At 34.9% G+C, this 144,179-nt stretch overlaps 4 protein-coding genes and 1 long non-coding RNA gene across 14 annotated transcripts; 2 read left to right on the top strand and 3 right to left on the bottom strand.

Annotated features, from left to right (window-relative positions):
- Nucleotides 1–1,488: 1,488 nt before the first annotated feature.
- On the bottom strand, nucleotides 1,489–4,569 carry LOC141484120 (uncharacterized). 3 transcript variants are annotated; one of them, XM_074179188.1, is made up of 2 exons: nucleotides 4,379–4,569; nucleotides 1,489–4,112 (listed from the first exon to the last, which is right to left on the bottom strand). In XM_074179188.1, exons 1-2 carry the CDS (start codon nucleotides 4,463–4,465, stop codon nucleotides 2,124–2,126), a joined length of 2,076 nt encoding a protein of 691 aa, XP_074035289.1. In that variant the 5' UTR covers nucleotides 4,466–4,569; the 3' UTR covers nucleotides 1,489–2,123. The 3 variants fall into 3 exon arrangements, with proteins under 3 accessions (XP_074035289.1, XP_074035291.1, XP_074035290.1); XM_074179190.1 differs by having other exon boundaries at nucleotides 4,154–4,526; XM_074179189.1 differs by having other exon boundaries at nucleotides 4,178–4,526.
- A 31,554-nt stretch (nucleotides 4,570–36,123) lies between these two features.
- On the bottom strand, nucleotides 36,124–48,891 carry LOC111516966 (uncharacterized). 3 transcript variants are annotated; one of them, XM_074179185.1, is made up of 9 exons: nucleotides 47,023–48,891; nucleotides 40,355–40,567; nucleotides 39,996–40,238; nucleotides 39,379–39,460; nucleotides 39,055–39,281; nucleotides 38,940–38,992; nucleotides 38,498–38,677; nucleotides 37,298–37,424; nucleotides 36,124–37,134 (listed from the first exon to the last, which is right to left on the bottom strand). In XM_074179185.1, coding segments are annotated over exons 1-5 (753 nt in total). In that variant the 5' UTR covers nucleotides 47,237–48,891; the 3' UTR covers nucleotides 36,124–37,134; nucleotides 37,298–37,424; nucleotides 38,498–38,677; nucleotides 38,940–38,992; nucleotides 39,055–39,280. The 3 variants fall into 3 exon arrangements, with proteins under 3 accessions (XP_074035286.1, XP_074035288.1, XP_074035287.1); XM_074179187.1 differs by having other exon boundaries at nucleotides 38,541–38,677; XM_074179186.1 differs by lacking the exon at nucleotides 38,940–38,992.
- Nucleotides 48,892–57,827: 8,936 nt separating this feature from the next.
- Nucleotides 57,828–61,621, top strand: LOC141484119 (uncharacterized). The gene has a single exon (XM_074179184.1). It carries the CDS (start codon nucleotides 57,828–57,830, stop codon nucleotides 59,796–59,798), a length of 1,971 nt encoding a protein of 656 aa, XP_074035285.1. The 3' UTR covers nucleotides 59,799–61,621.
- Nucleotides 61,622–78,372: 16,751 nt separating this feature from the next.
- LOC141484118 (uncharacterized) lies at nucleotides 78,373–81,399 on the bottom strand. The gene is made up of 2 exons (XR_012466484.1): nucleotides 80,837–81,399; nucleotides 78,373–80,776 (listed from the first exon to the last, which is right to left on the bottom strand). It is a non-coding gene; the product is annotated as an uncharacterized lncRNA (long non-coding RNA).
- A 1,844-nt stretch (nucleotides 81,400–83,243) lies between these two features.
- On the top strand, nucleotides 83,244–130,981 carry LOC111514965 (uncharacterized). Of its 6 annotated transcripts, XM_074179179.1 has the most exons (4): nucleotides 83,244–83,398; nucleotides 83,456–84,787; nucleotides 128,390–128,602; nucleotides 130,742–130,981. In XM_074179179.1, exons 1-4 carry the CDS (start codon nucleotides 83,322–83,324, stop codon nucleotides 130,827–130,829), a joined length of 1,710 nt encoding a protein of 569 aa, XP_074035280.1. In that variant the 5' UTR covers nucleotides 83,244–83,321; the 3' UTR covers nucleotides 130,830–130,981. The 6 variants fall into 6 exon arrangements, 5 of the variants coding, with proteins under 5 accessions (XP_074035280.1, XP_074035279.1, XP_074035282.1 ...); XR_012466483.1 differs by lacking the exons at nucleotides 128,390–128,602; nucleotides 130,742–130,981 and adding exons at nucleotides 124,325–124,451; nucleotides 124,512–127,459 and having other exon boundaries at nucleotides 83,244–84,787; XM_074179178.1 differs by having other exon boundaries at nucleotides 83,244–84,787.
- The last annotated feature ends 13,198 nt before the right edge of the window (nucleotides 130,982–144,179 follow it).

Here is a 144,179-nt window from a genome sequence, read left to right as displayed (position 1 = left end):
CAACATTGACTCTGAAAAGTGATAATGTAGACTTTCAGTCTATTTGTACAAAGCTGAATATAAATGGAACATTTCTGGTGATATGTTGTATTTATATTAAATCTGGTTCGAACCTATCAGTGTATGAGAAATTTTTAAATTTTTTAGAGCAACATGACGACTTACAAGTTTGCAATCTGTTTGTTGTAGGTGATTTCAACGTTCCTGAAATTGATGGAGCATTTTATTCACTTAATCAGGGGTCAAACAAAGCTAAAATTATTCATGATATAGTCAGCCGGTATGATTTGTACTCTTTGAATGACATTTTAAATTACACGAATAACACATTAGATCTGGTATTGACGAATGTAACAGAAGCAAAGGTGACAAAATCACAGACACCCCTCGTAAGCGTGGATAATTACCATCCCCCATTAGAAATATATTTTAATTTAACTGTTAAGCCTGTTTTTAATAGTAATGGTAAGGATCAAAATCTTCACAACTATAATTTTAAAAAAGGAGACTATATAAAGTTATATCCATTATTGAGCAATTGTGATTGGTCTCAAATTACTTCCGCAGACAATCCTAACCTGTGTGTAGATCAGTTTTATAAAATTCTATATGACATTCTTGATCAATGTGTACCTGTCAAGAAAAAACTCGATAACAACAAATATCCGGTCTGGTATACAAGAGATTTGATTGAGAAAATAAAATTGAAAAGCAAATATTTCAAAAAATCGAAAAAAAATTCTTCTTATTTACTTAGATACCAAGAGTTGAGAAAAGATGTTAAATTGGCTATAAAAGAAAATTACTCTAACTACCTATCAAATATTGAAGAAGACATCAATAATAATCCGAATAATTTCTGGAACCACATAAAAAATAAGCGACAAAACTCTAATATTGCCTACAGATTTTCTTACGAAAATCAGTATTTTGATAATGAAGTCGATATCGCTAATGCATTTGCTGATTACTTCAAGTCTGTTTACACTGATAGTGCCCCACCACCAACTGATCTGCATTACCAGAGTTATGACTTAGATCATTTGAACATTTCAAATATTACTCAGTCTGAAATAGCCGAAGCCATTAAAACATTGAAGCCTAGGTCTGCTATAGGTGTTGATGATATTCCTGCTCATTTCTTTAAAGCCTATACTGACAGTCTTTTAATACCACTACAGAAAATATTCAACGCCTCAATAAGAAACAAGATATTCCCAGACAAGTTTAAAATTGGTCGCATAACACCCATACATAAATCAGGAAACACTAGTTTAGTTTGTAACTATAGGCCCATTACAGTTCTGCCATCGCCATCAAAAATCTTTGAAAAAGTTTTATATAATCGGATATATCATCATGTGTTTTCAGTCATAATTAACGAACAACATGGTTTTGTACCAAAAAATCAACTATTACAAATTTAATCCTCATTAGTGATTATATTGGTAATAATATTGAATTTCAAGTTGACACGATATATAGGGTAGACTGGGTACGGTTGTGACAATTTTTATTTGACAGCTAATAATTTCGTTTGGATTAAAGTTAGAAACATGGAAGATATTTTATATTGTAAAGCGTACATTTGGCTAAGTAAAAACATTATGATTTTCTTTCTATGTGACATACATAACACATGGGAACAAGTTATAGAACAAAAGGGAAAATGTCACAACCGACCACATGCCAGGGGCGGTTGTGACAGTGCATGGGGTCGATTGTGACAGGCTTAAATAATACCAAAATGATCACCAATAACTTTTATTATCTGCAATATCGAAGTTATACTTTCATTTACTACTTATTATTACGAATAATCATAGTACAAACTATAATCAGTCTTAAATCAGTCAAAGTCAATAATCAGTACAAACAAAATAGCAATTAGGTAATTCTTATAAATGCTAAGTATCACAAGCAACTTATTTAATAGAAAAATATCTTTCATTCCTAACAACTTAACAGTCACTTCAGAAGTTACCATATAATTATTTTAATCTATATCACATTCAAAGTTTTTTTTAATTAGGAACATTAGTCTTACTTTACTAAGAGATGCATGGAAATGTTTTTATAATATCTTCAATTTTAAATTAGGAACGCAAATTTTTTGTAGTCATCTAATCGGAGTCCTCACAGTTGTGGCAAATATAATGACGACTACCATCTGTACACTCCAAGTGGGACCATAATTTACATTTTCCTTGGCATTGTATCCATTTCTCGCCAGATCTGCTATCAGAAAATGATCCCACGCATACCAGACAGAAAGACTCCTCCTCATCAGATGACATTGGTGTTGGAGTTTTCTTAGGTTTGTTGTCTTTGTTTTTCCCCTTTCCCTTTCCTTTTCCTTTTCCTTTCCCTGTTGATTCATTGAAATTTTTCTTCACCTGTTTAGCCTTCAATCGTCTTTCTTTTTCTTCATATTCCCGTCTCACTGCCTCTTTTTCAGGGGTGTCTGTGTATATGGTTGATTTTTTGGTTCTGCGGCCGCTTAATTTTCTTTGAGAAGCCTTTGGGAAAGGCCGAACAGTATCAGGGCAAAATACAAGCGGTATGGCCGAGGACGACGTAGATGGCTGATCATTGATTTGATTTCCATTAGAAGATTCGTTCAAAATAGAAGGTGAAAGTGGTGGTGTCTCATCATTAGGCCCAAGATTGTTCTCTTGTACCGAAATGTCTAATAGTCGTGGTACAGGTGTTATTTCTCTGCTAGATGCACTATCGTTTTCTTCAGAGCCAGGATTTCGTCTATTATTTGCAAAAGATGACTCAATGTTATCGGTGGATCCACTCGCAATGATTGGCTTGTCAACTTCAGCAGATGATGTTGTAGGAATGTCCTGTCTTGTATCTGGATTTGGTCGGTCTGTTACAAAAGATGGCGCAAAATCAATTTCATTAAATAGGTTACGATTGAATGGAACAATTCCGGTTTTGCAAAATCCAGCCTGTATATTGGCCTGTGTCAAAGCTAGAGGCATCGCAGTCTTTAAGACTCCTGGAATATCGTAGATGGTCATTGTTTTTCCAGGGTGACTTCGCATCCAGCCATCGCAAGCAGTGTTTATAGCTTTTTTTAATGGGCCGAAGACAGATCTATCCAGAGGCTGTAGTTTGTGGGAGCAGTGTGGTGGAAACGAAAGCAGAGTGATCCCATGTTCCTTGCAAAAATCTAAAGTGTTAATGTGGACATGTGAGGAGTGATTATCTAGAACTAGCAAGACTCTATGTGATAGTGAAGCATTTGAAAATTTCTTAAAGTGTTCAAGAAACACTAAGAACGAAGCATCTTGCATCCAGCCTGAAGGATTTGCAGTTCCTGTCGATCCAATGGGCCCGTCTCTAACAAAATGATCTTGATATCGAACCCGAGGAAATATAAAGAAAGGTGGCATAGTATTTCCCAAGGCATTTACTGCAAATGTAACAGTGACCAATGTCCCTCGTTCGGCTGAAGTAAGAGCTCCCACTTGCCTTATGCCACGTCTTGCTACTACCTTATCGGGCTTTTGGACGGTAGTGACGCCTGTTTCGTCAACATTATATATATCTTGCGGTTCATAGGTGTGTCTATCCAAAACAGTTTGCAAATTGTCATAGAAAGCTTCCACGTTTGTTTTATTAAAGCTTGTTGCTCTGGAAAGGCTAGTAGCTTGAGCTACACGAACAGAGAGCGAGGGATTCCTGTTCATAAATGAACGGAACCATTCTTCACCAGCCATCTCATTCTCAACCCAAGTCGATGGCCGCTTAAGATCATATTTAGTTGAAAGCTCAAAAGCTAACTTTCGCACTTCTTTTGGGGAGAGACCAAAATATATTTCAGCACAGCGTGTAATATATTTTGACAGCACTTGTTCTTGCCCTTCAGAGAAAACTTTATTATGTGCAACATACCCCATGCTGATGTTGTTTGTATCTTCGTCTGCGCCAGCTGTATCACGTTTATTAATGTACCGCAACAAAGACATTCTATTAACTTGATGCATTTCTGCAGCACCTCTTATCGAAGTTCCTTTTTTTACTGCTTCGTAAGCTTCCTTATATTGATTTAACATAGATTGACCCCTTTCCGTCTTCCTCAAGCGTTGTCTTGGCATCTATAAGAAAAAAAAACACTTTAATTTTGTCACAACCGTACCCAAAAAAAATGTCACAACCGTACCCAAAAAAAATGTCACAACCGTACCCAAAGAACGCTTTCGCAAAATAACAATAACTATGGCAATACTAAATAAAGAATGTTATAAAGTAACCACAGGTATTTAATCACTAAAGTATATATAATAAACATATGAATAACATATTTCGCTATCTGTACATAGATAACAACAATCGTTAAATTAAATAGAATGAAAATACTTACTTTTGACTCCCAAAAAGCAAGGAGGGCCTCTGCTAACGTACACGACGCGCGCCGGCTGACGCAATACTGTGCGACACGTTCTGACATGCAAGGCGCTCGTCTTTCCCCTCCCCGCCCCCGCGTATTCTTTACAGATTCGGTAATATTACGACTGTCACTACCGTACCCTGGCACAACCGTACCCAGTCTACCCTACCGACTTAGCAAAAGCCTTTGATAAGGTCAACCACAATATCTTGATAAAGAAATTGCATGCATATTCTTTTTCAGAAAACTTATTATCTTTACTCAAGTCGTATCTTTCAAATCGCGAGAATTTTGTGAAATTCAACGATAGAAAATCAAATACCTTCGTAACATCTTCGGGTGTACCACAGGGCTCAATACTAGGTCCTTTGCTCTTTGTTATGTTTGTCAACGATATATCTAATTATATTAGGTATACAAAATTTGTGTTATACGCTGATGACTTGAAAATTTACAGATCCATCAAATCATTTGAAGATACTGATTTGATACAAAATGACATTATCTCCATATCTGATTTCTGTAAGGATAATGACCTGGCTTTGAATGTATCCAAATGTAGAATAATAACTTTTACCAGAAAAAGAAACCCTTTCAAGAGACTCTATAACATTGATAATATTCCTATCGAGAGAGTCAATGAAAGCAAGGATCTAGGTGTAGTGTTTACTTCAAACTTCAACTTCAATGAACATATTGAAAGACTGCAAGCGGAATGTTTCAGACGGCTTGGATTCATCCTCAGGACTTGTCATGAATTCACCTTTAAGACTTATGAAGTACTTTTTAATTCTTACATTCGTTCAAAACTCGAATATGCGTGTGTAATATGGTCACCCCAAACGCTGACGCATTCTGATATGCTGGAAAAGGTACAAAAACGATATCTCAGGTCAATGTATCTAAAAAAATATGGAATATACCCTTTTATGATATCCTATGTAAAACAAATGGAAGATTTTAATTTAAGCACCCTTAAGAAACGTCGAGAAAATTTTCAAATATTATTCATATTCAATTCATTACGAAACAACATTTTTCTTCCCGATGTACTCGCTTCCATCAATTTCAGTATACCAGATATCCGCCTGAGGCGAAGAGATTGCATATTTCATAACTTCAACGTAAATTCTCCAGTTGATTGCTCCTTGATAACTACAAAGAAATTAGTTGAAAACACTGATATCGATATTTTAAACATTACCCCAACCAATCTTAGATCTCTGTTATTCACTATTCAATAAGAATGAATTAATGTTACATGTTTCTTTTATTTTTAAAGATATGACATATATATTATGAATTTACACACTAGCCCGTATCTATTTCCTATATTTTTTAACACCTATTTGCAATGATTTCATATATTTCATTATAGGGATTTTATATTTATAATAATTTTATTGTCAATTGTATCTTTTTATCTATATATGTGTTAGGTTTAGTGAAGTTTAGGTACTGTGTATATGTAATTGGACTCTGTCTGTATATATTCAGGATAAATGAATAAATAAATGAAACTATAATGGAGAATGTCAATGAGACCATTATATTACCCAATACAGTTATAGATAATACTGTAGAGGCTTCAGATTCAGTGGGGGAGAAAAGCATTCATTCTTCCACAAGTAATAACTCTTTGACAGATCAATATTTTGAAGACACCATAGAACTTACTGATGGGAGTGACAGTGATTATATCCCTGATTCCGCGAATGAGCAAGTGCCACCAGATGTGGAGTTTCCTAGGAGATCACAGAGGCCTGTTAAGAACAAAACCTTTGAGGACTATGTTACTTACTTTGGTGCAAGTGACACTATTGAGACGTCAGACATCTGTGACATACCTAAAACTGTTACCGAGGCATATTCAAGGCCAGATAGGCATGAATGGAAGCAGGCTATGTTGGAAGAAATGAGCTCATTTGAAGAGAACGAGACTTGGGAGCTTGCTGACCTTCCTAAAGATGGGACACTAGTGGAATGTAAGTGGGTCTTTAAAGTGAAGTGTGATTGTGATAATAAAAGAAGTTATAAAGCTCGGTTAGTGGCAAAAGGTTACACTCAGAAAGAGGGTGTTGACTACACGGAAACCTTTGCTCCTGTTGTTAGACATTCAACCTTACGAGTTCTTTTAGCTTTAGCTTTACAGTTAGATTTAAAAATTGTACATTTAGATGTAAAGACTGCATTTTTAAATGGGGTATTAAAAGAAAATGTATATATGAGACAGCCTGAGGGTTTTGTTTCAAAAGAATATGAAAATAAGGTCTATAAATTAAAAAAGGCTGTGTACGGCCTTAAACAATCAAGTAGAGCTTGGAATGAGAGGGTTGATCAAGTTTTATTGAATATCGAATACAAAAAATCAAAATTCGAACCTTGTTTGTATATCAAAAGGAAAGGCAATGGATTGTTGACTGTAGTTGCATTATATGTGGATGATTTTTTTGTATTCTCTAATGATTTGGAAGAAATCATATTTCTTGAAAACCATTTGAATTCAAATTTCAAAATTAAAAATCTTGGGGAAGCTAAACACTGTTTGGGATTAAGAATTAATAGAGATTATAATGAAAATTTTATAACTATTGATCAAGAGGGTTATATTAATGAACTATTAAAACGTTTCAGCATGATAGATTGTAAGACGGTATGTACTCCACTAGATAACAGTATTAGCTTGAGTAATGTTGAGAGAGAAACTTGTGATGTAAAATTGCCATATAGGGAATTAATTGGGAGCCTTATGTATTTGGCTGTTACGACTCGTCCCGACATTGCTTTTGCTGTGAGCTTACTAAGTCAATATAATAATTGTTATACTAAAGTACATTGGCAATGTGCCAAAAGATTATTGAGATATTTGAAAGGCACGAAGCACTTTTCCATGAAGTTTATTAAGGGTCAATCAGACTTAGTAGGGTTTGCAGATGCTGACTGGGGGTCAGACAAGCAGGACCGAAAGTCCTATACTGGTTATATTTTCAAACTTTCTGGATGTTCTATTTCATGGAAGAGTTGCAAGCAAAGAACAGTGGCTTTGTCAACAACAGAAGCCGAGTATATGGCTCTTAGTGAGGCAGCAAAGGAAGCCATATACTTGCAAAATTTATTATTTGACCTAACTGGTAAATTGGATTGTGTTAAGATTTATAATGACAATCAAAGTGCTCAGAAATTGGCAAACAATCCAGTTTTCCATGATAGATCCAAACACATAGATATCAGGTACCACTTCTTGAGAGATGCACTTTCTGATAACAAAATTGATGTACAATATTTGCCTACAAGTGAAATGGTAGCGGATATCTTAACAAAACCTTTACAGAATGTAAAGAATATTAAGTTTGTGAAGGGTTTAGGCTTAAGTGGTTCTTAAATATTTAAACAGTGACCTTTAGATAAGTGGGGGTGTTGTGAATATCGAAAGGTCACATGTCATGGTATTAGAAGCCATGTGGCAACACTGTAAAGAAAAAAGTTAGTTGAATACAGAGTATCAAAGTAGCACGTTGTTTCTATTGAATATAACAATAACTAAGAGTATAAGCCTGATTTCTGTTAATATACAACAGTCTAAAGACAGGATATTGTGAAAATCCTCATAGAATTGTTCTTCTTCGTATTGATTTTGAAAATAATTGTTTTCATCATAAAATGAATTATTTTCCGAATTATATTCGTTTTGGTATTGGTTGTCATTATAAAAATATTCGTTTTGGTCATACTCATTATCGCAATTATAATCATTGTAATCGAGATAATGGGTTCTCATGTTATTATTTATTGGATTTTGGGGATTTTTCTGAATTACTGTGGGCCTATTTTGTGGTTGACCGTAATTCTGTTGTCTGAATTGGTTTGTTTGATTTGGTTGTGTACGTTGTTGCACTTGGAAGTTTGGTCTTGGAATATATGATTGTTGGTAATTTTGTGGTCTTTGAAAACCTTGTTGAAAACTTTGTTGATTTCCAAAGGGTCTCACTGGATTTTGACTTTGCGTATAATTTCTTTGGAAATTATTTTGGGTGTTTGTCATTTGTCTTGCTCTATTCTGACTTTGATTCGGGGGTAAACGTTTATTTAATCTTTGATTTTCAAAGTATGACAGCTGTATCTCACGTTTTATTCTGATTGATGCTTCTAACATCGTTGTTGGATTACTTGCTCGTATTATGTGACCTAGTTTGGGTTCTAATCCTGTCAATAAAGTATTTAATATCATTGACTCGATTAGTACTGATTGCGCAATTTTCTGTTCGTGAGTCAAGTTTGAAGCTTGTATGAAGATAACATTTTTGCATTATGACTTTGTAACCTAGAGAAGAATGTCAGTGCATTTTCTCCATTTCCTTGTTTTATTCTCTGTAGATCTTGAATTAGTGACGTTAGATCTCGCGTATCACCAAAGTGAGAATTTAATAAACCTCTGATCTCTTGATAGGTTCCTGGGTTTCTGGAATTTATCAATTGAGCAGCTTTTCCTCTCAATTTATTTCTAATATGAATTGTGAGTGAAGTTTTTTGTTGATCTACGGCCATGCGTTCGGCATGATCGTAAGCATTTATGAAATTTCCTAGCGAAATTGAATCACCATCATATTCGGGAACAATTGAAAATATTTCAGAAAGTTTGTAGGGTTCAATTGGATCATTATTTTCAGCCATTTTTGAGTTTGTAATTCAAAATTTGAACGAGGGTTAATCAAAATTTCAACTTCGATTGTGATGATAATTCAAAGTGTACTCACGCTTTTCCTTATCCTAGTTTCTTATTCTAATCTTCTTGTTTTTCTTTTTCGTTGTGGCTTCTGGTTGTTTGGTGTGGCGGGATGAAGTCCTACTTCATGCTCTGGCTACAGCAAGATGAGCAGCGTTCGACGACTTACGCATGTTTCCTGGAGTGATTTCTTCACAAATGATGGGCAACGGCGACGACTTATGCGGGTTTCTTGTTGCTGAAGAGACCGTCCTGTCCACTGAGTTGGTGCTTGTTCTTCTTCTTGTCGAAAGTCTGGAGACTACCGTTGTTTGGATATCAGCGTTTCTCAAGATCCTACCGACTGCGCCAATTTGTTATATGGTTCACACTGAATTTATATTTTTAAAAACAAACTTTATTGAACATAATTATTTACAATAAAGAATTCAATGTTACAAATAATGATTCAAGACATCGACGAACTTGAATAGTCGCGAAAGTGTTCAAGAATGCGGCGTCCTCTTGTTCTCCCATATTTATAGGATCAGGAACTGCTGATGTAGATATGCGTTTTTTCGAATGTTCTAGAAAAACCTTGGAAATGTGCTGAATATGCTGAGTCATTTCCTGGGTAACTGCGTAGTGACTGATGCAATGTTTGTTTATTATGGTACAATCCTTAGACAAAGGGTGCATTGATTTTTCTAATATAACATAGCATAAACAGTAAACAATTCAAATTCATAACATTTAAGTTATATCAAACAAAGGCTCCTGTTATATGGAAGACGAAAATAGGTTGGGGAATACAGAACTCAATTTTGCAAGATAGGATCAGTTTGCTGAGCTGAGTGTTTCTTTTCCAGTTCTTGAAAATAAGTCACACTTTTGTCTTTTTTATCTGAATACATTTTATTCAAATGATCTTGTAGCCTTGAGGGTTTCATTGCTTCATTCGAAACCTTGGAAATGTGCTGAATATGCTGAGTCATTTCCTGGGTAACTGCGTAGTGGCTGATGCAATGTTTGTTTATTATGGTACAATCCTTAGACAAAGGGTGCATTGATTTTTCTAATATAACATAGCATAAACAGTAAACAATTCAAATTCATAACATTTAAGTTATATCAAACAAAAGCTCCTGTTATATGGAAGACGAAAATAGGTTGGGGAATACAGAACTCAATTTTGCAAGATAGGATCACATCATAGATGAAAAATGCTTACCCATGGTACTATGCATCATCCCACAACTTGATTGCATCATAATCATGATTTTTGTATTTAATTATACTAAACACTTCACCTATAGTTTTTTTATAGAAAAATGGAAATGAAGTATTTCAGCTCAAAATAACATAAGTTGAGTTATTAACGTACAATATCTGATTAAATTCCATAACAGATGTTTGGATTACAAACTGAATAGAAAAAAGTGTTTTTGTGTAATTCAATGTTCATATAAAAATAGTTGTTTCTAAAGTATTTTTTCTTTCAAGTAATTCAATGGTTATGAAAGTAATTTCCAAAAATTATTCTCTCCTAGAAATATATCCAATTCAATCCAAACCAAAAACTTTGTTTCCCAAAAATTCATCATCTAAAAATATACCCCTTCCAATTTATATTAGAGGAGGTACAACAGAAGAAACATGCAATTGATGCCAAACTGGAATCCATAATGCCAACCCTAGACTAACTTGTTTATCCTGCAACATCAGAAGATAAAAACCGGAAATTGCTGATATTTCTTTTTTCTCAAACTCTAACAATGAATGAAAGATAAGAACCGTTAATTGCTAATATCCATTTTTTCTCGAATATCATCCTTGGATTCGATGATTGCTTTGTATAATTTTTTTCGGTACTTCGTGAAACGAAAACCTCATAAGCATTATTTTTAAAAACAAAACACAAGCACTACAGGAAAATTTTTATGTAACTCTAAGAGCGGTGCCTTGTAACCGTATTTTATCTATTTGCTTTTGTATACAAAAATTTTCAATGTTGTAACTATAAGCTCATTTCGTGGCCGGCTTTCTAGTTGAATGAAACGCATAGTGAGGTACGAATAACTTTTATTTTTGTTGAGTTCAAGTAGTCAGAGTCAAAAAGAATGTGTTTCAGTCATTACTAATGCTTCTACGGACCACCACTGCTGGAAGCACAACGTAATTGGCACAGCCGGTAGGATTCATGTACAAACAGTGCAAACAATCTGCCTGGTGATTGACAAATCTTCGACGGGAACTACAAGATCACCACCATCTAAAAACAAATAAAATCAGCACGAAATAATACTGAAACTGTTTTGAATTCAGATTGAGAGAATCTTACTTGAGGCACCGCTCTTGTAGCGCCTTAAGGATATTCCTGTAGTACTTAGGTTTTGTCCTTAAAAAAATTCGAGAGAGGCATTATTTTGTTTTTAGTAAATGAAGGCAAGAGACATTCCTCTCAACCCTCACCAACTCTTGAACCATCTATGGAAAGGTCAAATCTATCACAACAGACATATTTCCAGAAACACAAACTAACCAGACACATTTTAATGTACCACATAATTTTCAAACACCCCAATTTCGTTATGCAACAGGTTTTCCAATGATCAACAAGTTTTTGGAAGAAGTTTAAACATGAATGTTTGGGAACCAAGTAATCAACCTATAGATTACACTTTCTCAAAGTGGGCGATAACGCCCACGGGAGGCCTATATAGGGGGCCGTAAAGGGCACAGAGAAGATTGGGAACGTTGAAGCAGTTTAGGGGGGCGATGACTAATTTAAAAATGATTTTTTGCTTTCAACACAAATTTCACTGCTTCTTTACGCCTTACGCGCGTTTCCTTGTGTAACGCCATCTAGAGGACTAGACAGTAACTATTTCCTGTGCGATAGTTGTCAAACTGGCGGTATGGCGGTAAGCTTCAATATGAAGCGAGAAGTTCCTAGTCTCCATTGTCTAAAGTACTAGTACCATCCTCTGCCACGTATAAAGTGCGCGCGCCAGACAATAATGTCACTCGACGATATTACGAAAACGAGTGAATTTAGTTAGCGACTAGCTAGGTAAAGTGCTGTACGTGGGGTGGTAAATACTGTGAGTGGGTGTCATTAGCAAGTTTTTTATACTCGATTCTTTACTTCGGCATTTTTAAGACAAAATTATGTCGGAAACAAAAAGAAGCAACGGCATTATAGCGCGGAATATGTAAAATATGGATTTATCTAAAATCCCACAAATCCATCTTCGCCTATTTGCCTTCTTTGTCAAAAAACATTTTCGAATGAAGCAACGAAACCCTCAAGGCTACAAGATCATTTGAATAAAATGTATTCAGATAAAAAAGACAAAAGTGTGACTTATTTTCAAGAACTGGAAAAGAAACACTCAGCTCAGCAAACTGTGCCAAAACTTCTTTCAGCGGCTTCTAAGCAAGACGACGATGGACTCCGAGCTTCCCACAATATTTCATTGCTAATTGCTCAAACAGGTAAACCTCACACAATTGGAGATGATATAATTTTACCGGCAATAAAAGAAAATAACTATTGTGCTCCATAAACCAGCGGCAGATATCTGAAAAATTCAGACTGGAAAACTCACCGAACTACAGAAGATCGGACCGAACAGAAATTTCGCAACAAGTGGAGGAGCACACATGACACCGAAGTACACCTTTAACACAAACTTCACGGTCAAAATCATTAGCCGTGAAGAGTGGAAGACCATTAGTCATCCCGAAAACCTGTTTGGAAAAAACACCTGGTATACAGATGGATCGAAGACCAAACATGGAACGGGAGCTGGAATATACCGAGCGGATAGAAATCTAAACTACAGCTATTTGATACGACTATACACATCCGTATTTCAGGCGTAAGTGTATGCTATCTTACAGTGTGCAAGGCTTATTAAATTGAGACCTCAAAGAAATGACCGGATCAATATTTTTACAGATAGCAAGAGCGCACTAGGGGCTATGACAAACCCGAAGGTGATATCAAAACTGGTCTCGGAATGCCATGAAGAACTGAATGAACTTGCAAACAGGAACAAATTAACTTTGTACTGGGTGCCAGGGCATTCAGGAATCACAGGTAATGATAAAGCTGATGAATGCGCTAGACGCGGAACATCAACTTCATATATAGGTCCTGAACTTGCTCTGGGGGTATCAAAATCACTGGTACGAAACCAGATTAGGATATGGACCAATGAGAAGCACACAGAGTACTGGACAGAAGTACCTGGCAACAAACACAGTAGAACCTTCATTGGGGAACCGTCCGAGAAAAGAACCGAAGAACTACTTGAATATAGTAGGGATCGGCTCAGAATAATTACAGGGTTACTAACCGGTCATTGTCCGCTCAGAGAACACCTGAATAAAATGGGGTTGTACAACGGAGACCTCAGCTGCAGATTATGCAACGAAGGGATAGAAACAGTTCTACACATCTCATGCGAATGTGAGGCACTGAATCACAGGAGGCAGGCAATATATGGACGTATGAAATTACGTCCAGAAGAATATGACGAACATCCAACACGGAACCTGTACAAACTAGTACAGGGAACAAGACTGATGGAATGGGTGTCATGAGAAGATGGGAGAACAAACGCAATAAGCCCAAGAGGCTTCAGTGTTTCCTGGAGACTTGGACTAAATGGACAAGTCAGACAGCTCCCAAGGTACAAAAAAAACTATTGTGCTCCATAAACCAGAGGCAGATATCTGAAAAATTCCTTTGAGCGATACTTCCGCTCAAAGACTAATTGATGAGTTGTCTGAAAACATTGAAGAGGCATTGTGCAATTATCTGAAGACTTCTAGATTCTCAATTCAGTTAGATGAGTCCACTTTACCAACCAATGAAGCATTGTTGTTGTCATATGTGAGGTTTATTAAAAATGAGAAAATATATCAAGACTACTATTTCCCAGAAATTCAGAGACGAATACAAGAGGAGAAACCATATATAATACTCTGGAAAAATTGTGTGATGAGAAAGAAATTCCACTGAAGAATATTATATCAGCTGCTACAGAGGGCGCTCCGGCTATGACAGAATGTCACAAAGGCTTCATAGCGTACTTGAAAAATAAAATTCCAGATGTGCTCGCTGTACATTGCGTCATTCATAGGCAACATTTGCTTGAGAAGAATTTGAGTGAGCGCCTTCCTCAATCACGGCAATATATCATCAAAGCAGTCAGAAAAATCCGAAATAGCTCTTTAAATGACAGATTATTTGTTCAACTTTGTGTTGCTAATGATGAAGATTTTAATCGATTGCTATTTCACACATAATTGCGTTGGTTATCAAAAGGTAACTATCTGACTCGATTTTACAATCTATTTGACTCTGTAGTTCTTGGAAAACAAAGACAAAGAATTGCACGACAACCTCATCACTTCAAAGAATGATATTGCGTACTTGATAGACCTGTATAAATTATTCAATGATCAATCTTCAACTTCAAGGTGACGACTTGAATTTGATTAAAACAAAAAATGTCATTGCCGCTTTTGAAGCCAAATTGCTCTTATTCAAAAATAACATTCGGCAGACGTGAGTTTTGTAATTTCCCTAATTTGTCAGCAGAGTCTTTCAACAACGACGACTTGCTTGTTTAACGCCAACATTTGGAGTATCTCCACAGTGATTTCGCAGAACGATTCCAGGACATTTCAAAATTGGAAATACCGGACTGGGTGTTGGATCCTTTTTCAAATGTCAACACAGCAGGATCACCCTAGCTCATGGTCGGTCGGTAGCCAGGTGGTTCGACATGGGTGCTTTGTTCACTCACTCAAATTGACTGCCGTGTTGGTCGGTGGTTCAAGCCCTAGTCTGAACGATCGATTTTCACTTGTTATCATCCAACCCGTGGTAGGAATCAAACGTTAAAAGGTAAGCCTTCGTTAATCCTTAGCTCGCACAAGTTTCGACTTCTGAGGGTTGTCGTTCGTAGGGGTGCGACAACTAGTTAACGAAAAAACAGATTTCAAACTGATTTTTTTAAACTGCTAACGAACGAGGAAATAAAAATAAACTACAAAATTGGATACCAAGAATTTTGGCTTAAAAAGCCAATCCCGCAATTGTACCCTGGATTGTAGTCCATCGTTAGGTTCCGTCTCATCATTATTTTCATCTATGATGTGATCTTATCTTGCAGAATTGAGTTCTGTATTCCCCAATCTATTTTCGTCTTCCATATAACAGGAGCCTTTGTTTGATACAACCTTTGTACACATATATATATATATATATATATATATATATATATATATATATATATATATATATATATATATATATATATATATATATATATATATATATATATATTTTAATTGATGCAACTAATTTTCCTTTATTTTGAGTATTTCAATATTAGGTTTGAGGGTGCCTAGAAGATGACATTACTACCAACTGTCGAAAGCACTCACAGATAATTAATAGAAGATATAAAGCTTCGTAGAAGTTAATATTGAAATATATATATATATATATATATATATATATATATATATATATATATATATATATATATATATATATATATATAAATTAGCAAAAGAGAAGATTACTTAATTCTAAAAATGTCCTAAACCTACACCGAACTATTTTAATGTGAATATCGGAACGCACTCTTTGTCTGTAAAATGTAAGTTTATTATTCAAGGTCACTATGTTTATGTTTCCGTTGAAAATTAATTTATTTTCATTACCTATTGCTATAATTGGTCTAATTGATTCTTCTCTATTAATCAGGTTTCTCATCGTTTGTTTTATCTTATTGTTAATGTCAATTACTTTTTCATTTATATTATTTTCATGCTCTGTAAACTTTTCTCTAGTTAATTTATTTTCCCTATCAATTTTTTTATTTAAGTTCTCATTCTCTTCTCTCCTTGTATTGATTTCTTGCACTAATCCTTCTCCTACAATAGTTATTCTTCCATGTACTTGGTCAATTTGTCCTTCGCTTTCTTTTCTATGATGTTCCACTTCTTGTGAAATTTTTTCCACCTTTTCTTTTATAGTCTTTTTGTATTCTGCTAACTCCTGTTTTAGATTATTATGATTAATTTTAATTTCTTTTTCTAATTTCTTAACATTATTTGTCTGTTCATCAATTTTTCCAAATAACTTCTTAATATCTTCATTTCTTTTTCTTTTCAATTTTTCAATTTCTTCTTTTCTGCTGTCTGTTTCTCCTTTCTTCATTCTTTTCAATTTTTCCATATCTTCTTAAATAAATATTACTGGAGTTTTTTCCCAACACCAAATCGATATTTTTACACCTCGACACGTGTTTCGATCACCAAGTGATCATCTTCAAGAGGAAGATAAAACTAGAAACTACTCAAAACTAAAGCTACTTAATTATGCTATTCAGGTACATCATACAGGTAGGTAATCAGTAATACCACCCGTACAAGTGTACCACCCTAAATTAATGTTACAATTGGACTTTCTATTATTTTACAATATGTCCTTATGTATGTTTAAATGTTATAGCTATTTATAGAACAATTTTCAGCTATATAAAATTAGTTTCACAATATTGCCTGTCTAAATATATTTACAATGTGTCTTTTTGTAGTAATCAGTAAACCCAACAATATTATTTCAACAAGCTATATAGTATGCTATTTGGTATTGGTCCGTTATCGTTATTCATAATATTATTATGTTTACTTATTTCTACACTCTCATAGGCATCTAGTTGCCTGTTGTTGTTGTTAACTTGTCTAACTAATCTTAAAGAACTGAAGTCTATGGAATGGTTTTGTTGCAAAATATGATGGGCGACTGCTGATTTTTCAGGTCTTCCATATTTTAAATGTGGTATGTGTTCCTTATATCTCACTTTAATATATCTTTTTGTCTGTCCATAATATTTTACATCGCAGTCCTTACATTTAATTTCGTAAATTCCAGACTTTTCCGAATTCTCGACTTTGTCTTTTGGACTTCCCAAAAGGCTCTGCAGTGTATGACTTGTTTTAAAAACCACCTTCATACCTAGTTTCTTGAAAATCTTTCTAAAGTTCTTCGTATATTGGTGGTATGGAACTGAGATGTATTTATCTTGGTTTTTGTCCTTTCTGAAAGTCGAGATTTCGTTCATTCTTAACCTAAACTTCTTTTTCCTAATTATGTCATCTACAATACCCCTCGGGAAACCGTTAGTGGCTGCTATTTCCTGTATTGTACGTTTTTCTTTTGTGAACCTATCATGTGTTAGAGGGAAAATCAAAAGACGATGTACCAAAAAATTCAACCCAGCACGTTTGTGCTGTCCACAGTGATGTGAACTGTCAGGAATATACCTGTACGTGCTTGTTTCTTTTCTAAATATATCGTATTCTAACCCTCCATCTTTGCTCCTCATTACCAAAACGTCAAGAAATGGTAGTTGTCCCTTATTTTCTGATTCATACGTGAATTTTATTGATGGACATCTATTATTTAAAAAGGAAACAAAGTCCTCGATATTCGATTTTTTGTTATCGAATACCGCGAAAATATCATCCACATACCTTAGCCAAATCCTAGGAAAATACTTTGACTTTTCTTTAGTTTCCATTTCGAATCTGCTCATGAACAGGTCTGCCAGGTAGGAGGACAAGGGATTTCCCATGGCCGTTCCTTCCTGTTGTTCATGAAAACAACCTTCTACCTGGAAACGATTTTGTTTCATACACAAATTGGTAAGAGAAACGAATTCATCGATTTCGTTGTTATTGAAATTATTTTTCTCTAGTAATTCCTTGAGGTATTGCAAGGTCTGTGGAATTGGGACGCTAGGAAATAATGAACTAACATCTCACCTTGCAGAACCATGTTTTTTGAATGTTGTATGAACTCTAAAGAGTTTTTTATACTAAAACCTGGTTCCGCAATAGACAAGGTTTCAAATTCCTTAGTGAGCCACTTCGCTATTTGGTAGGTAGGAGCTCCAATAGCTGACACGATGGGGCGCATTGATTTTCCCGGTTTATGGATTTTTGGGAGGCAATATAGTTTCGACACCGTTGGGTTGGAAACTTGTAACTTCCGTTTCAGTTGAAGGGTAAGTATGTTGTTGCATATTTTTAAGACGTCTTTTACTTCTGCAATCATCTTTGGTAACCGGTTCCTGGACAATTTCGCATACGGTCCGTTAGTAATGAGAGTATTGACCCTTTCGTAGTGGTCCGATTTATCCAGAATTACTACTTTGTTACCTTTGTCGGCTTCAAAGCCGACAAAGTTTCACTTTTCAAGTTTCAATTTTGAAATTTCTTCATGAAAATAGTTTGTTCTAGTTGTAGCGTCTTCATCTTTTTGTTTACAATTTTCGGAACAATAGATTTTATGACTTTCAAGAAGTTTATGGCACTTTTTCCTTTCCACACAAGAAATATGAAAAATGTCCAAGCATAACACACATATCAGATTTGTAAACTCTTTCTTTTTACAACATTTATAATGACCTTCCATGCCATACAATAGTTCAGTCCCGTCGATCTAATACACACTACCAAAAACTATAAACTTATCAATTGAACACCGTCTGTACTTTTTATCCTTCACTCCTTCACTTTTTGCCTTTATCTAGTTCACTTTTTGAACACAGGCAAAAAAGCTACATGGGTAAAAAGTCGGTCCACTCCTGATTTCACTGAATTTCCACTTACTTGACTATTATGTCACTGTGCTTGCTTATATCTCAATGTAAACCACACCTTATGATGGCGGACACTTTGCACAACACAACATGACTTTCATTATTTAATACCATCAATATACCATTTATAGTCCAGTCATTATAGTAAGTTCACCTCGGAATTCGAGATACCCAGCTGTAAGTCTGTAAATACTTGTATATTGACACCCTAAAAGTTGTCTCAAAACCTACATATGATAGGGTGTAAGCAACTATTAAATTTCAAGGTCAAAGGTCACATACATCGTTTTTTTGCGCTTTTTTTTGGAAATATCTCATTTTCTATGGGTTTTTTGCTATTTGTATTTATTATCAATATTGTAGAATACAAAATTCTCTACAAATTTTGTTTTAAAAAATTTTTTATACGGTGAACCGTTTTCGAGATAGAAGGCGGAGAGCACGCGGTCACAGCATCACTTCAGGTCAACCGGTGCCTCCGGTCGAAAACGCGCCATATATAGTTGATGAACAATCGATAAATCAATGATTATAAATATTTGTCAATTTTTATTAACTATTATATTATATTTTATCATTTTTTTCCTAACTCATCCACTTTTTATTCAGTATTAATTTATTTAATAACACTTACCTGCCCATGTAATTGCAGAATTGTTAATGAAAATATAGGAATTATTTTTGAATTTTAACCTAATTAATATTTATAACTTCTTACATGATGAAAAAAAACAAATAAATTATGAATTAATCTTTTTATTGAAAAATATCATTGAATACATTTATTTTTATTGAAATAAGTAAAGAAATGGAATAAAGGGTACAAAAACTACAATTTATAATTTTAATCATCTTCTTCCTCTTCATCGTCGTCTTCTGGCTGCTGGTAAATTTCAAACTGGTCTTCATTATCGTCTTCAACGACATTTGTCTCAAGTTCTTCCATGATTTCGGGGTCAAAGGTTCCATCTTCGTTGATGTCGCTCTGATATGGTAGAGCATTGAGACAAGCTTGCCCATTACATTGGCCACAAGCTAAAGAGCATTGCAAGCCCGCTTTCCTGCATCCGCATCGCGAACCACAACCACTCTTGCAGTTGCAGAAAATTGTATTTAGCAAATCTTCTGGAGCAGGTGGTAAAATTGTCATGATAGGCTCCAGAAAATCGTTTCGCATTGCCCAACCCCATACCTGGGGTTCCAAATCATGTCCTAACCAAGTTTGAACTTGATAATATACACGGTTGAAATGTTGATGAGCAGCTGCACTTGTTGGTGGAATATTTGAAAGCTGCACAGGTTTATTAAGTTTTGTAGACTTGACGTAATGCATATAACGAAGATGATCGAGACTTTTCACAGATTTCGGAGCATTATAGACTGCCAATAAGGTTTGAGTTCCACTCTCTAATAATCTCTGGGCCGAACAATTTTCTTCCTCAAATGCTGCAGCTAGTTCATCCAAATTTGTCAGTTTCTCAAAAACTTTTAAAAATGATTTTTTTTCCTTTTTTAAAAAGCGCAGAAGTTGTGTCACAGCCACTTAATGCGTGCAGAAATAAAATATGTTTTTTAGAATGAGGATAATTATCAAAACTTTTAGTCGAGTATATCTCCGTTTTTACATTACCTTTCCCAACTTTTTTAAAGATTAGATTATAAAGATTATGATTTAAGTTTTTCTCTTAATTATTTTTTAATTTTAGTAAACGGTTATCAGTATTATTGAATAGATATAGATTTAATGCATGAAGAAAATGATAAAATATAATATAATAGTTAATAAAAATTGACAAATATTTATAATCATTGATTTATCGATAGTTCATCAACTATATATGGCGCGTTTTCGACCGGAGGCACCGGTTGACCTGAAGTGATGTTGTGACCGCGCGCTCTCCGCCCTCTATTTCCAAAAAGGTTCACCGTATAAAAAAAATTTTTAAACAAAATTGTAGAAAATTTTGTATTTTACAATATTGATAATAAATACAAATAGCAAAAAACCCATAGGAAATGAGATATTTCCAAAAAAAAAAACGCAAAAAAAACCGATTTTTGTGACCTTTGACCTTGAAATTTAATAGTTGCTTACACCCTACCATATGTATATAGGTTTTGAGACAACTTTTAGGGTGTCAATATACAAGTATTTACAGACTTACAGCTGGGTATCTCGAATTCCGAGATTCTTACCTAATTTAAGCTTAAATTAGGTATATATATATATATATATATATATATATATATATATATATATATATATATATATATAAATAAATGGATAAGTACTCTTTGATCATTCCCATATTGATTTCAATTCACCAACACTGACATAAAAACTTGGCAAGTTGACTTGGGTGTCACACCAATAGGTGGTTCCACTTATGTTTCGCTTGCGTTTACGCAGCTATTTTTATCAAGTACTTTCTTGGTTTTTTCTCATTTTGTCTTCAATCGAGGACCGCCTGCCCGGTACTGACGATGCCCAATAGGCTGAAACAGCTGTATACCGGTGGCTCTTAAATTGAAATCAATATGGGAATGATCAAAGAGTACTTATCCATTTATTTTTTGACTTTCATGGAATTATTTTCCAGCAGCCTGACTGCATTAACCTTTCTAGATTATATATATCTATATATATATATATATATATATATATATATATATATATAAATACGAAGGTTATCGAAGTTTGCCACTTCCTTGAGTGCTATGTCCGATTAAAAAATTCCTTTATATATATATATATATATATATATATATATATATATATATACATATATATATATATATATATATATATATATATATATATATATTTAAATCAAAAATGAAAAATTCGTGGATACAACACTCCAAACAGGGGGGCAAACCGCGGACACGTGTTTCTGGCTATTGGCCTCATCAGCGCGGTGCAGCCAAGTGTGAAGATGGGCAACACTTGTTTGCCGAAAGCAGGAAACAACACAAACGCACGGAGTCAAGTCACAACAGGAGCCAACCGCACATTTGGGGTTCCAGTTAGAAGACCTAGAATTCCCAGGCTACATCTAACACGACCACGTAGGCAGCTATAGCTACCTGCGTGACTTCCGAGTCCAGGATATGAATACAAATAGAGATGAGTGTGCATGATATAAATCAAAAATGAAAAATTCGTGGATACAACACTCCAAACAGGGGGGCAAACCGCGGACACCTATTTCTGGCTATTGGCCTCATCAGCGCGGTGCAGCCAAGTGTGAAGATGGGCAACAATTGTTTTCCGAAAGCAGGAAACAACACAAACGCACGGAGTCAACAACAGGAGCTAACCAACATATATGATAGATATAGAAAGAAGGGAGATATGTATCATATATATGATCCTGTTACACCCAGTATATAAAGTATCAATGCTAATAAACATTGTAAAAACCTACATCCATTTCAGCTCGAAAATAAAGAACAGATACAGTGTGTCTCACTTCTCATGGAAACACCCCCGTATCTTCCGTAATATTCGAGGTAGAAAAGTGATATACAATGTCCGCCACTCGCGATGGAACACCCCATTTTTAGGTAAAACATATTACGGCGCAAAATAGTTCGCTTCCGAAATCTGAACTCCTTCATTCTATCTGGAGAGTACTCTCAGGTATGAAAGATACAGATGCTGTGAGATGCTATCATCCATTTTGAGCCTATCTGAGGAAAATGTCACAGCACCACATTCTCAGATTATCGAGATAGTGTGAAGCAGTGTATGAAAAATTATCGATGGCGGCATCTATTATAACTGAAGAAGATTATTCGTAAAACTAATTCTGGTTGCTGAACATCCAAATTCTATCCCAACCAGAAGTGAGAGCTCTCGATTGATGAGCAAAAACTGCAAAAAATGGAAAAAATCTATATTCAAAGGTTCACATCTCGAAAACTGTACAATTCTGTGCTTTGGCTCACAAGAACTACAACATATCGAAATTTCGGCAAAACTCAAGGCAAGCCATTTCTCATAAGAAATGTGCGGGGTCCTTTATCAAAATATCGAGGAAACATTTTACCATCTGAAACAAAATTAATCTTCATACTCATTGCAACACCGAAACAACTGTTAATTTTTAAAGAAAAAATCGCATTCGGTGAACAGGTAGAATTTAGATTATTTTACCTACTTACTTGCTGAATTGTTGTCTGAAATCATTTGAAGGAACTGAATTACATCAGTTTCATTGAATCATGCGATGCCCTGAAATCACCATGAAAAACTGTTGCTCATTGATATTTACTGTCAACCTGACAATATTGTTGAAAGATCTTGTTGTATTAACCCCCAGACCAGTTTTCATTGCATTTGTTGTTTCTAGTATTGTTGTTCTCTGAATCACCGTATATCTGAACCGCCGTGTTTTTGTTCCCATTGTGTTTATTGTACCCATTGTGTTTATTGTTCCTGTGTTCCAGTTGTTTTCTGTTCGTGAATTCCTGTTCATATTTTAATATTTCCGAAGTTCCCATTTTAACTGATATCAGCTCATTTTGATTGACAAAGGTCAACATGGCACGTCGGTCACTTCAAGCAAAAATTGAAATTGTTTTAATTGTTGATGAAGGGGTGAGGTCTTATCGTGAAGCGGCCGCTGAATTTAATAGAAGACACCCGCTAGAGGTAGCTATACACCCTGGAACTGTACCTACATAAAATATATAATTTATTCGTGAGCACCGGCCAAGTAACAAAGGACAGAAAAATTGTAAAACATCATATTGATGATGATACCATATTGGCGGCTCATCAAGCTGATCCTAGAATTAGTTTGAGAAACTTATCGCTTCAACTCAATATGAGTCGCAGTAAAATATGGAGGTGTTTAAAGAGGCATAAAAATGCATGCGTTCAAACCCAAATTTTCACATACTTTGCACGAAGGAGATGAAATCCGCCGTATGGAGTATTGTTTATGGATGCAGGGAAATTATCCCAATGACAGGAATTTTTTAAAGTATATCTTATACAGTGATGAGGCTACCCTTACCACGAATGGTGTTGTATCTTCCCAGAACATGAGGTTTTGGGCTGAACAAAAACCAAATTGGGTGGTGAATTGTAGAGACCAAATATCTCAGAAAGTTAATGTGTGGTGTGGTATCCTGAACGAAAATATTATTGGGCCATTTTTTTTCGATCAAAATTTAAATGGACGACTATTCGTTGATTTTCTCGAAAATGCATTTTCCGATGTTTTGGAAGAACTACCTTTGGATGTGAGACACAGCATGATTTTTCAGTTAGATAGTTCACCAGTTCACAATAGTGGCATAATAAGGGTTTGGTTGAATAGGAATCTGCCTATGAAATGGATAGGATCCAATAGCCCTCTCGTAGTATGGCCACCACGATCCCCAGATTTAACTCCACTAGATTTATATTTATGGGGAAACTTGAAAAATGAAGTTTATAAGGATAGGCCAACAGATAAGGAAGATCTCCGTGCAAGAATTATACAAGGGTGTAGAAAAATCACACCTAGAGAACTGAGAAAAGTTGGAGGAAATGATAGAAGTCGCATAGAAAAATGTGTTCGATTGAAGAGAAATTTCATAGAAGGCACGAAAATACATATAAAATTGTCAACAGTTAAATCATTTGAAATTGATTGTTTTGTTTTTTAATACGTCACATGCATATTTTTTTCTAATTGTTCTAATCGATTATATAATGCATACAAATACTGGAAACATGAGATAGATGCCAAAAACATGAATAATTAGTCGGAAAAAAATTTATAAAAATTTATATCAAATATTGACAAGATTGTGTGAACTGGCATCACTGTCGACGGCAACAATGGAGGCAAATGATGGCTGTGGGCAGAATTACACATTTCTTTTATTGCATTGTTTTTTTTTGGTAGTTAAGGATTCATAAAAACAGATAAGGTATGAGTGGAAAAATATTGAAGAGAGAATGTTAGTTCTTTTTATATAGGAGTACAGTTCGTTGTTCAGTAACTTTCTTAATATTTATTTAAATAAAAGGTTGTTTAAGTGGAGATTCAATTTATCTTATTTTCTCAAGTTCACATCAGAAGTGGGATTATACAACGGAAAATAACTTGTAAAATTTCATCAAATATGGGCAGTCGAAAGAGGAAGCGTTCTAGAGGTCTCGTTCCCCAAGGATACCGAAAGGAAGACGAACGAGAGGAGATAGGAAAAGAAGCACAAGTCGGGAAGGTGGCAGCTCCCATGAGCACATGAGTGATGGTGACCGTGTTCAGACTCCCGAGCTCTTTACTTCGGAGGGTTGCAGCAATACAGGTTTGATAGAAATAGTTAATAACTTGAGGAAAGAAAATCATGGTAGATTGGGAATGTCACTTAAAGATATAGATGTTCATGAGTTCAACCCTTTAAATGACGATGTGTTAGTTTGGATATCAAAAATAGATGAGTATGCAGATATATATCATTGGAATGATTTGCATATATGTCATCTTGCCATTAATAAATTGAAAGGGCCTGCAGAAACTTGGTATAGAAGTATAACTTGTATGCCAAAAAGTTGGGGGGAATGGAAAATCCTTTTATCAAATACTTTTCCGTCAAATCGAGATTTACACTGTTGTAATAAATGACCGTCTGGTCTGAATTGGCGATCCCTATATAAGTACTACAATGAATATATAATAATCATCTCAGTATTTACTCGCACCAGAAAAATTCACCCCCCTGTATATGGGATCGTTCAGCCAAAGGTATTTATTTTCTTAATTTAGTTTGGTAGCGTGAGAGTTGCTGCCACCAGATCAGAAAAAGTTTGAAATCCGTCCTGATCACACGGATTGAGAATTAGTGGCAACTTGGTCAACAGTTGACTTTTTCCTACCTTCTAATCTTCGTGGAGAAATGGCTTGGTTATGCCACCAATTATATCCTCAGAGACTGGATTCGGCCACGGCTTAAATGCGTGGTCTTTTAGGGGTTTGAGGAAATGAAATAATATTAGCAAAGTTTTCACAAACCAACTTTATTAATGAGTAAAGTTGGCGGAATAATCGGATTAACAATAGAAAAAAAATTAAATGAACAAAACTAATACTGAACGTTATTTACACTATATAAAAGAAAAAGAAATAAATAATTATAACCATGAACAAACTATGGGTAAACTACTAAAACAAACTGACAAGAGTATTCCTTTGAAAATTGAGGTAAGTTCACTCAGGGCATAGATATGCCTTGCCTGAATTCTACTAGCTATGCTATAAAATCAACTAAAATACAACTCTGAGAAGTTATCAAGAGACCCACTTAATCGCTCCTCTCTGTATAACGTAGGAAATTACTATGACCTATAATAATCTAATAAAATGAAAAGGGAACCCGATTCGTAGCTATATTATTATGGTAAATATTCATTAATACTCTAGGTGCCAAGTCGAAAATATAGTCCACATAAGCATGCAATAACATCTACACTATATATCAGAATTGTTTAAAATACGCTCACCAAAATTATCGTAGACGGACTCCCCTGAAAACTCCAACAAAAGCCACTATTTCCCCAAAAACTCTTACCAGGAACTTGAAAAAAAATCTCTAAATCACTAAATTGAATAAACCCGCGAATACTACCAAAACCCAATTAGTGTCACTTCTCTAAACAGTGACTTGAAATATCTCAATATTTCAATTCACTCAAAATTTCCTCTATAATTTCCAGCTACCGTAGGAAATTCAACTGGATTCACCAAATCTCCGCGCACCACTTGACTTTACCTCAAATCATCTAAACCTCGATTATTTATCAATTCCAAAACACCTCGCAAAACGGTGACCTGAACTACCTCGTATTTCAGTACCTCCAGAAGTCACTCAGAATTTCGTAGGAAGTCCAACCGACCTACTTCTGAGTTCGTAAGCTCCTGACTTTTTACCTCAAGTCAGCTAGCCAAATAAAACGCGAATAACTCCCAAATATCGAGATCACTTCTCGAAACCGTATTTCATTCTATTCGAGTATTTCCCAAAACTCTGGAGGACATTCAACCGGCCATTTCTGACTTCGTACGCTCCTGACATTTTACTTCAAATCAGCTAGTCAAATAAACCGCGAATATTCATCGCACTACTGAAATTCCCTCGCGACCCAGTATCTTAAAATCCCTAGCACCTCAGTCCCTTCAATAGCTTTCCCAGCAACCTCCCCAAAGGGGCGAACTACCACGGGCAAGAGCCCCTAAACGACCCTGGGGTCCGCGCACGACTGACTTAAATCTTTTTAAAAAAACCTCACCACCTCACTATCTTAGGGGATGTAAGAAATGTTATCTCAGAAAATTCTAACCAATCAGAAAGCTTGAAATTGTTTCTAAGACTGGTACTCTTTTCGCCACCTCATGGTCCGGCGAATAAGTCCTGAAGAATTCACATCTAATTCCCGACATTTCTAATGTCGTGAGTGTACTACTGAAATATAGATGTCACTGCAAGGGTCATTTTTGATATTTTCTTTGTTGTCTCGAATAAAACATATGTAGATTAGCCACTTGGGTGGCTTCATTTTATCATGTCGTTAAATTTTGAGCTCATAAGATAAATTGCGATATTTATTATACGTTTAAGTGTTTTCTGACTTTTATTCTAAATGGGGTTTACAGACTGGATGACATATTTTCGACCCTTAACGAAAGATAATGAAATGAATTATGGGGTTGAATGTTACAAAATATCGAATTTCTTAGCATCAAGAAGTTAGTTTTAACGACTTTTCCTTTAAATGGCTTGGTGTTGGCCTTAAGGTTATTTCTGAAAGATGATAAGGTTCCCTTTTCATACGAAAACACATGTGTTTTGGTATCTAAAATTCAACTAAAAATGTAATAAATCCAACTTATTACAATGTCTAATGACAGAAATGCTCGCTTTGCATCCTAAACCAAATCAGAGTTTATTTGAATATTGTTTTGAAAAACTATCTCTCATAAAGAAAATGAATTTAAAACTGTGTGGTGCCGACGAAGTCAATTTAATTGTGGGTGGTTTGAACAATGCGTCCATAAAATTCGCTGTTATGGCCGCCAATATCGATGATCCATCGAAGTTGGCAACTTATTTGAAGTCGTTCGATCCGAACTTGTCAGGTTCATCTCCAAATAAATATGCACGAAAATGGAACGACAGTTCCCGTAAAGACGGTAAGAGATTAAAGAATGTCCATACAACTCGAGAAAATATTATTTGTTTTCGATGTAACGGGTTGGGCCACAAGCAAATGAATTGTCAAATAGATCGTTCACAGGGTGATGCTATAAAATACTGCAATTATTGTCGTCGTAGGGGGCACACAGTGGATAGTTGTTTTAAAAAGTCGAAAACAACCGACATACAATTAGATAAAAAGAAAGAAACTTTCACAAGGGATGATAAGCGGGTATTTCTGGTAACTAAAAATCGGGATAAAAACAAATTCTTCAAAAGTATTCTCATTGGGGATCAGAAGGAAACATGTTTTGTTGATTTTGGTAGCGAGTGTTCCCTTGTTACATACGCAATGGCAGACAAACTTCAGTTGAAGGTCGAAAGTTGTCCCAACGAAATTATATTAACGGCATTTGGAGGTTCTGAAATACTAGTAACAGAGTGGGCCGCATGTAATGTCAAAATAGATGATGTCCCATTATCAATAGAAATATTGCTAGTGGACACTTGTATACCGGGTGCGGAAATAGTGATTGGACAAAATTTTAGTGAGGATCCTGGAATTACTTATTCGCGGATTGGCTCTCGATTAACTTTCAGTTACGCTCTGACCGTGAATTCAATTGAAGTTCAGCCTCAGGTCGTCCACATTGATGTGGCAGAGACGTCAGCTCAAAATGAAATACGAGAACTTATAAAAGAATTTCCAAATTGTTTTACAAGCAATACAGGAAAATTAGGCACGATAGCTGGTATCGAAATGTCCATCAGACTGAAGACAGACACTCCTATTATTTATCGGCCATATAGGTTATCTGATTCTGAAAAATGTAAACTTCGAGAGTTGATCAACGAATTAATACAGAGTAATACTATCAGGCCTTCCCAGTCTCCGTTTGCAAGTCCTGTGATAATGGTGAAGAAAAAAAATGGCGATACTCGTTTGTGTGTCGATTACAGAGGGGTTAATAAACAAACAATCAAAGAAAATTACCCTTTGCCTATCATTGAGGATTTGATTGACAGGTTAGTCGGTCAGAAATTCTTTACTATACTGGACTTGAAATCAGGATACCACCAAATAAAACTTTCGAAAGAGTCTGTTCCAATCACTGCTTTCATCACCCCGGAGGGCAAATACGAATATCTCAAAGTTCCATTTGGCCTAATGAATGCTCCCTATTTTTTTCAACGCGCTGTAGATAATATTCTTGGTGAATTGAGATTCAATCAAGTTGTTGTGTATTTGGACGATATACTTATTCCCTCTAGAACAATACCCGAAGGATTAAATGTCCTGCGTCGAGTACTTGAGCGCTTAAATGATCATGGTGTTCAGTTGAACCTTGAAAAGTGTACCTTTTTAACTGATAAGGTAGAATATCTTGGATACAGAATACAGGATGGAGAAGTAAAACCCAGCGCTTGCAAAACTGCTGCGATACGAAGTTTTCCTCGCCCAGGTAATATACATCAGGTCAGGCAATTTTTAGGACTAGTTGGACACTTTCGTAAGTTTGTACCTAAATTCGCGCTCCAGGCGAAACCCCTCACTAAGCTACTTGGTAAAAATCATCCTTGGACTTGGGAAACCGAACAGGAGAATGCCTTTGCGTTCTTCAAAGAAATATTGACGTCCTCCCCAGTACTTACTCTTTTTGACAATGGAAAAGAAACCATACTGTATACAGATGCCAGTCGCTGGGGTGTTGCTGGAATGTTGGTACAGCTGAACGATGGAATGGAAAAAGCGATTGGATTCTTCAGCAAAGCAACCACACCCACCGAACAAAGATATCATTCGTATGAACTGGAAGCACTAGCCATCGTTCGTTCCATAAAAAAATTCAGACATTATTTAGCTGGTATTAAATTCAAAATCTTCACAGATTGCTCAGCTGTTCGTAACGCCATGTCAAAGAAGGATCTAAACCCGAGGATTGGCAGATGGGTTCTGGAATTGCAGGACTATGATTTCGAGATAGTGCACAAACCAGGTACAAGGATGACCCATGTGGACGCACTGAGTCGTAACCCAGTGGGGGAAAGAGAAAGTCAAGGCATATATGCTGCGATCTTGTCCGATGACAACTGGCTTATGCTTACTCAAGAATCCGATGCGGACATAAAAGCTATCAAGAATATTATCTTATCGGGTGATCGAAACAGCAACAAAGACATTTTTGAAAAATATGATGTTCGGAGGGGAAGAGTATACCGTCGTACTGATCGAGGAAACAGGGCGGTATTGCCGAAAGCTTGCATATGGCAGATTTTGAGGTTCAATCACGATGACATAGGCCATTTTGCTTTCGACAAAACCTTGGAGAGAATATCAAATAAATATTGGTTCCCAAAAATGAGAAAAATTATAAAAAAATACGTAAAGGCTTGTATAAATTGTTTATATTACAAAACGGCGTCGGGGAAAAAGCCAGGATACTTACATCCAATTACAAAGATTGCTCGGCCTTTTCACACTATACACATTGATCATATTGGCCCATTTTGTAAGAGTAAACAGCGGAACACTCAGGTGTTGGTTTTGGTAGATGCTTTCACGAAATTCACATTCATCAAGGCGGTAAAGAATACCAAAACAAAGCATGTTCTTGTTGCCCTGAATGAAATTATCCAAGCTTTTGGAGTGCCCAAAAGAATTATCACCGACAGAGGTACCGCGTTCACATCGAGAAAATTCAGAGAGTTTTGTTTAGAGAAGAATATCGGTCACCACCTCAATGCAGTAGGGATGCCACGAGGTAATGGACAAGTGGAGAGATACAACAAAACTATATTAGACTGTCTAGCCACGATGGGTGCCAACAAAGAGGATAACGAATGGGATGAGAATGTCTCCAATATACAATTGGGGATCAATAATACTTGGAATAGAAGTATTAATACTAGCCCAACAGAAATACTTCTTGGGTATAGAACAGGTCCACATAATATTGGCGAAATAGAAGATGAAAATGCTGTGGATGTTAGTAAGCTTCGTGAGCTCGCTGCCCAAAGGATTCACTATAACCAGACTCGTCAGAAAGAAGAGTTCGATTCGCATCGAGCACCACCTTCATTGTTCAGCATCGGAGAACTCGTGTTAGTGAAAATTTCTTCAATTGTAAACATGGGTTCAGGACGGAAACTGGTTCCTAAGTGGAAGGGCCCATTTCAAGTATCTCGGCAACTAGAAAACGATCGATACGAGGTTACGAACATACCCGGATGTAAAAGAACACGGTCATCCTACGTGGGTGTTTATGCTGCAGAACATATGAAAAGATGGACCCTTGGAGATGCTTGCTGCTGAAATAAGGTGTGTACATGTTGGGCCGTCGGGAACGTCCCACATAGCAATAGATATTCCAGGTATATTTCATGAATATACATTTAAGGATATTGTATTATGCTATGAATATGCCATGGATATATATATCTTCTGGAGAATATTCCCTGGAAGTGCTCCTGGCGAACCTTTGATATATTTTAAGAATATTCCTTGGGAATATTCTTAGAATATCTTATAATATTCTTAGAATATCTAAGGTATATTCTATTAAGAATATTCCAGGAATAGAACCCGAGGAATATTCATAAAATATTCAGGATATTCTTAGTTTATTGTAGGAATATACAATAGAGAACAACCATAGAATATTCTTTAAATATATTTTATGAATATTCTAGGAATATTTGGAATATTCCAAGAATGTGACGAGTAACCGCTATTAGGCATGTATATATTGCATTTTGATACAAGATTCACACAAGTAATAAAACACATAATATTCATAAACAAATATATTTTAAAAACAATATACACTGAAATATTTGGCGTTTCAACCAATATTAAAAATAAAAAATCTAATTCAAAATATTTATTCACTGAATAAAATATTCCTGAATACTGTCATATTACAAATATTAAAAATGTATTCAAATTAGGATGTTCCTACTCTCAAACAAATGTATACTAAAAAATATACTAAAATTAACAACTCTGTGAATTCATCAGCACTAATTAAAAAATAATAAATATATCATTTCATTGAAAAAGAAAAAGTGTATTACATCAAGAAATAGGTTAGGTTAGGTTTCTCACTTAGAAAAATAAACCCACAAATGAAGTATTTAAAATGAGTGGTATGATGCGTTCTTCAATGAATTTCACTTACTTAAAGTTATTCAAACTTTGCTCACCAGAATAGTTTTCCTTATATTTGTCCAACAATGCATCAGCCAGTGTTTCAATAGTAATACCTGGAACAAAATGTACATTAACGTTCATTATCACTATTTGAAAGTGGCACAATAAAACTGGAATAAAAATCAAATAGATAGTTTTCGCATAGGTTACTCATGAACATTTACAACATTTTATGACTTGGAGAGCAACTTGCATTGTCTTGTTGAAAAGTAATCATTACGTTTTCAGTTTACTATCGATACTATTGCATTTTACTTACTTTTCTTGAAGACTGAATAGATGCAACTCTCCTGTTTGAAGATCCACAATCAAACTATTCGCTGTACTGCAAATTGGACAACCCCAAATTATAAATGGTACACTGAACGTGACAGAATTATACTTTGATAATAACACCAACACATCATGCATTACACACGCGAACCTGCCACGTCAACCGCCATGTTGAATCAAATGTCGAATTTAACGCAAACGCAAATGTACCATGCATTAAGGGACAGCCGCTTTCACAGAGCTTATTCGACTGTCGCGCGCTACACTTCAATTGACCAATGAGAAACGTTTACTCCAATTATTCACTTCCCCATTTCTCTGTTTCCAGGATTTTTCGCTTTGTAATTAAATAATTTCAAATACAAAAAGACAAATAGGATGAGAATTAACCAATTTATTGATGCAATTGGTTCATTTATTGGCCCATTCAAATTTTTTTGTCGTTTCCAACAGTTGCTGTTGGAGCAATTCATCCAGAATCTTTGCGTTGAGTTCAAAAACTGGTTAACACTATCAGGGTTATATACATTAGGTTATGCATTCGATTAAGATCTTCAAATATTTTTGTTTTTAATGATATTGAATTATTTGAATACGTTATTATAAGATAATTCAAAATTCCATTGTATAGAATATTCCAAAATATACCGTGGGGACATATTCTAAGAATATACCATATGGTATATTCGATCGACAATATTCTTAGAATATTCAAGGGAGAATAATCCATTTATAGACATTCTATGCACATTCTTTCGGGAATAATCCTGCCATATTCATTCAAGCATATTCTATGAATATTCTAAAGGTATGTATATATTCCAAGAATATTCTATGAATATTTGGAATATATACGTTCGTTTTATGATATACAGGGAATATTCCAAGAATATCTAGTGCTGTGTGGGGTATCCCTGTGCCATATAGGGCCGTCGGGAACGTGTCCCTGTGCCATGTGGGGCCGTCGGGAACGTATCCCTGTGCCATATAGGGCCGTCGGGAACGTGTCCCTGTGCCATATGGGGCCGTCGGGAACGTGTCCCTGTGCCATATGGGGCCGTCGGGAACGTGTCCCTGTGCCATGTGGGGCCGTCGGGAACGTGTCCCTGTGCCATGTGGGGCCGTCGGGAACGTGTCCCTGTGCCATGTTGGGCCGTCGGGAACGTGTCCCTGTGCCATGTTGGGCCGTCGGGAACGTGTCCCTGTGCCATGTTGGGCCGTCGGGAACGTATCCCTGTGCCATGTCTGGCCGTCGGGAACGTGTCCCTGTGCCATGAAAAAGGGAAAGGACTTTCAGACCCGAAGCTATAGTACTACTTAAAAGGAATGGAATCTCTCAAAATGGGGTTCTGGTTCCTTCGAACCAACGATGTAATTGAAACGTTTTTTTTTTTGTTTCAGTCACAACAGACCAGCCATCATCTGGTCAGGAATGGCCGAGTGTGAACTGGCATCACTGTCGACGGCAACAATGGAGGCAAATGATGGCTGTGGGCAGAATTACACATTTCTTTTATTGCATTGTTTTTTTTTGGTAGTTAAGGATTCATAAAAACAGATAAGGTATGAGTGGAAAAATATTGAAGAGAGAATGTTAGTTCTTTTTATATAGGAGTACAGTTCGTTGTTCAGTAACTTTCTTAATATTTATTGAAATAAAAGGTTGTTTAAGTGGAGATTCAATTTATCTTATTTTCTCAAGTTCACAATTGTATACCAAATATCGACCATTTGGCGGGAATATGTGACGTCAAAGTACATGTCAACAAAGCGATCCAAAGCACAGAGAAGTAAACATAGTAGATTCTATATTGTATTACTTGATAATTTCAATAAATTAAAGATAGGAAGTAGTGGAAAATCAGTTTATAAGTACTGCATAGTTCCAAAGTGCAACAATACAACGAAAACTGCTCCTCAAAAAGTATGTTTTCTTGTGCCGAGAAATGCAAACATTCGATTAAAGTGGTGTAAAGCTATAAAAAGGGACGAATTTAAGAACCCGAAACTGTCTGCAACTGCTTATACTGTTGTGAAGATCACTTTTGATGTGAGTATATGACACTATATTTAGTGTCATAGTCTTAAACACTGATAAACATATTTACTTCTCGAATATGAAACCTTTCTGACTGCTGTTATTCTTCATTTTCAGGTAGGAAGAGAACTTCATTCAGTACCAAATAATGAATAAACAACAAGGATGTTACATTACGTCTACGTAAAGGTATTGTGCCCCACAAATTTCAGTGTCGGTAAGTAAATAGGCCAAAACCTGTGAGAGAGGCTGCTCTCAAAAGGCAAAGACTTAGGTTACTTCAAGAGACTCTATCAGAAGCTGCTCCCAGAGAAGTTATGGAAGAAACTAATTTATATGTAGGCCCTGTGGATACAGCAGATAAAACAATCACCAGAGAAATAAATTATTGTGAAGCTGGTCCACGACGTTTTCTCAACAGAAAATAAAAGCCTTGATTGTGACAAAGCCGTTCAAGTTAACACAATGAAGCCAACGACAATAAAATATAGAAGCAAAGGTGTCACTGTTGGTCCTAAGACAAAAAATGTAGCATTATCACCGTTTCTAGTACCAGTTAAAAACACATCAACTTCACCTATTAAAAACCGTCCAGATTGCCGGTATGAAAAGGAAGTTATTCCCAGATACAAAACCAACAGACGATTTATCTATTACATCGCAATCTTCATCAATCTCTAGTGAGTATGAACAAGAAACTACTTCTTCCGAAGCAAGTTGGTCTCAAGATAACAAGGACAGACAATTTCAAAATGTAATGTGTAGTGCAACATTGACCGCTGTGGAAAAAGCCTAAAATGATGTTAGGACTCCCTAAAGACAGTTACCATTTGATAAAACTATTAAGTGATAATATCCCAGTTCCCACTATTGACATTTTAATAACCTTGAAGAAAATAAAGTTAAATGAATCATTTGACATATTAGCTATATAATTTGGCTATACACAGAGCACTATAAGTAGAATATTTTCGAACAGTAATTGTTCTAGCAGAAAAAATGAGGGTGTTAATCGTGTGGCCTAAACTATCTGACATAGTTAAAAATGTACCCATCGCTTTTACAGCACGGTATTCTAAAGTTGTTTCAATTATAGATTGCTTGGAAATAGAAATTGAAAAACCGTCCAATGCGATCCACCAGTCTCTGTCATGGTCACAATATAAGAAATGTAATACTCTGAAATACCTTATTTCTTGTACTCCAGATGGGTTAGTCAATTTTATTTCAGAAGGATATGGTGGAAGGGCTTCTGACATCATTATAGTAGAAAATTGTGGCTATCTAGAATGTTTACCTCCAAACACAGCTGTTATGGCAAAAGCTTCAAAGACTTCTCTCATTTGATAGAAAATAAAAAATGTACCCTTATTCAGCCTCCTTCAGTGTTCAAGTCTACAGCAAGTACAAAACATGAGGTGAAGCAGTCCAAAAGAATAGCAGCATTAAGAATTCATGTAGAGCGTGTAATAAACAGGTTGAGAGAATTTCATACGTTGTTGTTGCCTCATGCATGTGTACATCACAGCTTAGTTCCGATAGTAGATAAAGTAATAGTAATCACATGTGGCATAATCAATATGCAAAACGTTTTAATAAAAATATAAATAAAATTTTCAACTGTTTTATTTTTATTCATATTGGTGTGGCACACTCAGAAGGTACCTTATTTTCAATGTACAAACTCCAGAAGAGCATGTTTTTAAAATATTTGCACAATAGTTCTCATCATAATTTACAATATAAATGTAGACTTCCTTTATATTTCAAAATCATGATGGGCAACACAGAAAAGCCCTTTTTTTTATTTGAAAAATACAACTGCATTTGGACCTGAGCCATATATTTTGAGGATATAACATCTTTTGAAACATATCTACTCATGGCTTTCTCAGATGATGGACATTTGATTTCAATACTGTAATCAATACTCTCACCATCAGGAGATGCACCAAATACGGGATAATTAGGGTTTAAGATCAAACCACACCCAATAATTTTTAGTTTCATTTTTTTTTCGACTTCTTTCAATACTTTTTTCTCTAGCAAACGGCCTCTTTTCATCGATTGTGTCCTTTAATTTAATTGCTCCCATTATACTTTCACATAAAGTGCCTTCGAAAACTTTGCAGTGTGCTGCTTCATGCATCTTCGAAGCAGTAATCCTAGCATACCGTAGCTCATGCCACAGCGGACAGTCATTCTGATCAATTGTAGCTAGATTTGCTCCATTGCTAGGTGATGTGTCCATCATACTCCTGCAATAGTTGATGAACTCTGTGGCGTTAGTCGGTTAATTTGGTAGTGTATTTACTAAATGATGAATGGATAATTTTTCTTCTCTGCTTTTTTCCTTGTAGTATTTCATGAGTTGACTTTCCATGTGACCGATGCTTTTGCTATGGTTTATTAGAGTTGGCAGAAGGCTTCGAGTATTGGCAGATGGAACAGGTTTGGCTTTTGAACTACTACCTAACTCTTTAGCTCTTATATACTTTAGGGTTGTGCCTATCGTGGATAATTTGGACGTCTTCCAGTAACAGTCGATACTAGTAGAGGAAGGGTCTTCGCTATGCCTGTGCAGCCAAGCTATAAAAGCCATTGCATGCTTACATCCACCTGAAAATTAAAAATATATATAATAATTATATTTTCTGGATAAAACATGATCACATTTTGAAATCAGACTCTTATTTTTATGAAACAAAATGTGTAAGTTGCAACTTGTGTTAATACTCATTCGTGCCCTCTAAATAATACTTTACCAATCAATTATATGTACCTAAATGTGCTGCACAATCGTCACATTATGTTCGGGAGTAATACAAGCTTTCACTACACATATGTTTGCTTCCCTATTTACTTGAACATATCCAATAGCTGAATCGCCATAAGAATATATTTCGGACCTAAAAACACAAATATTATCAGGTTAGAATAAGAAGTGATTGTAAAAATTTTCTTAAACAAATTTTTCACTGCATTATTTGAGGTTATGTACACTTTCTCAATGTTAGTAAGCAAATAACTAGAAAACTGAACGAAAAGCTGAAATTAAAGACACTTATACACAATAATTATTTAAGTACTTTGCAGCTTTGACGCCTCTAATCTCAGCTGAAGTGAAATCGGGATGATTTGCGAAAAAACTTGTCATCATGAAGACATCTATTCTCGGCAAATTGTCAGATTGTGCCATGACAAATCCGACTTCAGTCATTGTATTTATTTTCCGAGACGTTCATAGTAATGATAAAAATCAAATGACTGCTTGCAAAACTCTAATTAGACGGACAAACAATAATAGAATAGTACAGAACAGCATGTAAATAAATGTTGTTGACATGGACTTTGACGTCATCCTAAGATCCTACCAATCCCGTTGCGTTTTACCTAATTTGAATCTGTCTCGTATTTTTTACGTTTTCAATTATGAACTATTTAAAATTTATAAAGTATATAGTCATGTGAACCCATTTACATTGATCTGATATCAAAATAGATTAAGAAAAAAATGAAAATGAGCTATTTTATATTACATGCATATGAGCTATTGAAAATGTTTTTGAAAGTAGTACTTCGAAAGAATTTTGAAATACATAACATTTTTTGCCAAAAAATATCTTTTTTTTTTTAAATAATAGGAAAATGAGAATATGAACTAACATTAACCATCCTGAAACCCCACTGATTACATGTTTCCGTTCCTCTTACAAAATTACCATTTTCTCTCTTATTGAGAAGGAATAACTTTCCTGACAACAAAATAAAAAATAAATTATTTGTGAAAACAAAAGTCGAGTTTCTCTTAAACAATTTCGTTTATGTTTTGATGTCATAACCAAAAAAAAATCTACTTCAATTATTATGGGAGATACGGGGGTGTTTTCATGAGAAGTGAAACAAATTCGGATTTTTCAGGACTGAAATTTTTTCAGGAAAGAAGTGTAATCGTAGTAGGTTGGTAGTCCTGATCACGAACCTGAAGGAGTTTTGAGCCTATTTTGCTCCCTAATATGTTTTACCGTAAAAATGGGGTGTTCCATCGCGAGTGGCGGACCATGTATATCACTTTCGCCAACCCCATTCAGGTGGTAGGTGCATTTTGAGCATTCCTCTATTTCCTTTTTTGTATTATTCTGATATTCCTTATCTGCAGCGCCTTTGGAATAAAATGCATTAATGAGAAATTGAATTGAAATTACAGAAATTTGAATAGAGTCAAATAAAGATAATTGAACACGTTGAGTTTTTATATATATATATATATATATATATATATATATATATATATATATATATATATATATTACTTATATATATATATATATATATATATATATATATATATATATATATATATATATATATATATATATATATATATATATATTACTTAATTACTTAAAAGTTGACTCATGCACCTCTTTATAAATTCATACAAATTGCAGCCTCCTATTTTAGACATCTCATTACACTGAAAGAAAAAAGTGAGATAGGTACTTGCAAACAAAATATCAGTTTTTTATGTGCACTCACAGCTGCTCTGAAATTATTGTTTTCTTTCAAATATTCCTCAATGGTATTCAGATCTTCAGCATTGTTCAGAGGAAAAAATTGAAATTTAGTGAAAAGGGAATCAATCTCTTCTTAGGAATTACGACCATGCTCATCATTGGTTCTGAGGTTCTCCAGTTTTGAACTGATATCAGTCAAAATGCTACTGATGAAATAGTATTGTTTGCTGATTTTTTTCATAGTTTCATCTAAAAAATACAAAAAAATTAAAAAAAAAGCAAAACATTTTTTCATCTATTAGTTATTTAAGGACTGATCAATAAGTTCACTAAAGAAGATGCTCACCAATATTTTGATTCCCATGAATTGGACAGCAATGGCAACAGTTCTTTTTCATTGGCCAAATCACCAGGTGATTTCGGTGGTGCTGTAAATCAAAATTGTTTAATGTAAGCATGCTTAGTTCATTGAATATCACTGATTTTCCATAGTATTCATATCCATAATTTTCTTGGAAAAATTGTACAAAACCACTACTACTATTATTATTTGAAGATAGATCAATATATGGCAAGGGTTATGACAATTTATTCATAAATGAGCACTTTCTAAAAGTTCTATTCCTAGATATTTTTTGGGAATATTCATATTATTGCAGTAGGTACCATACTTTTCAGTAATGGAGAAATCATCGTGGTATTGTCGAAAAGATGACAGTCATATGTCTTTTAAAGCAAATTAGGCATGTATTTTCAGAATTGAGGTCCAACTTTTTTATTCAAACTGAATACTAAATTCAAAACAAGAATTCGATTTCCATTGGTTCCCCTCATTTGTATTATCAGATGAATCGATTATCATATTTTGCTTATATTTCAATAATTCTCTCAACTATATGTTTTAGTTCAGAAAAGTTACATTACTGCAGAATCTAGAATTTAAAAAAATTGAAAATTATTCACCTTCATTCATTGGAGATGATAGAGCATTGGATTCAAACTCATCAGTGTTGGGTGGAGTATCTTTATCCCTTGTTTTAGATGGAGGAGGAGGTAATTTACTGTACGTTTCATCTTCTTCACTTTCGTCAGAGGACGAAATTTTATTCTTTTTTTTTCTGTATTTTCTGGACTTTGAATCTTCCTCATTCAAGTCGCTACTGTATTCCGCAACCTTTGTTTTGTTTCGAGCTTCCAGGTAATTATCTGAAAAAATGAAAATATAATAGAATACAATTAATTTGTTAATCAAAGATTAGTCATACACAATGTATAAAACTTTTCCTGGAATTATAGAATCCCTGACAGAATAATCTACTAACTGTATGTTCCATTACGGAAAATGGATACTTTGTGGCTAGGCCAACATGTATTCATGTTCTCATAAGTTCGGATGGAATTTATTACTTTTTCTCTAGGGTAGGGTGGCCAGACACAATGAGTGTTTCCAATTAACCAATGTGTGGGAACTGCTTCCACAGAATTCTCTTCTAAGAATTTAACTACCGTCCATGTTTTATCCATCTTTGGAAAATCTACAATATGGTGAATCAAATTATTAAAAAATGAGCAAAACATACTCTTTCACTACAACAAACAAATCAGGAGAAAGCATCTTCCCTATATGCAATAAACTATAGTTTACATTTATTACAAAGTTAGCAAAAATATATCAACTTGAATCAAATAACAGTTTTGGAAAGTTCCATATATATTTAAATCTGATAATAATATTAATAATGAATAGAATTGAAAAAAATATATTACTTTCATTCAATTCAGGAAAAAATTATAGCAAATGTAGTAATGGAATAATTACATGCTTATGTTCAATTGGCAATGTCATACATTTATGAACTTTATCACTTATTTTTCTCGGTTAAAGTGAACTCATTTCATGAGTTGAATCCAAATAGATACCTAATTCTGATGATTTACAAGGTGAAATATAGAAATCTGTTAATTTCAAAAACTTCTGGACAAGAGTAATTACTTGTAAGTCCACAGTTACAATATTTTTAGTAATCACAATACTATTATCTAGAAGGCAACAACAATTATCAGGTTCAGAAATGCTCAGTAAACATTTTTTTTAAAATAAATTTTTCTAAATTGCTTCAAAATGTTCAGACCTGGCAATAATGTACCACTGAAATGTTCAATTTGTGGACTCTCAACATTCCCCTTGATATTAGATGTTAGAAGTCTATCCAAATCCAAGATAGAGTAAAACAAAACAAAACCGAACCGTGATGTTCACGTGATCGCCCAGTGTCAGATGGAAAGGGCAGCGTTCATTGGTGAATTCGCCTTCTTGGTACGAGTTCAGTACCAGCACAGGGTTGTAATCAGTCGTTTGCGTGGCGTTGTAATAAGTTGGATTTATTATATTTTTAGTTGAATTTTAGATACCAAAACACATGTGTTTTCGTATGAAAAGGGAACCTTATCATCTTTCAGAAATAACTTTAAAGCCAACAGAACCAAGCCATTTAAAGGAAAAGTCGTTAAAATTAACTGCTTGATGCTAAGAAATTCGATATTTTGTAACATTCAACCCCATAATTCATTTCATTATCTTTCGTTAAGGGTCAAAAATATGTCATCCAGTCTGTATACCCCATTTAGAATAAGAGTCAGAAAGCACTCAAACGTATAATAAATATCGCAATTTATCTTATGAGCTCTAAATTTAACGACATGATAAAATGAAGCCACCCAAGTGGCTAATCTACATATGTTTTATTCGAGACAACAAAGAAAATATCAAAAATGACTCTTGCAGTGACATCTATATTTCAGTAGTAGACTCACGACATTAGAAATGTCGGGAACTAGACGTGAATTCTTGAGGACTTATTCGCCGGACCATGAGGTGGCGAAAAGAGTACCAGTCTTAGAAACAATTTCAAGCTTTCTGATTGGTTAGAATTTTCTGAGATAACATTACTTACATCCCCTAACATAGTAAAGGTGGTGAGGTTTTTTTTTGAAAAGATTAAAGTCAGTCGTGCGCGGACCCCAGGGTCGTTTAGGGGCTCTTGCCCGGGGCAGTTCGCCCCTTTGGGGAGGTTGCTGGGAAAGCTATTGAAGGGACTGAGGTGCTAGGGATTTTAAGATACTGGGTCGCGAGGGGATTTCAGTAGTGCGATGAATATTCGCGGTTTATTTGACTAGCTGACTTGAAGTAAAATGTCAGGAGCGTACGAAATCAGAAATAGGCCGGTTGAATTTCCTCCAGAGTTTTAGGAAATACTCGAATAGAGTGAAATACGGTTTCGAGAAGTGATCTCGATATTTGGGAGTTATTCGCGTTTCATTTGGCTAGCTGACTTGAGGTAAAAAGTCAGGAGCGTACGAACTCAGAAGTAGGTCGGTTGGACTTCCTACGAAGTTCTGAGTGACTTCTGGAGGTACTGAAATACGAGGTAGTTCAGGTCACCGTTTTGCGAGGTGTTTTGGAATTGATAAATAATCGAGGTTTAGTTGATTCGAGGTAAAGTCAGTGGTGCGCGGAGATTTGGTGAATCCAGTTGAATTTCCTACGGTAGCTGGAAATTCTAGAGGAAATTTTGAGTGAATTGAAATATTGAGATATTTCAAGTCACTGTTTAGAGAAGTGACACTAATTGGGTTTTGGTAGTATTCGCGGGTTTATTCAATTTAGTGATTTAGAGATTTTTCCGAGTTTCTGTTAAGAGTTTTTGGGGAAATAGTGGCTTTCGTTGGAGTTTTCAGGGGAGTCCGTCTACGATAATTTTGGTGAGCGTATTTTAAACAATTCTGATATATAGTGTAGATGTTATTGCATGCTTATGTGGACTATATTTTCGACTTGGCACCTAGAGTATTAATGAACATTTACCATAATAATATAGCTACGAATCGGGTTCCCTTTTCATTTTATTAGATTATTATAGGTCATAGTAATTTCCTACGTTATACAGAGAGGAGCGATTAAGTGGGTCTCTTGATAACTTCTCAGAGTTATATTTTAGTTGATTTTATAGCAGAGCTAGTAGAATTCAGGCAAGGCATATCTATGCCCTGAGTGAACTTACCTCAATTTTCAAAGGAATACTCCTGTCAGTTTGTTTTAGTAGTTTACCCATAGTTTGTTCATGGTTATAATTATTTATTTCTTTTTCTTTTATATAGTGTAAATAACGTTCAGTATTAGTTTTGTTCATTTAATTTTTTTCTATTGTTAATCCGATTATTCTGCCAACTTTACTCATTAATAAAGTTGGTTTGTGAAAACTTTGCTAATATTAATTCATTTCCTCAAACCCCTAAAAGACCACGCATTTGAGCCGTGGCCGAATCCAGTCTCTGAGGATATAATTGGTGGCATAACCAAGCCATTTCTCCACGAAGATTAGAAGGTAGGAAAAAGTCAACTGTTGACCAAGTTGCCTACTAATTCTCAATCCGTGTGATCAGGACGGATTTCAAACTTTTTCTGATCTGGTGGCAGCAACTCTCACGCTACCAAACTAAATTAAGAAAATAAATACCTTTGGCTGAACGATCCCATATACAGGGGGGTGAATTTTTCTGGTGCGAGTAAATACTGAGATGATTATTATATATTCATAGTAGTACTTATATAGGGATCGCCAATTCAGACCCGACGGTCATTTATTACAGCGTGCGTTATAGTATATTGTTTAAAATTGTTTTCCAAGATGTCCAGTACAGACACTTCTGATGACACTGTGAGCTATCCTCTGAGTCCAGCCAGGAAACGATCCAAAAAAAGACATTTGAGTGTTGAGATGAAAGAAGTGATTTTAAATGTGTTCAAGAAAGAGATGAAGCAATTGAGACATCGACTGTCGACGAAGTCGTATCGAAAGTTTCCGATAAAATTGGAGTGTGTTGCGCTTCGATTTACAATGTTTTACGGGAATGTAAACAAAATCATACATTTTCCAAACCAAATACAAATCAGAATCGTCAAACCATTATAAAATCAATAGATGATGCTGATAAACATGCAATCAGGAGGAAAGTGCATGAGTACTTTTTCAGAAATGAAATACCCACGATAGACAAAGTACTCACAGAAATAAATGAAGATGTTTTATTGTCAAGTTTTAAGCGGTCAACGTTCCATAAAGTATTGAAACATTTGAATTTTGTATGGAAAAAACGAGGGCGCAATAGTTTATCATTGGATAAAGAGGAAATTGTGTTATGGAGGAGAGAGTATTTGACCAAAATTAAATATTATAGGGAACAACAGAGAACAATTTATTATATGGATGAAACCTGGGTTAATGCTGGTCATACTACCCCTAAAGTATGGGTCGATGAAACTGTGACCTCATCTAGGAGGGCCTTTCTAGATGGACTATCCACCGGATTAACAAATCCATCAGGTAAACTTATATTTATATTAAGACCTGCCTCAATCTCAATATATAAAAAGTAACCCTCGTATTTGTTTTATTTACTTACATAACTCTTCATAATTTCAGGTGAAGGAAAACGGCTTATTATTTGTCACATCGGCAATGAGAATGGGTTTGTTGCTGAAGGGCTGTGGTATTTCGAGTCGAAGAAAACGAGATTATCACGAAGAAATGAACGGTGAATCTTTCGAACAGTGGTTTTCCAAAGTTCTACCCCATCTGGAGGATAATGCTGTGATTGTAATGGACAATGCACCTTATCATTCGCGACGGTTAGAGAAGATTCCGATAACGTCTTCAAAGAAGGTTGAAATCCAAAATTAGCTGCGATCAAAGAATATTTGCTTTGAAGACTCAATGCTAAGAGTACAGCTACTAAAAATTGTCAAGGAGCGCAAGCTTGAATACCAAAAATATATAGTCGATGAGATGGCAGCAGGCCAAAACAAAATTGTCCTTCGCCTGCCTCCATACCACTGCGAGCTCAATCCCATCAAGTTAATATGGGCGGATGTGAAGAATTTTGTAGCTCAGCATAACACCACGTTCAAATTTGCAGATCTCAAAGTATTTTTTGATGAGGCTTTGATAAGAGTCACAGCGGAGAAATGGGAGAAGTGTGTTCGGCATGTGATATCGGAAGTCGAGACAAAGATGTGGAAGCTTGATAACATAATAGAGGCACAAATCGAGCCACTGATAATTCAGATTGGTGAGGATGACACTACTCATGAAGAGACAAATTCATCCAGTTGAATAATTTTGACTAACATTCCTTTTGATTTTACATAAAATAAAAATTATAAATAAAGAAATAATTACGTCTCTTTTCATATAATGCTTGAGTGCGCTGTGAAAATTCCAATGAAAATCTTTTTATATTACACATATTATCTGCATTTTTCCCGTTAAACTGCAAACCTTGTGCATTTCACTCGTTATTATAAAAAGTTTCCTAAGTATGATACAGCATATGCGATCAACAAGATGTTGATTCTGAATACGACCCTGGCCAATTCTTGGGATTTTCAATATCACGTGCGTAGGGCATGTCAATGTTTACATCCACTCTATCTTGGATTTGAATCTGCTTTAGATATAATTTGTTGTAAGGGTTTTTCACTTTTTCGTATCATCTTCTTGAAGGTCTGCATGTGATTTTCAAAAGGAAATGCACTGAATCGATCTAAATTTCCAAAATTTGTAACGTGTAATTATGAACATTATGTGAAACATGTTGTTTTCCATATAAAACTATGAATGTTTTAACAAAATATTTCAGTAATGACTTGGCATATTCAATATTTTCCTGATAGTTTGATGTTGAAAAAAGAGTCATTGCAACGTGAAGACACAAAAAAATTTTATATTTATCTGAATTCACTTTATTTTTCAGAACCACTGGGCCTGTATAAAATAGAAACAAGCGGAATTCAGTTACTTTCCAACAGTTTGCCCATTTCAAAGCTCTTGGCTTTCTAGAAAACTCATAAGGTATATAGGGAATCAACCGAAGATGTGAATTTGAAATATCTGATATTTCTTGAAATGAAAATTTACCAGGTGGTTTTCCATTCATCCAGATATTTACCATCATTTTTTTCACAACAACTAAGCGAACTAGGTGCATGTAGTCCAAAGGAAAACGAGCAATCATATCCAATCCTGGAATCTCTTCTAGTATTGTTCCAGTATGGTGTTCATTTTGTTTTTTCAACCTGAATTCAGAATCAGAACGCAGTGTCAAATTATCGGTTTGAGGAAAACATGTTCTTCTCTCTAGATATGTTCCCTCAATTTCACATTTCGAACATGAAAAGTTTTATAGAGTTTTATTAAAACAACGATAAAAATAAAATGAAAACAACAATAAAAATTAATTGGCGCTCCGGGGCGACTTCATTGATTCCAGTGGCGTATTTGCTTTTCCAGCTGCAGGAAAACCCGGAAAAACCTGCAGCACCACATCATCTGAAGATCTTGATCTAACAATGTCCTCTCTCTTATAAAACAAAATGTAGGGTGTCTCCAGAGGCTCCAATAAATTCAATGCATTCAGAACACTTCGTGACACGACTATCGTCAAACTTAAACCAGTCCGTTTCTTCTTTGACCAAGGCGTAATAATGACCAAATCCAACGCCAGAACCACAGTGAACAATGACTGCATGAATATTATAATAGTGGTCTGCTAGGTTGAAATGTTCATCTATTTCGAACCTTCCAAAGAGTTTCTTGTTTCCGTTAGAGGTTGAGTCTTGTTTGAAAATCATCAGTGTTATTATTAGATTGACTGGAGCCTCAGCTATACTTGTTTCCTTATAACAGTCAGTTAGTTTGGCGCATGTTTGACAATACAGTCGATCATCACCTGTTAAAAATTTCATTTTCAGATAATTTAACAATAAGCTTTGCACGGACTGGTTATTAGTCGTATTAGGAAAAGCTAGATGAAGTTCCAGAAATTCACATTTTTCCAGCAAAAGATTTACAAACACAAGACGAGATGGGTTGTACGGAATCATTCAGTCCAGAGCGGTCAGGAGTATTGCTTTTGATATTGTTTTGCTCACCAAGAGTTTTCAACAAGAACCCCAAGAATTCGGAACAATCCTCTTGTTGTCCTAACGTGGACTTCAAAGACTCCAGGAAATCGGTTGGAGGGAAAGATGATACCTTCTTACGAAACTGCAGCTGCATGAACAGGTGTTTGAGTTTGATGAATAAGTAGGAAACATTCCCGTTCTCGTTCATCATTAAAACTTCATTCTTGAAATTCTTCGTCATGAACAACACTTGTATCCAATCCAATTTTCTTCTCTAGATTTTCAGGACAACTATCTACTGATTCGTAAGGAAGAAAAAGTTTCACAGAATCTCCATAAGAACCATTTCTCAAGCTGCGATCGATCCTTCCAAGTGAAGAAGGGTTTCGTAGAGGGATCGATTCGACTCTTGCTTCAAGAAGCTCTTCCACCGAAAGGGAACCAGTTCTACGAGGACTGCAACTCATTTTTTGGGGGCAAGAGTGACCTGAGTCCACTGACCGCACTGAAAAAAAAGAAGGTGGATCAATCACTTGTGAATTAACCTTGATAGGAGACTGATGAATATCCACATATCTCGGCTTGTTTCGAAGAGGTTTCAGTTCAGTACTGAAATTAGGGCAATGCATGATCTCATCAAAATTATGTGAAGGAGGAATAGTTCCAAGTACTGAAGCAGCATTGCCACGTTGAATAGCAATACTAATTCTTTCTATCAAAAAAAGAGGTAGAACGGTGATCTTTCGTTGCTTGGCCTATTCTCCTTCCGAGTTCATGAACGAATAACAGAGACTCCGGGACATAAACACCAAAAGTTTCAACCGCTACTGGATGAAACAGATAGTTGTTTCCAAGATTTTGGTATTTTTTTCTTTTCAATTTCTCGCCAGACAATGTTGCAGTTCCAGCAGACTTGGAACTTTCGGCTAGATGGGAAGCCGCGACCGTGTCAACGCAAGTAAAGTCCCATACCACAGGTTTACCGTATTTCCATGGTATGAGAGACATACCATCTGGTCGTTTACCATCATCTCGACTGGTACCTAAGGGTTCTAGATTTGCAGGAACATCCGCTGACAACATAGATCGTTTCAATATGTCGTTCAGTTGGTGATGTCGAGATGTACGCCTTGCACTTCTCCTGCAACTCAAACCATGTGTACCTTTCTCATCAACTATACTACCGCAAACACAAGTATGAGAAACACAAATAGATGAACCCATCCTAAGTCCTACTGCTATTCTGAAAGATTCATCGTCTAATAGTGTTGCAAAAGATGCAACAGGTAAAGCATTCAGCCAAGCACCCGATTCCTTGATCATTGCTGCTTTCAGACGAGCCTTATCTTATACACTTGTAGATTTCAGAAGTTTATCAGTTATAATGTTCAGAAGAGGTCGGTCACACTCTTTTTATTTTGTTGTTATCTGTAGGAGGAGCAATATTAGTTGCAGCATGCTAAAGTGATTCACCTTCAGAATAAAAAACGTAAATTATCAAATTCGTCAAGCTCTAACTGACTTGACCAAGTGGGGGAACATCTGAGGACGTACATGAGTTTTGGAATCGCCAAACAATTTTTCAAAAGAAAAAATGCAATGTGTTTTGGAAGTTCATTCAATCTGGTGGTCAGCAATTTGAGTGATTCCCGTTTTTCTCGAAGATGTTCTGAAAGTGAATCTTTAGAGAGAGGAGCACCCAGAAGACTCCATTTAGACTTTTCCAAAATTCTTATGCCAGGATTCGGAAATATTATTCGGAGTTGAAAGAGTAATCAACTCGCATTTTTCAAAATTTAGTTCAAGTCCGAAATGTTTTGAATAATCTATGATTTTTTCTAAATCCTTGAGACATCGTCCAAATACCAACTATTAAATTCGGATGATGAGCTTCTAGTGAGTTCGTTGATGGTCAGACAAAAAAGAGCAGGTCTTAATGGATCACCTTGTTGAACACCTCTCTCAGACAGAATCAGATGTTCACCAAAACTCAAATAGGAAGCTGATTTATAACACTGACTTAAGAAGGGATATAATCCTGGAAACGACTCTTACACCTTACGAAGCATGATGTTTCTATCAATCATGTTGAAGGCATTTTTGAAGTCTATTTTCAGGAAAATTTTTGAATCGGGATTTGGATGAAGATTAGTATATCTACGAGCAGCATGAGCAACAGCTTCACATCCACCTGCAGTACCGAAACCAAACTGTAGTGGACGTAACATCGATCCTAGTTCGTCTTTAATCCTCATACAACCAAGTGTAATAAGTTGGATTTATTATATTTTTAGTTGAATTTTAGATACCAAAACACATGTGTTTTCGTATGAAAAGGGAACCTTATCATCTTTCAGAAATAACCTTAAGGCCAACAGAACCAAGCCATTTAAAGAAAAAAAGTCGTTAAAATTAACTGCTTGATACTAAGAAATTCGATATTTTGTAACATTCAACCCCATAATTCATTTCATTATCTTTCGTTAAGGGTCGAAAATATGTCATCCAGTCTGTATACCCCATTTAGAATAAAAGTCAGAAAACACTCAAACGTATAATAAATATCGCAATTTATCTTATGAGCTCTAAATTTAACGACAAGATAAAATGAAGCCACCCAAGTGGCTAATCTACATATGTTTTATTCGAGACAGCAAAGAAAATATCCAAAAATGACCCTTGCAGTGACATCTATATATCAGTAGTAGACTCACGACATTAGAAATGTCGGGAACTAGACGTGAATTCTTGAGGACTTATTCGCCGGACCATGAGGTGGCGAAAAGAGTACCAGTCTAAGAAACAATTTCAAACTTTCTGATTGGTTAGAATTTTTTGAGATAACATTACTTACATCCCCTAACACAGTAAAGGTGGTGAGGTTTTTTTGGAAAGATTTAAGTCAGTGGTGCGCGGAGATTTGGTGAATCCAGTTGAATTTCCTACGGTAGCTGGAAATTCTAGAGGAAATTTTGAGTGAATTGAAATATTGAGATATTTCAAGTCACTGTTTAGAGAAGTGACACTAATTGGGTTTTGGTAGTATTCGCAGGTTTATTCAATTTAGTGATTTAGAGATTTTTCCGAGTTTCTGTTAAGAGTTTTTGGGGAAATAGTGGCTTTCGTTGGAGTTTTCAGGGGAGTCCGTCTACGATAATTTTGGTGAGCGTATTTTAAACAATTCTGATATATAGTGTAGATGTTATTGCATGCTTATGTGGACTATATTTTCGACTTGGCACCTAGAGTATTAATGAACATTTACCATAATAATATAGCTACGAATCGGGTTCCCTTTTCATTTTATTAGATTATTATAGGTCATAGTAATTTCCTACGTTATACAGAGAGGAGCGATTAAGTGGGTCTCTTGATAACTTCTCAGAGTTGTATTTTAATTGGTATAAGTGAAGTTACCTCAATTTTCAAAGGAATACTCCTGTCAGTTTGTTCATGGTTATAATTATTTATTTCTTTCTCTTTTATATAGTGTAAATAACGTTCAGTATTAATTTTTGTTCATTTAATTTTATTCTATTGTTAATCCGATTATTCTGCCAACTTTACTCATCAATAAAGTTGGTTTGTGAAAACTTTGCTAATATTATTTCATTTCCTCAAACCCCTAATAGACCACGCATTTAAGCCGTGGCCGAATCCAGCCTCTGAGGATATAATTGGTGGCATAACCAAGCCATTTCTCCACGAAGATTAGAAGGTAGGAAAAAGTCAACTGTTGACCAAGTTGCCTACTAATTCTCAATCCGTGTGATCAGGACGGATTTCAAACTTTTTCTGATCTGGTGGCAGCAACTCTTACGCTACCAAACTAAATTAAGAAAATAAATACCTTCGGCTGAACGATCCCATATACAGGGGGGTGAATATTTCTGGTGCGAGTAAATACTGAGATGATTATTATATATTCATAGTAGTACTTATATAGGGATCGCCAATTCAGACCAGACGGTCATTTATTACAGTGGTGGCCTAGCGGTGGGATATTATTTTATTTGAAGGGGATTATTTTATTTGAGGGGGTGAAAGAAGGAGGTCCAGAAAGCAGAAGTAATAATATTTTGCGTTAATTTTTTTTGGTTGATAAGATACAGTAGAAGTCAGTTAGGTTTATCAACATAGAAAAGGGAACCCTACAAATTACCCGACTTGTGCCTATACATATATATTTTACCCGAAGTTTAGCAAGCAGTCCAAAAAAATATATAGGTAGTTTCTAGTTCGATACTCATTCCGATTATCGAAATGAATAATAAAGAAGGGGTATCAGGGGTTACACCCACGCCAACACCTGTTAGAGTGGCAACCCACTATTCGCTAGGTATGATCGCGGCAACTTTAGATGATTTTTCAGGAAAAGAGGTTGTAAGGTATTTTGAGAAATTACAGTTGCATGCAAGACTGGATAATTGGTCGGAGGACGAAACCCTTCAGTTATTTAAATTCAAGCTTGTTGGTGACGCCTATAATTATTTTGAATCGGATGCGCAGTTGGACACGTTAAATTTTACTGATCTTAAGAATAAATTCATAAAAAAATTTACCCCATTCCAATTACCAGGCGAAAATCAGTGGAATTTAAGTAAATGTTTTCAACGACATGACGAAGATGTGTCGTCATTTTGTACTAGGTTAAGAATTTTAGGGTCTGCCTTACTAAAGGAAGATTTAGCAGGAGCTGACGCTGGCGAGGAAGCTGGGATAAAAAGGAAGAATCGAGAACTTATCCTGAATCAATTTAAGGTGGGGCTGCGAAAGGACCTTATGAAAGAAACTGGCGTTTTATTGTTGAGTGAGAAAAATTTGGATTTGGAGAAGGCTGAGGAGTTAGTTAAGTTACAGGAAACAACCCTTATGATGGTCCAAGGAAGATGTGCGAACTTGAAAATTTCGGCAGTAGATAAGCAGGGCGAGTGCCAGGCTTGTGGTGGAAATTCTGAACATTGGTCTAGGGAATTGAGGGTCGATACCACGGATAACAATAGAGATGAATATAGAGGCTCCAGAGATTATAGGAACAAAAATAATCCACTTCTAGGAAAGAATTGTTATTCATGCGGAAAACCAGGTCATTTCTCCAGAGACTGTCGCAGAGTTCAACCCGAAAACAGTAATGGATGTTATGTGTGCCAACAAGCAGATCATTGGGCAAGGGATTGTCCAAGAAACAATCAGAATAGGGGTCGATCAGATTTTCGTAGGTCTTATAGGGGAGCTAGGGTTGCAGAATTTCAACCACGTACATGGAAGCCGGTCAGAAACGTAGTTGGATACAATAGAGATGGAAAACCAAATGCGGAAGCTGAGAACAGCAGAGAGGCAAAGCAGAATACGGGAGCCATACCTAGACAAGCATCACAGTCGACTTCTTTTTCAGGGCCACGACAGGAAGATGGGGACAATGTCAATTTAAACTTCTGAGGCTGAATTCCCCCTGCCAGGATGGAGGCCATCGACAAACAAGAAGGCAGAATCAAATATATAATACAGGGAAATTGGGAAATTCGGGTGTACAAAATCATAATAAAAGGGAAAGTAAACGGGTTATGGTAATACCGGAGGTAAATTCAGGAGATATACCGGATATACCCCATATTATAAGAGTGAGTGTGAATGGAGTATTAGTTATTGTTTAGTAGATACAGGAGCAGCGGTAACACTTATTCAAAAAAAGCGAGTGCTGGAGAATGAAGTAGATGTGAGAGGAGCGGATAAATATCAGTTGACCAGTGTCACAGGACATCCTTTGCGGACGTGGGGTACTACGAGTATAACAATAGGACCTGAGGATGGAGATGTTAACACAAGATGTACCGCAATCGTTTGTGAGGATGAAACATTGGGAACGGTTCAAGCCTTATTGGGAAGGGATTTCCTATATGCCAATCGAGCACGTATCTCCTACGAGCAAGTACCATCAGTCGCCATGTGGGGAAAGGTCATCCCATTTCTGCACAAAAAGGACATGGACGGAAATATTGGATGTCAATTACCATCAAGGATAGGACAAATCACCGGGAGAAGAAACGACAAAAATCTAATAGGCAGTGCACAAAACAAAAGTAATGGAAGAAGCATAGACGCAACGCACAGGGAAACCGCATCTTTTCAGCGCCGGGGATCAGAGAATAACTGGGCTGGTTGGCTTCAAAAAGTGAAAATCTTCTTCGATAGTTACAGAAGACAAGTCCAGCGGACAGATCGATGGGAGACAAATAGACATCAACAAATATCAGAAAATTTTGAAAGAAGAGGAAACAACAAGCAAGGCGATGCAGAGGAGACTGAAGCGATAACCGAGGTACCTTTAGCGGTACAAGTTATCACAACAGAAGAGGCAGCAGCCGAGACAAGGAAGAATACGACGGACTCAGAAGATGACGAAAATAAAACTGAAGGCATCATCAGAATCAACGATGCTGGCAGAATTTTTCCTCAGGAATTAGAAAATGAAATCGTCAGAGTACCAGAGTTATCCAAACTTAGAGACAGTGTCGGTACTTCCAAGACAGATTCAGGAGTGCGTCCATCGCACGCGAAACAGAGTAAGTCTGATATCAGTCCAGACGAAAATCAGACATCAGATGAGCCAGTATCAGAATCGGACCTGGTAGCAATGGAGGATCTGGTAATTTCCCCAAGGACAGAGGCGTATATACGAGGAAGCCTGAAAGTACCTGTAGAAGGTGATATCCTAGTTTGTGAGCCCTTCGAAATAGGAAATCCTCAAGCACACGTAGCCCGTACTGTTGTAAGGAATGAAAAAGAAATCCCTGTGAAAATCATAAACTTATCGTGGAAAGAGGTTATTCTGAAGAGAGGACAGAAACTTAGTAGAGCTATTGTGGGAGAGGAATCACCTCAAATTAACACCTCTAATAGCAATGTTTGTAAATTGGATTTTTCAAACGATGATTGGATGAGAAATGGATTTGACCTACATCATTTGGATGAAATGAACAAAGAAGAGCTATTTAAGTCAATTCGAAAATACAAGCATCTGTTTCGGGATGAAGATGAAGAGTTGACTAGTACGACAAAGGTAAAGCATAGCTTGACTTTGGTACCAGGCGCACAGCCCATTTGTAAAGCTCCATACCGCATACCTTATCGTCAACGAGAAGTACTCGAAGGGGAAATAAAAAGATTATTGGACTTGAAAGTTATAAGACCATCATGTAGTCCGTGGTCTGCACCCGTAGTACTGGTAACAAAACGCCTGCCTAATGGAGAAGAGAAAGTGAGAATGTGCATCGACTACCGAGGACTCAATAACGTAACCAAGAAGGAATATTATCCCCTTCCTAACATATCGGATTTGATTCAAGGACACAAAGCAGGTACAAACATGCTCTTCTCGGTTATTGATGTAGCCGAAGCCTATCATCAGATAGACATGGACGAGCAGGCGATACCGTTGACAGGATTCAGTACGTTTCAAGGTCACTACGAGTATATGAAAATGCCATTCGGTCTTGTGAATGCGCCTTCGACCTTCCAGAGGTTTATGAACATGACACTCACAGGGTTGACTCCAGAGACATGCATGGTCTATTTGGATGATATCATCATTTTCAATACTGAGGGTGGAAAAGACCACATTGAAAAAATTGAAAGGGTTTTCGAAAGATTGAGCGAGGCTAATGTGAAGCTGAAACCAAAGAAATGTAATTTCATGTCAGAGAAAGTGAAATATTTGGGCCATGTCCTTTCCCAGGAGGGTATATTACCCGACCCGGAGACCATAGAGACAATTGCCAACTTTCCACTACCAAAGAATATCAGGGGAGTGAGGTCCTTTTTGGGAATAGTAAATTGGTACCGCCGATTCATACCCAATATTACGGAGATATCTGCACCATTGGTCAATTTGACGAAAAAGAACGTCAAATTTGAAATTACAGAAGAAGTGCTAGAAGCCATAAGGAAACTGAAGAATGTGTTGAAGTCAGATTCGATTTTGATTTTTCCTGACTTCGAGCAACCGTTTATTTTGGCGACCGATGCGTCAGGACTAGGTGTGGGAGCAGTGTTGAGCCAACTACGAGATGGGTATGAAAGACCCATTGCCTATGCGAGCCGTAAGTTGAAGAAGGCAGAATTGAACTACACTACGACAGAAAAGGAGTTACTTGGAGTTATGTATGGAATACAAACTTTCCGTTGTTATGTATACGGGAAGAAATTCTCGGTAATCACCGACCACCGACCGTTGAAATGGTTGCTGACTCTGAAAGATCCGAGTTCGAGGTTGACTAGATGGGCACTAACCTTGGCGGAGTACGATTTTGAAATTATCCATCGACCCGGAAAACTTCACGGAAATGCCGATGCTCTTAGTCGAATGTATAATGAAGAGGAAAACTTCATAGACGTGAAGTACGTGGAATTCGAAGAGTATAGGAAGAAACACAAGATACCACGGTTCCAGAACCTGACGTATCGGAAAGAAGATTTGTTCACTTCACCAGAAAATTGGGCGTTAGCTCACTGCGTGTCGAAGGATCTAGCTATGGGAGCGGGGCTCGCCAAGATTTTCAAGGAGAGATATGGAGGCGTGGAGTCCCTGAAAGGACAAGGAAAAGGTGTAGGGGAAGTAGCGACGTTAGCGCTTCCGGAAAGGAACATTTATTACCTGGTCACGGAGAGTGCCTACTATGAGAAACCCACCTACCACACATTATGGGAGTGTCTTAAAGAACTCCGAGAATGTTGCGAAAGAAACCAGGATAAATTTCTGGCCATACCTAAGCTGGGATGTGGTTTGGACGGACTGGAATGGGAAAAAGTGGTGGAAATGATTGAATTCATTTGGTACGGATCTGACATGGAAATCAGAGTGTACGACGACACGGGCACTATAGACAAACCTATCTGGATTGTAGAAGAAAATATAGTTATAGAACCAGTTTGGGATCGAGAAACTGTGGAGAGGGCACAAAGTCGTGATAAATTTTGCCAATCCGTGATAGCCCAACTGAAAGATGCAGAGGAAGGAAAACAAGAATTCTATACAGATAAAGACAGAATACTGTATAGAATTGAAGAAGATGGAGAAGAAAAGCTAGTAGTCCCCAAGGAAATGATGAAGAAGGTACTTGAAGATTTTCATAATATGCCTATGGCCGGACATCAGGGGCAACAAAAAACGTTGTGGAGTATCAAGAAGAGATTTTATTGGCCTAATATGCGGGCGGTAATATCAAATTACGTGGCAGCTTGCGAATCTTGTAATAAGCGAAAAACTTCACCACATCATAGAAAGGCACCTCTTCAAAAGTTCACGACGGCTTATGAACCCTGGGAACTGACGTCTATGGACATAGTGGGACCCTTAGTGACATCTTGGGATGGAAATCGCTACCTATTAACGTTCCAAGATTATTTTACGAAGTACGTGGAAGCTATTCCCCTTCCAGACCAAAAGGCGGACACAATCGCACGAGCCTTCGTGGAACACATCGTGTACCGACATGGAGCGCCTAGGATGCTCTTAACTGACAAAGGAGCAAACTTTACGTCTGGCCTATTTAAGGCTGTATGTCAAATGTTGGATATCAAGAAGATCCAAACTTCGAGCTACGCACCGACATCGAATGGTCAAATTGAACGGATGCACCGAGTGTTGAAAGATATGCTATCACATTATATAGCAGATAATCAACGCGACTGGGACACATGGATTCCGGTGGTACTGATGGCTTACCGCGGGAACGTTCATATTTCCACCGGATACACCCCGTTCTTCCTTCTGCATGGACGTGAGCAAGTGTTGCCTGTGGAAGACTTCATTCGACCGCAGCGAATCAGATACGACTGTGCAGAAAACTACGCTTCGGAGCTAGCTGCCAGACTGAAAGAAGTGTACTCGCGAGTATTGAAAACATCGGAAAAGGCCAAAGAAGAAAGAGCAAAGCATTACAACAAAAAAACGTATGAGCTCGGAGATCAAGTGTATCTCTTGCGAATGCACGTTAAGCCCGGTATATCAAAGAAACTCGTGAAGCCCTGGATAGGGCCATACAAGGTTGTAAAGATAATAGGTCCAGTGACCTATCGAGTGAAGAAGGTTGGTGGAACAGACGAACAGGTAGTACACGTGAATCGGCTGAAGTCATACTCAACCTATACTGTCGAAGGGGATGATTCCGAGGAAAGTAATAATAGCGACTATGAAGAGGAGAGGATGAATAGCTCTGGGAGGACGTCTAAGAATGGACGTAAAGAAGAGGAAAACGAGAAAAAAATCACAATTCTCCCCCAGTGGATAGAATTCGAAGGTCACTCGGAAGAAGCAGCGACTGAGGAGGAAGATGTTGATGTAGAGGAAGGTATAGAGAAACCCCAACCCTTAAGGAGATCCGCTCGGATTCGGAGAGAACCAGATCGACTGAACCTGTAAGAGAATGTAACTGAGTGAATGAGAACTGGATGATGGAGAGTGAAATTAATGAGTGAGATGAATGCATGATACGAGTAGATGAACGATTAGGGGTGGGCAGGAAAGAAAGTATAACGATGAGAATGCATTTGAGCAAATCAGAGGAGTGCCGTTACTTGAAGAGCCCGGGGTGAACTCTCTTCAAGCTAAAATGTTGATGTGTTTGTCGAACTAGTGTCTATCTTTGACCCGGATGGACAGTAGATGACCTATGAAGTGAATTTTGTTTTCACCCACTTTTAGTTATTTTAATATGAGCCTGTTTATTTACGTTTATTTTTGAATGTACTGATTGTTTTACATTATTACAAATGATCGATGTCCAATTTAGGTAGAAGCGTCCACTCATCCTTCGTCAGCTCTGGGCAATAAGATGGAGAAAGGCAGTACGATCTCGATTTTCATAATGGTTGCTATCTTTCTGGTCACGCATTATTCTGTATCGGTAACCGGTATAATCGCGTACGATTGCAGTGATGAGAGAGTGAACATTTCTACTGTATCTCTCAGAGACGTAAAAAAGTGTCCAGAACCAGAATCCACGTATTTAAGCGACTCCATTTCAGTTAAGATATTGCAGCGAAATGAAATTAGGCATCAGTGCGTACGGACTTGTTTAATAGAAGTCACTAGACTTATGTATCACTGCGGTATGCATAGTCATACTTCTCTGGTGGAAGGAGGACTGTCAAGTTACGTAGACAGATTGGGAGCTGACGAATGCAGATTACTTCATCGTTACCGGACATTGAAGCTATACCAACAAGATATTGGACGGATAACCATGAATGGATCAACCAGCGCCACGTTAACGCTACTAGGGTCGATAGATACTACTGGGACCTGCGAAGGAGCAATCTATCACGAAAAGGGACGAACCTGGAAGGATGTGGTCATCCTAGTCGACGTAAGGATCCAAGCGAGGGAATATATGGCGAAAGTTAATATAAATGAAAATGAGATCAGCATGCAGGGTGGAATAACTTGTCAGTTCATGAGAGGTTATTGTTTCGACACCATACTCGGAGAAAGCGTATGGGACAGTAATTTTCCAACAACTTGCGATGATCACTTGAGCCTTTTATATGAGGGTACAGCAGAACTGATTTCCAATAGACTAACTTCTGAGAAATTCATAGTAGTCGAAGGGGAGCTGAAAATTATAGCGTTAATGCTTACCCGGAAGGAGATGCTGTGCAACATCGAAGCATGGCAGACCGAACACCCAAGAATCGTAGTAGTGGAGAGACAAGCAGGAAGGAACATTCGACCAGCGATGAATATTCTTCCCGAAAATACAGATCTGATGGCATATGTAAATAGTAAATTTCTATATGTGGAACAGTCCTATAAAAGAGGTTTGGACAAATTGTACATCGACACCATACATAGGCGATGCCAAGTACGAAGGGAGATACTGAGAAATCGATTACTGATGGCTCCTCTCACACCACACGCCATTAGTCAGACCTTGCAAGAAGAAGGAGGACATGTAGGAAGAGTCTTGGGTGAGGTGCTGTACATTTTGAGATGCGTACCTAAAGTGGCGACGATTAGACGGACTGATCGCTGTTACCATGAACTACCCGTGAACGTGAACAACCTATCGAAATTTGTAGCTCCAATAACCAGAGTCATCCAGGAGTACGCGGAGGAAATAGACTGCAATGGACTGACGCCTCCGCTCTACTATTTGGACGACCAGTGGATAGGACTATCACCTTATCCCACAATTAAGAATGCCCCACGAGAAATAGCTGTGGATCCGGAAAAGCCCTTGCAATTTGCCCCAATACAACCCCTTAGCACTAGAGGATTGTATACCCAAGAGGAAATTTCCAAAGTACAACGGACCTTGACGTTTGGAATGGAACGCAAGGCAGTGGAGAACATCCTCACTCGAAGGATAGTGGGACTGAAAGCTGAAGGACAAGGCCTCACAACGCTCAATCTGTTCAACGCCAACGAGATGAAGCAGCTGGCGAAGTCGACCATGAAACAACTGTGGGGTTGGTTCTCCGACGTAGGAATGTTCATGAGTGGACTTATTGGCTTTTACTACATATTCCGAGTTGTGAAGTACACTATAGGTGTTACCCTGAATGGCGTTCACCTGTATCAAACTATTGGGTGTGGAATATCATTACTAGCAAGTTTGTGGAATACCCTGACCTGGTGGATAATTCAACGGGAGCGTCCCAGAGAAGCCCAACCAGATGAACCCACGACGCCATTGCCAATCATCGCAGAACCCCAGCAGACTGCCCATCATACCACTGGCGGTTACCCTGTTTTGCCCCAGACACACTGGACTGTGAACAAAGACATTAACGAAGCAGCTTGAGTGACTGAACCAAAAGACTTTTTCAATCAGTGCGGTACAAAGTTGTAGGACGAACTTAGGATCTGTGTAGATTGAATTCAATCTGAGTTCAATCTATTCGAATCGTATCTAGAATAATGTGCCGTTGACCAATAAAGAGTAGCATATCATATGGAAGTTATTGAGATGGAAATTCACCAAGGCGTAAAAGACTTCAGTGAATCGTGAGTGAATATGGCCTCTGTTGTGATGTGATAACGCGAACTGTAGTATACAAGGAGATATGTTCACTCCTATTTCAATGACTTTTTTTGTAAAATTTGGAATATTTCGTTAGGGAACCCCTAATCATAGCATGCGAGACAACCCCACTGAAAGTCGCGTAACTTGAGGTGATACCTATTCTGTTTTCATATTTGAATTCGACATGAGGTGGCGTTGTTGCATTTGTCAGTAAGCATGAAGCGAGAAAAGTTATGGCAATTAAGCCAAAACTTTTTCAAAAGGGAGAGTATTGTAATAAGTTGGATTTATTATATTTTTAGTTGAATTTTAGATACCAAAACACATGTGTTTTCGTATGAAAAGGGAACCTTATCATCTTTCAGAAATAACCTTAAGGCCAACAGAACCAAGCCATTTAAAGAAAAAAAGTCGTTAAAATTAACTGCTTGATACTAAGAAATTCGATATTTTGTAACATTCAACCCCATAATTCATTTCATTATCTTTCGTTAAGGGTCGAAAATATGTCATCCAGTCTGTATACCCCATTTAGAATAAAAGTCAGAAAACACTCAAACGTATAATAAATATCGCAATTTATCTTATGAGCTCTAAATTTAACGACAAGATAAAATGAAGCCACCCAAGTGGCTAATCTACATATGTTTTATTCGAGACAGCAAAGAAAATATCCAAAAATGACCCTTGCAGTGACATCTATATATCAGTAGTAGACTCACGACATTAGAAATGTCGGGAACTAGACGTGAATTCTTGAGGACTTATTCGCCGGACCATGAGGTGGCGAAAAGAGTACCAGTCTAAGAAACAATTTCAAACTTTCTGATTGGTTAGAATTTTTTGAGATAACATTACTTACATCCCCTAACACAGTAAAGGTGGTGAGGTTTTTTTGGAAAGATTTAAGTCAGTGGTGCGCGGAGATTTGGTGAATCCAGTTGAATTTCCTACGGTAGCTGGAAATTCTAGAGGAAATTTTGAGTGAATTGAAATATTGAGATATTTCAAGTCACTGTTTAGAGAAGTGACACTAATTGGGTTTTGGTAGTATTCGCGGGTTTATTCAATTTAGTGATTTAGAGATTTTTCCGAGTTTCTGTTAAGAGTTTTTGGGGAAATAGTGGCTTTCGTTGGAGTTTTCAGGGGAGTCCGTCTACGATAATTTTGGTGAGCGTATTTTAAACAATTCTGATATATAGTGTAGATGTTATTGCATGCTTATGTGGACTATATTTTCGACTTGGCACCTAGAGTATTAATGAACATTTACCATAATAATATAGCTACGAATCGGGTTCCCTTTTCATTTTATTAGATTATTATAGGTCATAGTAATTTCCTACGTTATACAGAGAGGAGCGATTAAGTGGGTCTCTTGATAACTTCTCAGAGTTGTATTTTAATTGGTATAAGTGAAGTTACCTCAATTTTCAAAGGAATACTCCTGTCAGTTTGTTCATGGTTATAATTATTTATTTCTTTCTCTTTTATATAGTGTAAATAACGTTCAGTATTAATTTTTGTTCATTTAATTTTATTCTATTGTTAATCCGATTATTCTGCCAACTTTACTCATCAATAAAGTTGGTTTGTGAAAACTTTGCTAATATTATTTCATTTCCTCAAACCCCTAATAGACCACGCATTTAAGCCGTGGCCGAATCCAGCCTCTGAGGATATAATTGGTGGCATAACCAAGCCATTTCTCCACGAAGATTAGAAGGTAGGAAAAAGTCAACTGTTGACCAAGTTGCCTACTAATTCTCAATCCGTGTGATCAGGACGGATTTCAAACTTTTTCTGATCTGGTGGCAGCAACTCTTACGCTACCAAACTAAATTAAGAAAATAAATACCTTCGGCTGAACGATCCCATATACAGGGGGGTGAATATTTCTGGTGCGAGTAAATACTGAGATGATTATTATATATTCATAGTAGTACTTATATAGGGATCGCCAATTCAGACCAGACGGTCATTTATTACACAAGTTTAGCTACCAATCGACGATAAAAGGTACCGACGGCAGTTGGTCTTACTCCTCCATCCTTTTTCCGAAGAGCACACAGTGAAGCGCCAAAAAGTATAGGACAAATTTCTGGAGAAACCCTACCAGTAAAAATGAAGTTACATAATTTTGTAACAGAAGAAAGAAGTTTCTGTCCTGAATTTCCAGAGCTGTGACTAATGAGGTCTTGCATATGACTAGGGCGGAAAGAATCCAAACCACCAGCAGAACCAGAACGAAAAGATTTAATTGCCTCCGATACTTCATGTTCTGAAAATTGGAACACCGGAAACTCTGAAAAATCGTGTGGTACTTGCGAATCCAGAGAATGTGTGTAGGAATCAGATCGAGGGTGTTTTGATCGGAGAACTGAAAGTGTGGATTCATCGTATTCGGCCAACGTATAACTTGAGCTCAAGATTCTGATAGCTGACCTAATGTCACCATCAGCTATTTTACTCAAAACAAGCTTAGAAAAGTTTTGGTTATATTTCCTTTTATCGATTTGAGATGGAATGACATTGGTCTTGGAATTAGGAAGTTTGATGTTTTTCTTTATTAGAGATGCGAGAGAAGATCTACGGGAGTCCTTGGCATGTGGGATGGAGAACAAAGTATGAGGGAAAGTTGACACGTTTTCCCAGCTTGTTGGAGAGTTTGTATGTAAAAATTCTTCTATAATTTCGCAAAGGGCAAAGGCGGAGCAATTTCTTGCAGATTTGGGAATCCTTTTTATAATGTGACTGGATCGTTTCAATGAGGACAATTTTTCATGAAACGTTGTATTGAATGACGCATCTTTATTAGAATGAGGCAACAGAACAGAATCGACAGCTTGTGTGAAAGCTGATTCATTCAAAGAGGATTTTGTATTAGAAATTTTATGAACTCTACCATTATGAATTTTGAGACCTTTCGTTGTTTTAAAGGATTTTTCACAAATTTTACAGAATTTGTTATCAAGAGAAAGGTCATCGTTAGCAGTCATTGAAATGAATGATATACAACTACGGTTCAAAATGAGCAAAATATGTGTTTTATATATAAAAGATATATTTTAAGAATACTTAGCTTTTAGTTGAACTGGTCCACTTGAATTGAATGATTTTTTTCACTTTCTGAATTTGACGAACTTATTTTAAAATGACAGTTGTCAGAAAATTTCTTCAAATGCAAATATTTTCCTTATTTCGATGAAAACTGGCCGAACTGCAAATTCTGTGGGTCTCTCTTATTGTTATGAATTGTGAATTATTCCGGCAGTGAAAAAAAAACAATTTTTTCACGGTGAAAAACACTGTTTTTCACGATGAAAGTTTTTTTTGACATATATATGTCATATAAGTATAGAAATGAAAAGTAGCCTGTATGCCCTGTGGTATATTTTATTAAAGCTTTTGCAGGAACATCACATACGAACATTTTTATTTTAACTTCATATATTTTATCATTGTAAATAAATCCATTTGCTATTAGATTTTTAGCTTCATCAACAAATTCTCGTAAAAAATCATTAGCAGTAGCAGGTTTTTCATTACCATGATATATTCCTATTGTTTCAACATTATTTTTATTTGTATATAAACTGCATAGCATATAACTGACCACCTGAACTTTTTGAAATAGGCAAGCCATCAATATTGATGCATACTTCAATCGTAGAATCAGATTGTGAAATATTATTTGTAGAATAATTCACGAGTTTTTTTAAGCAGTTTTTTAATCCAATATGATAATATATTTCAGGAGCAATTACAGTTGGAAATACTTTTCGAAGAGTTTTCAATAGTGTTACTTATAGCATCTTTTGGTAAATGAAAAAAATGTGGTTCTAGAAGTTTCGGTAAATCATTGACAGCATTATGAGGAACATTATGTTCCAATGCCCACATTGCCAGTTGTTGGGTATATATATATATATATATATATATATATATATATATATATATATATATATATATATATATATATATATATATATATATATATATATATATATATATATATATATATATATATATATATTATTGGAAGAAAAAGTGAAGGAGCTATCAGATAAACTTAGCAGCATAAAAACAGGTCTCAATAAAAACTACAAAGATAAAGATGACGATCTGGAATTCCTCAGTGGCACAAAAAACTGGCAAACACAAACAGATGGTAGTGAACTTGTTTACAAACAAAACTCTCATGAAATGCAAGGTGAAGTGGAAGAACAGGACACTTGGGAAGATGAAAATTTTACTTTGGTAAAGTCAAGAAGACAAATGAAAAACAGAAACAGAAACCGGTCTCAATCTCCGACACATAAACCTGTCCGAAGAAATCTTATAATGTTACCAAAAAATAATCAGGATAATGGTAAAACCATGGCAGACTTGAAAAGGGCCATCAATCCAGGTGAATTATCAGTTGGAATAAGGCAACTGCAAAACACTGCAAATGGGGGAATATTTAATAAAGTGCAGCAATGATGTATCGGTTCAAAGAATCCTGAAGGAATCCACAGCAAAGCTTGGTGACGATTATGAAATTAGAAAAACAAGGATGAAAAAATTTTCCAAAATTGTAGGAGTTGATGAGGCAGACTGCTCTGAAAAAGAATTGCTACTAAAAAAACTCATTAATCAAAATCATAGATTTGGAAATAATGACTTAATAAATATTACAAATATGATAAGCAAAGAGGATGGAAAAGTCACAGTTATAGTTGAAACATAAGAGGAAACCTGTGAAAAACTGTGGAATAGGTGTAAACTCAACATTGGATTCAACTCTTGCAAAACTGATGAAGTAGAAATATTTCTAGACTCTCTATCGTCAAAGCCAAACATTTTATGCATAACAGAGCATTGGCTCTTAGAATCTGAAATAGAGAGTACACAAATTGAGGGATACGAATTGAAATCGGCTTTTTCCCGGAAAATGATGTGTCATGGAGGAGTCAGTATCTACACAACAAACAATATGGATGTGGAGACGGTAGAGATTGTTGTCAGAAAAAGTATTGAAGGTCATTTGGAATGTGGAAGTGTAGTAATTAGGAAAATGAAAATTGTAATTGTATGTGTTTATACAGAACTGGCTAAGGATCATTCGTTCATGAAAAATTCACTACATTTAAGGTTATACTATGTGGAGACTTTAATATCAACTTGCTTGAAGACAACGTACAAACTAAGGTATTTTTACACTTACTCCTTACTCACAACATAACACAAACTATTTTTGAACCAACCAGAGTAACAAATATTTCATCTACTCTATTAGATAACATTTTTGTAAATTTTGATGACTATGAAAAAAGCATGGTCTTAAATACTGCATTATCTGATCACTATGGACAAATGATAACCCTTTTCACACAAAAAATTAAAGTAAATGAAATAAAATGGATCATATTCCCTAAAAAATAAAATTATTCAGTTTAAACAGGATCTCGCTGAGGTACACAGAGTACAGATGTAAATATAGCATACAACTGTTTTTCGAATATTTTCACTAGAATAATGAACCTGATCTTTGTGGAAAAAAAGTTGAATAAAACTAGGCCCAATTCATGGATAACAAGGGGTATAAAAAAGTCTTGCTCGAGAAAACGCTCATTATACAAAAAGAAGACACTAGGGCTGATAAGTACTCAGTATTTCAAAAAGTATTGTGCCGTTCTCTGTAAAGTTATTGCAGCTGCTAAAAAAATGTCTAACACTGAATATATAATGAAAGCCGAAAATAAAACCAAAGCTACATGGTCATTAATCAAAAAAATAACAAAACCCAACTACCACAAAAACAATATCCTAGAAAGTTTTGCAAAAAATATAAAGATTCACAAACCATAGTAAATCAAATCAATAAGTATTTTAGTGAAGCTTGCCCAGACCTAAATAAACCAGATAACCCAGATTATACAAAAATAGAAGAATGTGAAGATGCTTTTTTCTTTGAACCTACCACTCCGCTTGAAATAATAGAATGTATTAGACAACTAAAAAATAACAAATCTGCCGGTGAAGATCAGATTCCTATGTGTCTATTGAAAGAAACAGCAGAGATCATAGCCTATCCTTTGACTTATATTATAAATTTATGTTTCTCACAAGCAATATTCCCACAAGTACTGAAAGTGGCATCTATTAAAGCTATATTTAAAAAAGGAAACAGAGATGAAGAAAGTAACTACAGACCCATATCATTATTGCCAAATCCCAGTAAAAGTTTTGAAAAGCTCATGAATAAACGTTTACTCAAGTTTTTAGATGATAATGTGTTGTTAGCAAGAGAACAAAATGGATTCCGTAAAGGTAAATCAACCGTACAAGCAATATATCAAGCCATAGAAAATTTTTTACACCATTTGAACAAAGATGATTGTACTGTAACTTCGTGTCAAATGCATTTGACAGTGTCAGCCATGAAATTTTATGCAACAAACTTGATAAATATGGAATCAAAGGCACATCTTTGGACTTAATCAAATCCTATTTGACAAACAGAACCCAACATGTGATTGAAAATGACATCTCGAGGATAAATAAATCAGAATCAATTGTGATAAAAAAAGGTATGCCACAGGGATCCATCCTAGGTCCATTATTATATATATTGTACACAAATGAAATACCAAATGTAGTTAATGAAGATATTGTATTATATGCTGATGATATATCGGTCATCGTAAAAGAAAAGAACTCTCAGTTGGTCATGACAAAGATAACAAATGTGCTAGATGTATTGAACAATTTCCTCACAGCAAATGACTTACTACTTAATATTGACAAAACTCAAATAATTCATTTCGCAAATAGATCCTCGCCAGAGTTGAATACCTTTGAATATAATAATAAAAATATAAACATATGCAATCAGGTAAAATTTTTGGGACTCTTGATAGATAGGAGACTGGACTGGAAAAATCACATAGACTACTTATCAAAAAATATTGCAAAATATTGCTATGCATTGAGAATACTGTCGGAACATGTATCAACTGAAGCTGCCCTCTCTGCATACCATGCTTTTATTCAATCTAGAATAAAATATGGAATAATATTCTGGGGAAACTCTGTTGGTATCTCTAGGATACTTATACTACAAAAAAAAATGTATTAGGTATATCTATAAGATGAAAAAAAAAACGATAGCTGCAGAGAAGCTTTTATTAGGAGCAAAATTTTAACTTTGATAAATCTCTATACATATGTTATATTAGAAGGGTGCATTGATTTTTTTAATATAACATATATGAAGCAGTAGTATTTGTAACAGAAAACAAATCAGAACTTTTCATTAACTGTGAAAAGGATCGCTTATACAACACCAGAACAAAGAATGATCTTAGAAATGAGAAATGCAACTATACATACATACATACAGAGAAATGTCAAATATAGCGTTATAAACATTTACAATAAGTTTCCACTCACTCTAAGAAATCTTCCAATTTCAACAATGAAATGTCGTTTGAAGAGCTATCTCGTAGAAAAACCTTATTATAGCTTGCAGGAATTCTTAAATGATAGTATGCTAACTATATGAATGTTATTTACATATGCCTGATTTTTGTAAATAATTTTTTTTTGTCTTAAAACTACTCGTGAGATAATATTGATTATGAATGTAAAACTTTGATTTGTTATTTAGTTGTTATTTACTACTGACATGTTCCACACTCCTCGGAGTTTATATATGTACATTATATGTAACTGGAGCAAATAAAGATCTATGACTATATATATATGTTATGTGGTTCACACTGAATTTATATTTTTAAAAACAAACTTTATTGAATATAATATTTACAATAAAGTATTAAATAATACAAAAATATGATTCAAGAAATCGACGAACTTGGATAGTCGCGAAGTGGTTCAAGAATCTGATTAAATGTTACAAATAATGATTCAAGACATCGACGAACTTGGATAGTCGCGAAAGTGTTCAAGAATCTGATTAAATAATGATTCGAGACATCGACGAACTTGGATAGTCGCGAAAGTGTTCAAGAATGAGGCGTCCTCTTGTTTTCCCATATTTATAGGATCAGGAACTGCTGATGTAGATATGCGTTTCTTCGAATGTTCTAGAAAAACCTTGGAAATGTGCTGAATATGCTGAGTCATTTCCTGGGTAACTGCGTAGTGGCTGATGCAATGTTTGTTTATTATGGTGCAATCCTTGGACAAAGGGTGCATTGATTTTTCTAATATAACAACTTCCCCCTTGAAAAGAAAGTTGATGCGGTGCTGCAACTTTCAGTCAAGCAAATGTTTTATTTGAGCTTAACTCAATTTCTTCCTCAATGGGTTCCTCTAGGTGGATACTGGGTCTTCTCCCTGGAGCTGGGAGTAATCTTCGTAATGAAGCGAAAGTTCTTCTGGGTCCAGGTGGTTGATCATCATTGCTTGATGTCATTATACCAATTTGCATAGAACGTCTTTTTCTACATTTACAAAATATGTAAAGTACTATTATTATTACAATTATTACAATTGTGAAAATAGTAAACCATGAAACATGTCGGTTTACGAATGGTTCATTTATAATTTGGTCCAACTGATCTGAATATTGATCTAATTTATGTTGAGCAATATTGAGATTGTCTACATTCAATTTACTCAATTTCAAAGGTTTTAAATGTGGTAAACTTTCTTTTTCTGGTACATCCTTGCAACATTGATATGGTATTAAAATTGGATGACTTTTATAAGTTACATTCTGTTCATTTGCAAGTATTTTTGAATACACTCTTGTATTTCCAATGAAAGCATTACAATTATCTTGAAGTTTCAAGATTGAATTGGTTTTTATAATTCGTGTTTCAACCTCACGTTTTTGGCAATTTATTGTTACAGCTAAGGGGTCTGATAATGCAATTAGCCAAGTATTACTTTGTATTTCATAGACATTGTAATCTTTTGCAAATAAAAGTGAAATTGAACACATTCTAGGGAGTTCTGAAAGTGGTCTCAAAATTTGAGCTTCGCACATTGCGTTACTATCAATTGGGTACGAAATTACATTTTGACATATATCAATATTATAGTTTAAGTTTTTACATGAATTTAGATTTTCAAATGCAGCATACAGCATTGAATCATCATCTTTTGCTATAAATTTCTTATTTGTGGGTAAAATGTGATGTAACCCTGTTCGATTGTCCAAAATTGGAATGGGGTACAATCTATAAACAGTATATAATTCAGGTTCTACTAGTGGTATTTTTAAAATAAAGACAAGTCTTGAATCTGCTTGAAAAGCTTGTAATTCAATTATGTCAAGATATTTTGATATTGAAGAAAGTCTTGTTGGTAAAGGTAAATTGTTTCTTTGTATTGTTTGAGCAATTTCCTGAAGGGACGAAACTAAATCGTTTGGCTTTATGATTGATGTGTGAATGATATGAAGTCTGGCAAAAGTAATTGCGTTCAGCATATCATTTAAATAATCTTCTAGAAATACATAACTTTCTAAAAGTTGTTCACAAATTTGGATGGCCCTCAACCTTGCGTTTATTAAAGATACTCTGTCGGATAGCGTATATATCCATGCTTCAATTTGAATTATATCTTCATTAAATGCTTGTTCATCAACCTGTAATTGTCGTATTGTAGTATTAAATTCTTTAATTACAGAGGTTGTGACTGAAATTTGGTTTTTTAATAAATTTTCAATTTGGTGTTCATCTTTATAAATCTTGTTAATACATTCATTAAAATATTCGCCGTCACTGGCGTCAAGGTTGCCGGTTATTGCTTTCCATACGGAACCTATTCCATTTAAAAGTCCTCGTTTGTATCGCTTATTATTCTTATTGTAATCATTCGCGTCTATTTGCGTCTCTTCATATTTCAATTCTACTGAATCAGCTACTTTATTTAAAAGGCTAATATGTGTGCTTATCTCTGAACTGAAAGTTTTCATTCCTAAATTGTTTGTTTCAAGTAGGTGAATGAGATTACTTAAAATATTTCGATTATGGGAAATGGCTTGTTTTACAGGTGCCATGTCTTTTACAACTAATAAAGTCCATTTTTCATTTGATATTTTCATGCTTCCGGTTTCATGATAATAAATACCTATAGTGTTGTTCACAGGTACTAGCATATACTGGGCGTTGATTATTTGAATCGTTAGTGCCAGTAGAAGAATCATTCTTGATCTGAAACAAAACTTGGTTTCGGTCTATCGAAATTGACTTTTGTTGTTTGGTTAGTTTCAGGATTTCTCAGTAATGCTGAGTTTTTGAAAATTTCTATTACTTCAAAAGGTCCGTTAAATTTATTTTCTAACTTATTTTTGATTTGGGACTCTTTTACATATACTTTGTCACCTATATTATAAGGTTTTGGTTCATGATGTAAGTTACTGTCAAATCTTACTTTAGCTTTTTCTTTCTTTCGTTCAGTATTTGTGCGTGCTACTTTGTAATAATATTCCATACGATTGTTAAGATCTCTGACATACTTCGTCATAAGGTCTTTTTGATTATATAAGGTTTCTGGGGGTCTACCAGATGTGTGTCCGAATATTAATTCATAAGGACTAAATCCGTGGGTTTTATTAAGGCTGTTGTTATAGCATATAACAGCATAGGGTATAATAGAAAATGGGTGGTCTTTGGGGTTTTCTGCTAGATTTACTCTTATCATTTCCATTAGGGTGGCATGGAATCTTTCAAGTGAGCCATTTGATTGTGGATGGTCAACACTGGAAAATGTTAATTTAATATTATAGAGTAAACATATGTCTTTTAGTAGGTAATTATTAAATTCTTTTCCTGAATCGGCATGGAATCTTAGTGGTGTTCCATAATGTTGGAAATATAGTAATAATGTGTTTACGACTGATTTCGCTGTTTTATCAGATATAGGGTATGCTTGAGTGAATTTTGTAAGTTCATCTCGAATTGTAAGGAGATACTTCTTTGTTGGAATTTCTAAAATATCTATATTTATTCTTTCAAAAGCTGTTTTGGGGGTTTCCGTGATTACTAACGGATTTTCTAAGTTTTTCCTGCAGATTTTTGTTTTTTGACATACCTCACAGGCTTTAATAAAATTTTCAACATCTTTTGTTATACCGTTCCAGTTGTATTTTTGTTTTATTCTTCGTAGAGTTTCATTTATTCCACGGTGTAAATTGTTTTTACCGTTATGAAACTGGTCTAATATTATTGGAATCTGATCTTTGTCAGGGGTCGTTACAATGTTTTGACATATTTGGAATTTTATGTCATCTTTGTCAGCTAAAATATAGGATAACATTTCTTGTATTGTTAATCCTACATTTGTTTCGAGTTGGTATACTTTGTTTGGTACAAATAAATTTTGGTCTTTATATAGAGAGCTAAACAAGTATTCTATTGCTCCGTCATGATCAAAAGGTAATGGGATCAAATAATATTTTCGATCTTTCACCGTTTTGCTGGACACAACATTGATTTTGTTATAAAAGAAATCGGGATATTCTTCGAAAATGTCTTCGAGTATTTTGTCATGGATTTCTGTAAGTTTGTTTCTTTGCAGAAAAACAATTATATCTTTATGTTTTTTGTCTAAAAATTGGTCATTGGTAAAAATGAATTTAGAATAGTCAATTAGTGATTTTGATTCATACAGTTTTGTAAAGTTTTTCAATTCTTCAAAAATTGTTTCTTGACCTATTTCAGTTTCAGTATCTGAAATTTCTTCATTTTCATTTTGGTTTTCATTTTCGATTGCTTCATTTTCAATTGCAAAAATTTTTGAATGAAATTTTGCGCATTCTTTGAAATAATTTACTTTAATTCTAGACAAAGCGTCTGCGTTTTTATGTATTTTTTCGGGTCTATAAATTACATTGAATTGGTATTCTTCTAATTTTAATCGCCATCTGGCTAATCGGCTGCCAGGGTCTTTAATTGAAAATAACCACGTTAAAGGGCGATGGTCTACTATAAAATTAAATTTTCTTCCATAAAGGTAGGGACGAAAATGTTTAACTGCCCATACCATAGCTAATAATTCTCTTTCTATGGTAGAGTATTTTGTCTCGGCTGGACATAATGTTCTAGATGCATAGGCTATAGGTAAATCTTTTCCTATGGGTCCTTGAGATAATACTGCTCCTATTGCAAAGGAAGATGCGTCTGTTGTTAAAATAAAGGGTTCGTCAAAATTAGGGTATATTAGAATTGGGGTTGACGTTAATGCTTTTTTCAATTCTTGAAATGCAATTTTACATTCATTGTCGAAATTAAATTTCACATCTTTTTGTAATAAATGTGTCATTGGTTTAGATATTTTGGAAAAATTTGGGATAAATTTTCGGTAATAACCTGCTAAACCTAAAAATTGTTTTATTTCTTTAACGTTTATAGGCTCTGGAAAGTCTATTATGCAATTCACCTTTTCTGGGTTTGGTTTTACTCCATTTTTGGTTATAAGGTGTCCTAAGTATGCAATTTCTTGTCTTAAAAATTCGCATTTGTCGGGTTGTATTTTTAAATTGGCTTTTCTTAAGCGTTTGAATACTAGTTTTAAATTTTGCAAGTGGTCGTCAATTGTTGGGGAATAAATTATTATGTCGTCCATGTAGACTAGACATCTTTCGTTTCTAAGTCCAGTTAATATATGGTCTAAAATTCGTTGAAGGGTGGAGGGTGAGTTTTTCATCCCGAATGGCATTCTCAGAAATTCGTAGAGGCCATTTTCTACAGAAAATGCAGTTTTTTCTATGTCTTTAGGATCCATTTCAATTTGGTGGAATCCTGATGCTAAGTCAAGTGTTGTAAAGTACTGACACTTTCCTAATTGATCTAAAAGGTCTGAGATATTAAGTAGAGGGTATTTATCATCTACTGTGATTTCATTTAATTTCCTGTAATCAATTACAACGCGCCATTTCTGTTTTCCAGATGCGTCAAGTTTTTTAGGTACTATCCAAACTGGGGCTGACCAAGGTGAGACTGATGGTCGTATTATGTTTTGTTCTAATAGTTTTGAAATTTGAGTTTTCACTTCATTTTTATGAATGTGTGGGTACCTATAAGATTTTGTTGAGATGGGTTGAGCATTCTCTATTAGTTTTACAGAATGTTTTATTTCACTCGTGAATGTTAAAGGATCTCCTTCTATATAAAATATGTCTGAGAATTCTAAACAAAGGTTCTCAATGAGTTCTTTTTCTTCTTCATTCAAATGTTCTAAACGAAGCAAACTTTTTATTTCTGTTGAGCGAGTTGGAAAAATTTCACTAAAATCATTTTGAATTTCATTTTCATTAAATTTTTCAAATTGTAAGTCTGGGAAATCAATGGATTTTTCAATTGCGTTTCCATTTACAACTGTTACTAAAAATTCTCCTTTTTCATTTATTTTTACAAGAGCGTTTGGAAGTCTGACTTTTTCTTTTTCTGCAGCTAACAGTATAGCTTCTGTATTTCTAAGTTTTGATTTTAATTTAAAAACTTTTTCTACTCTTGGTTCGATTTTTATATTATTGATGGGAATTTCATCTTCTAAGTATTTATAATAGTCGTATTTACTTTCGAAAAAATAATTATCAGGGTCATACTCAAAAATATCATTTATTTCAGCAGTTGATGTTTCAGGGTTAAGAGTGACTTATTTTGATTTTGTTTCTCTTCCGGTTTTTGGTCATCAATCATTTCTGTTGCTTTTATTAGCGGGATTGTGCCATAATTTAATTTTAATTGTTGATCTTTCATATCTACAACTCCTTCAAAATGTTCCAAAAAATCACATCCTAAAATTCCGTCAAAATCGATATCTAAATCGTGAATATAAACTTTGTGTTCAACTCTATTTTTTCCGAATGGTAATAATACAGATTCATTAATTGTTACTTTTCCTTCAGTTACTCCTGTTATTTGAATATTTTCTTTAAATCGTTTTGAATAATTTTCTACAGTTTTCTTTTTAAAAATTGATATTCCTGCTCCGGTATCAATTAGTATTTTAAAATTGCTTAAACTGTTTATGTAATAAAGATTGCTTAGGATCGGACTTATACGAATAATTGTTCTTTGTTCATTGTTCGAACGGGACTGATATTCGTTTTGATGACTGCCGCAATTTTCTCGGTTATCGGCTATGCTACGCATGATGGGTCTATTAATAACTTGTCTGTATACTGGGTTTGTCGTAATTGGGGCTTGATATTGTCTGAATGACTGTTGGTAGTTCGTATACATGGGTTCTCTATATGAGGGTTGGCTATAGGAGGGTTGTCTAAAGACAGGGTATTGTGAAAATCCTCATAGAATTGTTCTTCTTCATATTGATTTTGAAAATAATTGTTTTCATCATAAAATGAATTATTTTCCAAACTGTATTCGTCTTGATATTGGTTGTCATTATAAAAGTATTCATTTTGGTCATACTCATTGTCATAATTATAATCATTATAATCAAGATAATGGGTTCTCATGTTATTATTTGTTGGATTTTGGGGATTTTTCTGAATTACTGTTGGCCTATTTTGTGGTTGACCGTAATTCTGTTGTCTAAATTGGTTTGTTTGATTATGTTGTGTACGTTGTTGTACTGGAAAGTTGGGTCTTGGAATATATGATTGTTGATAATTTTGTGGTCTTTGAAAACCTTGTTGAAAGCTTTGACTTTGATTTTGATTTCCAATGGGTCTTATTGGATTTTGGCTTTGCAGATAATTTCTTTGGACATTATTTTGGGTGTTTGCCATTTGTCTTGGTTTGTTCTGACTTTGATTTGGGGGTAAACGTGTATTCAATCTTTGATTTTCAAAGTATGAGAGCTGTATCTCACGTTTTATTCTGATTGATGCTTCTAACATTGTTGTTGGGTTACTTGCTCGTATTATGTGACCTAATTTGGGTTCTAGTCCTGTCAATAAAGTATTTAATATCATTGACTCGATTAGTACTGATTGTGCTAATTTTTGTTCGTGAGTCAAGTTTGAAGCTTGTATGCAAGATAACATTTTTGCATTGTGACTTTGTAGTCGTGAGAAAAATGTCAGTGCATTTTCTCCATTTCCTTGTTTTATTCTCTGTAGATCTTGAATTAGTGACGTTAGATCTCGCGTATCACCAAAGTGAGCATTTAATAAACCTCTGATCTCTTGATAAGTTCCTGGGTTTCTGGAATTTATCAATTGAGCAGCTTTTCCTCTTAGTTTATTTCTAATGTGAATTGTGAGTAAAGTTTTTTGTTGATCTACGGCCATGCGTTCGGCATGATCGCAAGCATTTATGAAATTTCCTAGCGAAATTGAATCACCATCGTATTCGGGAACAATTGAAAATATTTCAGAAAGTTTGTAGGGTTCAATTGGATCATTTTCAGCCATTTTTAAATTATTATTCAAAATTTGAACAAGGGTTAATCAAAATTTCAACTCAATTGTGATGATAATTCAAAGTGTACTCACGCTTTTCCTTATCCTAGTTTCTTATTCTATTCTTCTTTGTTTTTCTTTTTCGTTGTGGCTTCTGGTTGCTTGGTGTGGCGGGATGAAATCCTACTTCATGAGATCTGGCTACAGCAAGATGAGCAGCGTTCGACGACTTACGCGTGTTTCCTGGAGTGATTTCTTCACAACGGATGGGCAACGGCGACGACTTATGCGGGTTTCTTGTTGCTGAAGAGACCGTCCTGTCCACTGGGGTTGGTGCTTGTTCTTCTTCTTGTCGAAAGTCTGGAGACTACCGCTGTTTGGATATCAGCGTTTCTCAAGACCCGTACGACTGCGCCAATTTGTTATGTGGTTCACACTGAATTTATATTTTTAAAAACAAACTTTATTGAATATAATATTTACAATAAAGTATTAAATAATACAAAAATATGATTCAAGAAATCGACGAACTTGGATAGTCGCGAAGTGGTTCAAGAATCTGATTAAATGTTACAAATAATGATTCAAGACATCGACGAACTTGGATAGTCGCGAAAGTGTTCAAAATCTGATTAAATAATGATTCGAGACATCGACGAACTTGGATAGTCGCGAAAGTGTTCAAGAATGAGGCGTCCTCTTGTTTTCCCATATTTATAGGATCAGGAACTGCTGATGTAGATATGCGTTTCTTCGAATGTTCTAGAAAAACCTTGGAAATGTGCTGAATATGCTGAGTCATTTCCTGGGTAACTGCGTAGTGGCTGATGCAATGTTTGTTTATTATGGTGCAATCCTTGGACAAAGGGTGCATTGATTTTTCTAATATAACATATATATATATATATATATATATATATATATATATATATATATATATTTATTGTTGTATTTATTTTATTTTTAATGTCATAAATTATAAATTTCTAGAAGAATTTAAATTATATATATATATATATATATATATATATATATATATATATATATATATATATATACATCGGAAAAGTCTTGGGATATTTTTAAAAATGGCAATAATTTTTTTTTAGATCGCTTTAGGGAAAAAAAAAGTTGACGGGTGATTATTAAACGAATGTAACTTACAACAAAATTTATTAAATGGTCAAAAATACTGAGTGCGCATATAAGCAAAACTAAAAAAAAATTTGGTTCTTCTTTGGCACCCCGAAAAAAAATCATAATACAAAAATAATTGGAATCAGTACAAAGTATGGCCTCCACGCTGTTTTATTACGGCCCTACATCTATCGTGCATCGACAAAATGAGATTGTCAATGTCTTGTTGAGGTAGGTACATTTGCCCATTCAGCGATTAAAAGCTCTCTCAATTGAAACGTTGTGTGAATGTTCCCCATATGCGGAGTAATTCTTCGTTAAAGCATGTCCCACACATGCTCGATGGAATTCAGGTCCGGTGATTGTGCTGGCCATGGCAATACATCAACTCCTTCGTTGGTGAGCCAGTAAGTCACTAGACGGGCGACATATGGACGAGCATTATCGTGCATTAGGTGGAAGTTTTCACCAACAGCACTAGCAAACGGACGGACGATAGGTAGAAGAATGGTGTCGAGGTACTGTCGAGCTGTGAGGGAGCGATTTGGAAAAACGAGATCGGTTCTGCCGCCGATCATGATTCCGCCCCATAGCATTACTGTACCACCTCTGTATGTGTGGACTTCCTGGACGTGTCTCAAACGTTCATTATTTCCAGGTCGTCTCCACAGTCTTACTCGACGAGAATCTGGATGAAATCCAAAACTGGATTCGTCTGTAAACAAAACTGTGGCCCAATCATTTGCATCCCAGTTTTAATGTTCTTGACACCACTCTAATCTTCTACCGCGATTGCCTCTCGGCAAAGGTGGACATCTAAGTGGTCTTCTGTTGTGCTGCAGTGCTTCATGCAGTCGATTTCTGACAGTATCACGACCAATGGTTACCTGGTGCGTCTGCTGCAACACGTTAACCAACTCAGGTGCTGTGATTGTCGGTTGTCTTCTTGCGGTTAAGATCAAAAATCGGTCTTGAACTGCAGTTGTAGCGCGTCCTCGCCCTGGATGTTGTTCGGCTGGACTGCTAGTTTCACGGAAACGCCGCCACAATCGACTGATAACACTTTGGGAGACCCCCAAACGAAGAGCTACATCATTTTGTCGCATGCCACCTTGAAGAAGCCCTACAGCTCTATTCATCTCAGCCAATGGTAAGTGATGGCGTTCCATGTTAAAGCACAATATTTCCAGTTTAATTGCTGAGCAAGAACTGCATAGAATGTACAAACTCGACACTTTCAGATTATTCATTTCAGCCGAAAACCTACAGTTTGTAAAAAACTTGATAAAAGATGTTACCGTTTTTGCAGGCTTTTTTCAACCCATAGAAATCTACAGGGTGGTCGAGTGTACCAATTTAATCGAAATTAAACGACCTCATGCATTTATTTTTATGATATTTAGTATGTTATAAAAATATCCCTAGACTTTTCCGCTCAAATTTACTGCAAAATATACAATTTTATCAGTGTTGCCAACGCTGCTCATCACAAATACTGGCAATATTACTATGGATTCCTGGAAATCACTTGCAGAAAATTTGATATTACTTACATTTTACTGCAACTGTCTTGATCAAAATTTACAAACAATACATCTTTTCTTAATTAGTGAATCCGGTTTATAATGGGTAGGTTACTGCGCCACAAAATACTTTTAATTACTCTGTGACTGCGCGCCACTAAACCAGAGGGATAAAAGTGTCTGGAAAATAAAATTTTTGATTGGCCAAATGTTCATAGAAAACAAGGACCAAAAACATAAAAAAAGAAGATTTTTGATCGAAAGTGGGGAGAGTGGTTTTTTATATTCAAATTCCAATGTAAACAAAAAGTTAATTTTTTTGAAATATATTCAATATTCCTGAATAAAATAAACAAAAATACCAAATGTCTAAAATTTTTATTTATAACAGAAAAAGTAACTTATATTTCTCAATACTCCAAATGTATATCATAATTGATATGAAAATAAATATTCACATAACATAAAACCATAACAAAAATAATCTCTTTTCTTATACTAATTCAGCCTCAACTTACAATAAATTTATATTTTTTAATATACATACTTAATATATATTACAAACAGTTTTCTTTTACTAAGTCAGTCATTCTACAATATTCCTACAAAAATAATGAAACCTTTGGCAAAACAAATATTTTCGAAAACAACATGTATGAAATACATAAAAGAAAATATATACAACAGAACTTCCAGATTTGGGAATGATCATTTTTAATGTTCTAATGTTTCTTCCAAATATTACAGGACATCATTTTTTCTGAAGGAACGAATTTAACACAGCCTCCTCGATCATTGATCCCCTCTTTGGTGGATAAAAGAGCAACCACTGTATCAGTCTAATCTGTTTTTATATTATTCAAATTGCTAAAGATTCTTTCTACAGAAGCATTAGAAAAAGGTAATATAAGTAGCAAGTTAATGACAATTTTCAAATTTTTAAACAGTAGTAAATTTGATGAATCTTTCAACTCATAAACCCTTAACCAATATTGTTGAGCAGTGGGGTGACCATCATTTAAATTTAAACCTTTGCGGTCCAATAAACTGTGTTGTCTCCATTCATTATCCAATTGTTGCTTGTCCACAAAATTGGTTAAGAAACTAAATCTCTTCAAAATAGGCAACAATGACTTGATTTCAAATTTCTGAGCCACGCTTAGTTCAACAACAGAAATTATTTCAAAAATTTCATCCTCAAATTTGAATCTACTTTTAATCTCATCTACTAATTTTATGTAAAATTTCAAACATGACTTAAAAAAACTATCAAATTCCTTTTCACGGTTAGACTCATTCTTAACTTCTCGAAGAGACTCCTGTCCTTCAATGCCAATGTAAATTTCAGAAAATGAAAGAAAATAATGTGGATTTTTGTGATCAAATTTAAAAAGATCTTTTTTCTCGAAATGCTTTATGTCTAAATAATTATTGTAAACAATTTTAAGGATACTTAATATTTCCGGTTTGAGTCTATGGAGAAGAGGAGTCTCACTTTGAAACAACGTATTGAAATCATTCAAAATATGGAGAATGTATGCCATAAATTCCAAATATATCTTGGTGAACTTGTTATTTAGGGTTTCACAAATAGCATCCGAGGTATAAGAAGGATCTTCGAAGGCTATCTCACGAAAGTATGCTTTCAGGGGCTCGTGTGGTTCTAAAATTCTTCGACAACATGCCTCAACTGATAACCACCTTGTTTGCCTTGGTAGAAGAATTTTATGGAGCTCGGTACCAAAAAACAACTGAAATTCTTTAAATTTCAATTGTCTGGAAGAACTTCTACTAAAGTGTGCCCCTATGTTTCGTAGAACATCTTCTACTCTTTTTGGAAGCTCCATACAAGCCTTACTAGCTGCAAGATGCATCAAATGGCAAGAGCATTTGATGCAAGCGATCTGTGGCAAATCAGCTTTCAAATGAGAAAATATACTATTCTCATTTCCAATCATAACGTTGGTTGTATCACTTGCAAAGCCCACCAAATTATTAAAAGGGATGCCTTTACTATACAGAGATGTTTTGAGAACTTTATATAAATCATCAGCCTTTCCTGACTCTACCTCCAACATATAAAAAAATTTGGTGATAACTCTATCGTCAATTTCAGAAAAAAATATTACTGAAAAGGCACATTGTTTGATTGTGCCTATATCCGTTGTTTCGTCCATAATGAGAGAAAAAAACATTCCAGGCTTTCTTAAAACTGCAAATAATTCCTCTCGGAAATATTTTCCTAAATTTTCTCTTATTATAGTTGTGGCTTTCGTTCTCTTACATGTTAGAGCCTTTGCAACAGATGAATCTTTGAAAATATCTGAACATACAGTGGTCAATGTATCCATTACTGTAAATGGTAAATTACAATAGGCCACAAAACCTGCAAGTTTTATTTCTGCATATTTGACGGCATCAAATTTAGGCGTTGGTGCCATTTCGGCAATGTCACTAATGTCAGTACATTTTGAAACTTGCCTGGAGCGCCAAATGTGTTGCTCACGTTTACTGTGACGATAAATATTATTTTTATTGGGAAATATGTCCATATTACACAATTTACAGAAAGCATACTCAATATTATTATCTTTGGGTTTATCAGATTTTTTTAGCCAATTTTTGAAACATTCCAGTTCTAACCATTCTTGACGGAATCTATAATATCTCTTGATTTTTCTTTCCCTTGAAATAATTTTTTCGTTAGTCTCATAACTGCTATCGCTGGTAATGTTTGATTCAATGCTTTCGACATCGGCAGACTCCTAAAAGACTTGTGTTATTAGACAATCGTCATATGAATCAGAGAAAAAATGTATACATACCTCTCTAAGATGTTCCAGCTTTGCTATTCAACTTCAACCGTTTATCCATTTTTTTATTTACATTTTTCTTCAAAAGAAATTTTTTAAAGTTATTAATTAAAAAAATGTCTTGTGAGGCTCAAATCTCAAATACACAACAATGGATGCAAAAAGTAAAGATGAAGATGTTACGATGTTGATGTTAGATGAAATAATTTTTGACAAAGATTTAGGTTAGGTTAGGTTCGACTTTAATTTGACAGTTATCAAAGTACTGCTGTCAATGAGACGTGGCAGATGACAGAGCATCGCCCAGCATGGCATAAAACAGAAAACACAGAATACTAAATTGGTTCAAGAGTTAATATTAATGACGTATTTCTCTCTTCATTCATTGCATGGCCAACAAAGATAAAAATGTGATCTGGGTGTGACCATTTCTTGTTCACAATCATGTCATCTATCGGTGAGCCGGATTCCTTACAAAGGGCTGGAAATTCGCTATTACTCACAAAACACTGCAGAAAGGTAAAATTACTTACAAATCCAGGAATTACTGGCAGATTGGCAACCCTGAATTTTATACTGATTTTACGAGTATACCTAACCTCACTTATTCTTCTTATAATTTTCTGCACGTTTCTCTTTTGCCATCCCCGAACGGTATTTTGCCCTCCGAAAAAATGGTCTGTGCCAACGATAATTATATTTCTATAAATGAATTTACATATTGGATTATATTTGTAATATTCAAAATATCATTATTAATATATGACCATGAATTGGACGTCCGTTGGATGTTAACGATTGGACTTACAAGTGATGTCCATAAATGTACATCAGTTGGCTGATCAGAACGCATTCATACGCATCAATTGAATTTCTGATTTAGTGTTTTACTTAAACAATAAACTTCAATTTGTTTGAAAACAGAATAGAACGAAGAAGATATTTCATCATGATATATCAAAATAATATACCTAAGAATTTTTCTACATTACATGTAGATGGATGTACAAAACTGGAATATCCATTATATGTCGATATCTTAACGTACAGTGGATGTCCTTACAACATCCATGGACGTTTGGACTTGAGCCGGACGTAAAACGGACATCCATTGGATGTCGTGTGTTGTGTGGGATATTGTTTATCTTAAATAGATCTAAATAAAATTCTGCGATAGTATGTATCTACCTCTTATGTGGTAGACACTATATGCAAAATGCTGATCCATAAATATAATTAATTGGATATTTTCTTCACAATACACATTTTATAGAATATTTGTCAAATTCTTATAAAAATTGATACAATTGTCGTTTTAAGTATTTGTATATAGATAAAATTTATGTTTAACACTGAGTAATTCGGACGAATCGTGTAAAAGTTATCACAATATGAGATTAATTTATCGCAACGCAGTAAGCCATTACGCCTTGCGTCTACTGTAACATGACAGGGACGATGCGCGGGGGTAGAGGGGTGGACTAAGCAATGAAGCGCCATCGCCGAGAACGCGACCCGAACGCGGGCCGACGCATTATATTAATGTACAGCCGAAGCTACTGAACGTAAGATCTTGAAATATGCAAGTAGGTTCTTTGTATAGCGTAAACAAGCATCAAGAAGGGAAATCAGGAATTTCCACCTCCAAGGGTGGTAATTGAAGGAAATAAAATTTCCCGTAATGTACACTCTTGTCTAAAATCGCCGCAATTTCTCTCCTCCCATATTCGAACACTGAGTCCACATGTGTCTCATGAAAATTTCGCCTGATTCGTTATTTGCTTGCATGTGCCTTCTTCAAGGGATTTTATTAATTGATCAGGAGGTAGAAATTTGAAGTAATGTTTTTATTATTATTATTATTGATGATTCATCATGACTGAATGTCTGTGGTCGATTGAATCATCTTTCAGAATTAATTATGATTATGTCTAATATTTCCTACATGAACAAGACAGACACTAGTCAAATATTTTCAAAGTTGTAAATTTCGAAATGAAAATTTTCCCTGTTTGAGATTTCTGAGGACCACATTATAAATTTGGAAGAACATAAAACTATATGCGTCTTCCCTGTGCTCATGGCGCTTAGCCACTGACTGATGACATCTTTAGCAAAGAGTACTCTTTGATCTTAATTAGACAATTTTTGATAAATCGTACGTAATGACACATGCATACAAACTTATTTTTGGCATGTTTTGTCAAGCAACCCTGATTTCTTTCGAAGTCTTGTGAATCAAAATAGTTATTTTCAATGTTTAAATTTCACAAATAGGTACGTGGCGTGGCTATTATGCTTTTGTTGAATATATTATATTTTTGTGAAATACTTCATTAGTACGAAAAAAAATTTCATCAGGCAACTGGCAACACTGTTTATGTTATTAGAAAATTGTGTGTGTATATAGTAGGTACGTTTTTACTTTATAATATTTTTTCATCAGTGTTTTCCATGTTTGTGTGATATTCATTGTTCTACCAGAGAAAATAGAAGTATGTCTGATAGAGAGGAAGGTGAAATCGTAGACGACGATTTCGAGGATATCTCTGATAATTCCATTATTGTACCTTGGTACTCCGGTAAGTCTGAATATCCTAAAGAAAAGTTATCAGCTATTTCTTTGAGTAGCGTCACCAATTCGGATGCAAATAAAATTGAGGAGCAAATTGTTTTGCCAAAACCTACAAAGAGGAGAAGTAAGTGTTATAGAAAAAGAAGATGTAGACATGAAAAAAAAAATCCCATGTCCCAGTCAGATAGTGATGATCATTTGAATCATAAATTACATAAACATTTTAAAGCTGCTGTACATATTCAATCAGACACATGTCATAAAAACAGCTTACATTCTAGGCTGAGGGCTATGACCAAATTAAATAAAAGCTCAACAGATGAATTGATAGAGAGGTCTGATAAACTTGAATCAGATCAAAAACCTAGTTCTGACGAGGGGGATGATGAATTGATCCAACTTAGGCTAGAAGCGCTTCGGACTGCTGTGTTGAATAAGTATCAAAATCGAAAAAAAAGAAAAAGGGAGATTTTGCCGAGAGATGATATACATAAATCTTCTGTAAACACAGATACTTCCCAAATGAACAAAGATAATACATATTCTGAGAATGATGAACAGACAAACAAAAAACCTTGTCTTGAAAACAATTTAGATGAAGCTATAGAAGTTATTGATATTACCCCTCCAGACGAAGATGAGGATGTTCTTCGTGCTTTACTTTTAGCTTCTATGTCAAAAAAAATTACCAAAGTGATGGATTCCAAAAAGAGTACCACTACAATTGAAAACCAGAATTATGTGAAACAAGCTGGTAATAAAACAAGAAATTTCATATGGCCTACATCAGTAGAAAATCAAATTATAGTGCCATTGAAAAAGCAGGTAGGACAGAGAAATACTTTAAAAATACATCCTATTCAATTTAAAAGTGTAAAACCTATCATAATAAATGTGGATGATGATTCTGATTCAGAAGATGATTTTCTACATAATAATATAAAGAAGGATAAAAGTAATAATGAAATTGATAAAACAGTTGAGCGATTTCTAAAAGAACAAAGGGCCATAATCGAGTCACAGTTTGAATTACCTCTTCCAACTATATTGAACTCATCGCATGAAACAAAACCTATGGTTTCCATGAAACAAACTGAGAATTCAACAATATTAGAAAAATCATCAGTCAAATTGTTACCAAAGGTTAAACAATTAGAGTATCATAAATTGTTAGAAAAGTTGAAAAAAGCTGAAAATAAACCTAGAACACAATTTGCATACTCCAAACTTAAAAATAAAGGAATCCTTTCCAAGGAAATAACTTCTAAAGACTTACCAGTGCCAAAAAACTCAACTCTCACAAATTTGGAAAACTTGCCAGATATTAAAACCGATGCTAAAGCCCTACACCTAGCGTTGAAGGAGATGCAGAAACGGAAAAATGGAAGGTATAGTAATAACTGTTGGAATTTTGAGATTATGTTTTTTCATCTTTAACCGATGTGAAGACAGCAGACTAAATCTCCGGAAATGCGTGAACACGCTGACCAGTGGCGTACAAGTATAATGTTGATTTACATACTTTGAAATGCAGATAGCGAATTTTACACTGGATAACATCAATAATTTATTATTATTTTCGAAATTAACAACTTTTTAAGAGGTATTAACAAACAATTTTTTTTCACGAAAATAATATTCTAGTATCACCAAATTTTATTATTGAAATAATCGATGACTGGTCTAATTTTTTATGCAAACTCCTGAGTCACCAAAAATTCTGTTCCAGCTCATGTGATCCGCAAATCATTTGAAATTAAGTTGCCGACTAGTCCTACAATTGTCTTGGAGTTTGTGGAGTTCGCCCATATGTTACACCAATACTGAACAGTGTCATCCCCAAAGTATGCACCATATGGGAAACTTATTTATTAAGGGTTTTTCGACAAAAAGTTATTCTGTATAAAAGTTTGTGAATCCCCTGAAACTAAACATGCACCAACAAAATACAGTACAACACACGTAATATACGAGGAACCTTCAAATATTTGATTTTGTGACAATAGTAAAGTACTCTTATTTTGAAAAATTTCGAGAAATGTTACTTGAAAAAGTTATTCAGCATTGGAAAATACATGTAGATAAATGAATAAATTTCCCATATGGTGCATACTTTGGGGATGACACTGCATATATATATATATATATATATATATATATATATATATATATATATATATATATATATATATATATATATATATACAGGGTGTTTCAGAATTCGACGGACAAACTTATACCACGTCGTTCCTCTTGCAAAATGATGAAAAATGAGGTAGGACATGTGTGTACGGAAATGAGCCGTTTCAGAAATACAGGGCGTTGAAGTTGCAAAATAAAAAGACCCTTTTCGTCGTAGCTCCCGGACTAAAAGGAATAAATTAATGAAACTCAGCAAATCGATTACGAGCTAGAATGTGCTTCCTCCAGTGGTATGTTTGCTTCAGTATCAGTAGCCAGTGGCGTTCCAGCGGGGTAATAGCTTATATTTCCCCCCTTATTTTTTACGCCACTGACTTTATATCCACAACCGTCTTTTTTTTGAATTCCTTGATCAATTTTACGTAAAAACCAAATAAACATTCACTATGAAAAAAACCAGTAGTTTTCGAGAAAAATTGAGTTGAACTGATACGTGCATTCTTATATGGGAATAATCGATTAAAATAATCGAAATTCCAAAACCAAAATTATTTGAACTCTTTTATGATTTTACCATTAATTTAGCGCTTGCAAGTGATGGTAATTATTGTGGGTTTTCTATCATCGTACCAATTTTTGTTATGTTTAGCATATTGTAATGACAAATCATAACTCTTGAGGCTTATTTTCGTGCTTGTCAATAGATTTCATTGTTGAAATGTTTTCATTGTTCTCAGATCTTCGAGTGACTTTGTGATCTGAAAAAAAGTGACCCCAAATAAAATTTGCGATCATTCGGAATCTCGACTGAGTTAGGCTCCAATAATCCTAAAATAACACCATTATTCTGGATTTTGGGAAAATTATTTTTTGTTCACAATTATCCTGTCTTTCCCATTCGTGAAATCACACTTCTCTTTGTAGAATCGTAAATATCTTGAAGAATATTCATTAATAAGAAAATGAAAAACATTCTCAAAGTATAAAGTGTTTTCAAATTTTCACAGATGAAGCCGAAAAACAAAATTTTACCAGTAGACTCTAATTATACGCCTGAAAAAAAGAAATGTATTTGGAAGAAGTCAATTTATTTGAATAACCATCTGATAAGATCTTCGCTAACTCTAGTCAGTAAATGAAGTTTTTCAAATAAATGAAGAAATGGAAGTTGTCTATTTACAGCTAATTACATAACTCTTAGTTGGATGTCGGTACTCATAATTCATCTTTGAGTAGAAATATCATGTTCAAAATATACCTTCTCTACACATATTTTAGATAATGTGATAAGAAACAATACTGTTGAAATTCTAGAACAGTGAGTCATAAACACGAATTTCTTTTTGAAATTTACATTGAAAATTCAAATGTGCTTTTGAATAATAATGAGAACATCTGATGAATAATCAATAGGGTAATTGTTCGAAATTTTTTCCGTCAACACTTATACACGATCTGCAACGGCGCAACATAGAAAATCGCACTTTTTCAAATGATTCTAAATTTTCGGCAATCGTTATCGATGCAGCTTGAATGCGGGCGACTAATTCTTCTTGGCTTTTTGGTTCTGTTTCATAAACCAGTGACTTCATATGACCCCAAAGAAAATAGTCAACAGGATTCAAATCTGGTGATCTGGCAGGCCATTTGTGGGGTCCACCTCGACCAATCCAATTGTCACCGAATTTCCGATTTAGGTACTCTCTAGCAGCTAACGAAAAATGAACAGAAGCACCGTCGTGCTGAAACCACATTCCATTCCGGATATTCAGAGGAACATCTTCTAACAATTCAGGCAATACTTCTCCCAAGAAAGTGCTATAATTGTCCCCATTCAAATTATCTGGTAAAAGATAAGGACCAACTAAACGGTTTTCTACTATTCCTGCCCAAACATTCAATGAAAATTTTGTTTGATGGCCATGAGGATGAATAGCAAAAGGATTTTCCTCGGCCCAAATATGGCTATTGCGAGAATTGAAAATACCTTCCCTTGTGAATTTTGCCTCATCAGTGTATAACACTTGCTTGATAAATTCCGGATTATTTCTCCACATACTTAAAAACCATTGAGAAAATTCAATTCGATCTGGATAGTCCTCTGGTTTCAGTGCCTGAACTTTTCTCAGTCGATATGGGTATAACTGCTGTTCATGCAAAGTCCTCCAAACAGATGATGAAGACACATGCAGCACTCTAGCTATAGATCTACTACTTTCAGACGGATGTTCAGCAGCATAGTTCAATATCTCCTCTTCTGTGATATAATTTCTTACAGTTCTCTGTATACCTGCATTCCTTCTGGTAATTAAAAAACTTCCTGTTTCCCTGAGTCTTCTGTCCACGTTTTCGAACGTTTTCCAATTAGGAATTCTATTTCTTCCAGGAAAATTTTCACGATACATTCTTTGTGCCAACCTTCCATTTCGTCCCGATTTTCCATAAATAAGGTGCATGTCCGCTAACTCTTCAAATGTAAAATTCATTTTTATTATACGAAATACACAAACACTTTCTGACAGCTACTTTAACTTGGAAGTGTCATATGAATCTCATTTCATTTCCACAGCCCCCTAACAAATTTATTGTTGTCAATGAATAAAGTAATCCTCATTGCTTAGGTGGATCAAAGATTGTTATAAGTCACGTGAATGTATTCTGAAATTATTCAACCAGTGGCTGAAGAACTCGAAAATATCGGTACAGTTATCTAACAAAACTATAATAGATATGCCCAGGAAACATTGTAGATGGCTAAGGTTGAAACAAGTAATGGTATTTTGGTTAATCGATAAAACTTGGATTTTTACCCAGTGAGAGAAGATAATTCGATAAAACATTCTGAGTTCAGTTTTGCCAACTATTCGTAATTGTCTTTGAAAATCGTTTGGATGGAACATTTTATTAAAAAATAAATCTCGAGGTAAAGCCATTCAGTAGGTCTGCGGGCTCACAACATATCTGCAAAAAAAGTTGGTAAAATGGTAGAAAATCCGCAATATGTTGCCGAAGTGAAAAATTTTTCAAGTACACAATGAATGGTAGAATGATGAAAGAGTTCAAATAATTTCGGTTTTGGAATTTCGATTATTTTACTCAATTATTAATATTCCCATATGAGAATGCACCTATCAGTTCAACTCAATTTTTCTCGAAAACTACTGGTTTTTTCATAGTGAATGTTTATTTGGTTTTTACGTAAAATTGATCAAGGAATTCAAAAAAAAGACGGTTGTGGATATAAAGTCAGTGGCGTAAAAAATAAGGGGGGAAATATAAGCTATTACCCCGCTGGAACGCCACTGGCTACTGATACTGAAGCAAACATACCACTGGAGGAAGCACATTCTAGCTCGTAATCGATTTGCTGAGTTTCATTAATTTATTCCTTTTAGTCCGGGAGCTACGACGAAAAGGGTCTTTTTATTTTGCAACTTCAACGCCCTGTATTTCTGAAACGGCTCATTTCCGGACACATATGTGCTACCTCATTTTTCATCATTTTGCAAGAGGAATGACGTGGTATAAGTTTGTCCGTCGAATTCTGAAACACCCTGTATACACATATATATATATACAGGGTCCTGCAACAGTGGCGCGGTGTTCCATATCTCTATATAGGAAGCAGATAGGAATCTAATTTTCTATAATATTACCTTATTGCTCGAGCTCGACAAAATAAAAATATTGGCGGTCACACAGGGTGTTCGATTTTTTCTGGGCGGATCCCAACTGTGTCTTTTTAAATGGCAACCTATATTTTTTTATCGCTTTTTCGGTTTCTTCATAGAAAATAAAATAAACTTTATGTATATCTGCACTTCGAAAATATTGATGGTTTTCGAGATATCTAGCATGACAGGTTTTTTTTTCCAATATTCGTCACTCAGAATATTTGAAATTATAAAGTGGTGCCAAGTCCAGTTGAAATTTTTTTTTGGTCGAATATTCTACATTGGTAACTCTCTCAAACGATATATCTGAAATCGACCTGTGATATACAGGGTATGAAAAACCGCTTGCCAAATATTGTAAATGAAAATTTGCAAAATCTTCCTTATATTAAATGGAACACCCTGTATATTATTGATCCATAAGAAGCGCCAACGAAACCTCTACAAATTTCATTGAGTATTCCCTATGGCTAAGTTCAATAGTTTTTCTTAAATGAGCATTTCTTTCGAAAAATGGTCATTTTTTCAAAGCGAAATCCATTTGACGACTGATAAGAATATACAAAAAATACCCTTTCCTTAAAATATCGCCCATTCCTAAAATTACCTGTTGCTAGATAAACAAGTTGCGAATTACACCACAAAATGGACGTTCTTGAATAGTTACAATAATTTCAAAAATCTCGGAATTTGTGCCATATTCTTTCGGTCTAAAACAACCTTTCAGCGAATGAAATATTTATTGGAAATCAAGTAGTCTGGCAAATGACAGAACAAAATATTTGGCTGCAAATGAATATTGAAATTTTTAGTCAATCGTGAAGTTGAACTGTCGGTATAATTTCATCAGAATGTTGTTATCAAAAAGTGATTTGATTGATATGATTTTCATATTAGGTGAATCAGACAGGAATTGTTTATTGGCAAGTAGAATTTATTCTCAACGGTATCCAGATAGAAGGCATCCAGATGAAAGATCTTTCGGAAAGGTCTTGGGACGATTCGTTGAAACTGGATCTATTAATTATTCTAAACATGAGCTCATCAAGCCAGCTACTAATGAAGATAATGAATTGCAAGTTCTTCTTGCTGTTGAAGAAGATCCTAGTAGGAGTCAACGACAAATTGGGGAAATAGTGGATATAAGTGAGAGATCAGTGCAACGAGTATTGAAGAAACATCGCTTGCATCCATACCACGTTCAGTTACATCAAGAACTACTGTATGCTGATTTCGAGAAAAGAGTGAGATTTTGCAATTGGGCCATGAACAAAATTCGTCGAAACGAATATTTTTTCAATAATATTTTATGGTCGGATGAATCGACATTCCATAAAAATGGATTTGTAAATCGACATAATTACCATTATTATGCGACAGAAAATCCTCACTTATTGAGACAGGTGGATTATCAACATAGGTGGTCGATAAATGTCTGGGGAGGCATCATTGGAGAATATGTAATTGGTCCATACTTTTTTGAGGGACATATGAATGGTGCAATGTATCTCAATTTCTTACGAAATGATTTACCAGGTTTGTTAGATGATATTCCTCTTGACCTCCGCAATAGAATGTGGTTACAACATGATGGTGTACCTGCTCACTATTCGGCAGAAGTGAGAGATCATCTAAATGAAGTATTTCCCAATAAATGGATAGGACGGAATGGGCCTGTACGGTGGCCCGCTAGATCACCAGATTTGACGAAACTAGATTTTTTCTTATGGGGATACATAAAAAATAAGGTTTACGTTGAGCCACCAACTTCTCCCGAAAATATGCGACTTAGAATAACGAATGCTTTTCGCAGCATTACACCAGCTGTCTTGCGCAGGGTAGAACAGTCTTTCAAACATAGACTTCAGCTCTGCATTCAAGAAAATGGAAGACATGTTGAACATATTTTATAAAAGTTTCATTATCAACCTTAATTAAACTCTCCCTTTTGTAGTTTTGTAATTTGCCAGTTGACAAATTTGAATATCTAGAACTCAAGCTCTGAATGAATATAATAACATGAAAAAAATAGTTATTTATAATGTTTCTTTCTTTTAACTTGTTTGGTTTGATATTGCACGATTTATGAGTGAAATTCTGCATCCAATGAAAAAATAATTTTCCATTTAGCAAAAAGTGATAGGTACATACATTTATTTCGTTAAAAAATATTTGTTTGGACACCTTCTAATGTACAAAATTGAAACAAGATATCTTTCGTATATTTTTATCAGTCGTCAAATGGATTTCGCTTTGAAAAAATGACCATTTTTCGAAAGAAATGCTCATTTAAGAAAAACTATTGAACTTAGCCATAGGGAATACTTAATGAAATTTGTAGAGGTTTCGTTGGCGCTTCTTATGGATCAATAATATACAGGGTGTTCCATTTAATCTAAGGAAGATTTTGCAAATTTTCATTTACAATATTTGGCAAGCGGTTTTTCATACCCTGTATATCACAGGTCGATTTCAGATATATCGTTTGAGAGAGTTACCAATGTAGAATATTCGACAAAAAAAAAAATTTCAACTGGACTTGGCACCACTTTATAATTTCAAATATTCTGAGTGACGAATATTGGAAAAAAAAACCTGTCATGCTAGATATCTCGAAAACCGTCAATATTTTCGAAGTGCAGATATACATAAAGTTTATTTTATTTTCTATGAAGAAACCGAAAAAGCGATAAAAAATATAGGTTGCCATTCAAATAGACACAGTTGGGATCCGCCCAGAAAAAATCGAACACCCTGTGTGACCGCCAATATTTTTATTTTGTCGAGCTCGAGCAATAAGGTAATATTATAGAAAATTAGATTCCTATCTGCTTCCTATATAGAGATATGGAACACCGCGCCACTGTTGCAGGACCCTGTATATATATATATATATATATATATATATATATATATATATATATATATATTTATTTATTATATATATCTTTTGATTTTCATGGAATTATTTTCCAGCAGCCTGACTGCATTAACCTTTCTCGATTTTATATATATATATATATTTATATATATATATATATATATATATATATATATATATATATATATATATATATATATATATATTTGTTTATTGTACATTGGTCAGCTTGGTATATGGAAGGGGCATTGGTCCACCCAGCACTTCCCGAATATATTTAGGTGTATACTTCTCGGAATACTCTTCAGTGATATGATTTTATTAATAGGCCCCTCAGAGGGGTAAATATTTTCTGAAAATAAAAATTTTATATATCCTTTACTTCTTTGTCAGCCCTATGTTGTTGGTCAGCTCACGGTTATACAAATCTCTATGAAGAGTATCTTGGTCAGCCCGAAGGGCTGACCAGGAACGCGACCCATTTCAGTGTCTCAGTGGATTTCATCATGAGGGTAGTATTGACTTTTTATGTTTCATATAGTTTCAGTATTCCTACGGATTCAGCAATTGCTTGACACGCGTTGTCTATTTTGGCGCAAAGCTCTTTGAGAACCATTACGATTTTTACAATGGTCTTAATGCTATTCAGTTTATTGGCTTACCAATATTTTGGTATAGTTAGGGAGTACTTATTTTTCATATGTGGGTATATGATGATTACAATAAATAACTTAGAATCAACTTAATTTTAAGTAATTGACCGTTTTCCAATTTCTTACTCTCAAACGGAATCTTATTTCCCTTTGTTTTTGTTTTTATTTTGAATGGATGTTTCAAATTTGGTATATCGATTTGATAACATGAATGTGTGTGTTTATAATAATAATAATATTCCTTTATTTTATCATTTGAATGCACAAAGGTTACATAAATGATTAAAAACGTCAATATTTCAGTTACATCATTACATTGAGCAAGGACATGTCAACAATACAAATTTACATATACATGTATATATAAAAAAAATCAATTATATAGTTTAAAAATAAAAAATTATTATCATAAAAAGAAATCGTCTATGGAATAACAACACTTACTAAGTAGGATCTTTTTCAGTCTTGATTTAAAAATGTGAACATTGGGGGATGATTTTATATGATCATCAAGAATATTATAGAGCTTACAACCAATACAATAAAAATTTCTTTGTGGTACAGAGATGTGCGATGAAAATCAGGCTGCAAGATATTTCTTTGACGGCTGTTATAGCAATGATTGTTATCTATTGCAAACTTATTTTTATTCTTATAGATATAAGTGCAAGCTTCAAGTATATATAAACTGTAAACTGTTAATACACCAAGAGTTATAAAGTATTGACGACAACTGGTTCTCATATCAATACTTTCCATAATTCGAATTGCGTATTTTCGAAGAATGAAGATCCGATTCATACCGGCACTATTTGAACATTTCAGTATACCATACTTCATGTGGGAGTGAAAATGTGCAAAGTACAGCATAAGCAAGACATTTTTGCTGCAGTGGTCTTTCATATACTTTATGCTGTAGCAACTACTTCTCAGTTTATTAGACAATAGTTCTATATGACTTGCCCATTGCATATGTTTGTCGAAAATTACTCCCAAAAGTTTCACCTCATCACTACAAGTTATTTGTTTTTCTGTATTTTTGAATAACACAGGTGTTCTTTGTTTGGAGCGCCCAAAAAATACTGTGACTGTTTTTTTATAATTCAGTAACAGACAATTCTTTTCAGACCAACGAATGATATCTTCATAAATCTTCTCAGTTTTACTCAGTAGCATGTCTATATTTTTTTCAAAAATTAGTAAATTGGTATCGTCTGTATAATACACTATTTTTATATCGTGGTTTCTTTCCATCAGACGGATTATATCATTTACAAATATATTGAACAATAAAGGTCCCAATACAGATCCTTGAGGTACACCTCGATTTATTTCACGTTAATTACTCAGTTAACTACTCGTTAACTCTATTCAGTCTAACAACCTGACTTCTGCCATTTAAATATGATTCAAATAGTTTTAGCAGTATCCCCCTAACTCCATACGATTCTGACTTACTACACAAAAGCCTATGATTGACTAGTAGGATATTTGATATTTCGTCAAATCCACTTGAGTTGGAAGATTTCAAATTAACAATCAATATTTTAACATCTATAGGTGTAACTGGCTTTAAGAAAAAACGATTTTTTTGACACTGTCATATTCAACTTTAGATAATCCAGATCATGCTGATTTACCGAAAATGGTTCTCTAGTGAAATGAATGTTAAACTGCTCAGCCATTTCCGGGGCAGTCATCTGTTTACCATTATCATCGTGAATGTTGATGGGTATATTGTTTTTACAACGTCCTTTAAAATTATCAATAATTTTCCATAGAGTTTTTGATTTATTATTTGCTTTCATTATCAAATCATCATTATATATTTTGTTAGCCTCTGACAATGCATTGCAGTAGCTTTTCTGTAACTCTGCTCTTGGTTGATGATATATTGGGTAAGAAGTTGCTAAATCCGATATAAGAGTTAATTGTTGCTTTAAATGCAGAAGTTCCTCGTTAAACCAAATTCGCTTTTCAGCTCTTTTATTTTTATGTTTCTATAGAAAGTAGCAAGTATTAGACCAAATATGATATTTCACGGAATCTCATCAAATGTTTTCTATTCAAATATAAATTACAGTTTGTCCACTACATCAATCCTCGTATGATTTTCAGAATATTATAAGATTGTGTGCGAATGGGGTGAATTTCAAAGAATATTCTGTCATGTGAAACCTAGCAATGTCAATTCAATTCGTTAATTAGTTTTTTTGTCATAAAAAAGATGTTATAGATGAAAACATCATACATACAAATTATACAACAATGAAAACAACACTTTTCAATAAGGTTCAATGAATAATAAAATTTCAGTATACACAATATATGAACTTTAACTAGTTCGGTAGGTATAATATGATTTCAAAATGATTTAAAATATCTGAAAGAACAAATTAAATTGAAATGAATAGCTGAAAATATCAGTTATATTGGCATTGAAACGTGAAATGAAATTACAATGTAATGAACCAATTCAAATAAAAATTACAGTTTGTCCACAACTATTGTATAAAATATTCATTATGCAAGTCTTTCTTCAAGCATTACGATATCCAATAATCACTAGTGAATAATGAAATTTTTCCCCAAACCATCTTACACGGACATTATCATACATAATTCCTCCACACACCCTTACCATCATAAAGTTGCTGCATTCAGTAGTATACTTCATAAACTATTGAATATTTCACTATCTGAGAATAATTTCCAGAGGGAGCTGAGTTTGATCAAACAAATCGCGGTCAACAACGGTTATAAGGTAGATATTATAGATTCCATTCTTTCCAGAAAACTACAAAAGCAAGCCATGGACCAGGTCTACCTAAATTTAAGATGCGATGTCAGTTATAGGAAAATGTCATATTTGGCTGAATCAACCAATAATATTGCCCGTTTTCTGTATATTGTATATTGACTGTATATTGACCAAACAGAGAGAATATTTTCCGAAAGAATTGAAGACCATAAAAGTAGTTTTGTAAATAGAACGACCAATTCCATATTTGCAAACCACCTTTCAGCAGAAGGACATGAGAGTACAGTCATGAATACGACGTTACATTTAGAAGAGAGCAGTTTGAAACTCAATCTTCTAGAATGTTTAGAAATCAATAGATTCAAGAATTTTGGTAATTTACTGAATTAATTAGAATTGAATAACTCTTCCTTACTAAATATTTTTCAAATGTGGAAACTGGAACAAAAGCTCAGGTGATTTAATTCATTACAAACTCAGGTAAAACTGAAGTACTTGAAATGTAGGTACTTTAAATTGTAAAATCAGGTATATTAAGCATTGAATATGTGGCGTACAGATCGGGCGTACAGATACGCCCGAAGAAGCGAAACACGTGTTGCAATTTTGTAAAACTGTTTAGTGAAACATTTTTGGCTGTGTGTTTTAGAAAGTATTTTGAAGTGTTTCTTGTGAGAAACTTTGCCAAAAATCCAACAGATATAATTCAACGGTGATACAGGACAAAAGTTGTTTTCTGTTAGAAACTTGACAATGAAAATAACTGTTGTATACGTTTTTGTGAGAGATTGTATCAATGAATCTGAAAGGTCATTCACTTATACTTCAAGAGTCCTTCTATCCAATATTTTGAAGGGGGTTGTGTAGAGGAGTGAGTGATACGCATCTTAGCGATACCTCATGATATTTCATAAAAAGTTACGTGTTTTGGGAAATTTACATCACTGTCTTATTTTTGAAAAAATCACTCTATATTAAAAAATATTGCAATTAATTATGAGTCAAATCACTTTCCAGTATTGTCCTTTAATTTTTTAAACTATTAAAATCAAACTAATCAATCTTCTCGGAAAGTTTTCAAAATTTCAATAATGATAATGTTGAGAAAGCTCAAGTCCCCAATATGTATTGAACATGCAATATTATTGAAGGGAAACAAAAACCGATATTTTATAACACAAGTTTCATTTCAATTCGTTTGAGAATAATAAATACTAAAAGAGGCTAAAGTTGGTTCCATTTTCAACCCGTTTAATATCTTCAGATCATCAGATACGCACAGTTTCAAAAAAAACCTTCAAAGACTAACTTGGTCTAAGGAACAAAACGAAATAGTCAAAAAGGTTTTCGCCGGTTGATTGGACACTTGTTAGCAGTTCCCAAATTGAAGAATACTCATTCAAATAAATATTGATTCAACTTGATCAAATTTTTTCTGTATTAAAATATTCCAAACCTTTTTTTACTTGGTGAGACAAAGTTGAAGTTTGATGATTTGACAGTAAAACAACAAAACAGGATTACCAAAAGGCACACCAACATCATGGTTGACACAAACAAAATCGAAAGTATCTGAATCTGGGTACAGTGCTGCCAAACAGTCACAAATGAAGTGAATGGTTTTTTGACAGAGTCAGCACTGCGCCCGAAACCAAACACTATCTGTTGCTTGGGGAACCTGGAGGAATTAGTTCCAATTTTAAGATGTAAATATAAATATTGATGAGGTTGCTGAACAAAAAAACTGACCTTAACAAAACTTAAAATTGGAACTGATTCCTCCAGGTTCCCCAAGCAACAGATAGTGTTTGGTTTTGGGCGCAGTGCTGAATCAGTCAAAAAACCATTCACTTTATTTGTGAGTGTTTGGCAGCACCGTACCCAGATTCAGATACTTTTGATTTTGTTTGTGTCATCAAACTTCAAATGTCTTTTCATAATGTTAATTATCAAATTTCAAATATTTCCTTCCTCTCTCTTTATGGTTGCTACCACACCACCGAGTAAGTGCCGAGCATGGCCAGTGAAATAATTTTTGAAAATTATTAAAATTATTTCACTCATTTTTTAATACCATCATTATGGCGTTTACTATAAATAATGGAATATATCACGGTTTTTTACATGAAATTGAAATAATATTGGTTCACTTCATTTAATTGTTTTGATAAAAGTTTTATTATGCATATTTTAATTGAGATGAATATAAAAATATACTGCGACCAATTTTTTTTCCAAAAATGAACATTTTACCAATATTTCTGCATTTTTACATGGATTAGTAAATTCTGCGTCTGTATAATTTTGATTATGCTCTTCAGTGTTTCGTGCATCTCCTTTGGATATATTCAATCTGTTATTACTACAGTCATGCATCCGCCCTCTTACCAAATGTTAGAGTTTACTTTTCAGTGTTAAGTAATAGGAGCATGCAGGAATATTTGTTCATTTCTCGAATATAATTAGGAGACATGAATTTAAACGGAAATCAATTAAACTCAACTGAACGTACAAACCCAGAAAAGAAATATTTTTCATTGAATTCATTTCACTGTTGTGAAATCTCAAAATATCTTCTGATCGTTTTTGCAGATCAATGATAATCATTTCAATCGAAATTCTTTCAAAAACGGTTTTTGAGATATTTACAAAAGAATCATTTCCCCTCAATTGATTTCACTTATCGATCACTGAAAATTTGATGTAACAACTGATTTTTCAATAAAGAGGACAAATATCAGAAGAATATTTTGAGGAAAGAAAAGCAATACTATACCTTTTTGTCCTATAGCTTTTTGAATTGAAGTACAGACAAATGAAGGTAAATTTTTATTTTTTTATTAAACATACAAACTCGAAAGAATTCATTTTTTTTTTCATTTCGGAAAACAGTATTATTGTTTACGATAAGCGTTTTGAATAAAAACTTTTATTTGTTTCCACTGTTTATTATCAAAAACCCCAGGCTAGACTAGTTTCAAATCTTTGCATTCTCTTTTTTTTGGTGGCACTTTATTTGTTATGTGGTCTCTAAAATAGGATATCGTCAGATTTTTCTGATTTGTTGTCCAAGGAACCAGTTTTCTTTTATTTTGTGGCCGAATAGAACTTAATGGAGCTTGCTGTTCTAATAATATTTCTTCATTTTCCTTTTCATCTGACGAATCCTCTTTCACATTTTCTTCCATGTCTAGATCTATTTCATTCAAACTCTTTCCTTTATATAGCCCTGCCTGGCCACTCTCCGTCAAAAGTAAAAGTTTGGTAATTTTCGCTGTCTGAAAAACATCATCAGGCAAGCGATATACCTGTTTGTGAATATCTGTAGTATGGCCCATGAATGTGGCCAATTGTTCTATATCGTTTGGAGATAACTCAAGTATCTGGCTCATAGTGGCAAGATGTTTTCTCAACCTTGTAGAAATGATCGCTTCTGGATTTTTTGCCCCACTAAGTTTTGCATGTTTCTGCATCACCTTGTATCCTGTTATGAGCGTGTCATATTTTAATGTAGGAAAAAGGTATATATTATCTTTTCTCACAAAATTGTCTCTTAATTCAATAAGATTTTGTAGATGATTTTGTACGTCAGGAACACCGCGATCACGTTTTCATCTATTTACAACCCGTTTGAATTTTTTCATTAAAATTTTCTCTGTATGTGAAATCGCATAATCAAATTCCTCATATGATTGATGCTTTGGAGCATTTTGATATAAATGCAAAGACATACGTTGTAACTCTCCTCGTTTCCGATTTAGTAACATTGATCGGCAAAAGCACACTTCCAAAAGTAGTTTATAGGATTTTTCATTTTTAAAATTGAACCTAAGTTGTTTTTCTGCTAATTGGGCCTTCTCCAAAAGATAACTTCTAAATAATTTCAAGTCCCGTGCTAAAGGCACTATTGTTAGTTTATTCCACTTTCTGGTATTGAGACATGAAGCTGCCACTGAAGAGACTTCAAATTTCCAAGAATCAATAAGAAGTTGTTGGAAAGTTTTGAAATTAGCCTCAAGTTCGACCGTATCAATAGTAGAGTTGTATGATCTTTTTTTTAAGGTCATTTTCATAGCTAAGTTGCGAAGTTGCAGATCCATACTCATTTTTACTTGCATCAAATCTAGATATTGATTTTGTTGCTGCAACAAATGAGTCAAAATATACTGGCTGCAAGGCATCATACAAATTTTTCACGGTGGGATGAAGTTTTTTGATTTCAACCAATATTTTAGCAAGTTCTCTCATTTTCCGAGAACAAATGTTTATATGGTGCTTATCTCTATGGCTTGTTAGGTACTGCGCGCCATACTTACAGATTAGAATATCTTGTTTTGCAAAAAAAGATATTTTATCGGCTAGCATTCTTGGAAATACTGTCTCTTTGAGTTTTTGGTCCACAGGATGCTTCATCAGAATATTTTCTTCATCTGATTTATGTGAAAATATTGTTTTTTCTCCTGGGTTTTGTGGACACTTTTTGACATGGCGCCAAAGTTGGGCAGGTCTAAAATACCCCAAACAATGTTTGCATGGTATACATTCAGAATCATTTCTGCCAGGAACATGACTTTTTTTGACAGGTTTCTCACAGATATCTGAATTTTTTAACTGGTTACCTCTCTTCCTTATTGCAAAAATTAGTCTTTTACGGGTGATGTCATTAGGCTTCAAAGTTGCAATCTTTTGAACATCCATTTCCTGTGAATGGCTTCTGAGAAGATTTCGTCCGAAATTTAAAACGGAATTTTCACAGAAATAACAAAAATCCGGAAACCGTTTGATTTTAGAATATTTTTTCTTTTTGGTCTGATCGTTATTTTCTGATTCATTTATAAATTATACTATTTTATCTGCCGAGGCAGAGATGCGTTCTGAAGTGGCTGATATTGTACCATTTCTTTCACTTATTATAGGTTCTTTTTCTGGGAAACTAATAGAAACATTCAATTGATGTTGGTCCAAATTTCCTACAATTGCTTCTGAACTATCGGAATTCTGAGTACTACTGTAAGAATCTGAAGAAAATTCATCGGTATCTGGAACATATTCTGATTGATCTGAATTAAAATGTTCTTCAAGTTCAGAGTATAGATCAGTGGGAATATTAGCATTTTCATTTTTTCCATGAGTTTTCTTGGCAATATGTGACGTAGGTGATGTTTCGAAGCTGGTAGAATTTAAGACCACATTTTGCAACACTATAATATTTTTGCTATCATCTACTGTTTTCACCTGACTCTCATATTAATTTCCCAATACAATGTTAGAATTATCACACATTGGTGGGACCTTATTATAGTCGAGCCGGTCATTGATAAATCGACTTGGTAGTGGCACTGACAAATTTTCAGAAGTGGGACAATTTTGACTTAGGTGAAACATATTATTATCGACGTATATTTGTTGTGAGGAATTTTCCCATTGACAAGTATATTGCTATACAGTGTCATCCCCAAAGTATGCACCATATGGAAAATTTATTCATTGAGGGTTTTTCAACAAAATGTTACTCTTGATGAAAGTTTGTGCATCCCCTAAAACTAAACATGCACCAACGAAATACAGGAAAACACACTTAATATACGAGAAGACTTCAAATAATTGATTGGCCATCTGAGCGAAGTTTTATTTTTTTACCCATTTTTTTTAATGGGGTCTCCGAAAAAAAATTGTTAAAACGATAGACAGCATCCTCAAAATTATACTGTATTGTAGCAAGGACTTAATATTCAATAATATCAAAGCACAAAACATCAAAATAATTCTCCAAAATAATCTCCGGAAAATCAATGAGTTTTTTCTAAAATACCTATATAATTTTCAGTAATTTTCGGTGTTAACAAAAAAATTATTTTACTCTTCAAAAAAATTGACCCCGGTTAACACCATAGTTGTGTAATTTGTAATATTGCAGGCTTTTAAAATGAACCGTCGTGTACAGGAATTTATCGTTTTAGAAAAATTTTTTTTCGTAGTCCCCATTTTAAAAAAATGGGTAAAAAAATAAAACTTCACTTAGATGGTCATGACTTCAAATCTAGATGTATTTTTCAATGCTGAACAACTCTGAATAACAGTTCCCGATATTTTTTCAAAATGAGAGTACCTACTTTACTCTTGTCTTGAAATCAAATATTTAAAGCCTCCTCGTATATTACGTGTGTTTTACTAAATTTCGTTGGTGCATGTTTAGTTTTATGGGATGCACAATCTTTTATCAAAAATAACTTTTTGTCGAAAAACCCTTAATAAATAAGGTGCATACCATATGGTGCATACTGACACTGTATAAAAAATAATACAGAATATTATTTTGATGCGTGGGAATCAAGAGGAACTTTTTTTATTAAAAACAAATATTTTCAATTGAAATATTATTTATTCAAAAATCATTCAATGTCCAGCCGAAATGTAATTTTAAAATTGAAAATTACCTCCAGTATTCACCAAGAAACATTGTCCAGCAAACGTTTTAATTCAGTGATATATTCCTTTTTCATTTTTATTGAAAGTCTACTTTTTCAATTTAAAAATTTTAAATAGAATTTTTTTTTTAATATTCTACACACAATTGTGAATTTCCACTCTCAAATTGAGTTAGCCCTGACCTAACAAAAAAAAAGTCATTGAACTCTTAACATTTGAAATGTTCTACTCACCCAATATACAAGAAGGCTCACTTAGCTTCCTCAATTGTTCTAATATTTTTTTGCCTCTTGTCATCTTGGATGTTTGTTAATCTAAAATCCTGAAAAATATATCATTTAAATCTGAGTTAATTTTTAAGGAGAACATATACCTAATTGAAATTTCATGACACAAAAATATTAAAACCATTTATAGCAGAATACCTTTCAGGGTTGCCGGTTATATATGACGCAAAAAAATATTTTCCAGCAGTCAAGCTGCTGGAAAATAATTCCATAAAAATCAAAAAATAAATAGATAAGTACTCCTCGATTATTCCCACTTAAGTTTCGCTTGCGCTTGCGTGGAAATACCCCCGTATCTTCCGTAATATTCGAGGTAGAACGATGAAACTCTCAGGACTGATGGAAATGCTCACAATGCACCTACCACCTGAATGGGGTTGGCCAAAGTGATATACACTGTCCGTCACTCGCGACGGAACACCCCATTTTTACGTTAAAACATATTAGGGGGCAAAATAGGCTCAAAATTCCTTCAGATTCGTGATCAGTACTACCAACTTACTAAGGATACACTTTTTTCCTGAAAAAATTTTAGTCCGAATTTGTGTCACTTCTTATGGAAACACCCCCGTATCTTCCGTAATATTCGAGGTGGAACGATGAAACTCTCAGGACTGATGGAAATGCTCAAAATGCACCTACCACCTGAATGGGGTTGGCCAAAGTGATATACACTGTCCGCCACTCGCGATGGAACACCCCATTTTTACGGTAAAACATATTAGGGGGCAAAATAGGCTCAAAATTCTTCCAGATTCGTGATCAGGACTACCAACTTACTACGAATACACTTTTTTCCTGAAAAAATTTCAGTCCTGAAAAATCCGAATTTGTTTCACTTCTCATGGAAACACCCCCGTATCTTCCGTAATAATTGAAGTTATAAACATTGTTATAAACATTTACATGGGTGAATTTAAAAATATTTTTCATCATATATTTATTGATTAAAACTTGATTTTTAGAAAAAAAAATATTTGTTGCTAAAAAATGCGTTCATTAATCAACAATTGTTTTTTGCGACCATATATTAAAATTAAGGACCCATTTTTCTAAAATCATGAATTCTATTGTTCTACGAAATTAAAAAAAAATTGTTTTTCAATTGTTTATTTATTTAAAAAACAATTTGTTATGAAAAAATTAGTTTCTTCCACTTGTTTTTGATACTCAATTGCGCAATGGAAGTAGCCATATATGTTTTATTTTTTAAATTGTTTTTTCAATTTTTTATATAGCTTTTAATATAATTTGCCTTGAAATTTGTCTTTTTCATCCGCTCTTTTGTATATAAAATCATAATAACTCTTTAAAGTATTACAGATATGACAATAATGCTTCAAGTCTTTTTTATTTATCATTAATTCATTAACAATTTCAGCTTTTCATTTGATTTCTAGCTCTATCATTTATTTTTAATGTTGTTCATAAAAAAAATCCAGTCTTTTCAATGCACAACTTTTGATTTTCCTGATCGTAATTTTCGGAGATTATATAAAAACTTTCATATTTTCAAGAAAAAATGGTACATGTGATCTAGACTATGAATAGAAAGTGGGCATGTCGATTCCTCTTGCGAAGTTGCTATACCGGGTGACAACGAAATCATTGTACACGGCACCATTCAATTGTTTATGTAGTGAGAAATTTGAAATTCGGAGTTCTTTGAAGCTGATATTTTTTATAATAAAACTCGTGAAAATCTTCTCACAGTCAACCGGAAATAAAACCAAGTCAAGAATTTCCAATAGGACCATTTCTATTTGAATAGTACTATGCCGTCAAACAACTCTATAAAGAGAAACTAACGACGAAATTTTCTCAGTTTTTGAATGAAAGTCAACAATTGAAATTTTTCACTTATCAACGAACTCTTATTTACTGACTTTTATTATATGCCAATTTTCATTTTATTGATCTCAAAAATCTAAATAGGAGGTGGTATTTTCTGAACTTCAACATCGAAGTGTACCTCTTTTACTACAAAAAATGATACTGTGCTGTCCATTTATCTGTACCGGTGAAAAGTGTCATTTTTATGAAGTTATTATCCCATATGAGAGCTTTGACACTTTCACTTTTTCACTGGCAGAGAAAAATAAACAGATTACTATCTGGGACACCTTTTTGTAGTCGAAGTTGAAGTTCAAAAAATACAAATTTCTATTTATATTTTCGAGATAAATGATGTAAAAAATGGCGTTCAAACAAAATTGATAAAAAGTACGTGGGTGAGTCAAAAACAAACTTTTATTCAAAAACTAAGCAAACTTCGACGTTAGCATCCTACATCAAGTTTGACAATATTTCTGTATGTGACGTCATGCTATATTCGATAGAAATGGCCACATGTGGCTCAGAGAGTTACTAACACACCCTACTCAAAAGAAGCTAATGACTATTATAGTAGTCAATGCCAAAGACATAAAAACGACAGCAAAATGTTTGTTATGATTTCAGAGACATAAGGCTTAAAAAATTCATGATATAATCTAAACACCATAGAGGACTGATTCCTGTTGGAATTTTTCATTTAAGTTAATTTTTCAATAATGACAATTGTTGATTAACAAAATTTTCTAAAACTTCCTTTATCGTTCAAAGTAAAATAAATATTTAAATAATTATCGTGAAATTATTTCGCTTCGTGGAGCCCTTCTTAGATACATACAAAAGAAGATTGCACGATGAAAGTTCTGAAAATTTTAATACTTTGTTTATAATAATTTTTTTAAAGTAAACAAAAAAAAGAAAAAACACAATAATGTGAATTTTTTTTCCTCATTTATCATTATTCCATCGTTCTTATGTCGATAAAAGACATCTATAAACTGAAACAAATAATTTGTTTATAAACTTTTTATAAAAAAATAAAAAAAATATAATAAATGAGAGATAAATGTATAGAGAAATGTCAATTAAGATTTGAAAAAAAATTCTTAATAAGAATAGTAATTGTTTTTAATCGTTTTTTTTTTATATATCTACTGTTTAAATTATCAGTTGAGACATTTTTTCTTTTCTAAAATCAACAGTTCTCTACAAAATTCAAAAAAAAATCCATTTACAATTTCATTGTTTACTTACTCAATAATTTGTTGTAAACAAATTCTTGAAAGTTATAAAAATCATAAAAACTACCAAGAGCATAAAAATATCGAAGAAAATTTATGTCCATTATTTATTCAATTCTGAAAATACACGTGCTGCAAAAGTTGCACCAGCTAATCCATTTGTTGACTTTAATGCTTAAATAACTTTTAAACTATTAGAGAGAGATACGACAATAGACATTCAGGTCATTTTTGTAGATAATTAAATTATCTTTCAAATGTCACCTTGCATATATTTTTTAGTTATTGTTAATTTGTTGTTTTAGGCATTTGTTTATAAAAATTAACGATTTCCTCAGGTTTTTACAAATTTTCTGGCTTACAGCTCAGTAAATAATGCGAATTCGGATATTGAACTTCAAGCAATTTTGTTATCGAGATGAAGATGAAAATAATGATTCTGATGGTGGAGATGAGGATTTTGAATACGGCATGGTCACTGATCAACAAAATAAAAAGAAGTTAGCTTATCAAAAAATTATTAATAGAATTTTCGGAGCAGATTCAGACTCCGAATCTGAAGAAAACATGGAGCCAGATGAAACAGGAGAAGAAGAAGAAGAAATGGAAGAATCTAGAGATCAAGAAGAAGAAGAAGATGAATCAGTCAGAAAAAAAAGAAGAGCAAAAAATCTAAAACCTCTCGAGTAACAAAGGAAAACCTTGATATTGCAAGTACATACTTCAAAAACTCCCCCCCCCCCCAAAAACAAAGGAAAAGACGAAATTAATAAAATAAATTGACTGCTTTATTATTCTTGATATAATAATAACGAATATAATCGACGCAAATTGTAATATTACGATTAAAATTTTGTATTTGAAAGGAATAAACTGCTTTCAGTTATATAAATATCATATCTACTCAACAATATCATTATTACCTCGTGTCCTTATATTTTTTAATGAAATTGTTGCAAGTCCAGAGCATTTTTTTAATTACAAACTAGAATACATTGAAATAGAAGTAAGCAATTAGGTGGGAATATAATAATTCCCAAAATTTTGCGAAATTCAATAATAGCTTATGAAAAAATGAACAAATAAACAAATAACCAACTGCAACTGTAAGATAATTTATAGTTTAACAAAATTGCTCTGAAGTTCAATATCCGAATTCGCATTATTTACTGAGCTGTAGGCCTGAAAAGTTAAAACTCGAGGAAATCGTTAATTTTTATAAACAAATGCCTAAAACAACAAATTACCAATAACTAAAGAATATATGCAAAAAGACATTTGAAAGATAATAAAATTATCTACAACAATGATCTGAATGTTTATTGTCGTATCTCTAATAGTTTAAGAGTTATATGAGCATTAAAGTCAACAAATGGATCAGCTGCTAGTTCTTTTGCAGCAAATGTATTTTCAAAATTGAATAAAAAATGGAAAAAAATTGTTTTCGGTATTTTCATGCTCGTGGTTGTTTTTGTACTTTTTATAACTTTGAAGAAAAAAATAAAGCTAAGAGGAGAATTTGTTTATAACAAACTATCGTTGATAAACAATGGAATTGTTAATGAATTTTATTCTGTTATTTTGTAGAGAACTGTTAATTATGATTTTAGAAAAGAAAAAAATGTCTTAACTAATAATTTAAACAGTAGATATATAAAAAAACGATTATAAACAATTAAATATTATTATTAAGAATTTTCGTTATCATGATTCTCTGAAAAGTTGTAAACAATTTTTTTTAAATATTAAAATAGTCTATTTGTTTATAAAAAAATTATAAACAAATGGAGATTAAAATTGTTTGTTTTAGTTTATAAATGTCTTTTATTAGTATAAAAACGATAAAATAATGATGAATGAAGATAATTTTTTTTTACAAAATCATTGTTTTTCTTTTTTTGTTCACTTTAAAACATTATTATAAACGAAGTATTAAAATTTTCAGAATTTTCATCATGCAATCTCCTTTTGTATGTATTTAAGAAGGGCTCCAGGAAGCGAAAAAATTTTACGGTAATCATATAAATGTTTATTTTACTTAAAACGATAAAGAAAGTTTTAGACATTTTTGTTAATTAACAATTATCTAGATTATTGAAAAATTAACTTCAATGAAAAATTCCAACGGAAATCAGTTCTCTATGGTATTTAGATCATATCATAAATATTTTAAATTTTTCTATTGTCTTTAAGTACCTCAAAAAATTATTTTCAAGTTACGTACTCGCTTAGAGGCTATGCGCGCAACCTAAAAGTGGCGCGCGGACAGCAATTTTCAGCGTAAAATTAACATTATAAATAATGGAGATACCGATTCGGGAGTCGAAACTCTTTTTTAGTAAATTTCCTCCTCTTCAAGGATCTTTTTTTCAATATTTAAAAATATTTATAATTTACGAACTATAAACAAAACCAAACATTGCTTTCTAATTGTTTATAACTTTAGAATTTTTTATAAACTAATTTACTTTTTTCACAATGATCTAGACAATATTCCGGATCGAATGAGCCTAACCACTTAATTTTACAAAAAGTATGTCTATTTAACACGAATCTAAACTTAAAGCCCAGACTAATTCATACAAACGTAAGTATTTCTGAATTCGTGAACTCATATACTAACAAAGTCACCGACAAAGAGAGGACAGCGCTATGTTGCGACATCTCCGGGTCTCACTTTGCACGCAGCAATTAAATCGAAGGCACCTTTGGAATACACGAATGAAAATATACTGGAAGAACAGCGACCTCAAGCGCCCAACCATTGAACTGAAATATATGCGGTGAACGGGTTTTCATACCAAATGCGAAATGACAATATCTTGTGGTGAGACACTCATTAGAACTATTTCATTCACGAAACAAAGTGAGGTCCGTATATTGGTCCTCACTTTGTCGCGGACCTCACTTCAACCGTAATTTTTCAATGAAAGTGGCTCACTTCCTACTCTGGGAGACTATATATATATATATATGTATATATACAGAAGTTAATATCGGACATAGCACTTAAGAAAGTGGCAAACCATCGACACGTGTTTCGGGCTTTTGGCCCATCATCAGTATGGTGCAGCCAAGTGTAAGGATGGGCAACACTTGGTTACCAAAAGATAGAAATACAAATGCACGGAGCCACCAGCAGGAGCCAACCGCCCATATGTGGTTTCAGTTGATAGATCCTGTGTTGCCCATCCTTACACTTGACTGCACCATACTGATGATGGGCCAAAAGCCCGAAAAACGTGTCTATGGTTTGCAACTTTCTTGAGTGCTATGTTCGATATTAACTTCTGTTTCTATATCAAGACACTCAATAACTTTCATATATATTTATATTTTATCGAGTGTGTATGATGTACAAATCAAAAATGAAACAATCAGTGGACATAACACTCCTAAAAGGGGGGCAAACCGCGGACACGTGTTTGTGGCTATTGGCCTCATCAGCGCGGTGCAGCCAAGTGTAAAGGTGGAAAACACTTGTTTGCCGAAAGCAGGAAACAACACATATGCATGGAGCCAACCGCACATTTGTGGTTCCAGTTAGAAGACCTAGAATTCCCAGGCTACATCTAACATGACTACGTAGGCAGCTATAGCTACCTGCGTGACATCCGGGTCCAGGATATAAATACAGACAAAAGCAAGCTTGCTTTTACGCAGCTATTTCTATCAAGTACTTTCTTGGTTTTTCTCATTTTGTCTTCAATCGAGAAACAGCTGTCTACCGGTGGCGGCTCTTAAATTGAAATCAATATGAGAATGATAAAAAAATACTTATCTATTACTTATATACTATGATATGAGAATTTTCCCCCTCTTGGAAATACTGATTCCATTTATTAAATTACATCATTTCATTCCAAACCAAATCATGTGATAATAACGTTTTGGAGTGTAAATTTCGGGTTTAATTATGTAATTCAACATTATAATCGTACGCCACTGGTCAGCTCGTTCAGGTGTTTCCGGAGATTTAGTTACGCTATTTTCACACCGGCTCATCTTTATACATTCGTGTTCAAGAGAAAGGAAAAGAGATCCAGACTTCAAAGTAAAGTAACTTGGGTTCACGATAGTGACGACTCTCTCTCTCCTAAAGATATTTTTCTTTCGTTATGTAACAGATGATATGATGTAACAGAAATTTTAATATTAAAAATATACAATTTTGTTCTTAAGGAAGTAAATCATCCAGTAAGGAAGATAACATTTTTCGAGTGTAGGTTAGGTCAGAATGTGTATGTAGTGAAAACACTCTTCCCACAAGAACTAGAGCACTTTATCACGTGTAACATTTTTGAAGTTATCATCCAGAGATGACTGAAACTTTAGTCAACTTTGGCTTTGCTCACTTGAATATCGAATTGTGCGTGAAAAATTATACTTATTTATGTAGAAAAAGTGTGTTCATTAGATTAATTTTACGCCAGAGGCTTCATTCTACCTGTCAAATTAGAATTTGTATTTCTTCTCGTTGGACATTCACCTTTACTTCACAAACTTCAAACATTGTCTTTTAGGGAAAATAATTTTTTACTGATTGCGGTAATGAACGCTCCACTCTTATGCATAATAAAACACAATCGAAAACTACAACAAGACTGTGCGCAGAACCAACTGATGAGCAACATAGTAGACCAGTACTGAAGCCATTAAAAAAGGTAAAAAGTGAAAAAAAAAATAGTTGAATGAAACCCATTGAAGAAGAAAGTAATATAACAAAAATGAAAGGAAAATAAATTACGGTCGGTTTGAGGTCGGAAATTGGGGGGGGGGCGGCTTTTAAGGGTAAAAATCGGTTTATCTCAATTACAATTCCTATGGAAAAAAATAAATGGCAAAGTTCTAGGTAATAAACAGATCTAAAATTTATGTATTTACACTTTTTTCACATAACCTCAAAATTTATGTGAAAAATTGAAATTACCAAGTTTTTGGTTTATTTTGATCTTTTACAAAAAAAAAACGAAATTTGATGAAAACTTACCTTTTTATGTACCAAACATATTGTAAATTTTTGAATATGAAAAATTAATTTTTTCACCTTATATTGATTTGATATCGAAATGCACTTTAATTTCCAATCAGAAATTAACGTATCAAAATATCTGCTTTTTTAAAAAGTCTGTGGGCTTTTTGTTCGATGAAATGTCTACTTTCTGATAGTGTTGAAAAAAATCTGTTACTATGGTAAATATCCTCAGAAAATGCAAAAACGAAAAAAAACTAATCCAAAATTGTTTTATCATGTTCAATTTTGAGCTATTTATTAAAATGAACACTTTAAAATACTCGTATAACGTAAGATTCCATGTTACATTGCTTTCCTGCAGCTGAAAAAGCAAATGCACCACTGAAATTAATCAAATCGCCCCAGAGCGCCAATTAATTTTTGTTGTTGTTTCATAATTTGTATTACTTTCAATAATTTTAGCTGCTATAATTAGAACCAAATAAGTTAATAAAGTTAATATTTGATAAGTCATGTACAATGTTTTGAGAAAGTTGCAATTAAAAGCATATATGCCTATTATGGGGGCGACAGCTGATTAACGGAAAAACAGATTTTAAACAGAGATATTTTTTTATTGCTATTTGAAGATAATTTATATACCTGAGTGACCACAAAGTAACATGTCAGAAAAATGAAACGGAAGAGATTATGAATATATATTTGGGCTATGTAGGAAAACATTACGCAGCAGGCATATTGTTTTTGATGGGTACCCCGAAATTGAAAAAATATGTTACTGTGACAACAGTTCCAGCAGCTAATTCAAGTAAAAGAGGAGAACATATTCTTAGAAAAACCTCAGACAATATTCCAGAGTTTAATTATGAAAACCATACAAAATATGTATGGTATATATGTTAAACACAATGACAAAAAAATTGCATTGAAAACAATGGAAGATTTGGAGAAGATTCAAAAGACGGGAGACGAACCTTCAAGCTGACTGAGACATTTCATTAAAAAAAAAAATTAATTTAATTTCAATTGTCATACTTATTACTTTTGTAATTTTTTGATCGATTTATTTTCTCTTCCTTTATATATATATATATATATATATATATATATATATATATATATATATATATATATATATATATATATATATATATATATATATATATATATATATATAGTCATTTTTCAGATGTAAAATATCTCATTGTCCAAGGAAACTATGATATTTTTGGAGTTGTTGAAACATGGCTTTCTGATACCATACCAGGTGAACATATTCAAATCAATGTTTACAAGTTCATTAGATGTGATAGAGAGTCGAGCGGCGGGGGGGTAGGTATATATCTGCGGTCTAATTTTAAAATTAATATAATTAAAAAACCTATGGATGACTGTTTGGAACAGTTATGGATAAGAAAAATATGGCAGTTGGAGTATTATATAGACCTGGTTCTACATCAAATTTTGGCGAATTTTTCAATATTCTAGAGTTAACTTTATCAGAAATCGTTCCTGACTCTGATGAAATAATATGTGGAGGCGACATTAATATCGATCTCTTGTGTCTTGCTGAAAATAATAAAGAAACATTTTTAGACTGCATTGATAGCTTCAATTTAAAACAATTAATTGATACGCCAACAAGAATCACTGATGTTACTTCAACTTTACTTGACGTTATTATAGTATCCAATGAAGCAACACTTAATCACTACGGCACTCAGGACACATCTCACATTTCTGATCATAATTTAGTGTTTGGTGCAATTCATCATGAAAATTATAGAAATGAGGAACAGTTTTTTACATAAAGAAATTTTAAGCGAATCGACAGAGATCATTTGCTGCAGCTGCTGTTACTATCACCCTTTGACGACATTTTGTTTTTTCAGGATGTTAATGACAAGGTTAAATATTTTACTGATTTGATGCTTCTCATATTTGATACTGTTGCGCCAGTAAAAAAAGTAAAAGTGAGAAAGGTTCAACAACCGTGGCTCACTGATAATGTGAAACTGATAATAGGTCTAAGGGATAAAGCTCTTAGAAAATTCAAAAAGAACGTTACTGATTGGAACTATTATAAAATGCTAAGAAACCAAACCAATATCATGATAAGAAATGAGAAAAAAGCATATCTTATTCAGGTTATAAGTGGTAACCATAATAGTAAATTATTGTGGAATAAACTTAAAAATCTTAACATATATTCTCGTAAAAAAATAACTTGCCAGAAAGACTTAATGATCCTATTAAAATCAATAAATGTTTTTTGAGTAATTCCGACCAACATTTTGTACCTAGTAATGAGTTATTGAATTATTATAACAGTAATTCAAAAAATAATATGTCTACTGACAAATTTCGCTTTGAGCCGGTAACAGAAAATATTGTTTACAAATGTATTTTAGAAATAAAAACAAGAGCCATAGGTTCAGATGCAATTAATATAGATATGCTACTTCTTTGCTGTCCTATAATACTACCATATCTCACTAATATAATAAATTCATGTTTGCAAAATAATATATTTCCTGAAATGTGGAAGATTTCTAAAATACTGGCTCTTCCTAAAATATCTAATCCAAATACTCTTAACGATCTGCGCCCCATTAGTCTGCTACCTACTTGTTCAAAAGTATTGGAAAAAAGAATGAGTTTTAAAATCAAATGCTTTTTAAATTCCTTTAATATTTTACCAGTCAACCAGTCGGGATTTCGTAAAAAACACAGCTGTACAACTGCTCTCTTGAAAATAACTGATGATATTTTCGAAGCTGCAGACAAAGGTAACACGACTGCTTTGATACTTTTAGACTTCTCCAAAGCTTTTGATACTATTAGTTATCCAATTTTATTTGCAATTTTGAACTTCATCTGGTTCTCTGAACCTGCTATAAATTTAATTAAAATCTATGTTAAAGATCGTTCACAGTTTGCAGAAACTTCGAAGGGTAAATCAAGCAGTGAATTTATTAAATTTGGAGTGCGTCAGGGATCTATACTTGGACCCTTATTATTTTGCATATACACTTGTGATCTAGTTTCTGTTTTAAGACATTATAATTCACATATGTATGCGGATGACACTCAACTATATCTATCATTTAACCCTAATGACGTTGCTGCTGCTAATCAAAAATTGAATGAAGATTTAGCTCGTCTTATTTCAGCATCTGAAGCTCATAACCTCAAAATTAATTCAAACAAAACTAATCTGCTTGTTTTTGGTACTAATCGTAGCTTGGTGGAGAGACATATTAATATTGTTATTGGTGATACAGTAATATGCCCCACGAACGTGGCAAAAAATTTAGGTATCGAAATGGACGTGAATTTAAGGTTTACAAAACATGTCACAAAATGTGTTCAAAGAAGTTACATGAGTTTGAAAATGCTTTATCCTCATCGTCATTTATTATCAATAAGTTTGAAAATAAAATTAACAAATGCTCTTGTGTTAAGTCATTTTGCATATTGTGATGTTGTGTATGGTTCATGCCTGGATAAAAAAGATATTTTAAGAATTGAGAGAGTTCAAAAGTCATGTCTTAGGTATATACAGTGTGGTCCAACGAAAACTTAACACCTCGATTTTCCGGCGTTAACATGAAAATGTGGAAAATCGCTCGAACCCGTCAATTGCTGATTCGAGGGGGAACAACTTTTCCGCTGTTTTCATCCCCGTGACTTCAACCCCCTAACGGGGTGAGCACAACCCCTTGATTTTGAATAGGGATGAGGGGTGTTGAGATACCTCATTTTGAAGATCTTATCGTGTACTATCTGCCCGTAAAATTTCACTTCAAAATATCCATCGATAATGAAATAACAGCGAAAATAGTGAAAGAGGCAATATGGAATTTATCTCGAGAATATTATTCGTATCCGACGCATTTCAAAGGTATTGAGTGGTTAATTTTTTGTCCAAAAAAGTAGACGGACCTTGTTTTTGTACCTTAGTCTATCGTGAATTGTTAAGAACGGTACAAGTGTGTACAAGCGATTGTAAATTTGTAGTGGAATTAAAATGGTGTATTCCGTAGAAGAAAGGGTGGAAATGATAAAATTATTTTTCCGAAATAACGACTCTGCGCGCACAACAGCGGCTTTATTTAACGAACGACATCCTGGAAAAAATGTATCCGCTGCTTACGTTGTGCAACTGGTTGCCAAATTTGACGCTACTGGGTCAGTTGGAAACAAAAAGAGGGTGCATGAAAGAGACGAAGCGAGGGACGTGGCTGTCTTAGGTCATATAGCAATGGATCCGACCGTTAGTACTAGGAAATTGTCCGAGGTATCTGGTGTTTCACGCACAACAATCATGAGAATCCTGAAACAACATAAATTCCATCCGTATAAGATACGATTGGTTCAGGAACTGAATGAGGATGATCCCGATCGCCGACTCCAGTTCTGTGAAGTGATCAGTGAAATAATTAACTGCAATCAAAACTACATGTTCGATATCTGTTTTTCGGACGAGTGTTCATTTTACCTTAACGGCATTGTAAACCGGCATAACTGTCGGTATTGGTCAGATGAAAATCCACGATTATTTCGTGAGGTGTATACACAGCGCCCCCAAAAATTAAATGTTTGGGCGGGTATTTATGGAAATCACATAATCGGCCCTTTTTTTCTACCCGGTAATCTCACAGGCCAACTTTATCTCGATCTATTGGAGAACGCTATTTATCCAGCCCTCGTGCAAGTATTGGAGAATGCAGAAGACCATCAAACGATCATTTTCCAACAAGATGGCGCACCACCTCACTTTGTTCAACCGGTGCGTCAGTTTTTAGATGACAATTTTCCTCACGCCTGGATTGGAAGAAGGGGACATATTGAGTGGCCACCCAGATCACCGGATCTGGCTCCACTGGACTTTTTTCTATGGGGTCACCTGAAATCCAAGATTTACGCTACCCAGCCTGAGTCACTGGATGATTTGCGAACTCGGATCATTAATGAATGCCGTCAAATTACACCAGACATCTTGAGTAATGTACGTGAACGTTTTCAGCAAAACTTATATTACTGCATGGAAGTGGATGGTGCCCATTTCGAACATTTAATAAAGTAATCACAAAAGTACGTACTCTTCCACTCTTTTACCTGTCATGTCGTTATCGATGGATATTTTGAAGTGAAATTTTACGGGCAGATAGTACACGATAAGATCTTCAAAATGAGGTATCTCAACACCCCTCATCCCTATTCAAAATCAAGGGGTTGTGCTCACCCCCGTTAGGGGGTTGAAGTCACGGGGATGAAAACAGTGGAACAGTTGTTCCCCCTCGAATCAGAAATTGACGGGTTCGAGCGATTTTCCACATTTTCATGTTAACGCCGGAAACTCGAGGTGTTAAGTTTTCGTTGGACCACACTGTATATATATATATATATATATATATATATATATATATATATATATATATATATATATATATATATATATATATATAATATATATATATATATATATATATATATATATATGGTATTAGAAAATATGACAGAATTTCATATAAACTTAAGGAAACCAATTGGTTGACTATGGAAAATACACGTGTTTTACACTCGGCTACCCTCTTTCATAAAATATTGATTAACAAATGTCCATCGTATTTGTATAACAAAATAAGATTTCGTAGCGATGTACACACTCTAAATTTGAGGTTTAAAGGGTTACTTTCTCCGCCGCCCCATCGAACCACTCTATATCGACGATCCTTCAGTTATAATATATATATTAATGAATCGAAGAGGTTTTGTATTAAAGTGTATAATATATTAAAATTCTTGTAAAGCGCTTTCGACTTTTGTCATCATCAGTGCTCACCTGAAAGTAAGTGATCTAGTTGAAAAGGGAATTTAGTGAAATTGAAGTTGTAAAATTTTAAGGTTAAAAAATTTGGAAAATTGTTTGAGATTACTTACTTGTCAGGCAACAGGAAGTATCATGATAAGTGAATTGTACATTGTAATATTTAAAATTATATAAAACAAAATAGGCTTATAGCCAAAAAATACATTTTTTGGATTCAGGCCATGTGGTTCAGTCAAAGTATTTTATGAAGAAGGACAACTTGAGACAGAATGTGTCAAGTGTCATGTTAAAATAATGGTACCAACTTGAGGAGTGGTCCATTATGGGTTTGATTGAATATGTAGAGGAAAAATATTGAATAAATTATATTAATAAACTGTGATTAATTAATAATTCATAATCCTCTTATGAAGGGGAAGGAAATCTCTGTTCAAGTTTACTTGAGTATTCAGACAATGATCATTGTTGGAAAGTTCTTTAGAAATCTCCAACTCTTCAAACAAGTCAAGTCTAAGGAAATTTTTATTATCTATTTTATGTAATATTTTGGAATTTCTATTGGGACTAAAGTTGTGGTTGTGAAATTTTATGTGATGGCCAAAAGCAGATTTATCAGGTTTTTTTATATGTTCATTAATACGAGTGAAAAGAGGTCTACAGGTTCTACCAATGTAAGATGCCGAACAATCAGAACAGTTAAGCTTGTAGACTCCGCTACAGTTCAATTTGTTGATTTTATCTTTAGAATTTACTAAAAAGTTACTTAAGTTGTTTTGAGATTTAAAGGAAATTTTTGTACCAGGTATGGTAATTTTCTATAAATTTGGAAATAGCAGTACACATATTTTGATCAAAATACGGTAAGGAAAAATATCTCACAGAAGGTGAATTAACCAAGGTGGTGGAGTTAAAGGCCAATCTTCTATCTAATCTGAGTTTAAATTTACTGATTAATTTGTGAATGATATATGGTTGATAACCATTGTTGACAGCAATCTGTTTTAAAGTATTTAATTCTAAATTAAAATTGGAGGGAGATAAGGGAGTGTTCAACAATCTGTTAACATAACAATTGAAGGAAGCCAATTTATGTTGCATGGGGTGAAATGAATTGAAAGGAATGACATGATCAGTCTGGGTTGGTTTTCTGTAAATGGAAAAATCTAATTTGTTGTAAGTTTTTGTTATAGTCAGATCTAAAAAGACAATAAATTAAACTTTTTAGATCTGACTATAACAAAAACTTACAACAAATTAGATTTTTCCATTTACAGAAAACCAAACCAGACTGATCATGTCATTCCTTTCAATTCATTTCACCCCATGCAACATAAATTGGCTTCCTTCAATTGTTATGTTAACAGATTGTTGAACACTCCCTTATCTCCCTCCAATTTTAATTTAGAATTAAATACTTTAAAACAGATTGCTGTCAACAATGGTTATCAACCATATATCATTCACAAATTAATCAGTAAATTTAAACTCAGATTAGATAGAAGATTGGCCTTTAACTCCACCACCTTGGTTAATTCACCTTCTGTGAGATATTTTTCCTTACCGTATTTTGATCAAAATATGTGTACTGCTATTTCCAAATTTATAGAAAATACCATACCTGGTACAAAAATTTCCTTTAAATCTCAAAACAACTTAAGTAACTTTTTAGTAAATTCTAAAGATAAAATCAACAAATTGAACTGTAGCGGAGTCTACAAGCTTAACTGTTCTGATTGTTCGGCATCTTACATTGGTAGAACCTGTAGACCTCTTTTCACTCGTATTAATGAACATATAAAAAAACCTGATAAATCTGCTTTTGGCCATCACATAAAATTTCACAACCACAACTTTAGTCCCAATAGAAATTCCAAAATATTACATAAAATAGATAATAAAAATTTCCTTAGACTTGACTTGTTTGAAGAGTTGGAGATTTCTAAAGAACTTTCCAACAATGATCATTGTCTGAATACTCAAGTAAACTTGAACAGAGATTTCCTTCCCCTTCATAAGAGGATTATGAATTATTAATTAATCACAGTTTATTAATATAATTTATTCAATATTTTTCCTCTACATATTCAATCAAACCCATAATGGACCACTCCTCAAGTTGGTACCATTATTTTAACATGACACTTGACACATTCTGTCTCAAGTTGTCCTTCTTCATAAAATACTTTGACTGAACCACATGGCCTGAATCCAAAAAATGTATTTTTTGGCTATAAGCCTATTTTGTTTTATATAATTTTAAATATTACAATGTACAATTCACTTATCATGATACTTCCTGTTGCCTGACAAGTAAGTAATCTCAAACAATTTTCCAAATTTTTTAACCTTAAAATTTTACAACTTCAATTTCACTAAATTCCCTTTTCAACTAGATCACTTACTTTCAGGTGAGCACTGATGATGACAAAAGTCGAAAGCGCTTTGCAAGAATTTTAATATATTATACACTTCAATACAAAACCTCTTCGATTCATTATTTCAAATAAGTGTATTCAGCTTTTCCAAATCCTTTTATAATATATATATAGTTTGTACAATAATATTCCACAAAAATATAAAGTTATTAAAGTTTCTTCATTTAAGTGCTGTTACAAAAAATATCTCATCGCTGCTCATAGATTTCATAGATTTTATACTTCTGAAAATTTTTCAGTAATAAATTTGACATGTTTTCTCTCTCTCTCTCTCTCTTCCCTCTCTCTCCTTCCTCTTTTTTTTTCTCTTCTCTTTTCATTGTTTTTTCTCTCGTTTAGTTTTCTTTTCTTCAAGGCTAGAACTAAGATCAACAGTACCCTTCCGGTACATGTTGTTTCTAGCCTTATATGTGGTTTTTTTAATCATTTTTATAGATTGTATATTTATTGTATTTATATGGAACTACAAATAAATATTATTATTATTAAATACCATTCTTACAGGAAAGATTTTTATCTATCGAGAAAAACAAGGAAAAAAATAATAAAAACGTCAACGGAAACATTACAGTCACAAGGATTTTCCTCTAAACAAGCAGAAGAATATGCTGATGATATAATTAAGACCTCGATAAAAATTGCCAGAGATTCAAATAAAAATGTCATTGTTGTGGGTCAAGATATTTATCTTTTGGTCCTTTTGAATCAATTAAATTCAAATAATCATGAGATTTATTTTCTCAACACCTGGTTTTGCCTGAAAAGGAAAGAAAAGTATCGTAAATTCATTATTAGACGCTGAAAATTTGTCAAATTAGGCCAATATTTTGTATAAAAAAGGTACAAAGAAGATATCGAAAAAAATGAATTATAATTGATCAAATCTATTTATGATAATATAATGATATATATGATATGATATCATATAATAATAATATAATACTGAATCAATTAAGATATCGAAAATATCATTTGGCAAAAATTAAATCATCTTTCATATTGGCACATCTTCCACCCATAGAAGGTGTAGCAGAACAACATTGTTACAGTACATATCATCAGCTTCAAACTTCGCTGGGCATTATTTTCTTTAGGGCATGATTTACAACAGTATCTCAATTCAAGATTACGATTCACAGGTATATTTATACATTATGATATTCTCTATGACAATCAAATGCACCAATATCTGATAACAAGGGCTCTCAAAAATCTTGGGATCTTCCCTTATTGCAGATGTTATCTACAGAACTCATGGTTGCAGCTAAGGACTTCCTTACAGATCAAGCTCGCCTCAAAGCTGTAACAAGTAAGGAATCTGGCGCCTGGCTCAAAGCACTTCCCGTTGCTTCGTTGGGAACATTATTAGACGACGAAAGTTTTAGAATTTTAATAGGTATTCGTTTAGGATATTTGATTTATGTTAATCACAAATATCGGTGCGGTTTCGTTCATGGCCTCAGTTGTAAATTCAGTGCAGGTCGCTTCTCCCAACATTATGCAGTAAATGATATAATTAAACGTACATTGTCAACAGCCAATATCCCTTCTGTGATTGAACCTCTTGGAATTAGCCGAGATGATGGAAAACATCCTGATGGAATGTCTCTCATTCCTTGGAGACATGGAAAACCTTTGGTTTTGTGTTGATACCTTGGCTTGCTCTCATCTAAAATTCAACTTCGCAAATATCTGGTGGAGCCGCTGAATATGCTGAAAAAATGAAACAGCGGAAGATCGATATATTTTCTATCCAGTTGCATTGAAACATTTGGTAGCTTTAATTCCTTTGCTTCCGATTTTTTCAGAGATATTGGTCGAAAACTAATTACAGTAACAGGCGATTCTAGAGCAAAATCATTTCTAATACAACGAATCAGCATTGCAATTCAAAGAGGAAATGCTGCATCAATCTTTGGCACTATTTCTCCTTCTCAAAGTCTTGATGAAATTTTCTTTAGTCCACACAAAACTGGTCTGATATAACAGATTTCTCTAGAGCTTCTTCTGTTAAAAATTATCCAAACGTTAATGAGAGTAAATCAGACATCAGTTCTAAAAAAATTGTGGAAGAAGACTTAACAGGCAAACTCAGCACTAACAGTTTCTACATCATGAAAAAGGACTACTGCAGTAGAGGAAAAATGTTCAAACCCAGAACATTTTTGCTGTGATTCAACAAACAACACCTATTGCCAACTACCCGCACACTGATCTTCCCGACGATGAACCACCTTCATCCGTCTATGTCTGAAACCGTCAACAATTTCGACGAAGTCGCTATTGACCAGGACGCCGAAAACAAGTTCAACGAGTTCCACCAGTTTGTAGATCCAGACTGTTATAGGATGGGCATGTTTCTATCTACATATATGATCGATGGTAGGGCAGTGAACTTGCAGCCAAGGGGTCTGCTTAATCAAAACAATTACTGTTATATCAACTCGATTTTGCAAGCCCTGATCGCATGTCCACCACTCTACAACTTACTACACAGGAGTAAAAACATCTCTTAGAACGAGAGAATGAAATATACCCTGGTTATATTTGCAATGTGCCGTTTTGTGGAACAGTTTGTTTAACTAACTTCCTACATTTTGACGAAAGACGGGAGAGTAGATAAAAATTCCAAGAATGACCAAAAAGTTTCAATCAACACTGGCATCCCATTCGGTCCGACGTGGATTTATAAATGTTGTATAACATACGGACTGACTGCATCGATGGTAGACAACAAGATGCGGAAGAGTTTCTAGGTTTTTTTTGAATGGACTCAATGATGAAATGTTTGAGCTAAATGAATTGGTTAAATATTATATTGAAGATAAAAAACCTTTCGTTGACTCTGCTTTGAACAATGATTCAAATAATGTATGAAACATAATGGAATCGAAAAATAAAGGACATCCAACCAGAAGGATCGACTTCACCAGTATACCGATAAGTGACATCTTCGGAGGGCAACTAAAGTCGAGCATTCATCGCAACGGGGACCACATTACTGAGAATATCCAGCCTTTCCTCACCCTGCCACTCAACATTGAGAAAGTGAAGACTGTCAGAGAAACGCTTAAGGTACTCGTCTCCCAGAACAGTTTAGAGGGACTGACTTCGTCGAAAACAAACGAGAAGGTCGAAGCGTGGGAGCAAATTACGCTCTGCAAACTTCCCGTTATTCTTTTGCATCTGAAGTTTTTCGAATACCGCCACGACCGTTGCATGAAGATTATCAAGGTTTTGGATTTTGAATTCGACTTGAAGATTGATTCTTATTTTGCATCTGAAGTTTTTCGAATACAGCCACGACCGTTGCATAAAGATTATCAAGGTTTTGGATTTTGAATTCGACCTGAAGATTGATTCTTATTTTGCATCTGAAGTTTTTCGAATACAGCCACGACCGTTGCATGAAATTATCAATGTTTTGGATTTTGAATTCGACTTGAAGATTGATTCTTATTTTGAATCTGAAGTTTTTCGAATACAGCCACGACCGTTACATGAAGATTATCAAGGTTTTGGATTTTGAATTCGACCTGAAGATTGATTCTTATTTGGCATCTGAAGTTTTTCGAATACAGCCACGACTGTTGCATGAATATTATCAAGGTTTTGGATTTTGAATTAGACTTGAAGATTGATTCGACTTTGGTATCGTCGGAAACACAGTCTACAACAGAGAAGCAATACAAGCTATTCGCCGTCATTTACCACGAAGGCAAAAATGCCAACATTGGACACTACGTGATGCCTTCCACGTCGGCTACAACTGCTGGATTAGGTACGACGATTCTTCGGTTAAGACCGTGCAAGAAGAAGACGTACTTGAAACCCCAGGGAACGCGAGTTCCTTATTTTCTGTTCTACAGGAAAAGCGATATGATCCTATCCAAATAAGGTGGCTGCTTTTACGTAGAGTTCAGCGTCTGGAATCTTACGGAATTTCTCTTTTTGGTTTTTATTGAATTTGATATTTTTTTTGGTTTTAATGATTTTTTTTATTCTTTCATTAGTGATAGGTATAGTTTAATTTTTACTGATATATGTATTTCATTTGTACATTAAACATTTCTTATTCTCAAGTTTAAAAAAAAATTAGAATTTAATAAACCAGCTTTTTTACTGAAAAAATATTGTAGCAGTCACATTTTTCAGATAAAATTCCCTTAAATCTTAATATTTTGAACAACTATTTTCGCATCTTAATGTTTTGTAGCAAAACACAGGCATTTCTCCTTTGAATTATTTTACGTTTACTCGTTACCTGTTTCTTTACAACTTGGCGACCAACTAGTGGCCAGGATTTTTTTTCTGTTTTATGATGGCGAGCCCAACATATAACTTGAGATTCAAAGGAGGAATGATTAATCAGGAGCAAAGTGCCGAATCGATGGTAAATAGAAATTCCCACCGAACAATTCATAGAAAAGAACAAGGTAACGATTTTCAAATTTCTTTATCAACTCAAGGAGATGTTCCACCTACATCATTGCCGGAGGTGTCACATTCTGATTTTCCACATCTTGGAGCGACTTCCTTGCCATTTTATGCGAAACCCACTTCGGTACCACATCCAGGAAGAAACATTACAATGAGTACAGTCACGGATTCCAATCCGGTATTAAATGAATGTTCAACTCTGTTCCAGAAGCAATTAACAGAAAATATCAGAGAAGTGAGAAAAACATTACTGGCTCTTCCCGAAATTAACAAAAATAGTAATTATGTTGAATACGTACCCGACTGTAACAATAGGAAGAAGGGATAGTAGTAATGTAACTGGGTACGATTTTCAATCGAGATTTTGCCTTCCTTTAGGTTTAGCATAAAAATAAACAAAATTTGGGTTGCCTAATAACCAAAATTCTCTGATAGTATGGAATAATAGTTGCCCTATACCAAATTGTAGTCAAATGAATAACAGACCCAGAGAGAATAATTTCGGGGTTCTGAAAGCCTGTAAATCATTGCCTACCTTTAATAACGAGGGTTTTACACCCCCTAGATTTCTTGAATTATATTGAAACATTCTCAGATGTCAGTAACGTAAGTTTCAACCAATTTACACTCTGCATCAGTAACTTGTTTGAGGGATCAGCAAAACTTTGGTTTGATGCATTCCCGAATACTTTTGATTATTATTATCAAAAATTTCGAAAAGCTTTCTTGGATCATGTTTAGGGAGCTACAAGGCAATTGCAACTGAAAATAAAGTTGGAGTCTGCGAGATATAGGGAAAGTGACGGTTCTTTTGTAAATTATTTCAATAAATATTTATCAATGGCCAGACATTTACAACCCCCGTATAGTAGTGAACAATTAATAGCAACCATTGCGCGTCATATTTCCTCCGCACATTTTGGCGGTGTTGGTAGGAACTGATTCGCTGTTATCGGCGGTTGACAGATTGCGACAGGCCGATTATTATTTTAATATAGAAAAAACCAAATGGGATGGTCATGGTACCTCCCAAAACGGTATATATAATACTAATACGTTTCCGGCGGTTAATAAAACATTTTCCTAACCAAATCATAAACATTTTCAAACAAAAAATATTTCATTGTTACAATTTTAAAACTAATCTAATATGAAGGATGAATTTGATGATTTTCAACAAGTTTGTTAATATCGGGCTCGAATTTACTCAAAAACAGCCATAAGTCGCCGCGTTCAATTTGAATTTTAAAACTAATCTAATGTGAAGGATGAATTTGATGATTTTTAACAAGTTTGTTAATATCAGGCTCGAATTTACTCAAAAACGGCCTTTTTTAGTTAGCAACGTTGCCACAGCAATACGTTCACCCAAATACGATGATGGGAATACTATCAAAAATTGTTGAACGATGGACCACAATCCAGGATACAATTGCGGGATTGGCTTTTGTAGCCAAAATTCTTGGTATCCATTTTTTATTTTTATTTCCTCGTTCGTTATCAGTTCTATGATTTCTTTTTCCAGCTGGGGTAATCTTGCTGTGTTGACATTTGAAAAAGTATCCAACACCCAGTCCAGTATTTCCAAATTTAAAATGTCCTGGAATCGTTCTGCGAAATCACTGTGGAGGTTCTAAATGTTAGTAGTAACAAGCAAGTCGTCGTTGTTGAAGGATACTGCTGACAAATTATGGAAATTGCGAAACACACGTCTACCGATATTATTCTTGTATAAGAGCGATTTGGCTACAAAAGCAGCAATGACATTTTTTGTTTTAATCAAATTCAAGTCGTCACCTTCAAGTTGGAGATTGACATCATTGAATAATTTATACAGGTCTGTCAAGTACGCAATATCATTCTTTGAAGTGATGAGGTTGTCGTGCAATTCTTTGTCTTTGTTTTCCAAGAACTCTATTACAGAGTCAAATAGATTGTAAAATCGAGTCAGACAATTACCTCTTGATAACCAACGCACTTATGTGTGAAATAGCAATCGGTTGAAATCTTCATCATTAGCAACACAAAGCTGATTGAATAATATGTCATTTAAAGAGTTGTTTCAGATTGACGTGTTAGGAATCACACGTTAAAAGGTAAGACCTCGTTAGTCCTTAGCTCGCACAAGTTTCTCAACTTCTGAGAGTTGTCGTTCGTGTGGGGGCGACAGCTGATTAACGGAAAAACAGATTTAAAAAAACAGATTTGATGATATATGGCAGTGATTGACTCTTTTGAAAAAGCAGATATTTTGATTTTCAATATTAAATCAAAATAAGGTAAAAAATAAATATTGAATGAATGGGTACGTGAACAAACGGAAATGTTGAACTTGGGACGATACCAATCCTCAAGAGATCCAAGAGCGTCTAATGCGTCCCGAAAAAGTCACTGTTTGGCGTGGATTTTGGCCAGGCTATCACTATCAACGGCGAGCACTATTGGTCGCTAATTACCAACTTATCTCGCTCTCTCTCTCTCTCTCTCTCTCTATGTTATTGGCTTTCGCTTCCATTCAGACGCATTGAGCCAAATTACCAACTTCTTTTGGCCTCAATTGGATGATCTGTATATATAATACAACTTCTCACATATAGTTAGTAAGCATACTCGAAGACTGGCTATAAATCAAATCATCTAAAAGAACAATTTGTTCAGGCCAGTCTCAACTTCCTACACTCTGGGTTAATGGACTGACACCTATCAGAAAACAACTACTCCCCTGGCTGATACCACGAAGGGCGTTGGATTATATCCGACAGGTGTCAGTGCAGGATTTTTCACGGAAATTATTCCTGCATATGCTGTTGGCGATACAACTGCCGCAATAGGGGAACAGGGGACAGGGGAGTAGTTGTTTTCTGATATGTGTCAGTCCATTAACCTACAGTGTAGGGAGTTGAGACTGGCCTGAACGAATTGTTCTTTTAGATGGTCGAAACACACCATAGGCGACTTGATAAATAATGAATTTTTTAAAATCGATTTGCATAATGGAAATGTACTTATATTTTAGTTGTAAACGTGAAGAGTTAACTTTATAAAGCTTAGATCACACCTTCTTTGGAGTATTGTTCACATATATGGAGCTCTGCCGCCAAGCCTACCCTGAAGCTGCTGGACTCCATCCAGGAAAGATCCATTCGCCTGATTGAAGACACGATCATCACTTGCAACCTTAATAGTCTGGAACATTGAAGAAAGGTTGGAAGATTTGTCTCTCTTTTATAGATACTTTCAGGGAGGTGTTCAAGTGACTCGTGGCACATTTGACTCCACCAAGAGCGGTACATATCAGAAATACGCGACGGACTGTGGCTGATCATTGTTTTGAGGTTCAACTGTGTATACTTCAAACTTCACTATTTGAGACGTCTTTCATTTGGACAACTACATTTGTGTGGAATGAACTTCCTGAGGAAGCGATTAAAATCCAACGTGAATCGCTACTTTCGCACAGGCACCGCCCTTAGAGCGTCTTAAGGATTTTCCTGTAGTGCTTGTGTTTTGTCCTTGAAAAAAGGGAATGTATTCAATAAAAAATCAAATATAACATCAGCTCTGGTCATAAAATACAGGGCGTTCCATTCAACTTAAACCTGCTGTTTAATGATTGTCATTGTTGTGCCTTAATTTTCACACATCTTGTATAAATTAGTGAATAGCGTTACTTTACTTAAAAATAATAAAACGCTCATTGACAATTGAAGCATTTAAACTGACACTACATTTTCACAAAATAGGAGATATTATGTGTGATGGAATCGGCCGATACTTGATGAAAATTCAGAACATATTCAAGAAGTACTACAGTATTGTGAAATTATCACTAAACAGTGTTGCAAAAACGCAATACGTCTTTCGCTATACAATAGCTTCTTCAGGCGTGTCCAATTGTACCCATTTCAATTGGGTAGGTAAAGCTCAGGTACTTCAAATCGTGAAAATATATATAAAGCATTGAATATGTTGATTATAGTTATCAAAGACACGCCTGAAAAAGCTATTTTATAGCAAAACACGTGTAAAACTGCTTAGTGAAAATTCCACAATAAAGTGTTTCTTGAATAGGAGATATTACAAAAAACCGGTTTAGGTAAATTAAATCTTAATGAAACTTGCTCTTATACTGATCGAAGGATCTGAAAATTGAATAACATACAGAATAATCCTTTTTAAAAATGGGAGTGTGCTTTATATATGATGATGGAGCAAGTACCTCGAAACCGGTCCATCGGTTGGTCACATCAACACCTGAAATAAATTTTTGCTTTTCATAGTGGAAAATAACTTGCGACGAATCTTCCAAAATGAAGACGCCGCACAGGTGCCTAATGGTTTTACTTCAACTCTCTGCGCGGCAATAGCTGGGTTAGGTTAGGTTGTTTTTTCCGTTGGCTATCTGCCACACGTACCTACAAAGTTGTAGGTCAACATGAGAGGAAAGGGGTAAGGTATATATATATATATATATATATATATATATATATATATATATATATATATACCTTACCCCTTTCCTCTCATTACTCTCGTTACAACTTAATGCCAATCTACTCGTGTCACCGATGTGTCACATATAGACGTGTAGGTACAATTTTATTGCATATCCTTAACAGTGTCTAAAAAAGGTATATAGTATAAGTTAAACACTTCAATGTAATGAATGAAAACACCTTTTTCTAATTTCTACTAGTTATTTTATTTTTACGGCCGGTTTCGGGTTTTATCCCATTATCAAGTATAAAAACTAACTAGATGAGACAAAAGTGTTTTTATTCATTTCATTGAAGTGATCATGAATTTCCACAAAATGAATAAGTCATCAATTACACAAATGCGTTAAACCATGAAATTGAAAAATGAAGTATCTCTTTCTCCTGAATAATGTTCACGAATGCATGCTAGTTCAAAATTATTGATCATTATTGAGAAACAGTTGTATTTTGAATTAATTCACATCAATTTTCAAAAATAATATTGTACTTTAGTTTTTAGAATTGATGTTGATTGTTTCTTTCAGCGAATTTTGTGATAGAATATTTTTCCGTTTTGTACTTCATAAATTTTCTAGTAACATCCAAAGTTTTCTTGTGAGTTTCCACAATAATACAAACATCAAACATAAAAATTGAGCAATCTTTATAAATTGACTTTTCAAGGTATACACCTATGTACGACTATAAAAATGATTCGAAAATTTGTATAGTTACGTATTTTTACATTTTCATGGAATTAAATGTTCATCGCCCTTCCTTCTTCACTTCTAGCGCACTGAAATTTAAGTAATTCCATCTTTTCAATCTTGAAAAGGATAGAATTTTCATTAATTTTATGTATTTCATCATTGCATTTAAAATCTAATTTGTTATGGATCTCATAACAATAGACCGTGAAACAAAGGTTACAGATAGAAGAAAAATATGTTATTCTTACACCTATCATCAAGAAAATTAATGAAGCTACAACAGAGAGAAAAAAATATGACCAGGAAATTAAGAAGTTATTAGAGGAACTGAAAGAGGCAAAGAAGAACCTGCACAATACACACATAAATTTCTCTATTTATGTGAAGGAGTTGATAGCCAAAAAAGAAAGAATTGAAAAAAAAAATGGGTGAGTAATGCCTTAACTTATTCAATATTTTTTAAGATTTTTTGTGTCCGATCTCAGTGTATATTTCAGATTAGTTAATTCTGAACCCTGGAATAGAGTAGTAGCTTCAATAATTACTCCATTGCTTTCGAAGTCCTCATTGCAGCTGTGGGAAATTCGATAAATGTTTTTTTCATATAAGGAGTTATCTGACATTTTCTATATTGCGCAATCCCTTACATTTATGTATTTTATGATTTAATCACGATTTTAATATTGAAAAATGTATCATATATTGATTTTCGTGCTGAGTGTGCCCCTAACTTTATAAAGAACTCAAGTTAATTGAATTCAGGTGCAATACATTCAATAAGAATTTTAATTCAGTATTTCAGGTTTCACTACAAAGCAACTAGCTGAAATTCAGACTCTCTTTTATCTTTGATATTCGAGGACTAAGATCTCTGTCGATCCCATAGGTGGCATCTTTGTAAGGGGAGAAATTGTCTGCCTTACTTAATCAGGTTTGGCCTCTAAGGACAGTCGAGTCCAGCAACGCATTCGTGGATCATCCTAGCACCACTGACGAGACCTATGTCGGGTCAAAACAACGCTGTCTGGTGTTGAGTAATGAATTCGTTCTGTTTGGGTTCTGGTTTCGAACTAATTGCCTTGCAGTGAAAGCTGCATTGAACCACGGAGGACGAATCTCGTCGAAGGTCGATGTCGAAGCAATTGGCCGCCTTGGGGAGCCTCGTTTATCGTTGATATAAAAGTTCTCTGTCGATCCAATAGATGTCGTCTTCGTAAGAGGAAATGTCGCCGACCTTACTTAGATTTTTTCAGTTTTAATAAGATTTCGAATTTTTTATCGACCTTTTTTGGGTAATTGTTACCTTCCACAATCTGAAAAAAATATAAAAATTATAATGGAGAACTTTATACAAGTGTAGAAGGGCAAACTTTTTAGTTTACCCCGATAAGTTACTGCGTGAAAATCAAAGTATTTTTCACAAAGAAAAATCTTCTATTTATCAGTAACTTGTCGTATTTAACAATTTTGTTTATCAAAATCTGCCTCCGTCTTCAGAAATGGATAAAAAGATGTCAAAGAAGTTTTTTTTACTTCTTTGACATCTGTCGAAGAAGTAAAGAAATAAGCTATCAAAAAAGGAATAACTGCGAATATATTCGAATTTTTTATCCATTTCTGAAGACGGAGGCAGATTTTGGCCTCCGAAATGTAAAAGATAAGTATTATTTCTTAATAATTTTTTTGATAGGCAAAATTGTTAAATACGACAAGTTACTGATAAATAAAAGATTTTTCTTTGTGAAAAATACTTTGATTTTTACGCAGTAACTTATCGGGGTAAACTAAAAAGTTTGCCCTTCTACACTTGTATAAAGTTCTCCATTATAATTTTTATATTTTTTCAGATTGTGGAAGGTAACAATTACCCAAAAAAGGTCGATAAAAAAACTGATTTTTTCCTCCACAAAAAATGACTTTCGTTGAATAAGATTTCGAACTTTTACAGTTACTTCTAATGAAAGAAAAGTATGTAAAACCTGTTGTTAATTAGAATATGTTTTATGAATAATAACAATAAACTGTCAAGTCATTGGTTGTTCGAAATGAAAATGTGTGACAGAAAAATTAAAAAATATATAAACGCTTTCTGCTTACAGCAGTACCACATTTTGTGAGAGTCAAGTTTAGCGGTAGAAATTATGTTCCGAGACAGTAGAACGTTAAATAAAGACACAAAATGGTGAATCTACCTCAAAAGTGATACATCTGGTAGCACTGGAAGATACTCTATGAACTTTTCTTACGAATATCGACACGTATCACCACTTTTGTAACCTTTAATAAAAATCAGTAGTTATCGATTAAAACAATGATGTTTCGGTATTCGTCTGGTTGCGACAGCGATTTTGATGTCTTTTAACCAAAGCACAGCTTACTGGTATATTGTGGTCAAGGCGAGAGATGTTGACAAACTACACTGATGGGGGCAGATTGGCCATAATAAAGGCAAATTTGCCAATGACTTAAAAATTATGCTTTTAGGAAAGTTAGCACTGATATTACAAGACAAAATTCAATATGTATTAATGAATGAGATTCAAGTTTGTCCAAATTAATTTTTTCAGATCAAAGGCAGTTGTGGTTAACAAGCATCCACCAACTTTTACATCTACTCCAAAAAAAAAGATATCATCCCGGATTTTATGGAACTAAATTCAAATACATCTTCCACTGAACCATCAAGAATTCAACAAAACCTTGATGAGACGTCTGATGATCAAATCAGTAATAGTGATTTAAATGATATTCTTAGAGTGAAGACAATTATTCCAAAGTACATATCACCATTGGGCAATATCAAAAGGTAAGTTTTTCTTTTTAAAGTAGTTATATTGTGTATAAATGTATATAGGTTGAGTCAATATTTTAATTTAATGCTATTTTTAATAGCACTCAAAGAGTCTGTTACAATTAGAAATCTATCAGCGGGATGATTTTTCAGAAATAATAATGCTTGCAGTATTGCGAATAGTTCAGCTGTATATATACATGTGGCTTGGGGAAGCTTGTATTTTAATGTTTCGTCCGACGATACAACAGCTGACCCAACTCCCTGATCTGTTTTTGAAGCATCGGTGTACAGAATTACATGGTTCTCATAAAGGGTTAGTTTTTGTTTGAATAAGTTCAGTAGAATTTGGGGGAGAGTGTCATTTTTTGTGAAACAGGATAAAAAGGAGTCACATATAGGGGGATTGATCATCCAAGGAGGAGGGGTAGTTATGGAGTTGGAAAATAATGGAGGAAGTGCATACCCTAATTGTTCTAAATATTTGTTTATCCTTTCGTAAAAAGGAGGGTCAGTCCTTGGATGTCCCGTGAGATTTTGTTTGAAACGACTTGAAAAAACATTATTATATGTACAATGTGTTGGTTTGGTTGCAATAGAAGTAGCATAAGAGAGATTCATATATTGTCTACGGTACCTTAATGGGATTTCATTTGCTACGCATGATAAGCTTTCGATTGGGCTTGTTCGATGAGCTCCTAATGCTATTTGAAGTGCTGTACTTTGAACAACGTCTAGTTTTCGGATTGTCGACTGGTTTGCAGAAGCATATGCTATTGATCCATAGTCGATTCTGGATCTAACAAGGGATCTGTAGAGTCGAATAAGTGTAGTTGTGTCGGCACCCCATGTTGTATTGGATAGCATCCTCAGTAAATTCAAACCTCCTTGGCACTTTCTGATGAGATGGTGTATGTGTGATTTCCAGTTTAATTTTTGATCGAAAATCATTCCAAGAAATTTAATTTCGTCAACATATTCCAGATTTTTGCCATAGAGTTGTAGTGTTGGTCGGTCTCTGATGTGTGTTTTCGAAAAGAGTATTAATTTTGTTTTTTCTGAAGAGAAAGTGAGTCCTGTTGATTTAGACCAGAGTTCTAGCTGTTGTAGGTGATGCTGGAGTATTTAGTATAGGAGCTAGCAACGTTTTTGAGAAAGAATTTCAGAACAGTTGGTTTTTTAATATGCTGTCTTTCTTTCTCTTTTAGTTAGAGTCCGGACTACCTGGCTAGCGGTAGTGGTTGCGTTTATTAATGCGCATCCTACCTGCACAGGTAAAAATCCTTAACTTTAAAAGAGTTTTTTAAAGCGTAATTTTCAATTTTTTGCCTTTAGATAGATCCACCAAACATCAATTTTTTATTGCCAGGCATTTTCATTGTTGTTAATTATGTGCCATACGCTATTTTTTATTTTTTTAAAATAAAAAATTCAATGTATTTTTGAATGTCTGTAATTTTTATAATATGTTCTTCAAACATAAAATAATCTAAAATTAATTTGAATTGGTATTATAGTGGCTTCTTGACCCTGGTGAGGACATTTCTGTTGTCTCCATAAGTCATTTATAAATTCGTGAAGATATGCTTTAGCAGATTTAGGTAGTTTTTGTAGAAAAATAGCTGGTATGTCGTCTGGCCCAGGAGAAGTAATTTTAAGGCTAATTAGTGCGTCTTCAAATTCATGTTGTAATATATTCGAGTTAATGGGTGATGTATGATGTTGGTCTTTAATAATGAGATTTTTTTTCTTCTTCCATATCTTTCTTCAGGTTGAAATCAGGGTCATAGGTCATTCTGCTTGAATGATTCTTGAAGTTATTAGCTAGTATCTCTGCTGCATCTCTATTGTCCTTTATTAAATTTCCCTCATGAGTAAGTGAATTAATGCCGATATGAGATTGTTTTCCATTTATTTTCTTAACTTTTTTCCATACTTCTGCCATTGGTGTTGATGATTTTATTTCTTATACATAGTGTTTCCAGGACTCTTTCTTACTTCTTTTTATTACACATCTTGCTCTTGCTCTCAGATTTTTGAAAATAATCTGTAATTCTTGTGTCTTATGTCGTTTAAATCTGTTGAAGGCATGTTTACTTTGTATTATGTCCTCGCAGCATTCATTATTCCACCATGGGACTGGATGATGTTTTTTGAGGTGTTTAGTTTTTCCTATAGTTTTCTCTGCAGCTTCTAGAATCACATTGTAGAGGTGGTTCAATTTCTGTTCTAAGTCGTTTTCTGTTTCGCTGTACTTTTCTATATTATTCTCGATGTGTGTTGTGAATGAGTTCCAGTCAACATTTTTCAAATTCCATCTATAAAATGGTATTGTCGTTGTTGTATCATTTCCATCAAGAGTGAGTTTGATAGGAAAATGATCGCTCCCATATAAAAAAGGTAGTACCTCCCAAGATGTTGTGGCCAGTAGAATTGGGTCGCATATACTTAGATCGATGGCTGTTGAACTACCGTCAAAGGCGTTGAATCTTGTATTATTCCCATTGTTGAGGATTGATAGGTCGAAGTATTGAAGTGTGTCGGATATCGTTCATCCTCTACGGTTTGTGTTTTTACTTCCCCAGATGATATTATGTCCATTGAAATCCCCAACTATCATTCTAGGTGTTGACGCTATTTGTTTTATTAGGTCGTTCAGTTCCGCTTGAGTTACCTCATGGCTTGGAGGAATATAGACGTTGCATATATTTAGGGTGGAGTGGTCTCGGATTGTGATAGCTACCGCTTCCAAAGTTGTGTTGAGGGTCAATGGTTCCGCATCAATTTCTAGTTTTGTGTAAATAACTACTCCTCCACTGGCTTTCTCTTGGGAGTTTCTGTCACGAAAAAAACTGTTGAAATTTTTTGGTCTGTGTTCTTTATCGTTCTTGAAATTAGTTTCCTGTAAACATATTATATCTGGGTTATGTTCCGAAGAGAGGACTTGTAACATATCCAAATGGCAGAAGTAACCGTTGATATTCCACTGAATAATTGTTTTTGGAGCCATTTGAAATATTAATGCATGATCCACTAATAGGTGGTATCTTGTGATGAGTCGCTCTCTCCCTCTGTTAAGGTACTGTCGATGTATCTCAGAATTCGTTTGCGGAGCTTGGTACATCGTGTTTTTATACTTCTCTCTGTGAAGTAAGGGTAGATTTTCTCTAGCATATTGCACAGAGGAAGTAGTTCTTTGGTGTATCCTAATGCTATTTGTTCTGGTTCGTGTGAACCGAAAGTGTTTTCAAATAGGTCAGCAATTTGATGATACTTCAGAATGAACGGCGGAGAATGTGATTCGATGAACTCCTTAGCAGGTGCCATCATGTTTAGTATTGACATTTGTGGCTTTTCATTGGAAGTTACATGCTTATATTTTTTTACTTTTTGGTTTGGTGAATATATCATCTAATGTTTTATCTTGGCTGGGTTTACTTTCAATTGGAGGTGTAAGGATATCTGCTAAGGTTCTTTTAGGTGCAGGTTGTGTGTCTATCTGTGATTCAGTTGTTGAGGAGGTAGCTTTTGATTCCATGATGTTTTGGGTGATTTCGAGAGGTATGGGCGAAAACAATGGGTTTTCCCCCAGAGGTTGTGGTAGTGCTATCGGTGTATTCTCAATGCTGTTCGGATGATCTTCTTGTGCTGGGGTTTTCGTAGATATAGTTTGGTCTGGTGGTGACTGAGTAATTGCTCTTGTACATTGAGATGCTAAGTGGCCAGATTGCTTGCAGTTAAAGCATGTCATATTGTCTTGTGACACGAATATGCGGTATGATATGTTTTCATAGGATATGGGAAGTGATTCTGGAAGTGTGACATTGGTAGTACTAATGTATACCTGACGACGAAAACTCACGATGTGGCTGTATTCGGGATCAGATACACCAATCCTCAAGAATGAAGTTGGTGATACTAGGTTTAGTCCTAATTTCTTCAGTTCAGTTTCTATAATGTGATGTGGAATCGAAGGGCAAATGTTTGATAGAACCTAACGTGTTGCTGGGGTTATTAGACGTCGAGCTTGGATAAGTTGGTTGTTTATTGTGATGGAACCATGTTGAGTCATAAAGTTTTCGATAATATCTTTGTTGGATAGGTATATACATATTCTGTTATTAGATATTCTCGAAGAAAAGATAATATTTCTTGGATGTACAATCGCTCCTAGCCCAAAGATGTATTCTTGCAATTTGATTCCTTCAATAGAAGTGAAGATAATTGCTTGTTCTCTGGATGGAAATTGATTTTTTGTAAGTGCTGCAGAATATGTTTCATTTTGTGAAGTAGGTATGTCAGTGGTTTTGTTGGTGAATTGAATTTCTGGAAGGTTCCTGTAGTCAGAAATCTCCATTTGTTGATTCATCACGACGTTGTTATTCATTTCATTTAATCTTCCTCTTTGTTGATAGAGCCATCGCCATGTAAGCGAGAGTAAGGTTTTCCCGATATTCCATCTTTCTTCTGATTAGTCCGAATGCCACGATTTATTTGATATTATATAATGAATTCATCATGAATTTCATACAAGTTCAGTTGTTCAAAAAGTTTTTATTTCAAATCGATTACTTCATATGTCATGTATTATCGTCCGAAAAAAATTAGTCAACATAATTTTTATACATTTTATTCCACCAAACTGAACCAAAGAATATACAAGACGCATTCGGTATGATGTATTGACAATTTTTTATTCGACAAGACAAATGAAATTCTTCCAAAAATTTGTAAAATCAGTTTTTTTTTTAAAGTGGCACATTTCTTTTTGGTGTTAACTAACGATACATTAGTAAAATATATTATACAGTTCTGTGTACGATTTTCACTAAAAGGGTTCACTGGCGTTTTGTGAACCCTTTTAAATTTTTCAAATATTGATTTTCATCAAGTAAAATCCACTTGAATGGACGAATATAAACATTGTTTTTGATAATTTGGAGTCAAGAAAGTTGATATAAAGTATAGTCGGAAAATGGTACAGAACTCAAAATTTCATTTTTTGATTTCCCCAGTTAATTTCAATATTATGGTATTCTAAAATCTACTAATGTGATCCAAACAATGTCCAGAGACTTATTTTTCCGTCAGAGTACGAAAAAGTTTTCATTAAAGAATATTATCGATGTGAATAAATATCTAGTGCTATCTATTTTGGTCACTACATGAAAGGCAAAACCTCATTAATCCTCGTCTCTTGCTAGTTTCAACTTCTAAGGGTTGTCGTTCTTAAGAGGACGACAACTGGTTAATGGAAAAACCCATTTTTGAAGACAAAATTTATACAACAGATGGAATAGACAATAAAAATTATCGAAAAAATATCGTAACATTGTCAGTTCACTTTGTCTTTCCACATTTTTTTATTAGTAAATCTTTCTTTACGATAATGTGTGAGTGTTGCTGATCACATGCCAATAATTTCTGGACCATACAAATGCATGTCTTCAATTGGAGGTCTGTTCGCCGCATCACAAATAAAGTTCAAAATCTTACTTGATGGATATTAGACATGTTGTTGATGGCGCGCGTAACCCAAAAACCACAAAACACTAGAAATATGTGAACAGGTACCGATAGTTCTCGCACCAGGCAAGTACAATAATATCTCATAATTGGTGGATCATATTGTAACGCATTTGAAGCCGGCCCTGACCGATATCTCAGCCAACGCATAAACAATGACTCATCGCGAAAGGAATGCACTCGACAAGCCACCGCGAATAATCTAGGCCAGTGCCGAAACCCCTAGAGAGATCCCGAAGCGTTCGTTGACGATATTAAAAGGCCGCTATCCGTCCCGAGCGGCATTCAGTCAGTCAGTCGGAGTCTGTATCTAGAAAGTGAATCGAGCGGTTAACAAACAGTGAAGATAAATTAAGCGTTAGTTGCTAAGTGATGTATATAAAAATTAGTTGTGATAGTGAAGTATTGTTAAAAATAAATTTGTTTGGGACAGGTAATTCTTCAATTCCTTACAATTGGTGATCAGAAGTGGATTTTTAAAATAAATTTGTGAACGCTTGGTGGACACTCTTTGTATTACGGTGAAATTGACTATAAGACTTATTTGTTCGCGTAGAGACTGGTGATTCATTGTGTTTCGCGAAGTGGACAGAACCGGACTACGGAAACATAAACTGATAGACCTTTCTAACGAAAAATAGACTTGTGAACATAAATAAGTGTTTCAGACTCGATTGAAATAAGTGGACGTATTCAGTTTTGTGGAAAATAGACAGTAAGAGGCAAAATGTGTTCAAGGAAAGTGCGCCTAGTGGACTTGAAAGTTGCCGAATTGAAGCAAGAATTGGAGGAGAGGGAGCTAGACTGTTCTGGAAAGAAATCAGTACTCCAGAAGAGTCTGTGTGATAACTTGATTGAATCGGGGGAAGATACCGAAACATATTTATTCGAGGTTTCTGGAGGTGATTTGAGTTTAATAATGAGCAAACTCGATGGGCTTCAACAAAATTCGGTAAGCCTTGAAGAGAAACTTCTGGAAAATTCAAAGAGTTTGGAAGACAAACTTATAGAAAATGCAGGTTTAAAGAAGGAACTTTGTAGTGTGGCGAGCCTACTCGAAGAGAAAATAGGAACCATCGAGACAGAGATAGACAAAATCAGCAAGGAAATGAACACGGAAGTGGAAGAAATCAAAGGGGACATCAAAGATGAAATCGGAGCAGAAATGAAGAAAATGGGAAAAAAAGTTAGGCAATGAAATCAAATGCGGATTTGAGGCAGAAATCAGCAAGATGAAGGAAACAATTAACAAGTTGCAAAACCAAATCGTTAATTCTGCCCACACCGCAGAATCTGTTACCGAAAACTCGATTCCGGAACTGAAAGATGTCAAAGGCAGTTCTGAACCAGGAAAGCTCTCCATGAAGCCACCCCAGTTTGACGAAAAAACTCCCTGGGAAAATTACCGCCGACAATTCGAAGCTGCAGCCAGAGCAAATGGATGGAATGCAGGAGAAAAGGCGGTAGCATTAACACTGGCGTTGCGTGGAGAAGCAACGAATATTTTGCAAACCCTCACGGCCCAAGAACAGGAAGACTATGACCAACTCATAAAGCATCTTGAGCTACGGTATGGACAGGCACACCTAGAACACGTTTACCATTCACAGCTGAAGAACTGCTGTCAGAAATTAGGAGAATCTCTACAGGAGTTTGAAGCCGACATTGCTCGATTGGTCCGCCTGGCATATCCTGCTACACCCGAAAATGTAATGGAGCGGTTAGCAGTTCAGGGATTCTTGAATGGACTTCGCGACCAAGGAACGAGGCAGGCCTTGACGCTAGCTCATCCCAAACATCTCGTGGATGCACTGGCAAGCGCTCTGGAGTTTGAGGCTGCAAAACAATCCTGCAAGAGCCAGAGCAATGTTCAAACTATGGAGGAAGATGGACAGGGTTCTGCTGATATTGAAGCCACTATTAGAAAGGTGATAAAAGGTGTTTTGTATGAAAGAAAAAAATAAGATGCTGGAACCATGGGAACATTGGGCATATGCGTAGCAAATGTCCAAGTATTCAAAGAACCAACACCAAATCAAGAAAACTAGAGAGGTTCCATGAGAAGGGGAAATCGTCAGCCTGTATCCAGCAAGCCCCCGTAAAAAACCGAAAGCGTGGGTAACGCTTTCGGTCGTATCCGAGGGTAGTCCTTTCGAGAGAATCGCCATCGACATCGTCGGCCCGTTCCCAGAGACCGACCATGGGAACAAATACATCCCAGTAGCCATGGACTACTTCAGCAAGTGGGCAGAAGCCTATGCCCTGCCCAACCAGGAAGCCTTTACCGTCGCTGATGTCCTGGTAAAGGAATGGATATGTCGATTCGGTGTCCCATTGGAGCTGCATGCGGACCAGGGCAGAAATTTTGAGTCCAACCTGTTCCAAGAAATATGTAAACAGTTGGACATTCGAAAGACCAGAACCACAGCCTTACATCCACAGTCCGATGAAATGGTGGAACTAATGAATAAGACCATAAACCGCCACTTGTCCAAGGTATTCTCTGACCATCAAAGAGACCTGGGACGCTGCCAGAACAAGACACTGCGGGAGAAGACTATGTCAGCAAGCTTCGGCAGAGAATAGACGACATCCATGAACGAGTCCGTCTTAACATCCGGAGTGACAGCGATAGGATGAAGAAGGCCTATGACATCAAGAAGAATTATGGAGGATTCGAAACTGGTGACCTAGTTTGGCTGTACAATCCTAAGGGACGCCGTGGTTTATCACCGAAGTTGCGGAACTCGTGGGAGGGTCCGTACAAAATCATGAAAAAGATTAATGACCTCGTCTACCGAATCCATAAGTCAACCTCGAGGAAAGCCTAGGGTCGTCCATTTTGATAGATTGGCTCCTTATGCTGGCAATCACGACCAAGTTCGCGCCCTCAGACCACCAGAGGATGAAATGACGTTCCAGAAATTCGTGTCCTTATACTCGAACGGACAGAAGGTCGTACATGGGGTAACTCGAGAAGAGCCACGAGACCTTTTCAAGGTTCCAGTTGATTACGCACTAGCTCACTGCGTGGCAGAGGATCTCCAAATGTCCAAGGGTATCGCTGTGGTATTCAACATTACGAGAACAGAATGCTGAAGTCGGAGGAGTGCTACAGTCGAAGAAGGGTCAGAGACACGTTTTCTACTTGGTGACCAGAAAGCATTCTCGAGACAAACCGTTATATGAAGATGTCTGGAGGAGTCTTACCAGACTGAGGGACACGATGCTCGACCAGAATCTCGTGGACTTGGTAATCCCGAAATTAGCCTCTGGGCTCGACAGGCTGGATTGGAGAATTGTGAGAAGCATGTTGAAAACGATCTTTAGATCCAGCGGCATCAAGATTTTGGTGTGCGGTAACCATCTTCCACGACCCAGCATGAAGACTGTGGAGTGTTACTTCCATCGAACCTCACAGTGCAGATATGGGGAGTCCTGCAGGTATCGACACACGGCAAGGATGACATTTCGGGGCGAAATGTCTTTAAGAAGGGGGCAATGTAACGAATTTGAAGCCGGCCCTGACCGATATCTCAGTCAACGAATGAACAATGAATCATCGCGAAAGGAATGCACTCGACAAGCCACCGCGAATAATCTAGGCCAGTGCCGAAACCCCTAGAGAGATCCGAAGCGTTCGTTGACGATATTAAAAGGCCGCTATCCGTCCCGAGCGACAGTCAGTCAGTCAGTCGGAGTCTGTATCTAGAAAGTGAATCGAGCGGTTAACAAACAGTGAAGATAAATTAAGCGTTAGTTGCTAAGTGGTGTATATAAAAATTAGTTGTGATAGTGAAGTATTGTTGAAAATAAATTTGTTTGAGACAGTTAATTCTTCAATTCGTTAGAATATTTTCATTCATTTTCATATAATCATTGAAAGCTATCCAGAGCATATATTTGCTGGAGTTCCTGAGTTTTCTTCCCTCTGGAATTTGTCTTGAATATATGCTGGGGCTAAATCTACTTGATAAGTACTTACAGTCAGATCTCTGAGATAATCCATGGATAAACGCGGTAAATTTGGCACGTCATTATGGTTCAGCTATCTCCAGTTTCCATTCCTCCTATGTAATTATTCTATTTCTACTCTTGCTTCAACAATATTGACTTCATCCACTTTTTCCAGTAAAGTTGTAGCTAATTCTGCTGATAGATTTGGTATAGATACAACTTCATGGTATCCACCAGCTTTTTTCAAAAAATCATCAGATGATCGGCGTGATGTAAAGCAATTGTTCCTTTGAAAAATTTGAACATTGATTTCAAGTGTCCATTTCGTTCGTGCTTCTACTATCCATCGGGACTTCGTTATGATTCTTGAATTATTAGCTTCTGCAGTTGAAAACTTTTTCTGATTGCGTCTCAAAACTGGTGGAATATAACTACTGATACCCATTTCCTCCAACATACCTACCGAATCGCCGTACCCTCCATCCATTATTGAAATATAGTCTGCAGCAAGAGATATTAGATATCTGATGGAGCTATACCTGACAACGGGCGATAATGTTTCTTCGTAATCCACTTCCCTCCTTTGGGCGAATCCCTTGACAACAAATCTTGCTTTATGACCTGGTATTTTACCATCGACATCCCTTTTTGTTCTGAAGAACCACTTGCATACAGAAATTGTTTAGAAGCAGGGAGATCGACTAATTCCCAGGTTCTGTTATCCATTTGTGCCTTCAATTCACGCTTCATAGCATCAACCCATAGCTGATTATCCTGACGAAGTACCGCACATCATCGGAGCTCGGATCTGACAGCTCGAAACCGGTTGAGAATGCTGAATAAGTTACAAAGTCCTACAGTATAGCTGGTGGTCGCATATTTCTCTCATGTCTGGTCGATAATGGTTGTCGTGTTGAAGTCAAAACTGTCGTTGGTGGAGTAAAGTCTGGGTCATCATCTAGGTAGGTAGTTTCTGTAGATGTCGAGGAATCTTCAATGTTTGATACAGTGTTGTGACGAATACAGACCGACGGCATGTCTCTCTGCGAAGAATGATCGTCAGTCGATGGCTGAGATTCTATTGTGTCCTCTAAGTCAGAATTATAATTTTCCTCAACAATTGCCTCTTCCAAATTAGATTCATTTAGAAGTACATAAAAAGTTTTTATCGGTACCTTCAAAAATGTTTTTTAGTAATGAACTGCCCCACTGGTTTTCGGAGAAAGTTACATCTCTTGACACGAAGGTAATTAATTTTCTTCTGAGGGTCATACAACCTGTACCCTTTTGTGTCTTGACAATATCCTACAAATTTGCAAGATCTGGGGCTAAGTTTAGCTTGCTTTGGTGTAGGAATATGAGCGTATGCCTTACAGCCAAAAATTCGAAGATGTTGAAGAGCAGGTTTCTTAGCTGTCCACACTTGTTTTGGAGTTGTTACAACAGACTTGCAAGGTGATCTGTTCAAAAGATAAGCAGCGCAGTGTACAGCTTCCGCCCAAAAGACGGGAGGGAGTCCTGACTCTATCAGTAGACATCTTGCTCGATCTAACAAAGTGCGGTTATGGCGTTCAGCTTTTCCATTTGTCTGTGGCGAGTAACAACAGGAAGTCTGATGCACAATACCAGACGACTTCAAAAACTCACTTAATTTCTTATTGCAGTACTCTCCTCCATTGTCAGTACGTAAATTTTTGATTTTACTGTCAGACTGATTTTCAACAAGCGATTTGAAAATTTTGAAATAATCCGTGACTTGATCCTTTGATTTAAAAAAATAAACGAATGTCTTGTGGCTGAAGTCATCTAAAAATGTCAATAAATATCTGGAACCTGCCAAACTGTTTACCTCCATCGGTCCTACGAGGTCTGAGTGCACTAATTGTAGACAATGTTCAGTAGTGGAGTCACTCTTAGGAAAAGGTAAACGGTGGTTTTTTCCCAGCATGCAAATATCACAGGCAACATTAGTTTTTTCAGAGATGTTGAGAGCATTAGAAATGGCTGTTGTAGTTCAAATGCGCCATGCGCTGATGCTATAGTTTCATCTGACATTTAGGTGACAATACATATGAAGAATTAGCAGGAGCATCTAATTTGAATAAATTGTTTTCCAAACTGGCAGAGGCAATTAATTGTCTCTGTCTATTGAATATTTTTGCTCCGTTACTATTGAACACCACGTAATGTCCTTTACTGACTATTTGGCTAACTGATAGCAAGTTGACTTTTAGTTCTGGAACATAATATATGTTTTTGACATTTATATTTGAGGAATTTTTGTCTGAAGTCACTGGTAATGACATATCGCCGAAGGCAGTTATAGATATTTTTTCAGTCTTTCTCGAATTTGTCAACATCTCGGGGCTTCTGCAGAGATGACAAGATGCACCACTGTCGAGTAAAAATTCTGAATTATCAGAGGATCGTGCAGAAAATGCCGCAAACAGCGACGTATCTGCATCCATGTTCGGATTGTTTCCTCTCCTCTTATCAGCTCTGGGAGAAGAACAGTTCTTGGCGATGTGTCCGTAACCGTTACACTGAAAACAGCGGGGCCCTTTGGAGGGCTTTTTATCGGTTTTACCTTGTTCATATTTCTTGTATTTCTGAGTTCCCCTTTTTGAACATAACCAACCTCCTTTGGAACTATGACCGTACAAAGCGGAATTTGAATTATCACAATTATGGAAAGGTCCTGCAATAGTTTTGTTTTAATCGAATCGGCGGTTACTGCCGAGCCCGAACTCTCAATACCCATAATCATGGGTTCGAAACGGCTTGGTAATCCGGCAAGAAGGATTGCTCCAACCCATTCATCACTCACTGTGAGACCAACTGAGGTTAACTTATTCGCGTTTGTAATTATCCGGTTCACATATTCTATAGAAGAATACGAAGAAGTCCAACTCGTCTTGTCAATCCATCGTCCTGAAAAGCTTTCGATAGGTTTTCCCATGCTTGTTTGGCGGTGGTCGTGTTTTGAATGTGAACATAATTCACCGTTCAAACAATAGAATTAACTTATAACGGCATTTCGTGTCTTTCTTCTTGTCCGGTTCTGTTTTTGTTGTTATACATTCCCACAGCTCCAAATCTTCGAGATATGCCTGTACTGCGAATTTCCACGAGTCGAAATTTTCTCGTTCCTTTAGACGTTCAACTGGCAGTGACTGGTACTGAGTCATGGCGGATTCTCTGAATGCAAATTTACAATTTGGACGAAATTGACCAATTTTTGGTGTCTGGGCCCATAACTTGTTAAAATCTTGCTGTGATATTACGGAACAGAGTTGATTACTTTTTACTGAACGTAAGAATACACTCATTATTTAGATATGACAAGAGTTTTTATACAACAAAAGTGACATAACAATCGAAAAAACAAACATATCCATTTATATGGTTACAAATCGTGGTCGAAATAGTGTTGCCATAGATCCACAAATGAATAGTTCAACAGATATGAGGTCTCCTTACTGGCAGCTACTTCTTTATCACAAATGTAACAGTTAATGATATTTATGAAAGGCATCGTATTCAAATTAGCAAACTTTTCGAAACATCTACCGATTCAGAAGTGTGAATATGTATTATTTGACAACTGTCAACTGAATTTAACATCGTATAGTTTTTGTTTTCATAGGCTACTCAGTGATGTCCGAGAGATATCATCGGTGTATTTTATCAGCTGAATCAGATACCATCCACATGGAAGTCCATATTTCTCA

This window comes from Leptinotarsa decemlineata, unplaced genomic scaffold (genome assembly GCF_025532065.1).
Source record: "Leptinotarsa decemlineata unplaced genomic scaffold, Ldec_3_MD MMD2_tig00004433_RagTag_RagTag, whole genome shotgun sequence".
Lineage (NCBI taxonomy): Eukaryota > Metazoa > Arthropoda > Insecta > Coleoptera > Chrysomelidae > Leptinotarsa > Leptinotarsa decemlineata.
Note: the sequence above shows the minus strand (reverse complement) of the source record. Positions and strands in the feature narration are given on the sequence as shown.

Excerpts from the sequence above, each read along its gene's own strand:
- LOC141484119 (XM_074179184.1), top strand. The coding sequence starts at position 57,828 with ATGGAGAAAGGCAGTACGATCTCGATTTTCATAATGGTTGCTATCTTT.
- LOC111516966 (XM_074179185.1), bottom strand. The coding sequence starts at position 47,236 with ATGACGAAGAATTTCAAGAATGAAGTTTTAATGATGAACGAGAACGGG. Across the intron at positions 40,568-47,022 it reads GTTCTTGTTGAAAACTCTTG|ATTTTCCAAAGATGGATAAA; the intron begins GTGAGCAAAACA and ends ACCATATTGTAG. Across the intron at positions 39,461-39,995 it reads ATCATCTCCAATGAATGAAG|CACCACCGAAATCACCTGGT; the intron begins GTGAATAATTTT and ends TTTGATTTACAG.
- LOC111514965 (XM_074179178.1), top strand. The coding sequence starts at position 83,322 with ATGTCTGATAGAGAGGAAGGTGAAATCGTAGACGACGATTTCGAGGAT. Across the intron at positions 84,788-128,389 it reads CAGAAACGGAAAAATGGAAG|GTTACAGATAGAAGAAAAAT; the intron begins GTATAGTAATAA and ends CGTGAAACAAAG. Across the intron at positions 128,603-130,741 it reads AGAATTGAAAAAAAAAATGG|ATCAAAGGCAGTTGTGGTTA; the intron begins GTGAGTAATGCC and ends TAATTTTTTCAG.
- LOC141484120 (XM_074179188.1), bottom strand. The coding sequence starts at position 4,465 with ATGTCAGAACGTGTCGCACAGTATTGCGTCAGCCGGCGCGCGTCGTGT. Across the intron at positions 4,113-4,378 it reads TTGCTTTTTGGGAGTCAAAA|ATGCCAAGACAACGCTTGAG; the intron begins GTAAGTATTTTC and ends TTTTTCTTATAG.